Consider the following 144179-nt stretch of genomic DNA (forward strand, 5'->3'; position numbering starts at 1 on the left):
ATGCAGCAGAAATGTTGCATCGTCTCAGCCATAAAAGGAAAGGTATGCACTGCTTGGGATATACCGAATGTATGTTCGCCCTATTTTAGAGTTTGGATGCGTGTTATTCTTTGGGCCTGCGACATACAAGCTCTATCGACTGGTCTTCCTAGAACGACTGGCGCTACGCATCTGTTTCAGACTGCCTAAATGCACGGCTATTGCGGTACTCTATATAAAAGACCGCAACCCTCCGCTGTTAGCCAGATATCATATGCTCTCTGTGACTACCTCAATACGAGCCTATGAATCTGTGATTAACGAACCGATGTACTATGGGCGTCAAATGAAACGCGAAAATAAGAATATGAATGCAATATGATTTTGCAATAATGAGTCACAAAAATATACTTAGTGAATTCTTTTTATTAAATGCACGCAGCGTTACTGAGCAGCTTGGTTTGTACTGTTTCTTTCCTTTCTTTATCGTTTCTATTACGGAGCACTCGTCCCGTCATTTTCTGCGCCTTTGTATATTTTTGCGCTGTAGCTATTTAAAATGAACTACCACCGCGACCTGCAGCACAACTTGTTTTAGGACAGTCCGTTACTTTTTTGTGTTCCCTCTATAATCTGGCTTGGAGAAATATGAAAGTACGCTTGCAGTTTGTAGGGTTCCCGTTTTCAGGTTGTGCTTATTATCGGTATTTCACATGAGCTATGAAAATTCATTGTGATAGTTTGCAGTACTGAGAACCTTCTGTGTGTAGTCCTAGTTCAAATAAAATTTAGCACTACATTATGCACCAGCGGTAATGCTGGAACCTAACAGCGCCGTTTTCATAGGTAATTCTGAATAACCTTCCACGGAATGCACGGAATACCAAAGCCACCACTGTACTTAACAACTAGGGCACTTAAACTGTCTGCCATTTGAGTTATTACGCGTTTTAGATATTCAGCTTCACTGCAGTCAATATTCAGCATCTGAATGGTATTGAAAGCTCGTCACACGTTTCCTTGGTCTGTGACATTTATAGTCTGCCACGCTTTCATACGCAGACATTAAATGGCTTCAAATCTTTTCTTCGAACTGAAATTTTTAACTCTCAAATTGCGATTCACCATTTGGTAAAATGGTTCGTCGTTTGTCATGCAAACATGTCGACGAACGATATAGTGCTACAATTAAAACCGGAATTGATCGCCAGACTCAGCATAATGCAGAAGAGCGCAATCCTCGCTATGAATGTGCGGCATTCGACAACGTGTTTCCTGAAAAGGTGTTGAAGAATTTCCAAGACAAAACGGCCGGAAGAAAAGCGGCAACTACGTCCAGTAGTATCTACAAAACATAACGGGGACTGTGGGTGTGGCCTACCTGCAGGCCCAGAACAGTTGCATGTCCCACATAGGGAAACGCACAGGGCTTTGTGATCTCCCCTAAACTCTTTAACATTGTGATAATTAAGGTACCAAAAAAGCACAAGTTATCACGCGACGCTCAATAACGCAAGACTCAGGCACGCAATAACGCAGATGACCTGATCCTCTGGATCACAAATAGGTCCTAGGGGAACCGCAGGGGGCCCTGTAGGCGACGCTAGAGCGAACGCAAGAATATCAGGGGAGTGCGGTCCCAAATGGGCGCCCAAGGTGTTGTAAATGTTGATATCCGTACTTCAAAATCATGGGGCTAAGTTGGCGTTGGTCCAGAACACGCAAGAACCAATCAAGTGGTTTGAAACCTAATGAACAGTGTTGCCCGCAGCACGGGCGGACTTGCAGACCAGGACAGGCTTGTGCTGATACAGGCCCTGTTAACGGGAAGGATGGTGTAAAGCCCGTAATTCCGGCTTTCTTGCTTTTCGTTTTCTTGTATTCTGCTGGGGCTGCCGGCCATTCTTTGGGCCATCTTTCAGTCGTTCCACATCAAGACGCGTAATTTTCTCGCAGTGTGGCATTCATTTCGTTATTTCGTCCATCTAATTAGGGCGCAAAGAATGGACTCGAGAAGCGCAGGTCGGGAGCGGTTGGGGGTCAATGGGGGAGGCCTTCGCTTTCCTGTTTATTTAACTAGGCTGATGATGATTATGATTATGATCCGTTATTATTTTGGTGTTAATTTTAGTTGCGCTTCAGGTCAAATCGCTCTTATTTTGAGCCAAGATGTAGTGGTCTTGAAGTTAACTTCATCGCGACGCGGTTGCTAGTTTTGCTCACCCAAAGATGCCATGAAGACAAGATACAAGCTTTGGTTCGTTAAAAGTACCTATGTGTCCCGATTACTGTGACACCGATTTTATGGAAAACTAATAATCGGCATATTAAAGAAAACATATGGAGCAATGGTGACTCCCCAGCCACTATTCCTCAAATTCTCTGTGACGTCAAAGAATCGTGCTTGTGGTTCTGACGCGCACCTACCTAAGCCACCCCAATACACACAACTGGGTGGTTTGGGTGGTCTAGCTCCATTTTGTTGTTTTGTTGAGAGCAGAGAAGACGCGACACAGCGAAGTACCGTTCCGAGCTCATTGTTGGTGCTTCTTTTCTTCTTCGTTACTGAAGAAGAAAACCCCGCGTTAGTATACGCGCTACAAACATCGTATTTTTCGAGCGGCGCATGCCCTTTCGGAGATTTAACATAACCGCGCGCACAGACTACGCGTGGTGCTCTAATAAACAAATCACTGCACAATGCGCACAATTGCTGTCTTTTTAAGCTTCTTCGTTTGGTACGGCGTATAAATCAAAGTTGGCATTGTAGGCTCTTGTAGAGGTCATCCAGCACGTTCACCAGCGGTCGATGGTCGTGCTTTGCGCTCCACAGTCGCTCCGGTAGCTGGCATTGGAACGTTCGGGCTCCTTTTAGCCGTACCTGATGATACGACGCTGCTGACGTGTCCCGGATGCTCCTGCGCTGCGTCCCAACCTGAGAATGCGATTCTTGTAAACGTGTTTCTGAAGCACGAAAGCTGCTGTTCTTGGGCGCATCACGGCGATGCCACCTTTGCACAACGGCGCGACCCTTTCATTACCACGTATTGCGAACTGAGCCAGACGGAAGCAAGGTGCCATCTGTTGCCTTTTTGTTAGACCTGCCACAAACTGGTATGGCGTCAGATTTACACATCTCTGGTGGGTTGACCAGTTGGCCCAAGGTGCCAGCTCTTTGGATTGAGGCTAAAACCAAGGCACTCGCACTGCTGTTCATGACGTGCAGAATAATTTCTTTTGCGTATGGGCCCTGAAGCAACCAGGCAAACACTGTTTCAACGGCGCAAAGGTTCTCGTTAAAGCGCTCTACACGTCCGCTTACAATCCTCCAATACTGGCCCGAACAAACTAACACGCTTATAGTGGGCGTTTGGAGTTCCCATTCTTCGGGTTCGTCGGCGGCGGGTAGGTTGCTGTCGTGAAGTATCGCTATGGTGCGGGCTTCCAAACGAGGGCCATTGACGGTGCAGACGTCTGGCACTTCGAGCGCTTCCAGCGTCATTCCACTCGACTGAAAACGGCTACGGAGTGTGATAGCAACCTTCCGGCACTGGTACTGTCGTGGTCGGTTCGGCCTTCCAAACGTGAAAACTGCCAAGTTCTCTCTTCCGGCACACAACAAGGTTAGCTGTCGAGACAGGTCGCTGTGCAAAAACGTACGTTTGATGCCGGTGTCGTGGAGTATCCGGACCAAGACACGACCACACTTTCCTTACACCCACACTGTCACCGTTGGGAGCAACACCGACGAGGTGAAAGTGCTGCCGGCTGGAGCAGTCGTTATGCCGCGGTCTTGTTGCGGAAGTTCATCACGATCGGCACCTCTGTCAAAGTAAGTCGCAGTCGGGCAGTTGCTCGTGAATCTCTCCTACATGACGCAAAGTACCGTAATGTGTCGCCTCGAACAGGAATCACAACTAAGGAACGTGCTAGTGCGGCCGTGGCGAGCCATGTGCCCCCTTTTAGCGCATCCAAAACAGCAATGGTTTCTTAGAAGGCGCCGTCGCTTTTCCTTTGCTGATAAGACTGCACTGCAATCTTTCGCTTTGTGGCCCTGATCATTGCACAGGTAGCACGTCAGTTTTCCTCCCGGCGACAAATTCGTTAATCTTGATGCAGAGCCGGCTGACAAGTCCAAGGCGGACTTCAAGTGAGGAGAGGAAGTTCTCGGCTGCTGGTGGACTGAAGACGCCTTCGAATCGGAGTTCGATCGAAAAGCTCGACTCTCCTCCTTGCTCTCTACCTGAACCTTCAAGAATGCTATGATGCCCTTGACCTGCTCTTCTCGAGTCTCTGGTTCAGCGTTGTCGTTAGCTGTCTCCTTCATGCGCTGACGGTATAGAACTGTCAGGTCTTCCGGTAACGTGCGTATGAAGACGTGATGTACAATCAGCGCGTACTCTGAAGCTGGCACACCTAGACTCTCGAGGCACCAACTTCGGAATTGAACCTGCTCATACAGGGCTCGTAGGTGCGACACTTGCAACGAAGACTCAATAGGAGCGATGGCGAGTAGACTGTCCATGTGGTCATCTACGAGCAGGTCCGTACGCCCAAATCGGTCGGTGAGGTTATTTACGACTTGACTGTAGTTGCTCTCTTTGATGCGAATCAACTCAACGGCACGTTTTGCATCCCCGGCAAGATAGGATTTCGGATACTTAAATTTCTCGATGTCGTAAAAGTCCGAATAATTGTTACTTGTCGCCTCAAAATGCTCCCGAAAGCCATGACATTCATGTAGCTCGCCAGAAAAAGCGGGACCCTGCAGCGCCGGCAGGACGACTCGCGATGTGAATGCGCGTTATCAGGCCTGCGAGGACTGATTCCACTGGGCTGCAGGGCGATTGCCTTCGGACACGATGTTCCGCTGCTGAGCGGGCAGCAGTTACCCTGGAGTGCCGCTGTCGGGAACTCTCATGCTGGACGCCCGCTAGTCATTCACCGCCGAGCGCAGCCGACTGAGGACACGGCGTATGCTTTCTTGGTACTCCAAGGCGTCGGTAACATCAAGCTCGAATTCATCGTCTTCCGGTGTCTCTCCAATCTTGGCATCCCGCTCATTGAGAGAGATTTGCTTACTGGCGAGTAGGTCGATGACCTCTTGCAGGTCATGCGGAGACGGAGAATGGGTTTTGTATAGCTCAGTTGCTGCTTCAGCAGCCCCGTAACAGATCCGCGAAGAGCGCGCCGCTGAGGGCGCCACCTGTCCATCGTAGAGCGCTAGATGCCAGTCTTCTGCCGGATTTTACGGCACCATAATGTTGAGAGCAGGGAAGATGCGACACGGCGAACCACCGTTCCGAGCTCATTGTTGCTGCTTCGTTTCTTCGTTACTGACTAGTGAACACCGCTTTAGCTACGCGCTGCCAACATCGCCTTTTTCAGATGACGCATGCCCTTTCGGGGATTTAACAGTATTGTTTCAGCACTAATCCGCAGTAAAACCCGTCATAAAAAGTTTTAGTGCTGGCTGATATTACGCCCCTTTGCCCATGCTTGATCACTCTCGAAATTGAAGATTTTTTCACCGATTTTTACGTTACTGATAAAACGGATTTCGTGGCTAGAATGGATCTGAGTGAGTTACTAAAGGCTAGTCTTTCAAAACTGAAAGGCTAGTCTTTCCAAAGTAGTCTTTCAAAATGTTGCGTTTTGTAATCATGGCCCCTTACGTTGACCTCCGCACAACGTTTTGTAGGTACTATGCATTGAGAAGAGAAGGCGCAGCGTTTAAATGCTTTACAATTTAAACAAAATTTACTTCACGAAAGTTTTTGTTACATTTATTAGGTCTCTTTTTACTTCTTGAATTCTAGACTGCTTGTTTTTATTCTTTCTGAAACCCTGCAACAAACCCGAAGACGGTCTGGAAATAATCAGGAAAGATGATTTTAAATACAGGGAAGTAGCGCAGAAACCTGACGAGTTGTTAGAATTATAAATATTACCAAAACAAAAAACTACCATTGTAAGCATGAACCAAGTGCATGCTGTCAAAAAATATGCAAACGAATACGTCGTTCGCTCTCGTACAAACCCTCCCCAAGGACTCCCAATTATGGTCGGTAGAATAGGTTACCTGAAACACAGAAAATAAAGCCTCCGCAATAAACAGACAAGCTTGTATTGTTGTGTGTAAATGTGTGCAGTTCAATGTAATTTAAATGATCGACATTAATATGAAAGCCTCGTTTAAGGCCAGAAGATACAATTCAAGAACAAGATACGCAAGCAATGAACGGCTCGTAAAGGTTTAACCACATTGGCTTCTTTGAAGTGAAGAACCCCCCCCCCCCCCCCCCTCCATACAAATGATGCAACTGAAACCGTAGTTCGAACTCACAAGATAACACCAAGCCGATTCATTAGCCCACCTGTCACCTAAATCAGCCTTATTTTTGCGTACGTATTAGTTACATATGGGAAGTCAGCGCTTTCTGCACACCTAAGAGAGGGAAACATCGATGACAACTTTTTGGAAGCTTACGAAAAACCATGGCTTAACTGGTTTGCTCTCAAACGCGGATGCAGAAAATACGTGAAGAAAAATGTAGTTGGCCTCAACAAATTAACCGCGTATTAATACGTAATTTTTATGGTCGCGTTAATGGAACATTGCGTCAATTTCCCGTACTTGGTTATTCATCACGTATCACAGATTGCCGCATCATCACTCAAGGAAGTTAAAGGTGCCCGGTCGTTTTTATCTCGGCTCGTCTGTACTGGTACGCGGTCATTTCTATTACCTCAATATTTCTGAACATGCGCCCAAATGTGGTCACCGCGGCTTCTTTACTTACAGCCTCGTTTTGAAAAAAGGTCAGTCTTCGCCGGGATCTGGGCGGTGCACTAGGTCCGAGCGGCGCAACGCCCCATCCACTAAGCCACCGCGGCGGTTATAGAATAATTTTACTCAATACGAGCGGCATACCTTATCGATTTTTATCCGTGAGAAGTCAACATTTGTTTTCGATTGCACAAGATTCTGAGGGAATACACGACCTTCTTTAAACAGTTTCAACTTAGAACCTGCAGGATCCTTAGGACTAATGTTTCTTACGAAGGATTGAATTGATGATGTCCATTGTTGTAAAATAACAGTCGCGGAAGCACTGCCCTGCTTTGTAGCAAGCAACTCAAAACCAGTTATTTCCCATTCATTTCCGCCGCGATATCTTTTTCCCCTATACGGATACATTTGGAACACTCAGAAAGCCTATAACAACATCACGCTTTCCTCTTTACATGCAGAAAAAACATGATAATCGTATAGTGCAAAAACGCTAGCGCAATTTGGTTGCCTCTATTACTCCAGAAAAACGTAGACGACTCTGAGATTTTTCTATGTAGTTGGTGCTATTAGGCCACAAACGTTTTCCCAAATAAAACCTTCAGAGGCACTCCTTCATTAAAACACTCAGAACTTGCCCCAATTTAAATTGCATTTACAGAACGACTGCAATATAAAGTGAGTGGTCCTCGATGCATATATCACTTGCAACTGGATGCAAGCCCATTTCTAATTTTGTTTTTACTCATGAAAAACTTGTCCTAACGAGTCTACAAAAAATGTGAATATAAGTCGTGCCAGAGTGAAAAAGCCTTCATTTTGTCTGGCCACAGTTCTAAAATACTACAAGACAGAAAAGCCAGAATGTTTTTTTTTGGTGTCTTCATGTACTGAACATGACGCAATAACAGCGAGTATGCTACGAACAGGAGCCCTAGAACTGCGCTTTGCAGGTCGTATATATAAAGGAGCTGAACACCTGCGTGACTACTGCAGCTTTTCTTGCCAATGACAACGCAGCTTTTGCGGCGGTTTTATCCGGGCTATGCTCCGATCCCATGTAACGTAGAACAAAACAATGACACAACAAAAAAAAACCAACGCGGAAAGTGATGAACAAATAGTGATGCCTAGGACTCGTTGCTGCAGCATGCAAGCCGAGGTGAAAAAATCGTACATGCAACCTTGCCAGAATACGTAACCAAATTAGAAGAGAACCTATGAGGAATGTTGTGCAGCGTCTCAGCCTTTTCGAACAGCAGGTAGGGCGAATTGAGGAATATACTATCCAAACCAAACAAGCTATTAAGTGCAGCCTTCGCAGGCGCGATGCATCGTCATGTCAATGATGCCTAATTATACTCACGCTCTTTCGAAGGAACTTTCAGTGTGTGAAGCGCTGTTTCTAGCTAAGATCAGTGAGATATCAATATGTTAAAGCGTAAAAAAGGTTATGAAGCTGGACAAAAGGTTATGAAGCTGGACGTTTCCAACGACATTGCAAACATTTGAGTTATATTTTAAGTAAGAATATTTACTAGACAATATCTGCAGAAAAATTATTGGAAGATAATGGTATGTTTGTGGATTAATGCCATAGCGCCGCATTTCTTTCCGTTGCGAACTTGAAGGACTTCAGGTGCTTTGCAAGCTGGGCTAGTTCCAAAGACATTCTTGAACGAACTCAGCGCGAACTTGAAGACGGAGGACGTGCAACACAAGTACAGCTGCTGGTCTAACAACTAAAGTTTAATATCAAGAAGAGAAAATATAAACACTCAACACAAACATTAAAAAGCAATAAAAAGACACTGCGCGTGACCGAAACAGGTTTACGAAGTTCACGGTGATAACGCAACTAGATATGCACCTGCTACAGTCAAGGCCCACGCAGACCCACGCAAGGCCACGCAGTCACGCTCAGGCAGATTCGCATGGGTGTCAAATCCCGTTGCCTCGGTGTTTTCGCACCTTGTTTACAATCTGCCGTTGGGCACCGTGACGAGCGCTTTTGGAATAATCCTGCCTCAGTGGTCGTATCTGTGTTTTGACAGAGGTGTGAATGTCTTCCCGAACCTTCTTTACTCAGAAGTCTCAGTATTGCTGTGCAGTAGTTCGTATTAAACCGTCTTTTACGCAGAGTCAGTGACGCATTCGCCTAAACGGCCACTATACGAACTATATGCAGTGAACCGACAAATTCTTACGTGTCCAAGAATTGTGATCACGGAGAAAATAAGCCCCCGCTGCCATGTCGCATTGAAGAAACCATTAATAACTTGGTAGCATATAGACGTATGCCAACTCGGGCAGCATCCATTCGAAGGCAAAACTTGGAGTTCCACCACCACCACCAGCTCGTTTGGACATAGGTAGGCTCATCGCGCTACTTATTGTCTTTCGCTGTATTACCTCTGTCGCCTCTCCACCAATCGTCCTCCGCTTTCTTCATGGTGTCCTCCCTCCCCCACTAATCACCCATTATCTGTTGCTTAATCACAAATTACGAACAGACGTGTATTGTTTCGTTAACTCTTTGAATTGAACGCAGTTTCGCCGGTCATCCTTCTTCAGAAAATGCAAAGGCAGTGCATTTTGTGATTGTGATGGTCGTAATGGTCCTTTGCCGCTTTATTAGGGCGAGCGCCTACACCGCAGCGGAGGAACCATTTTCTCCTGGTTTTGACTATAGTAAACTAGAATAGCATGATAAAATGGAGCGAACGGGAGCTCTGTACAGCGTATTGGCTGAAGCAAAACGCGCCTACCGCCGCCACGGGCGCAAGTACGCCTTTTTCCAATGGCGCCGCCGTTGAACTCCCGGTTACTCGACGAGCTCGGTAGTTATTACCACTCTCATTTTTTTGCGGTGGTACAGTAATTAACCTCTATGGAAGGAGGATGTTCGCCTTTGTTTTTGCTGTAACTTTCTGGGGACGTTTTCTCGCTGATCCGGCTCGTTTGAGCCACCGGGCAATGGCGACAAACGGAGATGCACTGTGCCGCTTCTAGCGGCGAAGACGATAGAGCGATGCGTTGCCGGTGCCCGGATGTCCCCATACAGTAGCCAGCGTGCGCGTTGTCACAGCGGTTACCCGGGTGCCCCCAGGTCATTTTTGTTCGCCGCTCCCCTGGACGATGGACTTCGCAAAAGGTGGTAACAAAATTTGGGAACAGTGGAAAAACTTTTGACCTTATCCTCAGCCGTCGGTGAGCGCCACTTTGAACCCGAATATATATTGTAGGATTACATCCGCGTAATAAATGGCACTGGAGTGCGACTGCCACGCGGGAAGCTGTCACTGGCTCGCGATGCAGCACCTACCGTCCTGCCTGAATTTGCGGCGAATTCTATATGTAACAACACGAATTTTTGTTTAGGCAGCAAGCAAGAAGCCAGGCAAAGCGCAAGAGCAGACAATGATGAGGTGCGCCAGCCACACCACGTTTTCCTCTCTGTTTCTCTGCACGACTCAACAAATCAACTTGAAAGCTCTATGGAACGTGAGCCTTTCTAATTACCCTCATTGAAGGGGTGAAGCTTCCTTCAAAGCTCTGGTGCCGGTTAAATTGTGCAATCACCCCAAACATTCTTTTTGCTACCACATCAATACGGAAAAAGGAAAAGCTCGAAATCCTTCATGAGAAATCCTTGTTTTTCTGCCCACATGAAGGCAAAGTGTCGCCGCAAACATTTTTTTGTGGTTTGTGGAAGCTCTCATATACGGAAGCTCTCAAATAGATTCACTACCTGTTGGGAACAGTGGGCTACGAGAAGCTAACGGCAGTTTGGCCTGCAAATGGGCCATGACGGCTCCGGAGTTGAGTGATGGATTGCACGTGCTAACACCGAAGCTGGGATATAAAACCTGATTACGCCTATAAACACTGTTTCGCTCTACAGATTAGCAAGACATTTCAATGTGTACCACAAAATAATGCTTTGGGTGTCTCGCAAACCCACATCATTAAAAAAATGGATGCTAGAAAAGCGATGCAGTGTAGGGGCCAATCACGCTGTATTAAAGCAAACCTTGCCCATCAGTCCACTGGCGCGATTCCCTCCAGGCAGTGCGAATCATGGCACACGCGATCACGCAAACACATGTGGAAGCCGAAGCCTGTCAGCGGAACCTCGTTGGCAATTCACTACTGAGTCGGAGTAATGAACACCTGCACACTGCCCCTGTCAATCCTGCGCAATAAAACAAGAAGAGATGCCATGGACGAGCGGGGGAAAGCGATTATGCAGACGAACGCGCGGCTGCTGGAGGGAAGAGAAACGAAGCGTGAGACGGAGAATGAAGCTATGCCACCGAAAACCCATTCAGCGGGCTTAAGGTCCGCGGAAGAGGCCCGCGGCACTTTCCTTTTATCCGCCCATCGGTCGCGCGCTTCGCCTGGGTTGTCGGTTAACAATCGCGCCGAATAACCGTGGTTTTATTGCATTGTTTATACGGGGACTTCGCCGGGGCTGGACTTGTTTGTCGTAAAATCCTGGGCATATAACCGGTGTTCACTGTACTTGATCTCCCGTTATTATGTTTCGCCTCGAATAATAAAGGAAGCTCACAAACGCCTAAGAATTGAAGGCAACGAAGCTGCACCCAACCTTCACGTCCATCATGACAGTTTAAATCAACGATTGCTGCCGATTTGCTTCTTCTTCGCTGCCGCAACGGCCTTTACCCCATCATTGTTGCTATAAGCACTGAAGCACTCTGCTATAAGTATGAGCTTTCTTCATTTTCTTAAGTGATAATCATTGGATATCATCAGCGGCGCACGGTGTGAGGTGCCTTTCTTGTTCCGAGCAAGTGTTGCCACGAATACGGCAAACGCTGTAGTCTTTTTTTCAATCTTGTCCAATCCTCCTAAGTGGGCATTTTGGCTTCACCAAAGTGCGCCCGCCGGGGACGCTGGGCGGTCGTCGCGAGGCACGCACACACGAATACTCGGCATTTTCTTGTTTTTTTTTAAGTGCCAGGCGGTAGCCGCAAGGCACGCGCTCTCGTGCACGCGCTCACGTGCATTCGGAATTTTCATGGCATTTTTAAGTGCGCATACGCACACTAAAAATTTGATGAACATCTTCGCTGTTAGCAAACAGACCGGTTTATGAATCAGGGAAATCCCAGTAAATTTTCGCATGGCCATAACTAACTGTCGGCGTAGTTACCCAAAGCAGCAAAAAGTAAGCAAATTTTAATGCACTATTGCGTAGTTTGGGTTTGCATTACCAGAATATAGTGATGAGCGCTCAGCGAAGCTTATCGTTCAAGAATTTTCCAAATGATTAAAATTGCCTTCAATTTTTCCCAACTGGAACAAATTCTCAAAATTATGGGGTTCTTATCTTTGAACTGTGCCTCTACACAGTAGCACCAATTTATGCCGGTCATACACGTCGAGATCCGACATTAGAACATTGTTACGGTCAAAGGTTTTTACTCCTGTATGGTTACTATCTGCCCCGTACACCTACCTCCCCTGCTTGGTCTTCTTCTCCGACCAGTGTGCCGGCATGCTCGAAGCACGGACTTATTCAACTGCTGATTCGCCCAGTTTAGAGGGCCTGTGCGGGCACTGCAGCCCAGGGACTTTTTGACAAAAAAGCTCTCCCAAAACGGGGGCAAAGAAATATGATTGCTCAGTCTAGTACCGACTTCAATCAAATTTATTCTATTTCCTTACATCTCAACGTTTATCGATGTATGAGTTTCACATAGGTCGAACCATTCATTGCATGTGTCGTTTTTTTTTTTACATTTCTGAAAATGATTTTTTTCAGTGCTTTTGTGTAGATCATTATTAGTCCTAATGAGATGAAATAATATTGCAAACGCATTTTCTCGAAGGAGAACTGCGGGAAAATTAACAAATTATTTTTTTTACTTTAGCCACTCGTTTCCACAGCATTCCCAGAAACCTCTTACAATAAAGCGCTTGAGTCAGATGTTTCGATGACGATGATTCTGTCAGGGTTGTTGTAAGATAGAGTCAACAAGCGGGTTTCCGACTTTCGGATATCAAAAGGGCAGGAGATGTTCAATTTTAAGGTTAAAATGCGACGGAGCTCTGACATATGAACACGTTAGTACGTGTCAAATACACTTGCACCTATTATTTTTGTTACAGATTTTTGTTGACTGGCACAGTACGAAGATCACTTTTTTAGACCTTCTTACAAAGGCTGTCAGCATTTAAGTGAAGTCACAGCCCATCCTTCGTGAAACTGTCAACAAACCACACGGCTCATTTGAAAGGCACTATATGTTTCTGAACAAAACTAAATGGATAAACGTGAAGAGTGAGCAGCCTTTGTCCTCACTCCACCGCCCGTTTCGCGCTTGTCGTATATTTGCTTTACGGGTGCATATATTAAACCCGGAAAAAAATGCAAGTCACTACTCAAGTATTTGTCATCATCGCCGTAACAGTTCATGTAAGTCGTATTATTTCGCTTTTGGTTAATTTTCCCATTTATAAATTCGTGATCAAGACACAGGGATTTTTTTGTAGAAGCCTATGCTGCTCACAATAACTGGACATAACCTACCGAAAAATAATGTCTTGGAATTACTCTTTCCCTCATATCTTTGTTCGATCGTGTTCCAATGCTGAGGTATTTGCCAAATCATATTTGAACGAATAGATTCAAGGGATGTTACGCTCTTGGCACTAATTAATGGCTCTACGAATAATGCCAAAACAGTCTATCAATTCTGTCTGAGCTCTTGTTTGTGAATAAATACACACGAAGCCGCAAGCAACAACCCCGCATAGGCAAGCCTTGTTACATTACCATCGGCGTTGGTGCAGTTATGAATGTAGCGGGAGCACAAGAGCGAATAATTAGTAGTTACAGTACACTCATGCACAAACTAAATGCGAACACAAGCAATGAAACTTAAAACCCAAATCCAGTAATGTTTCATTTTGTGCAATGAACCGTTTATAGTATAAAAATGTAGCCCTTCCTGAAAATAAAGCTGCCACAGCAAGATATGAGCTCCACGAACGAAGATGCTGTTCTGTAAATCCCTATTCGTGCTTTCGCGTGCCCGAATTATTTGAGCGCTCCTATGGAGTGCTGAAAAGAAACCCGAGTTAACCACCATGTGTTGTTCTACCTGACTGCATGTGGTGTGAGGCGCAGTACTAATATTATTACTAATACTACTACATGATGCTGTATATACAATACAACGCTAATACTAATAAATGAAATGTACCCGTCATATGTCAGCTTACGTGTATCTGGACACCAGCATTGCGGAATGGACATCCTCATTCCATTCCTGTTTCATTCCTGGCATTAAACCGTGCCGCAATTCCATTTTTTTTTTTCAATTTCTCTGAATAAAAAAACTTAGGTCATTCCAACTTTAGCAATGAGAGCGCAGTTCAGTTTCAGTCCTATAATTGCGCCTCTGAACGCGGTAACACGTTTTTGAAGAACGTTGTATGAAGCTTACGTTTTCTTTCGCGTTAAGACGTGCAAAAATATGCAATATGGGTCTCGTGTTACCGAAGTTGAGTGGTGGTGTCGGTTGGGTGACGTGTCGTGCGGACTAACCGTCCTCCAACTCACCAAGTGTTGCCGCTACTTTGAGAGCATTCACATGTTCCTTAATGGCTTGCTGTTGCTGTGCGAGACGAAGCCGCAATTACGTTGCTGTCTGGTTTCTCCGTTTCCTTGCACAGCCTGTCACGTGTTATCTTTCTGTCTTCTTCCGGTGCCATCACGCTAGCGCCATCCGTCTTCTGTAGCTAACTTACACCCGTGTCGAGACTACCTTGCTCTAATCTGCATGTATTGAAATCCTTAGCGCGAGTAATTTGTAGTACATTTAGGGCACTGAGCAGTAAGTTATTGTACCAAGGCGAACGATGGTAAGGCACGGTGACCGAGCAGGGCTAAAATGTTCGCATACACCACACGAAAGCAGCGACCATCTGCCGTAGGCGCCACGTTCCGTTGTACGTGAAAAAGTTAGCCATCTCCCTCCAGGCTGAGACAGCAATGCCCCTAAACGCTGGAAGCAAAAAAAAAATCCCACGTAGCGTCGCCACTGGTCATACATGACGACTACCTCCGAAACTGAACAAAAACATCGGTGTTTCTTCAAAGCATTTCGTCTTTGGCAGCCCGTGATCCGCGCCGTGGACGGGCTTCGCCGCAACGACTAAGAAGTTATGTGTTGCCCCAGCAGTCACTATTTCAACCAGCAAAGACGCAGTAAATCATATTGTAACCGTGCATAAAGTTAAACTTGCGCCTAAGGTACTAACTATTTGCGCAGAGACCAATTAGATTATGTCCAGTGACTTCAAGTTTTGTTTTAATTACGAAACGCAATTAAACAAAGTCTCAGACAATGCAGGACTATTGCAAGAAGGCAAAAATTGGAATTTAAATTAATGTGACACAACGAACAAGCTTCACGCATTACATAGTTCAGGTTAGTGATCAAGGCTCCGATAGAGTTGTACTATAATGCTAAAGGTTGAAGAATAAAGGAGGATACAAAAACCTGGCGTCACAAAAACATTGCACCCCGCTCCTCGTCGAACTACGACGATGGTTACACCTGAAGATTTTTCATGAGAACTTCATCCCATGTCGTCTGAGTGTAGGCTCGCAGATGGTTTGAGTTTTGAATCTTTAAGCTTTTTACTGAGTCGAGCGCAGTGCGGGCTTTTTATGGCAGAGGCTTTTACTTTGACGTTTACCAGCTGTTTTTGCACAAAGAAGGCTTCGTATTTCAGCCATCGTTGTCGTAAGACGGAGTGATGCGTGTTTTTTTCTGTCTAAATTTGCACGACAATGTACCCCTCTCCAAATCCAGACTACTTCGACCATGTCGAAATGGCGCAATCGGGTAAACATCGGTTTCATAAAACGAGGAACCTACGTGCGATTCCCACTGTGGGTAGCGTTGAATTTTTAGATGCGACTGCATCTCATTCACTCGCCTTGTCCCTCCATACGGCGTTGTCCGTCCCCACCCCTCCCCCTACACTATAAAAAAAATAATAGTTAGCGGCGCCCCGTTTCGATCCCACGACCCTGTGGGCGGAACGCGAGGTACATGGTGCTCTTCCCACTGCGCCACAAAACTGAGACAGAATCAAATGCTACCAACGCGCCTTATATCCTTGACTCATTCAAACTACGTCAAGATGCTACTTATACAACGCATGATGGGGCAATGATTAACACTTGCAATAAAAGAAAAGAAGCTCCCACTTACAGCCACAATGATGGAGTAAAGGTCGTTGCGACAGCGAAGCCCCAAGCATACCACTTAGAGAGATTTGCCAAGATTGGCCAATAAAACATACTAAAAATCATAAAACATAATAATCATACGCGTTCCCGAGACGTTTCACGCGATTTCAGAATCAATCCAACGGAAACACCAAGTGAACCCCACGATGCGTCGCATCTACACAGGGTTCCCCTCGCGGGGAGGTGGACGCAATTTCTTCAGTTCACACACTATCATCACTGCCATCAAAGAAAGTTGGGTTTCCTGTAGTGCGTTTAGTGCGGATTACAGAAGACATCAGAGAAAGACTGAAAACTTTGTTTTAAAACACAAACTTTAAACACTTTTTTTAGGATACAAATCGTTTTCCGAGGTCCCTCTTGTTCCTCGCGCCCACATTATTCCGTGCACGGGGGACACTGTGAACCATAAAACACTTTTTCTGTGCCGTCATCATCATTGCAATAACCGCCACCACCACCAGCCTATCTACGCTGACTGCAGGGCAAAGGCCTCTCCGATTAATTTACAATTATCCCGGCCCTGTGCTAACTGCGACCAATTTATCCCCGCAAAATTCCTTGATCCAATTTGCCCATCTAGCTTTCTGCTGCCCCTCGCCACGCAGTAGATCTGTGCATTAGAACTACTTGTAGTATTCTTTCTTAATACTACTCAGTAGAAGTACTAGTAGTAGAAGTATTAATACTACCAGTATTATTAGTATTATTAGTTAGTAGTAGTAGTATTTCTGTGCAATACAACTTACGAACGAGATTAACAAATTTTATTCCAGTGGGTTAAGCACATCCCTAGGGAACTCTGCGCGGCATTCCCACTATGGACGATCGTCTAAAGAGCAGCCGCAGGCTAGAACGTTCTCAGCACGCACCGCGATGTCGCCGCCTACAAGGACAACGACGTGACCTGGGCCACCGGTGTTTGACGAACTCGCTACCGTGCCTGCAGCTGCTACTCTCTTTTTCTCAATCCAAGAGTACGAGTTCACTGGGCTTGCTCGCACGTCTTTTGAAGCACATAATGTTAATATGCAGATGTTTCCACGGCCGTCACCGTCTTTGCATTTACATATAATACGTGAAGGGCTAGAAAAGATCGCAGAGTTGTGTTGGGATGTTTCGTCGTTCAGCACGGCTACAACTGATTTAACTAACAAATGAGAATTATATTTGATGAGCGCAGAAAAGACAAAAACTTACCCGGGCCACCCCTCCTACGCATGCCCACCGGTTCACCACGGTAGTACTCGTTAGTCCGAGGGGCCTTTGCGACAAGTTGAATGTATATGCTGGAAATTCAAACCGAGCTGAAAACAGCAAATATTAAAGGATAGGGAGAATGAAATGCAAACATGCTAAAGTATACGAACGCCGTAATGTAACTTCGCCTTAAGGCATTTTTACAGTGTAGACATACCGTAATCACTCGCAACAACCTTTAAATGTTATATCTTATTTGTGTGCATTGCGTTTCGTTTCATCTTAGACTGACAGTTGGCTTTAAAAGTTACTCGTCTATGCTATCGCCTAAATGCGATCAACGGCAGAATAGGTGGGCAATATCCGCGATGAATAATAGTGGCCGCGCTTTGTGCTGTGGGTTCAGGCGAATGCCGGGCCTCGCATACGACGGTAGGCGGGCGAAATAAGCGCTTTGGCGCACCGTAGGTTTACGAACACTATTCCTTTCGAGATTTTCCAGTTTACAGATAGTTTATGGGCATATCTGTAATCCACAGCCTATATCGATGCAAAGCACTCGACACAACACGACACACTTTCTATAAGTGCACAGACAGCACATTCTACTGCACCCATAAAACATAAAAATTCTGTTTTTTTCATTAACGCATTCCAAGTGCATATAAGAGAATGAATTTCTACGTTGATTTATATTCTCCATGTTCGCGATATGGCCCTGCACAATAGCCATTTGTGTCAGTTGATGTTATTTTTAATTCAACTTCCTTATTCTACCTGCACTTTTTTACCTGACCACTCTTATTATAAGGTAAATTCCTGGCCCTCTATCTGTTTGTTGGCTTTGCACCATGGAAAGACAATTATCATTGTCGAGGCCGCCTTAGTGAGGTTACGAGTACGCCACACAATAGAACACACTCCCACCTGTTCATTGGATCTTCCACACGTCTTCGTAGCAGGTGTCGAAAGAACGTATTCGTAATTCACATAGCTTCAACGCTCAACTAAACCTATGATGCATTCAGCTGATTAATCCATGCTTTTTTGTAAGCCTGTCTTTAACCATTTTTATGGGTTAAATCTTTAAAGCTCATTCCTTATCAGGCACATTCGCAAACTAGTCTAATGCAGCAGCATCTCGCTTCTCTCTTGAACCCTTTACTTTTGCTCTACTGTGCTTGGTTATACACCACCATTAGCATTACATTTCCAGAACTGTTGCTTTTTTTAACCAGCTATTCTATTTCAATTCGGCATAATCTTACATGATGGTAGCTTCTTTGTGTTTTTTACCTTCGGTTATATTGCGCAATAAAACCAACCATCGTCATTGCACGAATTTGTTCGCAATCTGTAGCACAGGGTACATTGGTAGTCCACCACCCATTGTGTAAAATGTACGACCGAAAAAAAATATAAATACTGATAGAGTTGGCTGCAGGCGCTGCGGTTACGATGATGCGGCAGTACGTCTTCGGTGAAAACGTCCTGGCCTTTGTTGTCAACCGACAAAAAAAAATTCCCCCGCATTTCACCGAAGGGGAGTATGAGGAAGTGCGAAGCACGGGGTGATGCTATGAGGGGGAGTTTGTTGAAGTTTGGTGGCATTTTGCCCGTTAGTTACATTAACACCCCCTCGTGATCACGTTCGGCTTAAGACGCCTCGTTTGTCCCTCTGCGGAAATCTTGGTGAATTAACGTGTATGTTCGAGAGGAGGAGCGCACCGCACCGCAGCGCACCGCAGCTGCGAAGCGCCGACCGGAGTGAAGGGAGAGGAGGCGCAGTCACGTGAGAGAATGCAGAACTAGCGGGTTTGTAGTATCACGTGTACACCACGCAGTTATCAAGCCGCTATAACGCCGCTGAGTCGCCAACGCACGCCGCTGACGACGTAGTTTGAATGCGTTAAAGATATAAGGCGCGTTACTAACACTGATATCAACAAGGTCCCTCTTGTGCAACATGGTAGCCTACCCCGCAATTCTGTACGCAGCGCGCATTACCACCATCGATGCCAGCTCGATACAGAGGCTACACCGGTCGTGGGCAGTGTTCGTTTGGCGGTCGCAATACGAGCCCATGCGCCGCACCAATCTCTTCTGGAGCGTGGAGGGGGGTGGAATTGGACTGATAAACGCAGAACTCAAGCTCGTAGTCCAGCGCTTCCTTTTCTTCCGCGACCAGGTCGACCCGTTTCTTCATGCGGCCATCCAATGCCTAGGCTCCTTTCACTTGCGGCCGTGGCTTGCCACATCAGCGCCTGTCGATCACGGCTCTCGCATCACCGGGTTCTACAGGGAGATAGCCAGCGCGGTGGCTATCTTCAGACGTGTTTTTCTTGGGAATACCTGCTCGCTGTGAAGCCGCGAAAGTTATACTGGGACCTAGTTGCTCAGACACTGCCACCACCCCTGTACCGTCAGCCACCGGTCCCTCAGGGTGGAGGCGATGTGCTCAAGCGGGTCAGGCAATCCCCCATCCCAGTCGGCACAAAAGATTTTTTCTTCCGTTTCCACGCGGCAGTGTTGCCAGTCATGGCGCGTCAGCAGGAGCGGGGCTTCTTCCTCCCCTGGGGCGCCGGATGCCTCCTGTGTGGCAAACCGGAAACCGCAGAACATGCATTCCTTGACTGCAACACGGCGATGTATTTCTGGCACGAAATACAATCGTACTTCAGAACGTCGTGGAACGTCACTTGGCCGGGCCTCAAGTTCCTGTGCGTGGACACAGAGCACCCCGCTTTCCGTGATTGTGTCCTAGCCATCGCACTTCACGCCCTCTGGAAAGCGAGGGTAGAAGCAGTGGAGTGCGCCCTCCACCCACAACCCGCATGGCGACACTTTCTGCGGGAGGTCCAATGGACGGTCAGCGCATTGGGCACATCTGACTGCGACCTGGAACTGCGAAGGAAGCTCGCCCGAGGCAGCCATGCGCTAAAGCGCTACAAAACAAATGAGGAAAGGCGCAGGCAGGGAAACGCCTAAGCCATTAAAAAAAAAAAAGGGGGGGGGGGGGGCGCTGGAGTGTTTAACGGGCCAGCGTATCTACGTTGACCAAGTCCTCTTTTGAGAAACAGGAGAGATAGCGCCAGCCAATAGGACGCACACAATTCCTTCAACCTTTGTTTTTGTAGAGCCTGTGTTGCTGTTCTCATTGTCCTTGTATTTTTGTTTTCGTGTCTCTTTGCCCTTTTTTTTCTTCTCCTGGTTTCACGTTCGCTGTCATCTTACCCCCCAAACATGTAACCGACACATCCACTGTCAGAGCTGCTCCGGAACCATGTCTAACACTCGGCATGACGTGTATATTTATGTGTAAATAAAGTTATTGTTTAAGTAAAAAAAAAAAGAGTCGCGTCCGTGGCTTAGTCGGTAGAGCGTCGCGCTGCGGCCGCAAAGTCTGCAGATCGAAACCTGGCGCCGGATGCTGTTTTTTTTTTTTATATAGTGTAGTGGCCTGGCTGGCGCGCCGAGAGAGGGTGTTGCGAGCTGGAGAGTAGTAAAGGGGCTTTAGGAGAGTAGGCGAGGGGGGAGAGGAGGCGCTATGCGAGCGCGACGATTCAGGCTCGCTTAAGAAGTGCATTCGCACTTATTCCTGGCTAATCTCCCACGTGGGTATGTGCCACGTCAGCGGCCAGGCAGCGCGCGCCCATCTCCCCCCGTTGCTAAGGAAGACGAAAAGCGCGCGCACCCGCAGCTGTTGCTATGCGGACGGCGGAAGGTTCGGGGTCGCTTATAAAGTGCATTCGCACTTAATAGTTAATAATGCGTTATCTCCATCGTGGAATTCAAGGAATACAGTCAAACTGAACTAGGGGCCCCACTGCAATGGCGGAGTAATGTGTCCCGGTGGCAGCTTACGTCGGCGTGCGCCAATCGCCCAAACAAGATTCTGTGACGTCACAAAAATTCAGAAAAATCGCTCGGGATTCGCCACTGCTTCGCCTGTTTTCTCTAACCTCTTAATTTTTATGATCCGAACTTGTATTTTGTGTTTATGACCAAATTAATGGTAGCACCATTCTGTGCAACCAACTTTATATGGTTCTATGCTGGCCCATATTTTTCACACAACCTCATATTACGTCATTGTTGCACTTAACAGTTTTGCCATACTTCTTTCATTTTTTCAGTAAAAAACGTTTATCGTGGCTGGACTGGAGCGGAGGGAGTACCAGAGGCTCCTTTTCCAAACTGAAGAAAGTTGCGTTTTGTCTTTATTGCCGCTACAAAGGCGTGGGTGTGACGAAGCTCACTTAAGTGCGAACTACGAAACCAAATTTATCAGTTGCATTGCTGATAGCAGAAACTGAACAGTGCGGATAAAGAGTGCGTTCTTACGATAGCGATCCTATTAATTTTACCAGTACAGTAAAATACCTTTTCCATCCTTTCCTAAAGGCACTCGAGAGAAACGTGAAAGCTGTCTCACATCAAAACTGCGCCAACAGTGAGTCAAAAACCTTCGCTGAAAGTGCGTGCAATCGATCGTCACACCTTCAAAGCCCGGTATCGCAGACTAAGAACAAACCCATGCGACGATTTTCCGCGAACTAAGTAAACGCATCTACAAATGGACTCAGAGTGCACTGATACGTGGTCTTCGTGATCGATGCCTGTACTGTCTTATCAAGAACCGTTTCTCCTCCGCGATTTTCAAGTAACCGTTTTTGACACAATGGAAGCCCAATTCTACGCACGCCCCGGGTGTCTAGGGATATTATCATTGCTTTTCTATCAGCAAATTCGTCTATGGGTAAATGCATTAGTTTTTTGACAGAACGCAATCGGCCCATTAATAAAGTTTTCACTTTTAAAAAACGTAAAAACCGGGGCGATGCACTAACCACTTTCCGTCGATTTCTCTATGACGTGTGGGAATGATGTTTCCGCGATTGGCGGCCACCACCCAAGCCAACGTCAAGAAACATCAGTGGGCTGTTGTAGTGGGGCGTCAAGTTCTGTTTCATTGTATCATTGGAACGCCAACGTGCCGACAACAACCTGATAACTTTGTTTTAGTACCGACCCATATTACCTTTCTTCTGGTAGTATTACGTCCACGTTGCGCATAATTTCAGTTTTAAATGCAAAGCATTTCTTTAACTCACGATGTCACCCGGCGTTGTCGGCGTGCCTCGGCGTCCGCAACAGCCGTTCCAGGTGCGCCCTCTCCCCCCACTCCTCCTCTCCGGCATCACGCTACCCTCCTCGCTCTCAGCAACAGGTCCGCACTATACTACAGGTCCCCCTACAGGTCCCCCTACACAATATAAAAAAACAATAATTACCGCCGCCTGGTTTCGATCCCACGACCCTGCGGGCTGAACGCAAGGTACATGGTGCTCTACCCACTGCGCCACAAAGCCGACACAGAATGGAAGGCTACGAACACGCCTTATATCCTTGACTCATTCAAACTACGTCAAGAAGCTGCTGATACAACGCATTCACTACCTTTGGGCGGAACGCGAGGTACATGGTTCTCTTCCCACTGCGCCACAAAACCGACACAGAATAAAAGGCTACTAACGCGCCTTATATCCTTGACTCATTCAAACTACGTCAAGAAGCTGCTGATACTACGCATTCACTACCACCAACTCCCCAAACACTAAACGTTAACGCAATACACCCACCCCCTATGCGACGCATTCAATCGAGTCCCCCTCGCGGGGAGATGGGCCCTTTTTATTATTCCTCGCAATTTTCTGTTAAATGTGTCTCTCCGGGCTCGTATAAAACAGGGTGATTTGCGAAACCTAAACTCAAAGAAGCGGTGTTTTCTCTTGACGACCCACTTTTAATAAAAAAATTCCGGAAAAAGTTTCAGGTGATAAACACGTTTGCGTTTTGAGAGGCACGATGCGATAGCGTTGGTTCGGCGCCGGCGGACAGCTTTGGAATACGGGGTTGCTGCATGTACCATTTGTACTTTGCAAGCGACGAAGGTCAGCGAAGAAAAAAAGACTAGCCGCAAGTGTTTCTAAACGCCGCGGCAAATGAGAGACATACGCCGTCTACGCTTCTGCGGCTTAAAATATGTCCGTGAAAGGTTGCGCCTGTGGGGTGTTAAGCTCGAGCGAGAAAGGCGACAGTGTCAGTGCTTCAAAGTGTTTTTCTTTAATGTCTTGGTCGGAGTGAGCGTTTTTATTTTTTCTGAGAGAGCGCGGGGCGATGAAAATAAAACAGGTTTGTCAAATAAGAAATACTGGTAGTTTCGAAAGAGGGGTAAACAGATGGTAGAGAACTGGAGGGTGCGGCACAAAGTGCAGGAACTTCCCCAGGCAGCACGAGCATGTGCGGCCAATCTTTGCCCAAAGAACATTGGCCAGCCCTTTTCCTTCCGGCCAATCTTCGGCCAAAGTGTTCGGCCCTTAGTCCAAAATGGTCCTTGGGCGTGTAAGGCCGGACCTTGGCTGTCATTCATTGGCCAATCTACTATGGCCGCTTATACCATTGGCTGACCGACCATTGGACGAAGAAGTATGACCTACTATTGGCCAAGCATATATGGCCTACCATTGGCCGAGCATGTATGGCCTACCATTGGCCGAGCATGTACGGCCTACCATTGGCCAATGATGTATGGCCTACCATTGGCCTGATTCAGATTATTCTCTGCAGGCCAGAGGAAGCCCGCCCAAGGCTGCTGCCATGCATTCCCTACAGCAGGCCGTTAACCTTGGATTAACAACGAAAATATATATTTAAGGAAGTTTAATTGCATCAAAAGTCCTCAGAAAATGTAATTTTAAATACGTCTAAAATGCATTAGTAATGCATTTTAAATGCACAGAAAATACTGCTTCAAATATACTCAAAATGTGTTACTAGTGTATAGAAAATAAAATCATGAATAGATTGAGAGATGCCTTGCAGTATGTCTTTGGGGTAATTGTTAACCTTCAACTAGAAAATTTCATGTTGTGGTTTCGAAAAGTTTAATAGGCTCTAGCCTCAAGATATGCACCATTGTGAAAATGTAAACCGGCCATGCTCTGATTGCGGGCCAGCAAATGACTGAAAAGAACAGCATGTATGAGCAAGATTGGCAGTTTCAAAGTTGTTTATTGTGCACCTCAGCAAAGTGGCCAATTTCGCCATTACTAAGCAGCAGGAATGAATGCCTTTCAGCCACCTCTGCAGCCAGCGCAGATGCAGCGTTGTGCATCAGAGTCCTCGTACTTCGGATTCTCCACGCGGGAAATTTCACCAGCACCTGCAGTGAAAAGAAAAGAAAACAGGGGAAAATATTTGGGAAACACTTCTTTTTTAGAGGGAAATAAATGTCAAATCAATCAGGCCTTTTACCTAGCCGTACCAACGCTCCTCGTGAGCAAGGATTTTTTAGTTTCCCCTTCAAAGAAAAAAAAACCGTCATGAAAACAATGCCCATTTGAAGGACGTAAGGCAATTTATGTAATGTTAAGCATAGTTTATATCGTCATGCGGCAGCGACATTGGATCTTCAACAGCATTATAAAAAGAAGGATGGTGGTTGGGGGGAGGCTTATGTATGGAGATTGTCTAGGGATGAAAATTAGCAAAAATTAGTACAAAAAAAGACACAGCTAACAACGTTACCAAACATGCAACAGAGTTCTTAGCGTTACGCTGCTTCTCTTTCTTAGGCGCTTGAGTTAACTTGAAATGGTGGCCATTCTAGTTTTTTAATTAACTTGGACAAAACTTGTCTGTGACCTCACAGACGCTAATAAAATAAGATAAATAGTATTCTTATTAACTATAATTATTGTTATGTGTTCCGTATTACGGCGTCAACTTCTTCGGAGATTACGTGCTAAAAAATAGTGCGCAGCGAAACAGTTTAAAAATGCATGGGCAGGATTGTAGTAGAAAGCTTACATAAAAGTCATTAGATTGGCGTAAGCACTCAACAATGCCTTCAAATGAACGGCAAAGTAAGTTTATTTCGAAAAAGAAAGAAAACTTTCAAGCCGTCCTTAAAATTACAAGCTCTGATATGGTAGGCACCTAACCAAAGCGATTAAAGCAAGCAAAGCAAGAAAAAGTGTATTTTTACCTACACACATATGTAATTTTCTTCCTCTCCGTCGCACATAACCGGTAATTTTATACTTTTTGCTGTACACAGACAACGTAATCAATTATTAGGGAGCGACGCGGAAAATAATTGTAAATTATCGCGTCGTTTACATACAAAAAACAGATAAACACCTGTTAGCGTCAGGGACCATCAAGTAAAAAGTAGTGGCTTCATAAATACTCGAGACACCTAAAATGAACTCGTTTAAGTACACCCTACCGTTGTCAGATGGTTGGGGGATTGGCACCAATCTTTAGACGCAAATGAGCAATTGCGGCTGCTAAACACAGACAACTGCCAAGCAGCCCACGCGCATCCGCTCTAGACTTGCTGTTTTGCGGTGCCTTTGGCACATTTTTGAAATTCTCCCTCGACCACGAGCGGCCGAAGGGCCCCTCGAAACGCGCACAGGTGTTCGTGAATGCGCGACAAAATGAATAAAGCAAGGTGGGGAAACGTTGCTAGGAAACACAAAAGAGGAAGGGTGGAACATCCTGAAGTTTCACGAAGTTTTGGGGGAGCGATCAAAGGAACAAAAAGAGACGAACCCGGCCGGGGGACCCGTTCTGGGAACCGAGGGGTCTCGTGCGGGGAACTGGTTGCCCCCCTCGCATCCCCCCTTCCTTCTCCGTCCTTCCTTGGCTGGTTCTTGGTTCTGGGAACGGAAACTGATTGTAACTTAGCGGCGACTCTCATACAGTTTGCCTTAGATGGACAAATCATTTTAAGTCCCTGGGCATGAAGCATTTAGTGTCGCTACAGCCACTTGCACCGACGATTACGTGTGTGGCTTTTAACACTTATGGTCACTTCCAAACAGACGGCACAAACTCTTTCATGGCTTTAGTTGACAGAATGGCGACATGCGACGGACAAAATCGCGAAGGCTACCCGGCTTCTCGGCGTATGGCCAGGGCATGCGCATTAATCGGATGCATGTATGCCACAAACTGGGTTCCTTCCCTGTACGGTGGCTGCTGTCAACATGCACAGCTGTGAGCGGCTGCTGCGAACAGAAAAAAAAGCTGCGTCCCTGAATACACTGATTTGATTGTTTGTAGGGTGCGACACTTTTGTAGTGCAGGCGGGGAACCTCTTCCCCTTTCACACTCTGTTTGTAGGGTTTGAAGGCTCTGGATAAATTTCGACCACCTGGTGGTCTTCAACGTGCGTCGAAATCTCATACACACGGGCGTTTTTGCTTTGCGCCTCCATCATAAAAGCGGCCGCCGCGGCCAGGAATCGAACCCGTGACCTCGTGCTCAGCATGAATACACTTCGCAAATTTCTCAAACGCGTAAACATGGGCGTGGACTTTCGGTGAACAGGCTGTGTTTAAAACGTTCCTGGCTGTTATGTGTTTACAGCAAGTGTTAGTCCTAAATAAGCTCACAATGAAATAACTATATCTACAAAAAAACTCGTAGCAACAGTCCCCCGGCCACTCAGCAAGACCCGAGCTAAAAATTAGGCGCAAAAAGGGTAGCACTAAAATCCTTTTTTTACGTCTTCTTGCTGTCGTTGATTTGTGAGTACATTCCCTTGCGCGGAGTAGTTACGGTAGGAAATCTTGCTCGCAGGTAAAGGTAAGCTTAACAACCACGTGCGGATTTCAAAAAAGGCGTTAAAACACTTTGATTGCAAGACAAACATACATCGATTAATTGTTGTGCGACACCGTACGCGCAAATAGCTGGTAAATCGTCCTTACCTTGGCTAGACGGCAATCCTGATAAAAACGCCGCTGCAACGCGCCGTCCAAGCAGAGGCTTCGTCCGCACGACGACCGCGCGTTGAGGAGTCCGAAAACTTGTAACACCACAAGACAGGCAAAAGAAACGCAGCGAGGGCAGACAAAACGTGAAGGAGGGGTGAGCCGCTCCCCGCAGGTACCGGGCACAAAGGAGGAGGTAGTGAGCGGCAGTGAGAGGCGCCGAGCTGCTCGCCCTCGCAAGCATAGCCAGCGTTGTCCATCTAAGGCCGATATTTTTCTGAAAAAGAAAAATTTCAAAGCCTCCACAGCGATACCGTCGTAACAACGCTGGGAAAGTGCAAGTGTTTTCATACATATATATATACTCGTTGAATTAGATGTTTTTGCTTTGCCGATTACGTTGGAACACCGCCGCTTACATATTTGTTCGCCGAGTTTCTCTCTAATACAGAGAGCTTATATGTATGCCTGCCTTAGACAGCGCAGCAAGTGAAAGTATATCCCTCAGTTTCTTTTATTATAAGTAAACATCGAGGAGAAATTCTCAGTACGTTTATTCATTTGAGATGTATTTTATGCTTTACGTGAATCTTACGATTCAGCAACTGAAGCAGTGCCTCTAGTGTACTCGAAATCTATTTCGGCAAAGCTTTTTTAATACATTTAAAATGTATTTTCAATAAATATTTTTCCTGCATTGAGAGTGTATTTCTACCATGTTCGTTCCACAAACCTACAATGCATTTGAAATATATTTCGAATATACTCGGAGTATATTTCTATGCTCCAGCACGCTTTTAAAGTATACTCAGAGTGCTGCTCTAAATGTAGTTAGATAAGCGTATTTTTTAAATATTTACAGTGCATTTGGACCTAGATCGTTTGGCGGGAAGGAATACATTTTCGATATATTCTGAATGCCTTAAGCGCGCATTCACGAGGTTCAGTACATTCCTAATCTATTTGTAGCGTACTTAAAAGCACTGTATTTTTTCTGCTTTTTTAATAAGGTCTTTCTAATATTTACTAAAAGTTAAGAAAATGCAATTGTTAATGCACTTGAAATACATGTACGAATACAAAGCATATTTGAAATGCACTTCAAGCATACTCGTAGGTATTTCAAACGTACTATTTTTCGCTAAGGGCCCTTATCCTCCCTTTCCTGCCCCTCCTCTTTCCTCAGTTACACTCAGCCTGACGTTTGAGCCAACAGTAGACTTTCGATTGATTGATTGTAGGGTTTAACGCGCCGACGCAACGCAGGCGGTGAGGCGCGCCGTAGTGGAGGGCTCCGGATTAAATTTGACCACCTGGGGATCTTCAACGTGCGCCGAAATCTCGTACACACGAGCATTTTTGCTTTTCGCCCCATCAGAAAAGAGGCCGCCGTGGCCTTGAATCGAACCCATGACCTCGTGCTCAGCAGCGCAACGCCTTAGCCACTGAGCTATCGCGGCGGGTGACAGTAGACTTTCACTTCCTGCCTAAGTTTTTAAACAAGCATATAGTCCCGCACAGAACCTGCGCTTATTTTTTATATCTTTCGAGTAAGGGAAAATTTATAGAAGTAGCTCAAAAGCGTTTTTGTAATCACAAAGGTCCGCTAGGCCGGAAATGTTCGTGAAAAAATAGGAAGCGACCGGTGCAAAAGTACAGCGCATGTGGGAGAAACCTGATGGGGGTGACGGAGGCGTAGGGGCAAACATTTTTGTGTTTAGGCAAGACGCAACCTCATGCCGGATCTTCCTTCAGCAGTGTCACCGGTAACCTCCACTGGTGTGTTGTTCACTTTATAGATGGCTTGTCACTGACGATATTGAATATACTATTGAAGTACTTGGCCAACTGCCAGCCTCACAAGGAAATTGTACTGAAGTAATACTTCGTAATGCTGTCGTAATAATTCATTTTGGAGACAGATTGATCACCTCGGCTACGTAAAAGTGGCGGCACTCAAACTCGTGAAGACAGCGTTCAAATGCGGTAGATTCGCTACTTTGAAAAAAAAGCGGTGATACATACGTTGCGAGTGCGAGAATATGTTTGTGGTAACGACATGGACAAGATTGTTAAAGCGATAACTGAAAGCATGCTATGACGTTGTAGGGAAACAGCGCGTAACGTTCCTTCAAATTTCCATGTTATAACACGCATACGCGTTTCATCACACCCACGGAATACATTATTTCCAAATTCAGGACGCGCCCAGCACGTGATTTCGTACTATTAAGGTATTCACAATCGTCGTATGCATAGCTTGGATTAACAACCTGCGTGCAACCTCGTAACGCTTGTATTATCCTCTGTGCATGTCAGGAGAGTTCTTATGCCCTGGGTGCCAGAAATATAGGGCTTCGCAACTTCCGTGGTTCGCACAACTTTTGATGAATAACTCACGTCGTTTCAGAGCATTCGCATTTCATATAAATATACATTAGAGCGTAAAACCTCAACATAGCCTGTAGCTATCCTAAAATACATATTTCGAATCCTCGAAGGGTTCTTTTTTTTGTCCAGGTACTGAACTCTATAGGAAATAAAACTGAAATGAAGCGTCAAGGACGTTCCACTCACCAATGACGAAACATCGTGTTTTCGGCGAAGTAGCTGGGTCACAAGACATTGTGGCACAGGGAAGTATGTAGTCATGAATAGCACGGCTAAGGGGTATGTTGTTATTACGACGCAAATTTAATAATACTTATTAACACAGCATATGTCTCAAATGAAAGGCTGATGTAAATCAGTAGCGCCACGTGTATCACGGGCACTTAGCTGTATGCTAGGAGCATATGCATGTGCTTGGTAGGCTGGGAAAAAGAAAATAATGACTTGTCTACATGCTCATTGCCTGTTTTTGCTTTTATTCATGGGTACCACGCCTAAAGTAACCAGAGTGGCACGGTGCTTCCAAACACCACACGAATGCTAGTTAGATCAATTGCAACAGCTGCGGTTTTTTTTTCGTTTATTTTAACAGAATGCCCTGACGTCGCCTTTGCGGCGCTAACTTATTACCCTCGTGTGATGTAAATGTAGCATTTAGGTATACCTTTTTGTTTAAGCCAGCTTCGGCGCGAAAAAATGTTTGAAGTTGAATTTAGCATCCCACACACTAACATGTCAGTAAAGCAAGTCTCATGTCAGCAGCCCTACCTGCTTTATCAGAGCTTATAAACTAAAGGAGAGATTTTTCTGCCTATAATGGCCTTCATTAGCTGACTCACAGAAAGGGAGATTCGCCGTAGAGGTTACTGCCACCGCCAGGCCCTCGCGAAGCTACGTACCATGCTACTGCATGCCATAGAGTCACCGCGGACAAGCAGCTCATTCTCCCGCGCCATTGTATTTCCCGTCCACCGCGACCCCTCCTTCCAGAGGTCGTCACGTACATACACGCAATTCTCTGTCCGGAGATCTTTTCTACATGGGTGGCCGCAGAGAAAACGAGTATTCCGCGTCCAGATGCTTGTCGTTCGTCTTCGGACCTTTGTTGGCCAAACAGGAAAGAAGTAATTCGTGGCCAGACTGTTGCCGTTCGCGTTCCGACTTCCGCTGGCCAAATGGGAAACGATTAATGCGTGGCCAGACGCTCTTTGTTCGTCATCAGACGTATGGTGGCCATGGAGAAAGCGTGTACTCCGTGGGCAGATGCCTGCCGTTCATCTGGGGACCTAAACTGGCCAAACAGACAACGCGGCCCCCGTGGCCAGCCTTTTGCAGTTCGTCTTCCGACCTCAGCTGGCCAAAAAGGAAACAAGTAATCTGTGGCCGGACGTGGGCTGTTCGTCTTCGGACGTGTGGTGACCAATGAAAAAACATGTTCTCTGTGGCCAGATGTTTGCGTTTGGTGTAAAGACCTCGGCTGGCCGAACAGACAAGTATTCCGTGACCAAATGCATGCCAAAGAACATAAGTTCTCTGGCAGTCCAAACTTTGCCAATGGCCAAACAGGCCAAGCATCGGCCAAAAATAAGCCAAAGGCTGGCCACGTTTTCTGTGCTGCCTGGGTCTCTTGCCCTCTCAATGAGGTCACGCTGATCTTGAGGTAACGAGCTACTCATAGCTGCCTTCCATTTCTCGACAGAATTGGTATATGTAATGTTTGAATTATTCTCCACTAAGCACAGCGAATTGGACATTGCCAGGTTGCATAGAAGAAGGTAGCCCAATTTTAAGTAATGATTCTTGTTTCCCCGCAAACACCTCCGCCTATCCATATTTGTGAACATATATGATTGTGTACCCTGCCCCGGTTTGCATCTTCGCCGTTGTCACCTACGTGTTGCACGGGAATGGGTGGTATTCCTAGGCATAAAAAATCACACCATGTCCATCATTTTCGGGTTTCGGAGCGGTGAGTGTGGTAGTCGTGGTCTCAAGGAACATGATACGGGGGTTAGCATGCTGCGTATTCGCTTGCCTTCCCTTCCAGACCCTCTCCCAGTTATGACGAAGCACAGTGATGAAGAAAAAGCGAGAGTTGCGGTGCACTCAATGCAATGAACTGCCTTCGTACTGCCGCAAAAAAATACCATGCAAGAAGTAAGCGAATGCATTCCGCATAGTGAAAATGACGCGCATGCAACAAAATGGCTTAAAAATTTGTCGTATTGTCTTGCAAGTTCGTCGAAACATTCGCACCTCGCGTTGCCCGGGAGTGTTTTAGATTATATGTTTCTGTAGGTACGTGCCACTGATGTGTTGCTCCCCAACTCTTGGATATCGCAAGTGCCCTTACCGCCTTGGGCATAAAGAAACATTAGCTTGTTTCGTGTATTTTATTCCCAAAACAACTTTGAGTGGCTTTTTCCAGCCGCCTCCACTTTTTTCCACCATTACCGCTTCGGCACAATTTCAGCCTTCAGAAATTTTCGCTCAGGAACTCCATTACGGCAGTGACTTTTAATGCAAAGGCACAAAATTGCGCATTGAGCAAAAAGCTGGCGTTCGCGTAAGAACCCGTCAAACAGCAGTCTAGGATGCGTTTTATAGCGCGAGCCAAAGCTCGGAAGTACCAACCTGTGGCGGGACACGCCCATTAACGGAACAACAAGAAAGAAGAACCAAGCCAAACGAGTGAACGAACAAGCAGCAAAACCCCATTGTTAACTCACATATTACACGAAGGAAGGATGGGCAGAACCACGACGTGTGGGAAAAAGATCGAAGCCATTCGCGCGAGGCCACGCACACACAAGCTAAGCTAAGCTAAGCTAATAACAAAGAAAACCACCGCGCGATCGCCGTTATCGTGTCGTCCCATCTGGCTTGCGCGAAAACTTAATGAAAGACCTGCAGAAAGAACTATGCGCAAGAAAGTGGGAACATAAAAAAGAAGTGGAAGGCTATCAATCGCATGCAGTGGGAAACTATGTACCTTTATGGGTATTCGTAGTCACAAAAGTTCGGTACACAGTCCATGTAAAATAGTAATAAGCGAAAGAATCAGGTCGCCGTTGAAAGAGCGTACGGAGCGCATATTCACAGTATGTGTCCCGTAGAGACCCTCGCCTGCTTGGGGCGCCTTTGACATCGCAAGCCCACCAAAGTAGAAAAAAAGCATTTTAAGGTAAATATAACACTCAAACCCAAACTGCAATGTTGGCTCATGGCCAGATCGCTAACAACTCTGTCGGCTGCATCCCACCAAAGCGCCCTCACCACACCTCCAGCAATGGCCATCCCGGCTCGTTTTTGTGAGTTTTGAACAACTTTTTCAGTCAGGCAGGCCTCGGTTTGGTGAGGTGCATGGAACAAAGTTACCAAAACTTTCAACCGAAACGGCTCAAATTGTGACGTATTCCTCAGGCACTTCAAGGGTCGGTGTAGAAGAAAATAGGCTCTTGCAACAAGAAGTTATTCTGAGGGTGTCCTCCACAAAATACGACTCCCCCAAAGTGGTTGTAGAAAAATTGGACTGCACCATTCGTATATGCGCCGACCTCAGATAACCTAACAGGTTCATTATGACGATGGTTTCCCACTGCCTCTTACTGCTGACATTCACAAAAATATAATGTGCTCGCTACTTTTCAAAACTACTTTTCAATTCAGCATATTATCAAGTGCTACTTCATTCCGACAGTCGAGATTTGACCACGTTCATCACTCATTAAAGTTTTCTGTGTTTTAAGCTGGTCTGTTTTGTTTTACCGTCCGTACCAGCTAATATACAACAAAAGATACATGCATTGCATAAGAGTGCACTGGAGTGCAATGTAATATTGCCGACGTCATATGGTACAGTCGCAGTTAACACGTGCCTGATATGAACTTAAGGAAAGGGTTCTCAGATGCTAAAGTTATAGGCGGCGTTTGTTTATAACAATTATACCATGATTACACCTCTCTGTGATGGCTAACACCATTCCCAATAACTATAATTGTTACGCATACAGAATATTCACTCTTCCTCTTTCAGGTTTACAGCAGTAAAGAACATGAAGGTAAGTACTGCGCTTTGAAAGAAGTGAGTATTTTGACAAAGGCAATAACGAATGTTCCATTGGTACATCTTCAAAACGCCACTGGCATCTGATCCCTGTCCTGATTGATCACGAGGCTGTTGCGCATGTTTTACTCGGGCTCTGGAAGCGCGCATCCCGGCCATTCCGGCGTGCCGCTCGCACATCACTCCAACCGTTTTTTGCGATCTGGCTGTCTTAGTTTTTATGCTCGCTCGCTTTGAGGAGCAGATAATGCCTGTTGCTTCTTTTTATGTCTACGCGTATCGTCATTCCGACGCCAGCAATACCATTCGATCCTCCTTTGCTGCGTACTGGGTGATTAACCCTCTGCACACTTCATTTTCCAAAGCGGCAATGCGACGCTTCGAGAAGGTGATTGACAGGCGCTTGGGGTGACTCCCTGGCAAGTATGGTGGACGACTGGGCGAATCCCTAGCCAAGTGGTCAGCAGCAATCGAAATGCATTGCACTGCAGCCAACGGCCCAAGAGAAAAGGCTGACGCCATCATTCCCATTTGTAACTCGTGCCGCAGATGACGACAAAAGTATTTTGCCAATATGCCCCGCCTATTTCTCACGCGATAATAAATATAAGGTGGGCCATTCTCACTCGCTTATGTATTCTGGTTCAAAAACTGTTTTCTAGGAGTTAAGCTCTAGGATTACACGTAAATGTGAAACAATATGCGTAATGTAAACAATAATAATGGGGGTGCAGCCGTTTCATAATGAGACGCTACAAGAACTAAATGGATAAAACTATACTCTGGACATATCAGCCCTGGTGTTAGCTACAAAACGAAGACACGCGGAGGAAGAATGCAATATAGAGTCTACACGCTGAGCCTTTTTTCATGCACAAACAGTACGTCATGTCGGGTGCTAAGAAATCTCGGACCATCTCCAGTAACGTGAAACTTGGAGAGCGGCGAAGCATGCAGTATATAAATGTATTCGAAGATTGTAAGTCTCCCTTTTGCACACGGCGCGTGCTGATTGGGCTCTGGAGAAGCACGGTGGGAGGAGCAATCGCACGCTTGCTGAGGCGGTGGCGCCATCTCTTGCGTTGAACTAGATTTAATGAATTAAATTAGACAGGCTGGTCGTAAGTTATCTTTGTGTCACACGCCGCAGGATGACAAACAGTATGCTAAGATAGCGCGAGGAGTTGGAAAACAAGTGTCACGGTATGCACTTTTAGTATGCGTTTTTGCCCGTGGAGATGTCATGTAGCGCGAGGCGTTGGAAACGGGAGTCCCGGTGTGTTCTTTTAGTACGCGTTACGTTCTAGCACGAGGCTTCGTAAGACGAGTGTCCAGGTGTTTCAGTATCCCGACTACATGAAAAGCCGAAAGCCCAAGCTGCTAAAGGGCTTCGCTACAAAAAGATTGTTAAGTATTGCGCTTCATTGTGTTAAAAAAGACGATCTCAACTTTGGGGCGCTACTAAGATCCTCAAGCCGTAACGTTGACAAACTCCCAAAATTATTGGTAAGTTTGAACTCAGACTTAGCGAAATGGCGTCATTGATTGGGTGACAAAGATGTTTGCAACACGTACCAGATAAAATCGGGTGACGAAATCGTCGGCATATTAGCTGGGCTTACGTAAAAATGACATTAAAAGAGGATAATGTTTCCACCGTCAAAAAGTTTTTTTTTGTTTGTGTCGCAAGTTTCGCCTTCATACGTTGTATGTGTACCAAATGATACTTCTAACTCTGAAAATGTGAATTCTGCACCTCTGTTTGCCAATAATGTGTGCTTTCTTATAACCATGTTTCGTTTACTTCCTTGATGAATTTGCCCTCCTACACCCCGACAGGGGCCCTAACGGGAACATTAAATTATAATGATTACGGCCACAGCTGGCGCGCATCACACAAGCGTAGCACATACAGAAAAAAGTTATGCTCTGTGTAAGCGTGACCTCGGTTATTCTGCATGAAGTGATTATTTTTCCATCTGAGCCGCTTCACAAATTCAACAAGCATTTTCAACGCATTGTGGGTTTTGTGCGCTAGCTTTGTGTACGTTCTGGGTATGCGGGAGTTCGCGTGGTTGCTGGTCTTAGTATTCATGTGTTTGTGTTTCCGTCAACATGAGTTTCGAGTCCCTCGCCGCTCAATTTACTTCCTTTCTCGTGTTTTCTGTCTTCTGCGCTGCCTCTCAGAATGTTCGACCCGTTCCAATCCGCTTAAATGTTGATTCTTTTATGGACCATAGTCCTCCAGCATCTTGGCAGCATACGATGGTATAATTGACTTCTATTAGACACAGCGCACGCGACTGTGTAAAGGAAGAGAAGCACACAACAGAGTTCATACTCTACACGGTTGTCGTAACCACATAATCCCATTAGAGGGATAAAACTCGCACCTTACTTATAAATACTATTAAAATTTTTTATCCCCCTACCATCCCCTACATATTACCCCCACGACGTAACTAGTAAAATCAAATAAATCAAATAAAACACGCAGCTCAATATTAGCTGCGTGTCTGACCACAGTAGAGTGCTGAAAAAATTGCGCGCTCTTTATGTTTGCCCCTGGTGAAACTGTATTGTTTTTAGATGCGACTGCATCTCATTCACTCGCCTTGTTCCTCCATACAGCGTTGTTGTTGTCCGTTCACACCCCTCCCCCATTCTCCTCGCCGCGCGAGCTGCGCTCTCCGCCGCTCACCCCCTCTCGTCTCCGATAGCGAACACTCTCTCGCGAGGGGCTTTGGATTGGATTCGATTGGCTTGGCTTGGCTTGGCTTCACTTGGCTTGGATTGAATTGGATTGGATTGGATTTGGATTGGATTGAATTAAAGCGGATTGTGTTGGATTGTGTTGCGTCATAGCCGCGCCACGTTGCGTCTTAGCCGCGGTCGTTCCAGCACCGGCGTTCCGATTTCCATATATGCGTTGAATGGAGCCTAACAATTCTGCTTTCGCCCGCACAACCGTAACAAGACACGTTTCACGCAATTAGAGAATCAACCCAACGGAAACACCAAGTGAACCCCCAAGATGCGTCGCATATCCACAGGGTTCCCCTCGCGGGAAGGTGGGGTAATTTTTTTCTGCCTTCTAAATTCGGCATTGCCACGCTCTTTTCTGTATTTTTAATTGATTGACATTTTAACCATATTGCAAATGATGAGTGAAGACTTTTAAGTTTGAGGTTCACTCCGCGTCTATTTGCTCCCTTCACGTAGTGTTGTAGCCACAGAGCAGTGCAATTTCTCTGCTACATTATCCCAAAACCAGCAGTGATAACATGCCTGCCGCAGATGGAGCAGCATCTAGGCTTAATGGAAGGCACCCAACGCATGTGGAGCTGCAGTCGAGAAATCTCGTTTCTCTTAATGTTACAAAACCACGTATAATTGAGTGCAAGATTGTTTTATATCCAAGCTAACATGGGTTACATGCGTTACATGCGTATGTTCAAAAACTCAGGCACGCCTACCTCCGTCTCAGGACAACGACGGTTGAACGCGAACATTTCGGGTGAGAAATTCTTATTTTCTTTCTGAGTTTGGACTTTGGCTCACAGGTGGTTCGAACTTTGATTCGTTGCGCTTTGACTTTCACACGCTACCAGTTTGGACTTCGGATCGCAGCGGCTTTTACTTACATCCTTTGGCTACTTGATTTCGCACAACCAAAGTTTCGCATTCAACCATCGTCGTCGTTCGAGGTGCGGTGTATGGGTTACTGTCTAACTCTGCACGCCAATGTAGCCCTCTCTGAATCCAAACTCCTTCCACCGTGTTCGGATACAAGTCGCCTTTGTAACACGAAGGTCCCAGTTTCAATTCCGGCGACGGGTAGGCGTTTTTTCTTTCATTTCTGCGGCAATCGGCACTCTCGTCAGAGAAAGTTGGCATTCCTGTGGTGCGTTTTCCACACGACTTACGCCACCAGTCAGTGAGTGAGACATACAAAGCTTCGGGTAAAAATAAAGCTGCACACATACTGGGATTCAAACACATAAAAGTCAGGTAGTAGTCAGACACTGCACTATTACTATTTCCTCTATACTATTTACCCTCCATTATTTGACAGCAGCGCCCCTAGCGGACTATATAACGCAGACATTTGGGCTAATTGGTGATACGACTCATACATGGTAAATAGCGCAACAAAACGGGGACACAAGAAAAGACAGTTACACAAGACGAGCGCTTTTCCTTTGTCACTATCTCTTCTTGTGTTTCCGCCGTATCGTGCTTTTTACCATGGCGATGCGCCAAGCAGATTTCCGGATTTCTGGCTTCAATTTGTCGTTGCCGCTTTCTCACTATTACAAGAGCCTTGTACACTGTATCCAAACAAACACCCTCGTCCAATTGTTGGTTTTGTTCAAGTGCAAAAACACGCGCCAACATGTGAAGGCTAACGTATGCCCGTGGCTTGCTCAAGCGCAACAACCAGAGCAACAGTTGGAGGACGAGCAAGTATATTCGATAACATTCAACAGATGTGTATTATGACGGGTGCGAATTTAAAAACGCAAGCAAGACATTATCGTCAGCAACAACACAACAAGAATTATGAACACAAGGAGCATAAATGGATGGTAAGTGGCCATTCCGATAAAACTACACGAAGCATCTAATTCAGTACCTTGTGAACATCTTTTAGAACGGCCAGTTTTCATCGGCGTATTTCATCCTGTGTGCATACGTCACGGTATTAAGACATGGTCTGCAGTTTGTCCGTCACTCACAAGACTTCCGCACTGGGGGATACTTGCGCTAGGACACCAATACCGCGTAATTCCAAATTACTGCCGTGGTTTGAATGCACTCGGCCCCTGGTGAAATCTCCTGGCTTCAGAAAGAGGATAACTGCCTGCGCCGATGCTCTCAAAGGAAATAGGAGTGAGACCTATCTATAAGGAGAAAGCCGTGATAGAACTGCGTTTTGAAGTCGCGGCTGCTTTATCTCGTGTTGAGCGTAGGAACACTCAAGACGCATGGCAGCTTGTGGCTCCAGCAAGTTTGAATTTTGGTGCCACTAGCCTTTGCGTTACACGACCATGAGGAATGACCAAGTGCACAAAATATAATTAGCCGCATCAAGAGGAGTTTTCGTGACCTAAGTTTTACACTCATGTTAATCGCTGAGTGCAGTAGTGTAGCGTGGTGATTGGAAACGTATCATGCACCACAAAAGTGCAGTCTGTGGTGCAGTGGGCACAAGATGGTGCGGGTGAAAAGCGCTCCAACAGGGATCACATCGACAAACGGTTACATCTACAAAAATCGTACACAATTAATAAATTGCTACAAGCCTCATCAAGACGATAAAAAGTGACGGAACTAAGTGATTACCAAAACAGTTGGGATCACAAAGAAGCGCTTCATCTCAGCAGAGAGAAGAGGAGTCGAGGACAGCGCTCTGGCGAGAAAGTAGAGTAATGGGCTGGAGCTAAATCTTTGCAGTTCACTTTCTACATACGCCTTATCAAATGTGGTATAACGGTGCTGCCAATTTTTAATCTATTCAGCCTTACTTGAAGCTAAGGATGAATTACAGTTGAATTTAGTTGACGCTTATTTGAATGTAAACGTTGGCTGTCATTGAGAGAGGTGCTGATGAATATCGATAGCTGCTTTCGCGAACTATGACCTGCACTGCCTATATTGAGGGCAGGCCAGTTGCACTTATTTGTTGTTGCGTATGTGGACGTTGATTCAAACTAATGGTCAGTTTGTTAGCGTGCAGACACTATTCGTTCGGCGAACGTTTTTGCATTGCAAGAGCTTGGCGAAACGGGGGGTAGCAAGATGAGCATTGAGGTGGCAAGATGGGCCGATGCGTCATCTGCCTGGAATAAGCCAGCACACGAGAAAGATTGCTGGAGGGAGCAGACGGTCAGAGGCGCAGCACGCGAGCAAGGGAGGCGGAAGAAATCGAAGCGGTGAGGTGGCGAAAACGTCTGGGATACAAAAAAATTACACCATCTTCCCGTGGGGAACCCTGATGCGGATGCGAAGCATCGTGGCGGTTCCGTGTGGTTCCATTGTGTTTCCGTTATGTTGAGTGATCTGGTTTTTACTAGCGCCAGAGGGAATTCCTCGTCCGGGTCCACACCGGTGGCAAAGGCACGCAAGTACTGTTGTGTTACGACGAGTAGGCGGTGGTTCTCAAGGCGCCGAAACTCGTCCATCATGTTCTTGTCGTTCTTGTCTCTGTGGTAGAATCGGTAGTCTCCGTCAGCGTTGGTGAGGTAAAGGTTGTTGACATGGGTGCACCGGCTGAGAGCAATGTACACGCCCTCCTCTTCGCAGCTTTGTCTTCTCGTTGTTCTTCTTCTTCGGCGGTTCCCCTACGGGAAGATGACGGTGGTTGAACGCGAACCTATCTCGTGATGGATTGTTTGGTTGGCCAATCCCTAGGGGCATCCTGCCACAATCAGCATCAGAGGCGCTGCGGCCGGGGCTGGTTGAGCTGCAAGGCGCGTGGCGCTTCCCGCCACAGCTTTCCCACGGGAAATTCAACATCCTCCTCTAAGGTTTTAGATGCGACTGCATTTTATTCACTCGCCTTGTCCCTCCATACGGCGTTGTTGTCCGTCCACACCCCTCCCACTACACTATAAAAAAATAGCAGTTAGCGGCGCCCAGTTCCCATCCCACGACCCTGTGGGCGGAACGCGAGGTACATGGTGCTCTTCCCACTGCGCCACAAAACCGAGACAGAATCAAATGCTACGAACGCGCCTTATATCCTTGACTCATTCAAACTACGTCAAGAAGCTACTGATACAACGCATGATGGGGCAATGATTAACACTTGCAATAAAAGAGAAGAAGTTCCCACTTGAAGCAACAATGATGGAGTAAAGGTCGTTGCGACAGCGAAGCCCCAAGCATACCACTTAGAGAGACTGACCAAGATTGCCCAATAAAACATAATAATCATACGCGTTCCCGACACGTTTCACGCGATTTCAGAATCAATCCAACGGAAACACCAAGTGAACCTCACGATGCGTCGCATCTATACAGGGTTCCCCTCGCGGGGAGGTGGGCGCAATTTTCAGTTCGTCGTTTCCGTTGACGTTCAGCTTCGCGTGCCTTCATTGTATCAGTACCTTTTTGACGTAGTTTGAATGAGTCAAGGACATAAGGCGCGTTCGTAGCACTTGCTCCTGTCCCGGATTTGTGACGACACCGTTGAAGTACCTTGGTGTTCCCGTAGAGTATTATTCCGACAGTAACCCTTACTGGAGGAGACAAGCCGTAGAGCTTAAGGAAAAGGCAGAGAAGTGGAAGGGTGCGAATTTATCCATTTTCGCTCGCACAACAATTTGCAACTTTTTTATGGCGAGCAAACTTTGGTATGTGTTACAGGTAATCCACTGTTCACGGGCAAACGTCCAGAAGTTACATCGTGTTTTCGCAGTTTTTGTTTGGGGATCAACCTGGGAGAGGATGAGTCGTACAAATCTCTTTCGAAGTGTACGGGAAGGGGGGTTAGGTTTAACGCACCTCTTTTTACGTCAGTTGGCAAACCGCTTTCTCTTTTGGAGGGATGTAAAGGGTCTCTTTTTGCGAACCGTTTGCCAAGTGAGATTAGGCAGGGTTTTGCCTGAGTTGTCCGTTACGACATTGTGTACGCCAGGTGGTATCTGTGCCTATCTAAAAGAAGTTGTGGACTGGTTACGTTTTCTATGCGCACGGCTTCCGTTAGAGTATTTGAGCGCAGTCACTAGGAAGAGACTGTATAACGATCTCTGCGACACTGTTTTTCCCGTTCTTATGTACAGAATTGCTCACTCGGCTGGCACGGGTCGAGATGTGTTAAAACGGGTTAAAAGAATGCCAGTTGCACCGGGATATAAAACATTTTTCTTTCAACTAGACACTGGGACACTGCTTGTGAAAACATGGATGCAAGAAAAGGGCCTTTTTATGCCATGGAGTCAACAGTGTTGGTTAGGCAACAAACCGGACACCATTGAACATGTTTTCATTGACTGTTGGGACGGGGTCTTATTCTGGGATGTGCTGCAACGTACGCTGAAAAAAAGATCTGCCAATCGATACCCATGGTATTCGGTATTTGTCATTTGAACATGATGATGATGGCGTCCCTCTAGATCTAATAATGCTACTAGGTCTGCACAGTATATGGAGATGCTGAATGGCAGTCCGCCACTCGGACACTGATGCGCGGCCAGTAAATAAGTATTTCCGAGAGGCCATATTCTCTTTTGTTGAAGTTCAAAAGGCACGCCAATGGGTTCCAGACTGGTTGTTACAAGTGGAGGAGTTAACAAAACTGAAAATATTTTAGTAGTCAGCACTGTATCCTAGAGTGGAACAGCAATTTTATGCCTTAATGTAATGGGTTTGTTTTGTTGTTGTGTATTATGTTTGTAACAGCGGTGTTTGTCCGAAAATAAAGAAACAATGATTTGTAGCGTAGTGGGAAGAGCACCGCGTACCTCCCGTTGCGGCAGAGAGTCGTGGGATTGAAACCGGGCGCCGCTAGGTATTTCTTTTTTAATAGTGTAGTATCGCGCAGCTGTGGGTGTAAGGAGGAGAGTTGCGCATGCGCAGTGTGAGTGCGGACGCTGACGCGGGACATGCCGAGACCATAAGATGCTTTCGCATCTAAAATTGCTAGAGTGTCGGGGACAGCAAGAAATAAGTTCTGCTGCTCGCCCTCAAGGCTCAGGATCAAAGAACAACAACATTTGCCCGCTACCGCATTCGGACGATAAGAGCAGTCATTAAAGCGAAAGCTTTCTTAGTGAGACTGATGGCGTCCTCTTACAAAACCCAATGCATTTTCCCCATAGACCGGTTGGCCGACCGAAAAGCTATGATACGCTCTCTGCACAAACGGCGCGTGCGTGAAACTGGGCTTCTAAAGTGTCAAAACGGCTTCTTGGAAATCGCGATGCAAAAATTCTAGATAAGGCAATACACGCTTAGTTCATGAAGGAGTAGAATAGTACAACAGACCTTTTCAACTTCCTCGTCCTGGGAGCAGGTCTTTTCTCAGTGAGCTGTTCTAGCAGCCCTATAATTGGCACAGTCGACAGGAATATGTAACTTCGCATGTGCAACACAGCCCGGGACATGTCCCGATGTTATAAAAGATTAACACATGAAAAGCTTTATACCTTTGTCTCAAAAACCACGTATCGGTATACCTTTACATCGTTCGTAGATGCGTTTACTTAGTGCGCAAAAAATCATCGCATGGACTTGTTCTTCGCTTTTAATCTGGGTTTTCGAAGGTGTGAAGATCAATTGGACGCACGTTCAGCGAAAGTTGGACGCACTTCCAGCTTTCGCGCTTTTCTAAACTTTCTTCAGTAAATGATGGCAAATTTTTTAATGCTACAGCAAGACGCCGGGGCGCTTGTGGCCTGGATGTCCAACGAGACGAAAGATCCAACGAGTCGAAAGGTCCAATCGAGCCTGAATGTCCAACGAGACAAAAGATCCACCGCGACGAAACGTCCAACAATGAGATAAGTTTACTGCGCTCATTCGGATAAAGTGGACAGCGATGGATTTGAATCAGTTGTGCAAAATTTTACCCCATCAAATTTAACTGATCGTTTTGACAATTTCGTTATTGTTGTTCATGAAGAACTCAGTCTTGCGTCCATGTAACCTGTTGCGCGTGAGCGTATTGATTGGTTGATTGATTCATTGACTCTGGGGTTAACGCGCCGACGCTACACAGGCGATGAGGCGCGCCGTAGTGGAGGGCTCCGGATTAATTTTGATCACCTGGGGACCTTTAAAGGAGCCATGAAGAGAAAACACAAGTTTGGTTCATTCAAAAGATTGTCTCGTTAGAATCATACTGACACCACTTTTAACGTAAACTTCGCTCAAATAAGCTACATAATTAGGAAAAACGGGAATGGTCACGCAACAGAACCTATGATGTCAGATGAGCTAAGCTCTGCGATTGGCGGAGGTTGGCAGAAGCAGACGCAAATTAGGTAGAGCTTACAAACTAGACGAACGAGCGATTTGCGCTTAAATTTGGGGCACATTCTTTACAAAGCAATAAGAATTATGGGACAAACAGTGGAAGTTACGAAAGCACATGTAAACATAGAAGTACCGATGAGTTCTGCTGTTCGTACTGCGCGCAGCATGCTTGGTTTAGCTGCACAGCACTACGGGGCTTGGGGTTGTTTTAGACGACACTGGCCGATTGACGCAAGCAACGATGTCTTACGTGACCCCATTTGTCGAGCGAGCACTGTTTCAGGGAACGAATATTTTCTCCCAGAACAAAAACAAGCCAGGTTTCAATGCGGGCAAAAACAAACCAAACGCTTGCCACGGTATGGTGGCGCCATCTAGGTTACGGAACGTAAAGAAACGCGGGATTAAACCAACACCGCTGTACAGGGTGGAGACAACCTTTGAACGGTCCCGTGCCGCCGCAATTGGGCCAACGGGCTCAACACGTTATTCTTTTCGTTTCCCACGAGACCTAGCAACGCGAAACAGACAATATGATTCAAACTTCTTCAGTAAACCGCGTTGCGGCGATAATTTTAGCGCGCTTTTGACACAATGACTTGCTTCGGCGGCGAGCGAGCAACCGAAAATGGCGGCGCCAGCGTATATGTATCTCTACCGTGTACGGCGGATGCGTGAATGAAGGTATTCTAGGCTGCAGAGCGGTCGGTTCCTGTGATGTCATTTGGGACCACGAAAAAGCACGATTGAGCGGGAAAATCAAAATTTTAACCTAAATTGTTTAATTTCTAAGTGAATAAAGCGCCATTTGTATCCGGACAAGCGCTGGGGGCACTATAAAACACGATATCTTTCGAATAAAACCAACTTGCATTTTCTCTTCATGGCTCCTTTAACCTGCGCCAAAATCTCGAAGGCACGGGCGTTTTGTTTTCGCCTTTCGCCTGCATCTGAAAAACGGCTGCTGCGGCTATAAATCGAACCCGCGACCTAGGGCTCACCAGCACAAACGTGCCCGTATTGTCCCGCGATGTTCAGTGGTCATTTTCAGCAATATCGTCTGTCAATAAAACAAACAATAAAGTTTCGTTTTGACTACTGAAATTCATCAGGGTCTAATACGTTGGGTTCCTCACACACAGAGTGGTAGCATCACTAAATACACGTGAAGGTTGTCGTCAGATAGTCATATTTGGATAATTACCCGTGGGCTGAAAACAAACTTCTTTCGCTTGCCGTTATCCTTGAAATCAACGCATGATCCATCCTATTGAGTTGGCCGGTGCACTAAAAAACTTGATTCAAGTTAAGCTTGACGGGATTTAACGTGCAGACAAAAGCAGCTCGACAAACAGCGGAATGCATAATTTAATGGGTTCAGCACCGGCAACCAGCCCTGTAACTTTTTCGCTTCATAGCTTCAAACAGAACTGTCCATTATTTTACAGTTGTAGTGTATTACATGGGCGGAAGGCGGAAAGTGATCCGAGGATGACAAACATGCTCAAATTGTTATCATTCAGTTGAAACTGGATATTTCCGAATAGAAGATACTGTGAGGATTTGCGGACAGCCGTGGGAGGAAGGGGGGGGGGGGGTAGGGGCTACGGACCAATTTATGACGCCTTATTGATTTGAACGTCCTCAATACTTGAGGTAAATATACGTTTTTGCTTATGGTACTTTATCATTCTGTTGCCTCGTTTTTACTTGATGGGAAAAGCGGCTGTCATTGCCAGGAACCAAGCCGAAACACTTCGTGTTCGCTAGTGCAGTACTTTATTCATGCACTGGGGATGCCATATTCTAGACATAAAATGGTTTAAAATGAGATTGTTATATAAATTCATTTCTAATATCAATGTTTTCAAAGCCAGCAATACCATTACACTATTCTGAGCTCCGCGCCGAATCGTCACACCAATGTGTGACTTTCTCCTTTTTTCGCCAATCATTGATCTGCTTGGTGATAGCTGAGCCCACGAAGAGTACTGCGAACATTGCACACGACAAGAAAAAAATCGAGTTCGAATTTTAAAAATATTACACACCCGAAATAATTGGTAAATAAGTAGCAAGCAACAGCTTTTTTTTTATTTGTTCAACTTGTGACTGTGTTTGCATTGCATAGACGGGCGCAGATAAACATGGTTTTCTTCGTTTGTGCAGTCGCTAATACCGTATTTAATTTTTAAAGTCCGAAAGAAGAAAAAAATACCCTGAGAAGTCTGCGGCAGCCACAACAACTGAAGCAGTAACGCGAAATGAAGCAAACCCATCTTGCGATGTAATGGAGGACGGCCAAGATTTTAGAGTTCATGCATGCGCACCAGCGTTTGTGTAAAGAATGTTTTTTAGGAAATACTTTTGTGCAATTCGCAAGAAGTATGCGTCGGAATAAAGTTGTTGTGGTTTATTTTCGGAGAGTTCGAACTAGTTTCCGTTTTGGTTTCACCGTGAAACACGCAATATTCCCAACCATGTAGGAAGAAAAATGTTAGGAGGGAGCATGACGTCAGGCGGCACAGCTTTGGCAAGCCAACCTCCTCTAACGCCGTATTCTCCTCTCCTCGGGCTCCTCCCGCGCAATGCATTATGGAAGATGCACCACTCTGAGGCCCGCGGTAGCATTTAGTGGCTCCGGCTGGCTGCCGGTGGAGGAGGAGGCGAGTGGCGTTGCCGAAGGCGCCGTATAAGATTTTTCGCCAGCGTTCCTCGTATCGTGGAAGTACTGTCGCTGTTCAAAGCGATACTATACGTAGATCGCATGCTCAGGGAGCACCTTCACGAGCTGCGAGCCGAATTTGACGCTTACCGCTGGAACCACGACCGGCTTCGCTCGAACGCGCCGCTGTAAACATTCACAAGCACGGAGCGGCCTCTACGGGTGCGTGGTGTTTGCCAGGTGGGCTTTGACGATTGCGTTTCCAATTTTGCTGGGAGTTATCGCGCCACCTTCCCTTTACATCACAGCTCTGTAACGAGTGTCCCATCAGCTGAGAGGTTGTGCGAGAAGCTTTGGTTTCGCTCGCGTGCGCATTTGCACACATTCGCCTTATCAGTGCTCCGGCATGGTGGCACGTTGTACGTGCCACAATTGTCGTGTCGACGTCTGTTTTGCGTTGCTGTCTCCTTCAGTGCATTAGAAAAGAAAAGGTGCAGAACCACTGATGTTGGATGAGGGCGCGGGAAGAACAAATCATTTTCCGCCTCGCGTCGCAGGCAGAACGCGGGCTAGTTGTCCGAGTACTGCTCAATCCGTGCGATAGGTATATGGGTAACGAACGCTAAATTACGCCTTGGATGCGAAAAGATAAAATTACCAGAACCAAGGAAGTGAGGTGTGTTTGTGAAATAAAATGTGAGGCACGGATGTCGTACTCTGACATCCCCGCTTTTGCACTGCGGCGGAACACGACACTTCGACTCCGGCGCACTTCGACGGATCCCAGAGCTCAATAAATAAAGATGTTTTCTGTCTCTCCCGTCCGAACACTTTGCCTGCACGATCAGCCCGCTGCGCGTTTAGGGTTGCAGGCAGCACTGCGCGCAACGCCCGGACGGGGACTCGTCGCCGAAACCCGAATACCCGGACGGCCCGGCAACCAAACGGAACGACGCAGCATAGCGCGGGCAGGCGGGCGGCCGTGTGAGGCGCAAAGAACTACCGCTTGCCTATCACGTGAGGCAGGGCATCTCCCATCAGTTTTTCCTTTTTTATTTTTTATGACTAGGCTTCACGATCGTCACGTGACGCTCCCTCCTAAACTTTTCTTTCCTCCATGTTTCCAACGATAACTGTGATCGTGCATTAGCCACACTTCAGGAGTCACCATAACCCCCTAGTCGCATGGTTTTGATTTTAGAGACGGACCGGATAAACCGGATGAAATAAAGAAATTCGGTGGTAAACTATGGCAAACTATGGTAAACTATGACTCGAGCAGCGCAGGACACGAGCGGTTGGAGGTCAATGAGCTCAATGGGAGAGGCCTTTGTCCTGCAGTGGACTGAGTAGGTTTATGATGATGATGATGATGATGACCGTTTCTAGCGAGCAAGTATTGTTTCAGCTTTCGGTGTGGTGTCCCAAATTTAAATTATTACTTGCATCGCTGCAATCTCCCCCTTCACCGCTCTGTACATTTTGTAACGAATTAGAAACAGCTGAACATTTTTTCCTCTCCTGCCGACGGTACTCCTCCATACGAAAAAGATACTTAGAAAACAGTTTTAACAAATTGGCCTTCCCACTGTCTGTTCCTCTGATCCTATCGTTCGGGGCGAAGGCACTGGGTTTTAGCCGCGCAGATCTTTGCTCCGCCGTGCACTTGTTCATTTCGGAATCTGGCCGTCTCCCGCGCTAGCCCCAGGCCATGCCGGGCTTCCCTCAAAAAGATCCCTGCGTGTATGATCGCTCCTATCAGTGCCTTCCCGCCCACTGCCTCTCCTTCGCCAGCTTACCTTCTTGTTTTATTTGTCTACATACTTTTCATGTTTTCTTTCCTTTCTTTTTTATTTTATTTTATGTTGGTTTCAACACTTCCTCAGGCTACACCTCATGCTTGAGCATTTTTTTCTGTATATATTTCCCTAATATTTTATTTAATTTATGAAATGTGTTTCTTTAATTACTTTGTATTTTCTCTCTGTGAGTGCCCCTTTCCTGGCCAATCCCCCTGAGTGGGTAAGAGCCATCTCTTTTGGCACCACCACCACCACCACGTACAATGCTTCACGGTAAGCTGCATATGCCTCTGCGGCGGGTACACCTGTAGAAAATCTAAAGCAAATAAAAAGCGAATTGATTTACGTAATAAGGAAATCAAACCAACTGAATTTTTTTATCTTAAACCGCAAAACCATTTCGCAGGGTGAAACACCAGACCGGTCTTCAGCCCGACCACAAATTCCCGTTCGATAATCGTGCCAGAAAAAGCGTGGTAGCTACTCGTCACATATTTGCGGGGGCTGGGTAAATAAACCAACAGCTCAAAGTACTGCAATTCAACAAGTAAACAACAATGTCCGATGCAATGTTGGAAACGCCTGTCCTGTCCTCTTTGTTGTGTTCGCCTATTTTTACCGCTAAAAACATGTCGCAAATGTCCGATATGACGGAGGTGGGCCTCAACTTATGTACTTGTTATTTTTAAGTCTCGTTGCACGTTACCGAAGCCTAATTCGATGAAGCACGAAGCATTGTCATCCACTGTGTGGGTTCAAATCTAGGCGTAGAGGCCTTTTTTTATTCGCCGAATGTGTTTAATTGACCGATTCGCCGACGACGTGGCGGATATTACGGAGAAAAGGCGTGTAGGTGAGATCCGTAGCTGCGGGAGATACGCGTCGCGGTTCACCATCTCCGATGAAGTGGAGCACCGGCGTTCAGCCACTGCGTCCACCTCGGCTCAGCCTTACTGCATGAAACGATACTTGCTAGCTTGAAGAGGCGCAGGGAGGTTTATGCGGCCCATTTATGAAGGCAATAACATGTGAACAGCGGATCATGTAGATTTGTGAAGTATGACCACTGCGCGATTTCAGATAACCTCAGAAACCATATACGTATTGCACTTCGGGACCGAAACCGAAACTGCCTCGAACTCCCACGAAATGCGCCACAAAACTACATTCTTACAATTTCACTTCATGCCTATAGCACTAATGTTTTTCCTAATGAAAAATAGCACTGACAAAAGCGCAATTGCGTATGCATGACATTTAGTACGATGAACAGCGTACAATCGTATTTCCAGACAGGTTTGCCGCACAGGAAACGTCACGCGACGTGCATGGACGATACCCAGGATTTTAAACTTTATATATACGCAGATAATTGTTTGTCAATGTTATTATTTTAGAAGTAGCTCTACTACAACTGGCAACAAGCACATGTATCGGAATGTAGTTGTCGTTTTTTTTAGAGTTGTTCAAACCAGTTTCGGTTTTGGTTCCCCGCAGCAACATGCTTGGCGCCCAACGTTACCGCTGGTTGGATGTAGCAAGGTAAATGTAACTGGTAGCGAAGCTTCCATAGAAGCCCATACGTTCAGAAAATGTCGGCTCTTAAGCTGCTCATGGGGCTTAGCGCCATCTGTGTGAGGAGGGAACACTTCCGGCGGAACAAAAAATAAACAGGATGTGACGCAAGATCCGGTCAGAAAGCGACGTCATTTTGGTGGCTGCAGCGGGAAAATTTCACTTCAAAATAGCCTTACCAGGCCTCTGATCGCTGAGGGCTCATGCCATCGCGATCTGTCGCAAGTTGGCGAGCCCTTGGCGTCTGTGCTTCAAGTCAATGCCAGCTTATCTAGTACAGACTCGGGACTAGAGAAACGTACTTAAAGGGGCACTGACACAAAAAGTTTGCATCTTGTTTTTTTTTTTTTTTTTGTTGTTGCGATAAGTAGCTAGTGACCTACTTATAACCTGTAGAAACCTCATTTGCTTCAGCGTGCGACGGTTGTTTAATTAGAGGCATTTTCAATGCGGCCAGTCGCAGTTTCGGTTTCAGCGAGTGCCGCGAAACGATGAATTTTTGGATTTTGTGTGAACAAAGCTGACCACGTGACCGTCGGAGGGATACCACAGAGCAGAGCCGCCGTAGCACTGTCGAATCCGCATCGACGGCAGTTTCTGCGAATGCCCCCACGTACTGATCTCGTGAGGCGCTTAATTAAAAAGCGACCGTGGATGTGACGCAGGCGCTGCGAGTGCAAATGCTACCGGGGCTAAAGAACGACGCGCGACGCTCGAGACGGTGGGTGGCAAGACGCGCGCTGGGAGCAGCCGGCCGGTCTGCCTACAGGTCCGCCTACAGATGTGTTCGGCTTAGCACTGCGGCAGATATTCGAGTGCCGCTCTCGTAAGCGGTGCAGATGACAATTTTTAATGCAACCTGCCATCGCATCATTAACTCCTTTCTAATGTAAGCCACCATGGTCGGGACTTGGGGGCAATTTCGTGCAGCGGTAACAAGCTATCACTGGAGCTACCTGCGCCGGCCTGGGCTATTTCGTGGCCGTGGCCGCCGCCTGCACAGCGACCGTGCGGCTAGCTCTGTGGGCTTTTCGTGCGTCAGGCGCGTTTTCGCATCCAATGGTAATGAACAGTAATAGAAACAGAGAGCCTGGAATAGCTGTAGAACTTTCGTCGCGGCCAGCTGCCCGATGAGCTGACGAAATCACGGCGCCTCCGCCGCCAACGAACGGGTCGTTCGTTCTCGAGAGCAGAAGCTCCGCCCTCCGGCCCTCCGATTGGAGAGGCGAGCCGGGCGAGCCCGCGAAAAACGCCGGCAGAGCGGAAGCGGCAAACACAAACTCGTGACGTGTTTGGATGTTGTTTATTTACACAATATCCTCCGGATGTTGATTGCGCGTGGTCCTCTGCTGGCTGCTCGGTTGCGTTTCGCACACTTTAAAATTGATTTTAAATATGTTCTAGGCTGTATTCGCCGCTAATATTTTGCAGATGATGTATATGTGTTCCCACCAATCTTACTCCGAAGTTATCTCGCCTTCTAAATTTTGTGTCCGTGCCCCTTTAAGCATACTGCCTTATGATTCTCCTCGGTGTTCATAAAAACATCTCGCATTTTCTCTGAATCTTTATTCTGTATTCATGCCTTCAACTGCTGTATAAAAGTACTGTTTATTTTGATTGCAGTGGGTGGCGAACCGGGAACCGGGAACGTACCCCCCCCCCCCCCCTTACCGGACCGGAATTTTTTTCTCCCATGGGTTACAGAGCAGAAAACGCCCCCCCCCCTTTTTATATAAAAAACGCGCCCACTCCTCACCCCGTTAGAAATTTCTACCAACGGCACTGCTGGGTTTAATTTCGTCGCACATACGCAGGTTGCGTGCGTGCCTTAAGTATACATCAAGGCTATATAATGCTTGCTCGGTTTGTCTACTTCTGTTCTAAGATAAGCAATAACGCATACTCATGCTATAATGAAGACATTTGAATTTTATTCCAGGATAAACATAAAACAACTTTACCACACTGTACAAAATCAGCACGTATACATATAAGTACAGAATGTTCGTGGGCACTACTACATGATTTTGATTGATTGTAGGGTTTAACGCGCCGACGCAACGCAGGCGATGAGGCGCGCCGTAGTGGAGGGCTCCGGATTAATTTTGACCACCTGGGGATCTTTAACGTGCGCCGAAATCTCGTACACACGGGCGTTTTTGCTTTTCGCCTCCATCAGAAAAGCGGCCGCCGCGGCCGGGAATCGAACCCGCGACCTCGTGCTCAGCAGCGCAACGCCTTAGCCACTGAGCCACCGCGGCGGGTTACTACATGATTTTCCGTACACGCCGAAAACTTTACTTTACCTGTAACACATAGCATTATCAGCAATGAAAGTCTCAACAGCAGAACTACTTCGGAAAAAGAGAAAAGAACTAGGCACTGCATCTTGACGCAGAAAACCGGGCCGCAGTAATGCCGATTCACGAAAGTGCAGCGAGAACACCGCAGCTGTCCCGGCGTCTTTTCAAGTAGACGGGTTTCTACAGCACTTCACTCAGCATTCACGCCTGCAATTTCCTCGTTCCATTGTTTAGGCACTTCTCGCAACAGATAAGTAAAAAGAGGAAAAATGGACCAATGCAAAAGAAAGCGACGGCAGTATGTAAAAACACGTAGCAGGAAAGATCAGCCAGCAGCGCAGCACGGCGCAGCACAACACAGTACTGCGATGGAAATAATGCTTGCGCATACATGTGCGGGAAGCAACTATCACTACAAGCGTTGTAATGCAATAGAAAAGGAACTGAGATAGACAATTAAAGCGAATAGTTTAAATTCGAGTGGTAATACGCTGAGAAGTCCTAGAGTAATTGACAGCACTTGCTCCGAGCCAGCCTGAGGTGAAATCAAGAGGTAACTGTGACATAACAAAGCTTTAGACCCATATTTTTTTTTTTTTTTTGCAAGCACCACCACGTCCCTTACAAAACCCCCGTGCACGTATTAACAGTTCTATAGTTTCGCGTTACCTGTGGAAATGAGAGGAAAATGGTGCAGTGAAACGCCAGGCGTACGGGAGTTGCTGTTGCAACTTTGTACAGCACGTTTCCGTAGGTACGTGCTCAGCGATTGAAACGCGATACTCGGAGCGCGTGGCTGCCCGTGCTTGTTGCGCCACGGGTGAGCGCTTGTGAAAGCGAGCTGATGCATTGTGGTATACGATGAGGGTGAGAGCGTTCGTGACGCATGCTTAGTGCCTCCGGGAGACAGCCCTTCAGTGTGTGGTTCTTGGCCGCGCCATAGGGGTGCTACATGCCATGGCTTCAAAACGCTGCGCCTGCGTGCTGCGCCGCGCCGTGCGAAGCTGGGCGAGCTGGCACCGGGTGCATTATGAAGAATTTGAATGCACATTTATCGCGATGTGTTATCGTGGCGCGGCGCAGCACGCAGGCGCAGCGTTTTGAAGCCATGGCATGTAGCACCCCTATGGCGCCGTCAAGAAACACACACTGAAGGGCTGTCTCCCGGATGCACTAAGCATGCGTCACAAACGCTCTTACCCTCATCGTATACCACAATGCCACAATGCATCAGCTCGCTTTCACAAGCGCTCACCTGTGGCGCAACAAGCACCGGCAGCCACGCGCTCCGAGTATCGCGTTTCAATCGCTGAGCACTGTACATACCGAGGAAAGCGCTCCGCTCCAACCGTTGGCAGCATCGTCCCGTACCTCACCGTGCCCGACAGGCACGGTACTAAACGTGTTCACCGACGATACAACGCACCTCGCAACTCCACGCACAGCAAAAATTAAGTGCACACCAAATTAGCAAGGAAAAACGAATGCAATTGCGCAACACCAAAACACGCGAGGGGCGTTTCCTAGCAGACCAACTTTAGGAACGCCTTTCCGAGCACTACAAGGACTGCATCACAGAGCAATGACATGTGCCATTCTTCAGAGGGCGCTACAAAAAAGGTTTTTGAGAATGAACAGCATTTTCATAAATGACTTGCACACTGTGCCTAAATAAATGTGATTCACAAATAAACATCGTTAGAAAAATACATGCATAACGGTTCTTTTTTTGTTGAATAAAACTTGGTTTTTTGTTACTAGTGTTTGTTCCCTCCTTACCTAGTCGCGCTTCAATCACCACTCCCACAAGCCCACATGCTGATGTCACTGGCAATAGGTTCTGAACCGCTTTTCGCCCGAAGGTTCGCTACCGTTTATATTTACCTTGGTAGTAGTATGAAACTTTAATGAGCCTTATTAAGTAGGAATGGTTGCCTAGTCCGGGAATCCAAGTAATGACCGGGCGACCGACGCCCTAGATGCCAGTAGTTGCTGGACGTCCACCTGATGGCTGGTAATCTGGTTCTCCAACGGCTCATGGAGGGGGAGGGGGGAAGGAAAGGGATGTCGGCGGCATTAAAGGTCAGATGAGGATGCCAGACGCGCTTAAAGTCGTAATGTGTACTAGATTACGCGTTCGCAGTGGCTGCACGCCCTCCGCAGCATCGGAGACGCTCAGCGTCTCCCTCAACTTCAGAACTTGCCTTGCTGGTCTCTGTGTCTCAAGAGGCGCGTTCGCGCGAAGCCGACAGTCGGCGGATTCGGCACTGTGCCTCCCAGCTGCCGGTGAAATATAAATACCACGCCAACGAAAACTCGCCAGTGCGTCAGTGTCTGTCTGCAAGTAGTCTTTAAACTCGCTCATAATGCAATGATAACTTAACCGTAAAATCGTGAATGCAGTAGATAAAACGTTACCTATACAAAAAGAAATAAACTGCCCCCCCCCCCCCTAAAAAAAACAAATTCAACCGGAGATTCGAACCTCCTGGTACGAGGCACTGCATCTACTGCTTCAGAACACTCGTCCATTCCGCATTTCTTTCTTTTATGCATGAAAAACGTGCGGTTATTATGCAATACAAAAGTTAGGAGTTAACCAAGAAAGGATAACACCACAGCAGCTACAATAAGGCAGCCGCCAAAACTTCAAAAGGGTGCCATGTTGGGCTAGTTGGTGGTTTTCAGATACAAAGGAAGGAAGAGCGCATATTCTAACACAGGACGGACATAGTTGCACACCACAAGCGCTGACTATCAACTGATGGCTTTATTGCAAGCTGCGAAAAATAAAAAGCACACTTACAGGGGAAAAAATGCAATAAGTGCGCACAAAGAGAGAAGAAGAGACGGATGCCGAGCCTGTCAAACTATTATTGCGTCACTGAATTTATCGCCACATCCACTTTTGGCCTCCAGGAATGCGCTTTCCTTTGGCGTGATAGCTAACGAGGGCACACTAACACATTTATGAAGGCAATAACATGTGAAGGCAATGACTTCAGCAAGCAGTCACGCGCGTCCAACAGGTGCAGCCACTCTGGTAGGTAACTTTCCTTCGCATAGATGCTCTCCACCAACGCAGCCAGCTCCCAAAAAAACGGACTTCGTTGAACGGGGGAGTTCCGCATGCCGGTCAGTCATACGGCACTTCTCCAAGCAACACAATCCCATCACAAAAAATATATCATAGGGCACTTCAGTAGTATCTAGAGAAGGAAAGAACCGCATTGTGTGAAGGGACATGGACACGTAAACGTGTCCATGTCCCTTTTAACAGTTTGTTGCAAAACATCCCAAAAACCACCACATCCCGGCACAAAACAAAGAAACGATTAATGGCTTCTGGTTGACATAAGCGGCAATTGTCGGAGCAAGAGATAGACATTCCTTTGTAGTGCAAGTAGGTTTTCACTAAGAATTTTTTCGTAAGCAGCCTAAAGGAATTTTTTTTTTGCGTCCGTCAAATCCACACAAATATGTTTCACTAGAGACTGCATTCTTCAGACGGGTTAAAAGAGATTGCACATGTGCGATCGTGCTGCTGACCTCTGTGCTAGCTCACCCTGCGCTAACAGCTCCTGTACCTTGTATTTACGCTTTACAAAAAGAGTAATGGTCAATTTTTTTACTTATTACTTCCATTAAATTCGCTGAATCTTGTCCCACTTATTATTGGCCTTTTATTTTCCACTAGCGAACCAGGTGCGCGGGCAAATGGAGCTTACAGCTCCCGTGAAGCGAACTCAAGCCCCGTTTACATTGACCCTACAAGGGCGCGTTGAGTCGAAATAAACAGGTTTTTTTGGACTCGACACCCCCACGTATAAGCGGACGGGTTGGGTCAGAGGGCCGTCGCGGCGAGTCCAGTCAACTCGGAGGCAGGGGGTTGGTTAGCTCGCTCGTCGGGCTGAGTCGGCGGGCCGCGGGGAGCAGAATACCGTATTTGCGCGGTTCTAACGTGCCCCCAACCGTAACGCGCGGGTAACTTCCTACAGGAAAATTCGAAAAAAAAATGTGACACTGACGGTACTGCGCAGATGGAAAATACATGACACCATGTACCTGGAAGAGGGATATTTTATTTGGCGTATGCAGCTCTGGAAGCCAAAATGAATTGTGCTTCACAAGGGTACTTATCCAGCTGCTGCTGGAAATAAAGTTACCGCGGGGAACACTGAAGCTGCTTGCGATTTCAAGTGCCTTGATCTTCATAATTCTAAGCGTTAGGGGCTAAGCACAAGCACAAAAAAAAATGTGCAACAGCTGACCAGGGTATGCGGCATGCCATTGAGGAATCAGTGCGCCGAAATTCACTCACGTGATGTTGACGGATTGTTTTTATTGGATTGAGCTGGATTTTGCGGGTACTTCGTGTCCGTTGCGCATGGCAATGCTGCTGGCCGCTTTAAAGCCTATTTCGGTTTTGAGCCCGATTGTAACGCGCACACAAATATTAAGCTACCCTTTAGCAAAAGAGGGTGCGCGTTACAATAGTGAAAATACGGTAGCCCCTTTTCCGGGAACCCCGCCGCTCCCCTCACCTCGATTCTTTGGACGGGGTTCATATAAACTCGGACGCGTCGAGGTAAGCTGAACCCACCACTCAACTCAACCCGCCCCCGTCGCGTCCATGTACACAGGGCTTCAGTGAAGCGTCATAAGCCACGTATTGCATGTGCGCTAGCGTAGAGAAACATTGTCTGGGACTTTTTGCAAACTAGCACAATAAAGCCACATTATTCCGGACTTAATTATTGTCATGGCTTAGTTTTAACTTAGGGAATGAATTACGACGACCCGCGGGCCGGCCGGCCTAGGGTCGGCGAGCCGCAGTGGGCGCAGTCCAGCTGAGTATACAAGAGTAAATGTCATACGAAACGTCATAGAAAATCGGCAAGGAGGATGCAGAGATTAGGTGAATACTTAAAAATTAATTTTTCTACTAAGAAGGTCGCATCAACGCAAACACAGTGGTCAAAACCTAGTCTAGGGAGAGAGAGAGAGAGGAATTTTATTGAAATGAAAAAAAAAAACACAGAAAGGTCGGCCTGATGGTAGTATATCTGGCCAGCTATTCTGTGTGTGGGAAGGGAAAGGGGAGGAAAAAGTGCGGATAGAGGACGAGAGAGATGAAGATGCCTATACTTATACTGGGCATGTGTTAACGTTTAGCCGGGCGGGCCTCAACTACAATATCGCTGACAGGCCGCTGCGGCGCAGAAAGGTCAGCACAGCTTTAAATGCCTTGTGGGAACGCTGCGCGTCTGACCAAGGTAGGGACTCCAGACTGTAATCTCCAGAAGTAGTCCCGCCATGTTTACAAATCACTTCACAATCACCTTTGGATAATTCTACTTCCATACACAAGGTAATGTGTATAGAACAATGTCACAGGTGGTCCGCATGTGTTAGTGGTCATGCCTGCTGTAAAGGGTGCATATTCCTGCTTTCCGAAAAAAAAAATATCCGTTCTCCCTCATATTTGAACTTTCTTAGAACGGTGGCTTGGGCTATTTGGTGTATACTAACTGAATTCGCAATACCGCAAAAAGACGTGCAAAAAACACCGCCGTGTGTAGTCGTTTCTTGTCCTGTCTTTTTGCGCTTTATGAATCCAGTTAGTCACATTTAAATACTTGAAGAATTTGGCGGGTATTCTCAACCCTCTGCCGACACTATGGCCAACACAAATTGCGCAGGTATTGCCGTCCGCTAAACCGTCGAATACGTGCTGAGACGTCCCACAGACCGCTTAAAACGGGCCGCCGCATTTCTAAAAACAAATATGTACCTTCCGCTCGTACAAGAAGTGGACAAAAATGAATCGGCAAGCTTCGTCTTGGAGCTGCAAAAAATAACTCAATAGGCTTTCACCGAACCGCGTCCCAAGTAATGTCGGTGGCTGGGAAATTGAGGCCCGAGAGCAACACTTTTGTAGAAGGGCGCACACCCTAACACAGGCACACACGGGCATAAAGGGGAATCCAGCGCATTCGCAAAACGTTTCGTTTTGGGCGCTCTTCAGTCGATATGGCAGTGATCGTAAACTATTCATTTCCTCTTCGTGAAGCTGTTCTTCGGAAACAGCGTTCCTGACCACGTGGAAAGGCCAACGCCGGGAGTATATTAAAATTTAAATTATCGTGTACTTAAGCGAAGTTATATACTCGGTCCTGAAACGCAGACGTTTTCGCTATTAATTTGGGGAATTGGGTAGTGAAGGTGATTGTAGATTGCTTCAGACGTTCATATAATGCAGAAGAGCCTGAACGTCCAACGAGACGAAAGGTCCACCGATGCGGAAGGTCCAATCGAGCCTGAATGTCCAACCAGACGAAAGATCTAACAAGACGAAAGGTCCAATCGAGCCTGAATGTCCAACGAGACGAAACATCCAACAGGACGGAATATCCACTGTTGGACCTTTCGCCTCGTTGGATCTTGCGTATTTTTAGACGCTGAATCCACCGGGGCGCCAAGGCGCATGCTTCAGCCCCGGGTTTTAGAAGCCATTCGTGCTTCTGACCGAGAAGATACGATTCGTGCGTGTGAGAAGGGGAAGCGCCTGTCACGGAGGCTAGTATGCGCTACAGATTATCGAGGCGACGGAGTAATATATCGCAGGTTGATCAAAATCCCGTTTTAAACAGCGGGGATGTTGTAGGACGAACCTTTTCGTCAGTCTGCTACTGGCAGTGATTTGTTTTAGTGGCATCCCTGGCTCTGACGTCAGCTTGGGAACTTGCGCCGCTGTCGTCTGCTACACTCGCGCCATGCCAGTTTTAGAAATCGCTCGCTTTTGGCGGGTATTTTTGATATCAATAAGAAAGGCTATTTCTAGTAATTCAGCTATCTTGCCAGCTTCTAAAACGTGTAATAATTTCAAGCTGTATCACGCACAAGTTTGCAACAAACGAGGAAAGAGAGAGCAACTTTCTTCACAGCATTGGTCAGATGATCATGTGTAACTCCACCTTTCTAGCTCATTTGCAAGATTCAGTGCTCAGAGCTCCTCGATAAGTATTCAAAATGCGTAGGGTTCCCTAACATATTTTTGAGATGCTCTTATGGAGACTCAACAGTCTAATTCTACGCACCAAGCAGCGGGTCCCTACACGCGCAGCGCATAGCAGGAAATAAAACGGCTGTCTTCTATTTCTTTCGTTGTCGTTGACTTGCATCAGATGAATGCTTTTTTGTGTCCAAAGCATTATTTTTCTGCACGGTCCCAAGCGTTTTATTAGATGGTTTGGGGATACTTGGGGGGATCACAAAATTTGTGCGGAAAGTTTCTTCCGGCGGCACAGGATACACTACCTTCAGAAATTGGCTTCCGTTATGGCTGCGGACAAGACGGTGCTTATCCGTCCGCTGCGTGCTTTGTTTATTCACATGCAAATGCAATGAGGTTGCTGCTACACCACCACGAAACGGCGCAGACAACGTTGTCTAGAGTACTCGAAGGCGGATTTTGTGCCACTAATTTCTATCGTAATCATCGTTATTGTAACGAACTGAATATCAACGTGAACAGTTATGGCATGATTACGGTGTTGAAGGGTTGACATACTGGCTCACAAACGCAATAAATAGTACACGTGCCGGTTTTTAGTATAACAAGAATCGAAACCGATGAATATGTCCAAGCCCCTCGTTTTTCTTTTCCAACCCCTTCAGGCCTAAAGAACAAATCCTGGCCTACTTGGAATGACGTTCCATGAATTGAAAAAAATTTCCCTTACTCTCTTGTCCTGGACCGAAAAGCCTGCCCACTAACCAGCTCTATTTTACTGCTAAAGTCTTCTCCTCCTGCTCCTCCTCTTGAGTGTAGTGTTACTATAACGCATATCTGAATATTGGGAAGACATAGCGGTGGCAAATGTACGAAATGTTCCTCCAGCTCTGAACAAACACAGCGTTACCGTAGTTTTACTATACACGTGATTCGTTTTGCTCAATAAGCCTCCATACTGTTCAGAAGCCTGGTATTAAACCAGAACCCGCCTACACAGGTAATAGGACATTTGGAAGTCAAGCTACATTTTTTGTGCGCCATAATGCTTTACCGCACATTTCCATGCCATGACAACGTAAAGTGATGTGATACAATACTTCCGAGCATTCGGCAAGGTTGTAAAAACAGTTTTGCCTCACATACTATCGTAATGTCTTCTGCCAAATCGTAATGTCTTCTGCCAAAGCCGACAGCCCCGAAGGCCTGCAATTTGTTTTGGTCTTGCATTTGCGCTGTTGTCGGTTAGTAAACTATAGCTGCTCCCTTTCTTCCAAAGATGGCCGAATAAAGAAACTGACACCTAGCTTCGACTCTGCGCTCTCCGCAGAGGACCGGCTTCTCAGGAATGGCGCGATGCCGGCAATGTTTCTTCCGGGGCGATATCAAAAACTATACTTTCAATCAGGCCTTGAGCTACTCTTTTATTATGATACAAAGTTCCACATCCGCAATATATGCTGCGGATAAGCATATATTACGGCAGGGAGAGCGAGCCCCAGTGAAGCATACTACAAATGCGAGAATCCCTACGCTGACGTCACAGAGACGCGCTCCGCAGCGCCGCCCGTGGCCGTGCTCACCGCCAATAGGTCGTTTAGTACGCACGATTGGGAGCGCCCTCAAATAATGCGGTTCCCAGATCACCGGATAGAGGGCGCAGTGGTCTCGCCACCGACGGCCTCGCACAAAAATGTATGCCAGACCTGCAGTGCCCTCTCAGAAGGGAGTTCCCTCTCATGCTAGGATATGGAGAGGAAAGGGTGCCTCTCGCCGCCAACGTTTAGACGCCGATTCAGTTGCTCGAACTGTGAAATTTGCGCGGCCACCGCACTGCCGTTCTTGAGCGAGTTCAAGTACGACACAAGGTAACCAACAAAGCTCCACTGTTTTAAGAGATTTCACACTGAGTGTAGGTGGGTTGATTTTTTCCCTGGCCACTTTTTTAAGTGCGAATGCACTTCTTAAGCGAGCCTGAAGCGTCCGCCGCCGTCCGCATAGCAACAGCTGCGGGTGCGCGCGCTCCTCGTCTTCCTTGGCAACGGGGGGAGATGGGCGCGCGCTGCCTGGCCGCTGACATGGCACATACCCACGTGGGGGATTGGCCAGAAATCTCCTCGTCTTCCTTGGCAACGGGGGGAGATGGGCGCGCGCTGCCTGGCCGCTGACATGGCACATACCCACGTGGGGGATTGGCCAGGAATCGGGCGTGAGAAGGGCTAATGCACCCGCTTAAAGGAGTACTGACACGAAATTTCAAAGCTGAGATCCGCTCTAGCAATCAAGTACAACGACAACACAAATAGGTGTCTGTGAATAAATGCATCTTTCTTTCTTTGCAGTTGTGTGTGTGTGTGTGATCTCTCTTTCGCGAACATTACCGAACCGCGCAAATTCAACTCGTGCATTCGCACTTTCACATTCTTCCCCTCGGGGAAATGCGGGGAATTTTTTTTGTGTTTTCTTTCACCGTTTTTGAAGGTCTCAGTAAGCACCGTCAGTTATTTATTGGTCAAGGCCTTTAACTACCTGAAGTTACACGTGGCCTTTCATGCGCGCCTAGTGGATGGCTGCGGATTACCTTTCACCACCGGGGTCTTTAGGTGCGCCGAAATTTCGACACACGCGCGCTCTCGCTTTTCGCCTTCATCTAAAAAGCAACAGCTGCTTCCGGCATCTAATCCGAGTCCCTGGGCTCAGTAGCACAACGCGTTAGCTACTGAGTCACCCCGGTGGTTGTCTTCTTGTTTAGTTGCGCTTCTGCGTGCGAGCTTCGTGTGTTTCCTCCTTATTCCCGCATTGGTAAACCTAAGCAGCGCCCCATGTCACGGTTAAGATGTGCCAACTAACCCACAAACAAGCACTCCATGAAGTTGGACTTAATCAAGCTTCTGAATTATCGTATTCATCCCTGATGCACCGGGCAGTAAGCCAGTCCATAAATCTTCACAACGACAGCAGTAAACTTGAACTGCCACCTACCAGCAAAATGAGAACAAAAAACCTTTCACTCTCCTCACTATAAATTCACAGTGCACTGCTTCTTGCAGAGTTATGAACAAAAACAGATATTCTGAGCAAGTGCAATTATACTGGTTTCTAGAATTTTGCGGAACATTCGCTTTCGAAACTAATTTTTTTTTCTGTCCCTCATAGGATCGGAGGTGATGGAGTATATTGACAATATTGTGAAAAAGTTCGGCGAGAAAAAAGCACTGGATACTCGCAAAAAACTAACTTGTTGGAGTTTTGACGGCAATCCTCCAGAGAAGACATTAGCAACACGCAAGTAGGAATTTTAGAATTCTAGATTTTAGAATTTTGAGATACATCTTTTTGTGATACCTTAGAGGACGGCGCCAGCTGCACCGCTGTCGATAAGCTCTTTCCGACACAGATAACGCATTAAATTCATCATTCCTCGTTTTCAATGACGATCAGAAACGCAATTTTCTTAGCAGAGCAGGAATGCAGATGCTTGGAGTAACGAATTCTTTACTTTTGGAGAAGATGGTTTGATACACGCTGTTTGCTTACTGCCTCGCGTCTCCCCACAAAATACTTGACACTAGAGTCCACGGCTGATATTTTGCTTGGAATACGCCTCGATTGTGGCGCTCGAAGCGAAGTCGCTGTCAATGATGCTACGTTTTCTGCCACATCCACGATTACACCACAAGACCACCACACATCACTGCAGCAAGGCATAGTAAAATGTACTACGCAGTCAGGTTGCAAAACAAATGAGCGTGTAGTCACAAACCACATATGGTGCAGCATTTCAGTCTTGTAAGATCATTGCATTCGTGCATTCGATCGTGCATTCACCTAAAAGCTTTTTTTCATAGACAAAACGTCTCCGGAAATCGGCAATTATCATGCATGGTCTCATTTCGCGAAACATTAGGAGCACTCAGCTATCGGATTATAGCCGTCCTCTTTGCCTAAGGTTGCGAAATTCATTTATAGGTGCATCAAATTGAGGAAGCAATCATGATTCCTTTAGTATCCGGGTATCATGCAATCATCCGTGACAAGTGGCGGAACGCAAACACGACCAGTCCCTCAAGGGGTGGCACAGGAAAGCCAGGCAGTCCATCATTATGGTTAGGTGACATGTAAACGCCGGCAGTAACCATGCTCGCTTGATTAGTGTGTCGTAAACATAGATGATGCAAATGTTCCCAACGTTGTTGTATCGAGCGCGATGCGTAAGGGAGTCCATCAATATACACCAATTGCCAACCCCTGCTTCAGAAACCGGCAGCGCGAGCCCCGCTGCTTCGTGTAAGCTAAAGGGCAAATGTACTGGCACGGCAGCTAGGCGAATAAAACCGGACTTTGCTTAACAATTCCTTATTAACGAAACATAATAAAACAGCTGGCTCTTTAATTTAAAAACAATTAAATATAATTTAGTTATGTTTTCTCGGGTTTTCTTGTTATGAATTACGGCACCAGCCCCAAGCCTTTCAGTACTACTTCAAATTTCTGCCTACAGACGGCAGGCTCAGGAACTTGCCCCGGGCTCGCCCCTGTTTTTTCCAGCTTTTAATACATAAGGCCTATGGGGAGTTTCTTAATCGGTATATACCGAGTAACTCAGGGTGTTGTCCAGAGACACGGATCTGGGTGGATTGCATAGTATTTTGTAAAATTTAAATTCATGATTGATTGTATAGGGTTTAACGCGCCGACGCAACGCAGGCGATGAGGCGCGCCGTAGTGGAGGGCTCGGGATTAATTTTGACCACCTGGGGATCTTTAACGTGCGCCGAAATCTCGAACACACGGGCATTTTTGTTTTTCGCCTCCGTCAGAAAAGTGACCGCCGCGGCCGGAAATCGAACCCGCGACCTCGTGCTCAGCAGCGCAACGCCTTAGCCACTGAGCCACCGCGACGGGTTAAAATTTAAATTCGCAAGGGTATCTGCCACCAATACGTTTCGGTAAAACAGTATAGGGATAAATGAAAACTACACATATATCATATATATAGACATCGAACGCTCCATGTAAACTGGAAGATGGTCATTAGCAGAAATTAAAATCTAAATGCTGCAGCGTGAAGAGCGCCAGTACACTCAAAACATTTTTCTTGCGCTATAAATAGGCCGTGATGGTCCAGACGCGCAAATTGGGCCCATCAGCGCCCTCCTGCCGTAAGGGTGTCTGAGATTAAGCCGTTAAGAGAGATACTGCGAAAGGCGATTCGTTGAAGATTGCTTCATTCGCTTAAAATTGTAAGTTATGCAGACTGAGGGCCCAGCTAGGGTAAGAGCTGCCACCTTGCGTAGTCACAGGCTGAACACTTTACCAAGTAACTTAAGATTGAAAGCAATCTTTCACATTTTAGGAGATTTCTCAACGTGTGCCACTTATTGATAAGTATGTGTCGTATGCGTGACTATCCTTTAGGCCTGCAAATGTTTAGGCTTATCTGCTTGTCATAGCGTGTAAGATATATCTTAGGCTTTATCCCATGCTTAAACCCCGGTTTACGTCATCTGCAAAATCATGCAGAAGAAACCTCTTCCTGTATTGTTTATACAGCCATACATCTCCAATGCGTAAGTATACAGAATAAGCGGTGCTGTAGGTATTATGTTGCGCCTATACAGCGCATACTGGTGCGGTATTTAACGTTTGCATGAACGATTAGAATGCAAGAAGAAGTAATTGTGAAATGCTTAAAAGTTAATGAAGATTGCTGGTGCAAGGGGCCTGGTGGCGATTGGTATGAAATTAGGTGTAAAGACTGCGTTTCTGTTAGGTACTTGAAAACGCGTTTAAACAGAAACATTGGATCGTCGGCTATGAAATTAGATGAGTGTAGCGGAATGTATTGTCTGTAAAGTTCGGCAAAGTGTCTGCGTGTTGTTGTGTCCAGTGTTCTGCATTGAATAGGGATGTGGATCACAGATACGCCCTCTCCCCACCTGTTGCACGCGGGTCTTGGAGCTCCAGCGATGCTAAAAGAAGTTATAATGGACCATGACGACAAATGTATAAGCGCTAACAAAGTTGCTGATGATCGTACCTGGTCGTACCTGACGACGCGCACGAGCTTTCGCGATCCTATATATGTCATGTAAAACGTACAGGAGCTATATACGTTGTACTTGACCTATAAAGAAATATACAGCAGCTCACAGTTTCGTGTTGTACTACTTAGTGGCATACGGAGGCTCAACTAAATTCGAGCCCTATACTGCAGTGTACAGGATACCTTTGGGCCAACAGTCTGAAATAGCGTCATACAGTAACTCTTTCCAGTCATGCACAGTCATGTAGAAATGAAACGCGAACACGAAAATATGGACCAACACAAAGATGACGCGATTTCTTCACATGCAAGTCAAACTGACGTGGGCCTTATTTACAAAAACAAAGTTGGGAAATGTGGCTTTCCAAATATCCCAATAGCGCGCCATTATTAGATATCAACGAACGGTATTTTGTACTTTTGCGTGTTTTGGTTCGTACTTTCGTGTTCGCATTTCGTTTCTCCGCGATTGTGTGTCCTTTAAAGCTATATAGAAGTCGTTAAGCCCATACTGAGAGTATACAGCGTAGCAGGAACTGCCGGCGCGCTAGCTCCAAAGCGCGTCGCTAGATGCGCTGCATTGCTCATGTTATGGCCCTCCGGTCTTATTACCGCTTGAAACACATCGCCTGCAAGAGACTCGACTGTATGCATTTGTTCGTTTCAAGAGAGATCAGACCTTCAGCTGCATTTCAAGCGCAAAGTGGCTATTTATATTTCCAGGATGACAGTGTGTTCATCTACAACCGTTGTGAAGCCCCATGGAAATATGAAGACGATCACAAGCTTAGCAAGCAACAACAGCAAAAGGAAAACATGGCATCTCCTTCCTACACAAGGAAAGAAAAAGTTGCTTTTTCTCACAAGAGTTCAAGCTCACGTTTCCATCTTCACCTTTTAGGTTTCAGGCGTTAGAAGCTGCGCGTTAGTGTGTTACAGGCTGATGCACAGACCTGCAATATATTGAACATACAAATATTATTTACTTCATCACAATGGTTCCTACCCTTTCGCTGATGGTGTAGAATTCTTCCACGCTCCCGAAATCTCTCGCTGATCTGGCTCTGTGACTAAGCCATTGGGCTGCTGAACCCAACGACGTGGGTTCTATCCCGGCTGCGGTTCCGCTTTTCAGATCGAGGCGAAAAGGAAAAACTCCCCAGGTTCAAAATTTCGACGCGAGTTGAAGATTCCAAAATGGTCAAACTTACTGTGGAGCACTCCCCTATGGCGCACCTTAGAGTAGAAGACTAACTTCGGCGCGTCAAACCAAATATTTTACTTTTTGTTCCTGCCATCTGTTTGTGTACCAGCAAACCTACACCGAACTCCGGCCTTTCGTCATACTCTCGGTAGCATCAAAAAAGCCTGCTATTCAACCTACTTAAATTTCTTATTCCACAACATCCTATTTGATGACTGAGAGCTTCACTAGTAGCACAGCTAAGCTTCCCCCCCCCCTCCTAGGTATTGTACTAGCTCTCAACGTTAACAGGTCCCGGCGGTTCTTTCTAAACTGAGTGTGTACTTATACATTTTTCAGCGTTAAATTCTGGTCACCTAGTGGATGTGCGTGGTATAGAAACTGAAAAAAGTTGGTAATGAGCACAGTACATCAAAGAGACAGGGAATGACGAGTGTGTCGCTTCTTCCATAGTTGGTTATTTAGGATATCTCTGTCCCGTTTTCACGCAAACTGGTAGTGGTACTCGGGAATGGGTCCTATTTAGTCAAGTCCACTTTCGAACTTCACTAATTGCCCTTATCTTGAATTCACATTTTCACCAATATCGATTAGCATGTGATTACAGGCGTTCTATTTAGTCGATAAGTTATGTGGTGACGCAAGGTCTCTGTATTTTGGCCTAATGCTAGTATAATAACTACCTTCCACCAACTCCAGCAACGTGCTGCTTTAAAAAAACTTGGCTATCTCGGGAGTGCGCCTTCCCGCGGTTTCGGTTACACTAGTGTTTCTTTTTTTTTTCTAATCCTGCAAGGGCTATGTTTTCTTGCAACGGCAACCAGTTTTTTTTATAGACTTTTCTAAATTTTTATTACGTTGTAGAAAAAAATCATCACCCGTTTATTCTCATTTCTTTCTGAAGACATGACGTCCTTTTCAAACTTCCAACAAGTTTAAGAATGCCCCTAGTGCTTACTTTCTATTTCCTGTCCCGTTTTTTCTATAAAGAGAGGATGTCTTACGTGAGACGGTAGATGATTTATTTGCTTTACATTCAAGATGCGCTGGTTTGTGTAGCCTAGTTTTTCAATTTATAAAACGCTTAATGCAGCCATGCTATCTCGGAACTTCATCCAGCAATGTTTTTTAACCGCTAGAGGAACAGTTTAGATGCAGTTATTTGTTGCTGGTTTCTATTTACTGTAAATGTTTTAATCGATTCTAGGGCAAAAATACACTGGTTTCAAGAGTCGGTCCGATTCGAGCAGCGGAGGATGGAAGTAAGAACAAGAGTGACTCACGTGCACAGACTCACGTACGACCACACTAAGAAAAGAACTGAAGAAAAGATGACGTTCACGGACAAAGTGGAAGTGACAAACGTGTATAAAGTGTGGACTAGGCACACAAATGAGCTAAACGCTGTGACTAACGTAGTGGCAGGCATCACAGGCATTTTCACAGTGGCCGGAACACAGGACTCCACCCGGTACTGGAGAGAATACAACACCGAGACCGTCACCGAGACGCGTACAGTACAAGTAAAGGCAACAGTGCCACTGCCTAGTCGGTCTTTGGTCATCGTTGATGTCATAAAGGAAGAAGACAAAGTGGTAAGCAACAGCCAAAAACGAAGTGCAATCACGTGGTACGCGTAACGATATCACTTTTAAAACAATTAGAATAGCTGCGGCCAAGCCGTGAAAAAGGTAGATTTGTTACAACGCCTCAGTACTACGCTCGTGGGAATCACAAAAATGCTACAGAATAGTTGTCAGCTTGACGAAATGTTCAAATTACGCGGAAGATCTTGATAAGCATACGATTTGAGCAAGAAAGTAGAATCTACGCACGGGAAACAGCGCAGATGCAAGCCTTACGCTGTTTTCCTTGAGCAGATTCTATTTTTACTCTAATCGCGCGCTGGATACCTTCATTCGCTTAATTCAATCATTTCGTCCCGCTGGTTGTTCGTGCTGGAGCATTCTGGTAAAGCTCACATGCGGCTAATTTGTAGAGTGTAAAAGCGCGTTTCGAACTTCTAAATAATGTTTATTTGTCGTGTTGGGTGAAAAAGTAATGTCGCTCTTCAGTAGCGCAAAAACGTTTGAAGCAAAAGTTTATTATGTCAAAATATTGCTCAGAAGCATCCGCAGTGGTTATGATTCTACATCATTGCGGTTTTCAAAAAAATCCGTCAGTTTGATCTTTTCCCCAGTGCCAGTTTTTATGGTGCAGTCAAAAAACGAAAACATTCGCGTTTAGATGCGTCGGTGCACGTTCAAGACCACTCAAGTAACACAAAATCATCACGGCCCATTCTATAGCGCATGTGCAGAGTTCGCGCGTAAAGTCAGAAGTATATCTTTCTCAAGACCATTTTCCCATAAAGTGAGGAAACTTTCAGAAAAACGGCGGGATGAGGAGAGAGGGGGACGGAAGTATAAAACAGAAAACTCACTGACTGACTGACTGACTGACTGACTGACTGACTGACTGACTGACTGCAACTGCTTACTTGCACGAATGTTTTGCTCTGTGGACAGCCAATGCACTCGCCATTTGTACAAGTGCGGCACGCACACACACAGCTGGCTGGCGCCGCATCTTTTCAAAGTGCTACGAGTTTTGCCGCGCCTCCGCCAGATGGCGCCACGGGTCCCGCGACCGAGAGAAGACGCAGTGAAACATCCCCCTCGCGAGGGGCACGATCAAATGCAGAGCATTTCCGGGGGCGCACGACGTTAAGTAGTTTGCGTTACGTTAATGTTGTTGCACTTGTGGCAACTGCTGACGAGAGAGCGCTCGTCAGCAGTAATTTGAATGAGTCAACGATATAAGGCGCGTTCGTAGCGTCCCATTCTGTGTCGGCTTTGTGGCGCAGTGGGTAGAGCACCATGTACATTGCGTTCCGCCCGCAGGTTCGAGGGATCGAAACAGGGCGCCGGATAGTATTTTTTTTTATATAGTAGGGAGGGGTGCGGACTACGGACGTCAACGCGGGTGACATCGTGAGTTACTGAAATGCTCTGCATTTAAAAGCCCCAATGCAAAGCTCCGTAGAGCATACTGTGACTGGACTGTTTTACAACTTTAATAAGAAAAAATGCAGGTAAAGAACACGACAAAGACGACACTGCGCCTGTTTTTACGCACCGTTTTTCTTCTCCAATGTAAATAGCCTCCAAAATCCAAGCATTTTTGCAACATACATTTGCCGAAATAACATTAATTTTCAAAAAGTCTCTCAATAAAAATCAACGGCTTTTGGTAAAGCTCACCAAGTGGGTAAAGCCAACTAAGCTCATTAGTGGAAGAAATATGTATTATCAACAACAGAGCTGTATAGGCCTACACAAATCCGTCCGGCGTAGGCAGAAAATCCCCAAGCCTGCACAAACAAACGTGGTTAGGGATATTCCGGAAATCCCACCAGAGCCATTTACGCTGTGAAACCAACAACCTAACCCCTGGGCCAACCCAAAGGCGAGAAGCGAAAACGCCCGTGTGTTGAGATTTCGGCGCACGTTACAGATCCCCAGGTGATCAAAATTAATCCGGAGCCCCCCACTCGGGCGCGCCCCATCGCCGCTGTAGCGACTGAGCTTTAAACATCATAATCAACCAACCAACCACAAATGACCGACGGGTCGGGTTCGCAACGGTGGGGAACAATAACATGTGCATCCAATTGCAAAGAAAAATTGGCGTAGCTTGCACGATTGCTACAAGGATGGGGAAACAGCCGAGCCGGCAGCCCCTCTCGTCTTGTCTGAGACGCGGCTGTCGCATAATCATCATCATCATCAGCCCACTATTTCCACTCCAGGGCAAAAGGCTCTTCAATCGGCCACCAACCGCTCCTCTCCCGGAAATGGCCGAGTACATTTTTTGCCTCCAAATGTTCTTATTTCTTCCCTCCATCGAGTAATTGGTCTTCCTCTTTTATCTAAACCCTTCTCTCGGTGTCCAATCTGTCTCAATTTGTGACGGCTTGTATGACGGCTTTATTTGTATGACGGCTTTAAATCATGGTTTCATTCCCTGAAGGGTATCGTTTTCACCTCTTAAACACTAACAACCACTGTCATTATTGGCCTGCATGCGTATTATAGTGTGCTCGATAAGTATTTGGGGTTTTTCCCACTGCTTGAAAGTTATAAATACTCCGATGTTACGCTGTGTATTTCAAACAAACCACAGTGAATAACATCCTTGGAAATATATAATGCAGGACGTACCACTAGCATCATCACAATCATCATCGCCGTCTTATTTAGGTCCACTGCAGGAAAAAAGTATCGCCACTTTACCTCCAATCCCTCCTTTTCTGAGGTGCCAGAGTTCAATCTTTGCCTCCGAATTTTCTTATTTCTTCCTTCCATACAATTAATAACCTTTCCCTTTTTCATTCTCGTCCCTCCATCATTTGTGTTACCCTGGCGGTCCGCCGGTGGTCATTTCGTCTCACTACACGCCCTGCCCAAGTCCAATTGTTTTTCGGAATTTGGCCCATGATATCTTCTACTGCAGTGTGTTCTCTGAACAAGGAAGTTCGTTTCCTGTCTCGAAGTAGTATTCGTTCAATGGCCCGTTCAACCCACCTCCGTGCTGTTTCAACTGTTCTAGTGAGGCGCCAATTTTCCACTCCATATGTCATTACCTCCGTCATCATAACTCATCTACAGGGCAGAAACTTGTAGGCTCACTGAGAGGGTTCAAATTAAGTTGGGGACGACGCAGCCCAACGGAAGATAATAGGTGTAACATTGAGGGACAAGAAGAGAGCGGAGTGGGTCAGGGAGCAAACGCGTGTTCAGGACATATGAGTAGAAATAAAGAAGAAGAAATGAACGTGGGCAGGGCATGTTACGCAAAGGCAAGATAATCGTTGGTCATTAAGGGTAACAGAGTGTATCCCTAAAGAAGGCAGGCGTGGCAGGGGGCGGCAGAAAGTTAGATGGGCAGATGAGATCAAGACGTTTGCGGGGATACATTGGTCGCAGTTATCACAGGACCGGGATAATTGGAGAATTATGGGAGAGCTTTGCCCTTCAGTAGGCGTAGATAGGCTGGTGATGATGTCATCACCTTACATATGTCCCTGAACTTGCAGCTGAAAGCTTTCCATGGCTGACAGGCATGGATCGTTTCGTCCGCAGGCTTTCACAACTGTCCCAAAATGTACCGCGTTAGGACGCGCTAGACCCCTCGGCGAAGTCCAAAGGCAACGCCCGCGCAATGAACCCGAAGGAAATGCTGCGCGCCCGGAATTTGATGATAGCTCAATCGGATAAACGCCGGTTTCATAACGCGAGGGGCCCAGGGACCGAGAGACAGACGGACGTGAGGGATCCGGAATACTTTTTTGAGCTATGCGTAACAAACAATCAAAAATGTTCCACGAAAATAAATTTCACTGCGGTATCTTCTTTACTTTTGCATAGACTATATTCTAATGGTTGCCAAGAACATAGCAAGACGTTTCCCCTAAACGTGACCTTCCGAGACAGTAATCGCACATTATCTGATCTTCCTATTCTGATGAAAACGTTGTTGGGCACCACGAGGCAATTCCGTCTAGCAAAACACTGTTAATGCCAAAACGCGGCGTGAATGCAGGATGAGTCACTAATGAGTAACCTGGTTCTATCACTCCGCATAACGTTCTCTGTGATCGGGCGTAAGTACAAACTTGCGTCCGTTGTTTGACAACTATGTTTTCGGTCCCGTGATTCGATGTTCGTTTTTCTTTCCATTTTCGAGGGAGTTTCACAGCCCCTCCGAAGTAGACGGCCTAGAACCTCCTTCAGTTGTGTCCATTGTCTCTTCAGATAAGCTGGAGGTTCGTGCCGAAAGCAAGGGTGTTCAAGTGTTCGACGTCACCGTGTAGGGTGAGGCCTTGGGGACTGCCGAACAAGGGTTCGACCGCTTTGGGGATGGTGGCGCAGCGCTAGCTGCTTCCACCCATGGCGCGGGGGGTTTTGCTTCAGCGTCACTCTGTGTGGCTTCAGCAGGCGCCGAAGACCGCTGTGATGCCGCGCCCTGTTGCACCACAGCCGAGTACGGTCGGGTATGCGCCGGTGAGGGTCGCCTTGAGTCTGGTTAGCTCTTTTTCTTTTTTCAATGCTGGGCAAACACTTGAGCACGTTGCGTGGTTGCCCTCACTGTTCACACAAAAGTATGTTTGGGCTTCACGTTTTTCATGGGGATGTTCATGGGAGGCATAATTCGCGCATGTGTGTTTGGCCCGGCAGCTGAGCGAGCCGTGGCGGTATCGTTGGTATTTCTAGCATTGACTAGTGTTTGGTATGTACGGTTTCAGTTTCATCTTTGTGTAGCCTACCTCCACAAATTCCAGAACTACGCTTGACGCAGAAGTAAGAACGATGTGCTTTGTCTGGATTTCTTTGTTTTCCCGCTTGATTTTGATTAGATAGACATCTGTGACGTTCTGATTTTTTAGACCTTCCAGGAGCTCACCTTCAGTCGTGTATTTTAGGTCCTCGTTTGAGATTACTCCGCAGACTGTGTTCAGTGACCGGTGTTCGCTGACCGTTATGGGGATCTCTAGAAGACGTCATTTCTGAGAGCTTTTCCTGCTGTTGTTTGTACAATACTTCGAGAAGGAGGTCTCCCTTCGCTAGTTTATTGACCTTGTAGCCTTCACCTGTGGTGGCTGTTAGAGTCTTTGTAAAGAGGAATGGCGAGACAATCATTGCAGTTTTCTCTGGGATATTGCTGTGTACCACGTGGAAGCGTAGGAAGTTGCTGGCATTTTTCATGAGAAATATTGCGGTTACATCGGTGCCTCCTCGTTTCCGATAGAGAACATTTTGTCCAGAAATTGAAGCCTTAAAACAAAAAATCTCTCCGGTCATGCTGCCAGCCACCTACCGTGGAGCCCAACAAGGGGATGGGACAGGAACTCGCGGGCAAGTCCTGCCCACGCCACTTATGCCCTACGACTATAACCAAATATGGCTTACCTCAGGGTCGTTCACAACGCGGGGTTAACTCTAGCCCCCAGGAAAAAGGGAAACTGAAGAAGGAACAAGACGACAGGAAAGTTGTTAGAAAGGAGATAGGAAAGTGAAACATGAAGGAGAGGACAGAAAAAGGCGACTGCCGATTCCCCTCGGGCGGGTCAGGCCGGAGGTGCCGCTTACGAGAAGCGGAGGCCAAAGTGGTGCGTTGTCTTCCTCAAAGGGCCTTAAAGGTCCAAGCACTCGGCGTAGGCTCAACCATCAGGATCCTATTCTCCCCGAATACGGCGCTGCCATGAACGGCTCGACGTGGGTGCTCGGAGGTCTATGGTGTCGCACAGTCCACGCAAACATATGCTTTAACAGATGCCCCCTGCGGGGCCTACGAGTTTCGCTTTAACCTGTCGCCGAATCCCGACACGAGGTCAATCGTGCCGTGCAGGGTTCGGAGTTCATCCGGTGCGATCCCATCCCGAAGGAATGTTGTTTCGGCGCCTGTGTTGGAAATCGCGTAAAACATCCTGCCCTTAAACCAGAGGTACTGACTACAGTGACAGCGCCCCGTCACTTTAAAATCTGCACTACAGTGACGGGGCACCGTTACTTTAAAATCTACACTACAGTGACGGGGCCCCGTCACTTTAAAATCTACACTACAGTGACGGGACCTCCTCAATATAACAAAATCAAAACCAGCCGATTAGCCGCCGTTTCTGTTGTGGGATTTGGTGCAGTGGTTCAGTCGCTGACTACGGACGTTGTAGTCCGTGGTTCGATTCTCGCGTTGTTTTTTTATTTTGTGTGTGTGTGTGTGTGTGTGTGTGTGTGTGTGTGTGTGTGTGTGTGTGTGTGGCCGCGTGGTTAGCGTTTTGTAACAGCAAATAAATTTTCACGCGGTGAGAGCAGTCGGTCTTGGTTTTTTACTCAAGCGGCCGAACCGCTCCCGCTCACTGGAGCCAAGGCCGACGTAGCCATCGCCAGTTACGCCCGATCTCCTGTAATTATTACCAGTGATTAATATTTAACTGTGACTCTGGCTAGTCAGTGAGCGGAAGCGGTTTGGCCGGTTAGGTAAAAATCAAGACCGACTGCTCTCGCTGAAATATTGTGAAGCGGGCGTCGGGTGGCGGCGTGGAGATCCGTTCGGATAGAGCTAGAGTTAGTCCGACCATCTGTAATTATTAATAATGATTAATAATTATCAGTGATTCTGGCTAGTCAGTGAGCGGTAGCGGTTTGGCCGGTTAGGTAAAAATCAAGACCGACTGCTCTCGCTGAAATATTGTGAAGCGGGCGTCGGGTGGCGGCGTGGAGATCCGTTCGGATAGAGCTAGAGTTAGTTCGACCATCTGTAATTAATAATTATGATTAATAATTATCAGTGATTCTGGCTAGTCAGTGAGCGGTAGCGGTTTAGCCGGTTAGGTAAAAATCAAGACCGACTGCTCTCGCTGAAATATTGTGAAGCGGGCGTCGGGTGACGGCGTGGAGATCCGTTCGGATAGAGCTAGAGTTAGTCCGACCATCTGTAATTATTAATAATGATTAATAATTATCAGTGATTCTGGCTAGTCAGTGAGCGGTAGCGGTTTGGCCGGTTAGGTAAAAATCAAGACCGACTGCTCTCGCTGAAATATTGTGAAGCGGGCGTCGGGTGGCGGCGTGGAGATCCGTTGGGATAGAGCTAGAGTTAGTTCGACCATCTGTAATTAATAATAATGATTAATAATTATCAGTGATTCTGGTAGTCAGTGAGCGGTAGCGGTTTGGCCGGTTAGGTCAAAATCAAGACCGACTGCTCTCGCTGAAATATTGTGAAGCGGGCGTCGGGTGGCGGCGTGGAGATCCGTTCGGATAGAGCTAGAGTTAGTCCGACCATCTGTAATTATTAATAATGATTAATAATTATCAGTGATTCTGGCTAGTCAGTGAGCGGTAGCGGTTTGGCCGGTTAGGTAAAAATCAAGACCGACTGCTCTCGCTGAAATATTGTGAAGCGGGCGTCGGGTGGCGGCGTGGAGATCCGTTCGGATAGAGCTAGAGTTAGTCCAACCATCTGTAATTATTAATAATGATTAATAATTATCAGTGATTCTGGCTAGTCAGTGAGCGGTAGCGGTTTGGCCGGTTAGGTAAAAATCAAGACCGACTGCTCTCGCTGAAATATTGTGAAGCGGGCGTCGGGTGGCGGCGTGGAGATCCGTTCGGATAGAGCTAGAGTTAGTTCGACCATCTGTAATTAATAATAATGATTAATAATTATCGGTTATTCTGGCTAGTCAGTGAGCGGTAGCGGTTTGGCCGGTTAGGTAAAAATCAAGACCGACTGCTCTCGCTGAAATATTGTGAAGCGGGCGTCGGGTGGCGGCGTGGAGATCCGTTCGGATAGAGCTAGAGTTAGTTCGACCATCTGTAATTAATAATATTGATTAATAATTATCAGTGATTCTGGCTAGTCAGTGAGCGGTAGCGGTTTGGCCGGTTAGGTAAAAATCAAGACCGACTGCTCTCGCTGAAATATTGTGAAGCGGGCGTCGGGTGGCGGCGTGGAGATCCGTTCGGATAGAGCTAGAGGTAGTTCGACCATCTGTAATTAATAATAATGATTAATAATTATCAGTGATTCTGGCTAGTCAGTGAGCGGTAGCGGTTTGGCCGGTTAGGTAAAAATCAAGACCGACTGCTCTCGTTGAAATATTGTGAAGCGGGCGTCGGGTGGCGGCGTGGAGATCCGTTCGGATAGAGCTAGAGTTAGTCCGACCATCTGTAATTAATAATAATGATTAATAATTATCAGTGATTCTGGCTAGTCAGTGAGCGGTAGCGGTTTGGCCGGTTAGGTAAAAATCAAGACCGACTGCTCTCGCTGAAATATTGTGAAGCGGGCGTCGGGTGGCGGCGTGGAGATCCGTTCGGATAGAGGTAGAGTTAGTTCGACCATCTGTAATTAATAATAATGATTAATAATTATCAGTGATTCTGGCTATTCAGTGAGCGGTAGCGGTTTGGCCGGTTAGGTAAAAATCAAGACCGACTGCTCTCGCTGAAATATTGTGAAGCGGGCGTCGGGTGGCGGCGTGGAGATCCGTTCGGATAGAGCTAGAGTTAGTCCAACCATCTGTAATTAATAATAATGATTAATAATTATCAGTGATTCTGGCTAGTCAGTGAGCGGTAGCGGTTTGGCCGGTTGAGTAAAAATCAAGAGAGACTGCTCTCAACGCGAGTTGCGTTTCCTCTGGACGGAACTTTTGGGGGCCCCGTCACTGTAGTGCAGATTTTAAAGTGACGGGGCCCCGTCACTGTAGTGCATATTTTAAAGCGACGGGCCCCGTCACTGTAGTCAGTACCTAAACCAGACCTTGGCCGCGTGTAGCCGTCAGCTCGCCGGGGCGGAACCATCGGCAGACCTTCGGGCTGCGATCTTTTCGCCAGCCCATGGGTATTTCGTATTTTCTCTCACCTCTCTCTCCGTATAAGGGCAGAGGCCGATGGAGTGACGCCAATTTGAGCAGCGAACGCAACCAACTTATCGCTAGGGGGTGTTTTACTGTTTGTTGGCCGCTTGCCTTTTCCCAGCTTCCCTGGATAAGGGGTGGTTGTGTCGTTTTATGTGTTCTGACTGCCACCTTAAAGGTCGGTTTTGACGGAAGTGCTGTAGCTTCTACAAGTCCTTCTTTTTCTGGACGTTTCCTCTAACGTTTAAACAGCAAGTTCGCTGGCCTTGAACCAATTTTCGCTTTCGCGCAGTTAAACGTAGTTGGCTGTCTCGTCAGTCATGGAAGCTTTCGTCTGTTCCCTCACGAGTAGGTCAAGAAGCTGCTCAAACGATGAGACTTTCCGCGCAACCACGTAAAAGTTTAGATAGCTTTGAAGGGGCATTGCGAATGACCTCCATGTCTCGGTCGTTTGCCTAGTGGCCGCAAGGAGGCGCCTTTGTTACCCGGCCGCCGACAACTTCAACAAGTCAAGTACGACCCCCTTTAGCACATCATGACCCCGCTGTTGAGCCGGAGTGAGACTCTGACAAATACGTTACCCGCTCAGCGATCATAGGGAAGACAATTTGCCCCCACAGCTCCTTCGGGACCTCAAAACCTCGAGTGCGCTCTCCGCTCACTCTAACCAAATCGGGCCTTCGCCGGCGATTTGAAGCTTGGAGTTAGCAGTTTAGTGCAAAGCGCCAAACTCATCTGACTGCTCGGATATTACGCCTCGCATTCAGGACGCGGCATTTCTCGGTGTTCGGGTGAGCAATATATGTGCCTGTATGATTTTCGGTTTCTTTTTGGCCATTTAATTTAGAGTTGGAAATCGTATCCGTAAAAGTGGTGCCCGATTCGTTGTTCTGGTTTTCACCGTTTTCTCCACTCGCGTTCGCCATCTTTCTAAGACGTTTGCAGAAATATAGGTGCGCGCAGCGTGTCTGTGTACAGAAAGGGCTGTTCATGTACAAAGAGCGCAGAAGAAATCCCGATGAGGGGACTCACCCGGAACTGGTGGTGCCCAGATGCCTCGGCGTTGGATGATCGCACCGTCAGGTTCTCGTCCTGCGGTAGTGACGGCCATGCTGCAGCCGTCCGTCGTTTTTCTGTCGGCGCTGGGTGGGCGACGACCCGCCGACGACCTTGAAATTGCGCCAACCTTGTGCCCCTCCTGCCGCCTTCCTTCACTGTTTCCTCGGGGGTGGTCGGGCATTTTTTTGATCAGATAGAACTGCAAGCCCAAACTGTAGGTGTGCTCTCCTCGTCGTTGGGCTCGGGCGTGCGCTGGTTCCTGTGCTGTCGACTCCAAGATTAAATTTCATTTCTTCTCCGCCCTCAAGAACGCGCCGCCGTGTCTTCTGTCGCCGTGAAGCAGGAGACAAAATGCGAGTCTAAAATATGTACACTGCATGTATAAAATTATATACAGGACAATTGGGACATCCCAGTGAAGGGCTTTGAAAATGCTTGAAGGGGTCCAACCGCCGTCGCGGGCCTCTTTCGCAACCTATAGCAAGATGGACAGCAACAGAACTATTCGTCCCTCCTGCCCGAATTTATGTACCTTCGGCGAACTAAAGGGGAAAATAAAAAAGAAACAAGAAACAGCAAGGAGGCAAGCATTTTGCGCCAGATGAACAAGGGGCGTTCGGAGAACGTACCGGGCGAGTGCTAGTTTCCATGCGCTAGTTTCAATGAGCGCGATGCGTCTCTATAGACTGAGCCCGTAGACCGCAATACCTCCTAGTGCCGATACAGATAAAGATAGCTACCCTGTCCACTGACTTTCTGTGCGCCGTCGGCGCTCGTGTCACCGCTACTGCGCACTGTCGCAACACAACCTGTGCGTCGTAGCGGTGCGTTTCCCAACTGAGGTGCCCTTTGTTCGTTTTTGACCTGTGTGTCGTCCTTATATCCCGCTTTACCCAAGTCTCCTCAGATATGAAATAATAAACTGCATAAATACTGGACACAGCAAATGTGTATGTCTTTGGCTGGTGACGTCGGGCACTCCGGAGGGCACGTAAATGTTTGCTGAGCGACAAAAGGAATTAACAGAAGCTAAAATACCGAGAATTGATGACGCTCCGCAATCTCTGCAGAATGTTTAATATCGCTTTCATGCTTTCATGTTTACAACTACCAGTCGAAAATTACAAGATTCACGTAGAAGTGCATAGCAATCTACTCGGGTAATTGTTATGGTGCCCCAAAATATACTAACCAAAAACGGAGATTGCACGGCATCTGTTAAGGAATGCTCAGGTTTCAACTTCTCTCGCAGTTTATTTGTATGACCTCCGCGTCGTGAAACTAGTGCGCGACCTATCTAGTTACGTTGATTTACACAGTCGCATTTGAAAAGTAGCATGTGCCAGGATAAGATATCTTGACTTTTCTAGGATATCTTGACTACGATATTTAAACTTTTAATGTTCATTTGCTTCTGTAGGCACATACCTTGCACATTATTACACTTAGGGTCCTTAGTTCCCATAGGGCGAGTAATTGCTGATTTGATTGTAGGGTTTAATTCGCCGACGCAACGCAGGCGATGAGGCGCGCCGCAGTGGAGGGCTCCGGAATAATTTTCACCACCCGGGGATCTCTAATGTGCGCCGAAATATCGTACCCCCGGGCTTTTTCGCTTTTCTCCTCCATCAGAAAAGTGGCCACTGCGGCCGGGAATCGAGCCCGCGACCTCGTGCTCAGCGGCGCCACGCCTTATCCACTGAGCCACCGCGGCGGGTCCACAGGGCGGAATAACATACCTGTTTACTTGCGAGGGCCTCAATAATCTACGCGCACATAAACATGCTTCTTAACGTAGTGGAGTGAAAGATACGCTGTGGCCGCGAATGGCCTAACGTGTGTTACAACGTGCATCACACGTGTTCCTTGCGCACTTATCAGCACCTCCTTTACAGCGCACGAGCATTTACACACAGCCGCTGAGGGAGCACGGTGCGTAAACACGCAGCAATTCCACAACTGCAGGACATGTTTTTTCATCCTTTTAATAGCAGCGAAGTCTAAAAAATAAACATGGCAGAAAATACAAAAAGCTATGAGAAGTTTGCTGATGCGCAAAAGCAAAAAAGCCCATCACAAGTATTCATAGCTACAGCCTCATCTTCTTTGGCCTACAAACAAAAGGTCAGCCATTATCCAACGCCTTCCAAAAAACAAATAAAGAATCAAGACCCTAATATTATTTCTTGGTGTATTCATTTCGACCGCTTTTCTTTTCAGGTTGCAAACTGGACTGTAAAGACCCATTTCGAGGGAAAATTTGTCATCTGTCTAGAAACACCCTTAAGGCAGACATACCAATATGTGCACAGCGTTACCGATTTGACACAAGTGTGTCCTGGTCTTCACAAACTGTCGGAAAACCACGTTGTGCTTACGTCTCACGGAGGATCTGACTCTAGTATGGCTACAAGAGTTCGTATCAAAGTTACTGACAGGCACAAACCACGCAAAGCAACAAAAAAACCAAAGCCCTTGGCCAGCTAGCACTAGGAAAAAACACGTTGATAGAAACAAAAACAGTGTATGCCTGTCGAGAACAAAATTTTTCAGATGGCGATATACCATTAATAATCACGCTCTTTCATTCCAACCATCTTTTATCACCACAAAAATAAACTCCCATTTGTTGTGGCCGCATACCTCCTTTTAATAATTATAAATAAATAAATAAATATGTCATCATGCAAAACAACTTTCTTTCACAACCGGAAGGGAGCCACACCAATCAACTTCTGACACCTTCGGAAATGAGATGCGAAGAGTGACAAAACAGCGGATCTGGTAGTTTTCACCAGCTTTAACTTGGCTTTTACCTCTGGCAGTCCCCTCCCGGAATTCCGGATCTTTCCGACGCTGTTTCACACGCTCACGACCGCCTTCCTTCTTCTTTCTCCTGCGCTCTGCTTCTTCCTCAGCAGAGAGCACACCTTGGGTGTGCCCATCTTATCAGTAGATCGGACAAGGATGCCGACGCTGCCCAGGCGAGTGCACGCTGCCTCACTCAACTAGAATAACCCCTGAACGTTAGAGCTTATGCAATCACTAGGCGCAGCCTATCACCACCGCGCGCCTCCCCTCCCGAATGCCTGCACCGCGATGCACACTCCCCACACCTGCTCGTCATCTCGTTGCCTACTCACCACTTCCCCTCTACACTTCTTGGCTTATCAGTTTCCCCTTGCACGATTTGTTGCACCGAGTTTTGAGAAACGCCCGGTGTAGCGACCACCTGCGCCGCAACGCACACTCCCCACACCTGATTACCGGCTCCTTGGTTCCTCGTTATTTCCGGTCACACTTCTGGCCTACAATTTTCCTCCTTACTTTGCTGCAGCGATTTTCGTTTAACCACCGGCACGGCTATAACTCAAGCTTAAACATCCTAGTTTTCAAAAGTTTATATTTGTAACCTTAATGGGACCTAGAAAAGCCTTTTGTAAAAGTTACAAAAGGCCTGTATTGTCGCGTAGTACCAATATAGCGATGCAATGCCGTTGGAATTATTGATCTACATTCAGTATTAGCTGCGCGAGAAGCAATTAAGTGCACCTCTCCCCCCTTGCCGATCGATTCCTTCTCCCTCTCTGCTTCTTTCAAAGCAGCTGGACACACTGGGAATAGTCATGTGGCATCGCGACGCTCGACTTTCGTTCTCCGCTAGCTACATTCCTGCGCCTAGGCACGCGTCAATCGCTGCGGACCCGTCTTTACCTCGGGATCGCGCAGGAAGGAGGAAGAGCAGCCGGAAGCCGATGGCAGTGACGTTGCCGGCGGCCGATGATCGGCCGAATCAGGGGGGCGCCTCGCCGTTGCGTCAGCCGCGGTCGGCGTTGCGTCAGCCGCGATCGGGTTGCTGCGGCGTCGTGCTCATCGGCTGAGAAAGGCGATCTTCAAAAATTGTTTACAAATTATCCGTACAACGTATGGGTCTCACATTTGGCTCACAAATCTCCCGTTGTGTGTTCTATCACCTGAATGCGTTTGATTGCCACCTTCACAAAGCTTTTCTGGGTCCCTTTCCGTCCGAAGACATGGAACACCACAACGAAGAAGCAGCAAGACTACCCACAGAGACAAGGTCCAGCACGTGCCACGTTCCCCTAGGAGCGTGAGACGACCGGTGCTCGCCTTCGGGCTCGCAGCACAGCCGCCGCCTCCGTGGGGCAAGCGGGCACGCAAGAGTCTCCCCTCTCACACCCCCTCCCCTGAACTGCCGGATCGATTCAATAAAGTTGTTTCTCTCTCTCTCTCTGGGTCCCTTTAAAACGCCTTAGGCATTGTTCGAATAACTCAATGAAGTGCAATTTATGCATTTACTATTTCTGCACGGTTCGCACCGAAACAATTATTATGCTTAATTTTATGCAAAATAAAAAAAGCTGGAGCAGCTTGCACTGTAGTGGTGCAAGGCTAGAGAAACAGCCGAGCTGGCGGCCCCTCTTCGTACGTGGGAAACACGGCTGTTGCCCCTCACATTTAGTTCCCAACTTGCCGCTGAAAGTTCTCTATGCATAACTGGCAAGACAGGATCGTTCCGCCCGCAGGCTTTTACATCTCTCCCAAAGTGGACCGCGTTAGCACGCGCTATAACCCACGGCAAAGACCAAAGCCAATGCCCGCTACGAACCCAAAGGAAATGCTGTGCGTCCAGAAGGCCTGCTCCTGCTGACAGCAAAGACAAATCATCCAGTGGCGGCAAAAAGCAGGCGTCCACCATTTAGGACCACGTTGACGCAGCTACCAAAGCTAATGGATGCGCGCCACTGGCCTGCTCCAAAAAAAGCTTCAAACGTCCAAGGCCATCCGCAAGGGTGGTTTCACTGGAGAAGAAATCACGTAAGCTGCTCCGACGGAATGGCGTGTCACAGCATTGCATGCTGCCACACTTAGCGTGAGAGGCCTCAGGAACAAGAAAAAACAGTACCAGCTCTTGCGTCTCCTTAAATTGATGTACGTAAGCATTGCTGCCATTCAAGAGGCAAAACTTTGCGGCGATGAGGGTGCAGCAGACGCATTAGAGCTCTTTTTAGAACATTGCAGTGCAAGGGTCACTCACTATGAGGGCTTGTTTGGGGTATGTTTTCTATTCATCAGCAAAAAAGTACGCTTTTTTTTATTCCCCTGTAGGGTAGATGATTCCGGGAGTTTTATTTGCTGTGACCATGCCATTAGGGCTCTTGACTGGCGTATTATTTGCCTCCATGCACCAGTTCATTGTCGACAGCGTGACTCCTCTTTATGGCTGGGTAAGTTCCTTCGTACGCAACGAAACGTCCTAGACATTTTGCTGAAAGTTCTCCACGAGTGGCAGGCCAGGATCGTTCCGTCCTGTTATGGGTGATAATTGTGTCTGAAACGAAAACAATCATTCTAGACAAGCTGCGCACTTTGATTGCACCGTAGCCATCCTGTCCGAATCGTTACACGAGCATGGCATTGTTGATGTTGGTCAGATGAAAAGAAGTACGCCTCACTTCACTTATTTCCAGTAGAGTTCGAATTCCCCCCTCGGCTTAATGTATACAGTGATCAAAGTTAAGTCGAGAGGTTTTTTTTATTATGCGCTTAGACTTACATGACGACTACCTCTACAGTGAGGTTATGCACCAAGTGGGACACAAAATAACGTGTTAATTTTTGATGTATGTGGCGAAATTAATTAAAATTTACAACTAATTGTTTACTGGCTGCTGTAAGCGGGATTGTTTGTATTGAGAAGTTATACGAAATTGTGCATCTACACTGTTTCATTTCGAAGAAATCTTCGAGCCCATCCATAGTGCGAGATATCTAACTGCAACATTTAATTGCCTTTTGAAACATTGAGCATGCAAGGCCACGAAAACCGGCGCAAGACTTCCCCCTTTTGTGATGTGCCTGCTGCGCAAGGTGTTTAGTTTGACAACGGGGCGGATGCATACGCAAAAGCCATAATTGCCCCTTTTTCACTCTCAGCTGACGAAATTACGGAACAGCAGCGGTTCCGAGCACTGCAGTTCGCGATTACACAAGCCAAAACTGAAACGGTGACTGTTATCACTTTTACCTATGCCTCCACCTCGTGGTCAAACTAACCACCGTTCACAGAAGGCTCGTCACAAAAGGCAGGAGCTTTGTGCCGGTTCTCGTGGCCTGGCATGCGCAATCTTTCGAACGACAATTAAACTTTGCAGTTAGATATCTCGCAGTACGAATTGGCTAGAAGAATTCTTCCAAATGAAACAGTGCAGATGCACGATTCTGTATAACTTCTCAATACAAACAAGCCCGCTTACAGCAGCCAGTAAACTGTTAATGAGTAAATTTTAAATAATTTGGCCACATACATAAATAATTACACATCATTTTGTGTCCCACTTGGTGCATAACCTCACTGTAGAGATGGTCGTCACGTAGATATAAGCGCCTAATTTTTTAAAACCTGCAGACTTAACTTTGATAACCCTTTATACATCAGCAGCGGAACCTTCTGGCGTTTCTCACTGCAACGTACGTCATATACGTTTTTCGTGACCACTGTATGGTATCCGTTTATTTCGGTAGCTCAAGGCCACGTAGGGTGCTGACTCATAGGGACCTGTGGAAACTTAATACTTGGCTACTGGGTGGCGCAATTTTCGGAAACGTGAATCAAATTGCCCACAGATTATTCTCCCAACACTCGATATTTCTCTATAGGCTGTGTCTAGCGTTCCGTCCAGACGGAACGATAACAAGTGGTAAAGTTCCGTCCAGACGGAACGGAGCTCTGCGGGTTATCCTTCCGTCCAGACGGAATACAACTGAGCGTCTAGCGTTCCGTCCAGACGGAGCCGGCGTGAAATTTGTACAGTTCCGTCCAGACGAAAGCAAAACCGGCTGACTAAACGCCATGCTCACTCTCCAGATTTGGTCTTGAGGAGGCGCCTCCGACAATGGCACTCTTGTAGCGGGATCGATTCCCCCGTATATGCTTTTTTTTTTGCGCGGTTGTGCCAGCGTTTAGTAACAGCTAACTTCGAGAGCAGTCGGTCTTGATTTTGCACTCAACCGGCCGCTCCGCTACCGCTCACTAGAGCCACGCCGATGAATCCATCGCCAGAGTTCCGATCATCTGTAGTTCGATGATGATGATGATGATGGTTGGTGTTTAATGGCGCAAGGCCTACGAGGGCAAACAGCGCCAGAGAAGAAGTTATTTAATGAAGCGAAGTGATTACCCCGATAAGGTAGGTGTAAAAACGAGTAAACCGAACATAGTAAAATCAATTAAAGATAATGGTGATGGCTGGTATATAGGGCCAGATTTGAATATGCGTGATAAGAAATGAGGTTTAAAAATTTGATGTCTGACAAATACTCAAACACACGTTTCACGGAAACCATGGCGTCGTCACCAAGAAACAGTGATGAATGTAGGGGGATATGTTGTCTGTAGAGTTCTCTGAAGTGTTTGTGTCGTGTTGTGTGAAGTGCCTTGCATGTTATTAGTATGTGCACTACAGATAGGGCCTCTCCGCAGCTGCTGCACAAAGGTCTAGGAGATCCCGTCAGCAGATACGAGTGAGTTGCATGCATGTGCCCTATCCGTAGCCTAGCCAAGGCGACTTCTGTGTTTCTGTTGTGTGAGACAGCTGCGTACCGTCCCAAGTGTGCCTTTATTACATGTAGCTGGTTATCTGTCTGCTCATTCCAGTGTGTTTGCCATGCTCTACGCAAGTGTTGCCTTATGTGTGGCTTGAGGTCTGTATATGGTACGGTTGTTATGTCTACAGTGTTCTTGAGTGCAGCAGCACCGGCCCTCTCGTCTGCCAACTCGTTCCCAGCGATCCCAGCGTGTCCTGGGACCCAGCAGAGGACCAGCTCATGCTTTTGTGCATACACGGACATGATAGTGTTGAATACAAGATTAACTATGTGGTTTTTTGGGGGTGTATGCGATGATAGTGCGTGAACAACACTCAAAGAATCTGTGTAGATGATGGAATTGGGAATTCGATTTTCAAGAATGTGTCGTACAATCAGTAAAATTCCATACGCTTCTTCTGAAAAAATTGTTGTGTGCACGCTCATGGTTCTGGCTGCATTAAAATTTGGACCATGAGCAGCGCACGACACCATAGTGGAGGTTTTAGAAGTGTCAATGTACAATTCCGCACGTGGGTATTTAAACTGCAAAGGAAGAAAGTGCGGCAGTATTTCAGCTCGCGGTACCTGATTTTTGTCAGGTTTTTTAAAAGAAAGGTCACAGGACACAGGGAGAACTTGCCAAGGCGGTAAAATGTTTAAAAAGGATGACCTGTACACATCTAAAAACGAAGCGCTGAGATCCGAGGCTCGCTCTCTAACTCGAAGTGAAAAGGGCAGAGCAACGGACGGGCGATTTACAAACAGCACAGATGTGGATGTATCGTTAAAGACAGGATAAAAAGGATGGTTATTAAGCGATGAAATTTTAAAATCATAAAGTAAGTCCATGTACGTTCGCTGGTTCTCAAGGCTCCACTTATTACATTCGACATACAGACTCTCGACAGGGCTACTGCGAAAAGCACCCTACGCAAGCCGTAGCCCCAAGTGTAGCACTGGGTCAAGCATTCGCAACGGTGTTTTAGTCGCCGACCCATATACCACACTGCAATAGTCTAAACGAGAACCAACCAAAGCAGTATAGAGCCGTAGTAGGAGTTCTTTGTCGGAACCATAGGATTGGTGGGAGAGAACCTTAAGTATATTCATTGTTTTCATACATTTATGCTTAATTTTCTTGATATGTGGGATGAATGTGAGTTTGTGGTCAAACACAACACCTACAAACTTGTGCTCCTTGTTCACAGGAAGCAACAAGCCATTAAGAGTAATGTCTGGGTCAATATGGACACCACGATTCCTAGAGAAGACAACGCAGGAGCTTTTTACAGGATTCAATTTAAAACAATTCTTGTCTGCCCAGCTGGCAAGTTTCTTGACGCCGAGATGGACTTGGCGTTCGCATATTGACATATTACATGATTTAAAAGATATCTGCACATCATCTACATACATGGAGTAAGAAATTGCAGGCGACAGTGCCTTCCCAAGGGAGTTCATCGTTACTATGAAGAGAGTGCAGCTTAGAACTCCGCCTTAGAACTCAGGAAGTGTTGAGCGGTCAAATGTCAAGATTATGTGTTTAGTAGCTATTGTTTGGTCGTTTCGGCGTATCGTGATTCGCCGCACTGCTGTCACGCCCTGATCGCTAAGGCCGTCTAGTAGATCTGCTTCAGTCTCATTTATTAGATCTCTATCAGAGACCACGCCCTGGCAGCTATTCAGACTGCGATGGGGCGTGATCTTGATGTCAACATCAACCATACGCGTTTGCTTCAAGAGGTTACAGGATTGTTGTTTGTTTTGAACTTCAATTAGGACTTCTCCAATTGTGAGCTTTTTTTAGAAAGCCTTGTACGATTTGCCTACAAGGCTTTCAAGAAACTTGGAAATGAGAAAGACAAACTGAGAAGTGATGGGTTTTGATTTATCCAGGGATTCCATTACCAGGAAGCGCGAGAAATTATCGGACTTTGGAATGGAGATCGAAGACAAAGGAGGAAAGGATACTTCGGTGCGGCCCCTTTTCAAGGACCGATAACGTTTGGGGGAGGGGGGGGGGGTTTGAAAATGCCATATGATGCATTGGAAAGCAGGCAGACGGGGGTACTTTTTTCCTTTGACCTTACCCTGGTAGTCAAAGAGGTCCCGGAGCTCCCTGCCTGGTATACAGGCAGGGAGCCCATCGGCCGGAGCTTGACCAAGGCTCCGACGGCCACCGTTTACGGCTTTAACCCTTCACCTTTAAACACCTCGCCACGGTTGGACACAGCTTATGTATGGGAGCTCGGGGTCCGCGATGTCGCTGCTCACCGTCACCATGAATACTCAAGGTGCCCCGTGCGGGGATCTGTAGTTCATAATGGTGATGACTAATTACGGTTATTCTTGCTAGTCAATCAGCGGAAGGGGGTCGTTCGGCTGGGTACATATCAAGAAAGACTGGTCGCGCTGCTTGTTGTGAAACGGCCGTGGTGGAGCTTGGCGGTTCATTTGACGGCCGATCATCTCATTGAGAGTGATTATAAATCAAATGTGACTCTGGCTAGTCAATGAGCGGAAGCGGTTTGACCGGTTGGGTAAAAATTAACAAAGGCAATCGGACTAATACCCTAGTTACACGGGCACGGTTCACCACGGTTTAGCGAACCGCAGTTTGCTGCGTTACACTACAAACGAAACTGCGGTTACCCGGCTAACCGTGGTTAATGCACACTGAGCTCGGCCACCTCAGTTCGGTCACGCTAACCCCAGTTCCCGCAACCGCAGTGCTCAAAATCGCACAAGTCCGTTGGGACGCAAGTTGCGGCGCATCAGCGGTGGTAACAAAATAAAAAAAATTGGGCCCATCTCCCCGCGAGGGGGACTGGAGTAAATGCGTCGCATAGGGGGTGGGTGTATTGCGTTGACGTTTAGTGTTTGGGGAGTTGGTGGTAGTGAATGCGTTGTATCAGCAGCTTCTTGACGTAGTCAAGGATATAAGGCGCATTCGTAGCCTCCCATTCTGTGTCGGCTTTGTGGCACAGTGGGTAGAGCACCATGTACATTGCGTTCCGCCCGCAGGGTCAAGGGATCGAAACCAGGCGCCGGATAGTATTTTTTTTTTATATAGTGTAGGGGGAGGGGTGCGGACTACGACTGCGGACGTCAACGCGGGAGACATCGTGAGTTACTGAAATGCTCCGCGTTTAAAAGCACCTCGCGTTCGTAGGAGACGAAGGTTCTCAAATAGCGGGCGCCACAAAGCTGCCCCCAAGAGACGCTTGCGTTCTTTGCGTCGCTCTCGCAGTCAGCGCGACTGCCAGTCAGCAGCGGCTCGGTTCCCGATCCACCCGATCAACTACGACAAAAGCCGTGCTAAATTTGTCAATTCTGCGCGTCGTTCGTCAAAGCAGGCAATCATGGTGCGTTTTCAGCGCTCGGAAACGATCGGCACGCACGTCGCTCGTGCCTGCAAACATGCCGGCGTGCCTGCCCGCACGGCACTGAAACCGGCTCGAACCGGCACAGACCGCGACAGCAACAGCTTGTCGCCGCTCTTCGAAATCAATCTGACTGCGGAAAAGAACTGCCACATGCGAGAAAGTAGATGTTAGTGTGGTGAAAAATTGTGCTATGGATTGTAATCCGCAGTTGCAGAGATAGCGGCGGACCGGCGGTCAAATATCCACCGCGATGCTGAGCCTAAAGTTCCCAACACCGAGCAAACGCGAGAAAACCAAGCCGGTTGCGAGCTGTTGTGGAAGCCCCTCTCCTAAATCTCAATGCGCGCGAGTGCGTTGCATTTGGGTCTGAAGCGACTGTTTTAACGATATTTCCTTTTGTCTACACTGCTTCCATTTTGTTTTTTATTGTGAAGTTAAAAGTGTGTTAATTTGTTTTTGTTACGCTCACAACCAAGTGACCGCGGTCATCACACTTAAAATTTCGCGTGTAACAGCCAAAACCGCAGTTTACGATAACCGCGGTTAAGGTTTAGTAACCACGGTTAGACTTAACTGGGGTTACTTCTGCCGAGTCTCCATACAAACTCTAACTGTGTAAAACGGAACTCCAAGCCGCTACCTCGACCTCGCCCACTTCACAACAAGCAGCGAGAGCAGTCTTTCTTGATATTTACCCAGCCGAATGAACCGCTCCCGCTCATTGACTAGCCAGAATAACCGTTAATTAGTGATCACCATTACGAACTACAGATGATCGGAACTCTGGCGATGGATACGTCGGCCTTGGCTCTATATGTAGCGGAGCGGCCGGTTGAGTGCAAAATCAAGACCGACTGCTCTCGAAGTTAGCTATTACCAAACGCTGGCACAACCGCGCAAAAAAAAATAATAAACAAAGCATGTCCGGGCCGAATCGAACCCGGTACAAGAGTGCCATTGTCGGAAGCGCAGCCTCCACACCAAATCTGAATTTTTTTTGTAACACAACGTTTATTTACACAGATGTACATACATAGATGATGCACTGACAAGCACGAGGCACTGCCGACGACAGACGTAAGAGTGAGCATGGCGTCTAATCAGCCGGTTTTGCTTTCGTCTGGACGGAACTGTACAAATTTCACGCCGGCTCCGTCTGGACGGAACGCTAAGCTCTCAGTTGTATTCTGTCTGGACGGAAGGATAACCCGCAGAGCTCTGTTCCGTCTGGACGGAATGCTAGCCACAGCCTTCTCTATATCAGAAGTGGAATCTCCTTAAACCGGAAGTTAGGCATAATGCGATAGGAGAGACAGCTCGCCTTTCGCTTTCAGAACTTTTTCATGTACGCGAACTTTCCCGTAGATTGCTCGTTCTTCAAGTACTGGCAGCCGTCAACGCGAGATGAACTTTGGAATAAATTGATATTGTTAAAGGGGCAGTGACAAAAATTTTTATCTTGTTTTTTTTCTTCTTTTTTTGCAGTAAGTAGCTAATGACCTATTTATCACGAGTAGAAACTAAATTTACTTGAGCTGGTGACGGTTGTTTAAAGACGTTTTTAATGCGGCAAGTCCCAGTTTTGCTTTCAGCAGGTGCCACCAGAGGTTGGATTTGGTATAAACAAAGCTGCCCACGTGACTGTCGGACGGTTATCACAAAGCAGAGATGCCGTAGCACTGCATATTCCGCATCGGCGCCAGTTTCTGCTAATGACTCTATGTACTGATCTCATCAGCCGCTTAATTAAACAGCGACCGTGGTCGTGATGCCGACGCCGCGAGTGCAAATTCCTGCCCCGGCCAAGGAACGAAGCGCGACGCTCGAGACAGTGGGTGGCGAGATGCGCGCTGGGAGCAGCCAGCCGGTCTGCCTACATGTCTGCCTACAGATGTGTCAGGCCTGACACTGCTGTGGATATTTGATTGCCGCTCCCGTAAGCGCTGCAGATGACGATTTTTAATGCAATTCGCTATCGCATCATAAATTCCTTTTTCGTATCTGCTTCCTTGTTTGGGCATTGAGTCCCATTTCGTGCAAAGGTAACAAGCTGTCGCTCGGGTTACCTGCGCCGGCATGCGCAGTGACCGTGAGGCTCGCTCGGGTGCCTGGAATAGCCGTAGAACTTATGTCGCGGCCAGCTACCCAATGAGCCAATGAAATCCCGGTGCCTCCGCCGACCACAGAAAAAGCACCGACCTCCGATCGGAGCGGCCAGCCGTTGGAGCCGGCGAGAAATGACGGCAGTGCGGAAGCGGCCAACACAAACTCGTGACGTGTTTAGATGTTGCCGATTCACTCCACATCCAGGGAATGTCGATCGCGTGAGGTCCTCCCCTGGCTGCTAAGATGCGTTTCGCACACTTTAAAACTGATTTTAAATATGTTCTAGGCTGTTTTTCGGCTAAAATTTTGTAGATAATGTAGGTGTGTTCACACCAGTGTATCTCCTCTCGCCTTCAAAAATTTCTGTCAGTAATCTTTCAAAAAACAATTGCAGCAATATGTTACTCAAAACTATCATGCCGTTTAATTTGGTCCAGAATTGAAAGGCTCATTAAAAGCTATCCTTCTCGCCGCCCGAAAGAAACTTCTAAGAATAGCAACTTTATTCTCGTGTACAAACATAGGCAGGACCAGTGTGACTAAATAGAGCAGTGCTTGCCCAAGACGCTGAGAGCGCGCGTCAGGCTAGGCAGCACCCGGCATTTGCCGCCAGAGAAGCCCAGCATAATGTCAGTACATAAGGTATTAGAGTACCGCCGCCTGGGCCCGCAAGTCAGCAACGGCGACCATTCTGTCGTTCATCAGTGTTGCGAGACAGCCGCATCTGCGGCCTCGCTGTTAACTTCGGCCGGATCGCTTGTTAACAACACTACCGGTGATGCAGCAAAACGGCATCTTTGGACAGAGTTCTGCTGCTTAAATGCTATTGCAGGCGCCATCTTTCATTTTCATTCGGAACGACGTGAGTCGCGCACAAGCGCAGAGCAGGGAGGACACGCTAAACCTGGCATAGTTGACCGACTAAAACGCATAAACAACAATATGGCGGCGCGAATCAATCGTCGCAGTGTAGAAAAATGTCACGTAATGCGAAGTGACCAATGGTCATGGCGGCGTCACGGAATATGAGACAAGAGTGCGGATACTCTGTACCCTTATCTATTGGCCCCGAGGACCTACCGTGGCGCCACCTACGAATGACGTCACTTGTTGGACGCCGGGTCGGGTTGTCGTCTGCTACAGTGCGTAAGCGGCCGCGTGTTTTAAGTGCGAATGCACTTTATAAGCGACCCCAAACCATCCACCGCCGGCGGCGGCGGCGGCGGCGTTGGCGTCCGCAGTGCTCCTCTGTATTTAAAAAAGAAACAGCATCCGGCGCCAGGTTTCGATCCGAGGACTTTGCGGCCGCAGCGCGACGCTCTACCGACCAAGCCACGGAGGCGACGCTGATATCAGTGTTAGTGACGCGCCTTATATCTTTAACGCATTCAAACTACGTCGTCAGCGGCGTGCGTTGGCGACTCAGCGGCGTTATAGCGGCTTGATAACTGCGTGGTGTACACGTGATACTACAAACCCGATGGAAGAGATGGAAGAGAAGGCGGCGAGGCGGTGGGCTGCGGGGGCCGAGCGCAAGCGCTGCAAGCGGGCCGACAACCGTACATTCGCACTTTCACATTCTCCCCCTCGGGGGGGGGGGGAAATGCGGGAGAATTTTTTTTTTGTGTGTGTGTGTCTGTAGCCACCGTACCCCTCCCCCCCCCCCTCCCCCCCCGCCGCTCTTTGTGGATTTGATGCACATTACCCAACCCGAATAATCCGGGTGAGCAATCAGCGACTCGCTTTTTCCCGGCGACACCGCCGCGCCCCACAGCTCGTACGCAGCCAGCTAACTCCGAGGACCATGCAACTGATGCCGAGAAAAGTACACTGTAAATTCATTATGAAATACTTGCGACGTGACATGCGCGAGACTGTGTGTACAAGGAAACACCTTGTAACAGCGACGGAAGCGCGTCGCTCACTTGTGATCTCACTGCGCCTACTGCTCGCCTTGCCTGATAAATGAATGACTGCGTGAGAACGGTGATCGGATTGCTTCGCCGCGCATGCTTAAAAGTGCTGCTATGATGCGCACTTTGGCTTAAGCAGTGCCTATTACCCCTACAATGTTTTTCATAGTTATTCACGGATTTGATTAACGATCACTGCCGTAGCCTGTACTCTGCACGTCTGATATGTTTACTTTTCGCGACAACGTGTCCGCAATGTATAAATGGTATACGAACGCGAGTTTTCAACGCCTGCGAGCGGGTTTGGACATGGCTATATTTAGTTTTCATTAGGACTTCGGCGTAGGAATGTATAATTGTAACGTGGGCTCTTATGTCACAGTGAGCCTGCCTTCCTCTAACATCAATAAACCTAACGATTGCTCACAGAAGGCGAGGCTGTGTACGAGGCGAGGCACGTCGTTAATGCATTCGGGTAATCGGGAGTTTTAAAATAGGAGAACCGAGCGTTGGGGGCCCTCCAAAGTGATGGGGGAACCCAAACGCAACACCCGCGCGCGCGACGAAAGGGTCTTCTCGAACCGCTCGCCGCCGGCTTCGGATGCACGTATCGAATGTTGGGAACTTTACACTTAACGTCGCGGCAGATATTTCCTCGCCGCTATTGTTACAGTTGCGAATGAGAGTCCCTAATACAACTTTTCACTTCACTGTCACCCTTTTTCTTGTATGTGTAACTTTGTATCCGCGTCCGTTTAAGCGATCGATGATCAAGAACCTGCCACGGCCTCGGCCGATGCTTGCGCGCAGGCACATATCCTTCGGCCGCTCGCCGCACCGCGCGTGAATGGGCCGGCGGTGCCGAAACAGACTTCTGGGACGGTCGGCGTAGATAGCGGCAGATATTTGAGCATCGCTTTGAAAACCACAGCTGATGACACCACCTAGCACAATGTTTCACCACTGTAACATCCACATTTACCGCTTTCGAATTACTTTTCCACAACTAGCGTGATTTTAAATAGCGGCGACAAGTTGTTGCTGCCGCGACCTGCGTAGGTTTCAGCTGCTCCGTCGGCCGTGCGGGCAGGCATGGTGTGTGCGCGGAGCGTTTCTGCGAGCAGTAAACGCTTCATGATTTTTGCTTTACACATTTGTTGCAAACAAGGGAAATGTAGAAACTTAGCTTGGCAATCATCGTAGTCTACATTGTTGATCGGGGAAACGAGCCGCAGTTTATGCTTCGGTCGCACACGTACGCCACCACGCTCAAGTTGTTTGCGGAGAATGTACCACAGTTGATACGGTTATAAAATCCCCATGACGTCAAACTGCACTTGACGCACTGAGAATTAACTTCAAACGACGGAAATTAACACGAAAATACTTTTAGAACGCGCGTCCTAAGCTAAGTGTCACGCGCTGCAAGCCAGCTGTGCAGCAAGGTAGGAACGGTGATCCTACAAGTGACGTCAAAACGATCGCAGCGCCAGCCTCTCCAGTGGTGGGCCTCGCGGTCAATACTCGGGGACAACTTTCTGTGCAATGGAGACAACGCTACGCGCTAAAGGGGGGGGGGGAGGAGGGGTGAACTGCTTTGTGTTACGGCGCCAAAATAGTTCCCAGTAAACTAGTGTCGGTTTCGGTTTCGGCGTTACCCATACGCATTTGCTACAGTTCGTTTCTTCGCATGAGCTCTGTGGTTGAGTGCGCTGAACCGCAATCCCTAGTCATGAAGGCATATTGACGTCTCCTTCTCTACGTTTCATTTGATTCTAAACAAAAGCCAACGCTTTCACTGGAGCACTCGGACCGACTTAATATATTATAGCGTGGACAATGAAAATAAAGGGACACTGATGCAAATTTGTCCAACATGTTTTTGTTTGCAATCCTTAGACTCACTGAAATAAACACAACGTGCATCGCTTATCTGGTCAATAAAGCCAAATTTGATTTATAAAGACTGCAAAAGACACCATGCGAAATTTAGTATCTTTTGCGATGTCTTAGGCCAATATCTAAGATTAGAGTTGAAACCACTTTCGGTTTCGGTTCCATGAAGCTGACATTATTTGTTTTGTAGTCACGAATATTGAGAAGCCACATCATCAACTTAACCCTGTAACCTACTCATATTCTGTCTCCGAAATGGTCGAATGGAGGTCAGCAGCACACGCTGTACTGCCCACCCTGCAGTGATGGGAAAAGAACTACATGCACCGACATCCCCCTTCTTCTATGAATCTGGCAATTAAACGGCAGCCCACATAGCATCTCAACAGAAAAGTTGCAAACATTCGATAGCCAAGACTCGTTCGAGCAGAGCAAGGCCTCCAGTGCCTTGGTGGCCTTGTCGCTGCTTTCGTGGGACCACTGCTTATCGCTTTCCGGAAATATCATCCTTTTTGATTTAGCGCGTAGGAACACGCCAGCACTACGTCAACCAGAACACTCGACCACTACCCCTGGCTTAATTCCACTAAGAAATTCTACGTAACACCCAAACAGCAAAACCTACCCATAAAGCTTTGTTAAGAATATAAAGATTCAGGCACGCATCGTGTGGGCCTCTAAAATTCTCCGTGTCATTTCCTGTGATGTGAACAACCAATAAAAATGACTTCAGTTGTTTCTCTAAAAACCTCTAAGATTCCCAGCTTTTATTCTTTGAAAGTATGTTTGGTGGCGCAATCTTCCAAACTTAGGTTTGCCTCCTACAGCTGTTTATAGAAAATTGCAACAAGAAACCCCGTCTTTTCAAAGTTCGTTTAATAAAGAGCCCAGAATGCTGCGTGCCGCGTTTCTTGGAGAAGAAAAACAGGCGACGACAATTCGAAATGTCTTCCTGCAGGCACTTCGCAGCAGGACATCTCCGCAGGGTAACCATCAAGGTTAAGGCGCTGTAGTGCAGCGACTTGTTGAACCTTGTTTTGTGACATTCGCTAACAGGTGACCGAATTCAGAGGCATAAGTTTCGACGTTCCCTACTAAAAGGTCACTAGATGCCGCGATGTCACGAGGGTCAAGAACCCACGAAAACGTCAGCTTGTTGTAACTTCTAATTTCGAGGAATTTATTTTATCTTCATTTACTTGACATGAATCAGCTCGATTTCTAGATGAGTTATCTCTGCTGTCCACCTTCCGGTGAAATCGCTCTACCTATTGTCGACATTTTACACCCAAACATCTCTGCTTATTGTTAAAAATAACGACAATTCAACTGTCACGTGCTTACAGTATTCTAAGTTACCTTCAATGTATAGCTTCCGCATAAGCGAACTCTCCACTACGTTCCGTATTTTAAAGCACTGAAATGCCGTTCTCTTCCGCACACCTTGGTGCTTGCGTACATGGCTGCTTGTGTGAACTGTTGCATTATAAGATGCAAGGCCCTATAAGATTATAAGGCCCTAGTAGACTACTTCAGCAAGTGGCCAGAAGTAGGGTTCACCTCTAACATCACTTCAGCGACGACCATGTCCTTTTTTACGGAGCATATTTAGCCGTGAAGGCTATCCGAAGGAGATAGTGAGTGACGGTGGGCCTATATTTACATCCGTCGAGTTTGAAGAATTCTTGAGCAATAGAGGTATCCACCACAATTCTCTGCAGTCTATCATCCACAATCAAATGGACAAGTGTAACGGTTTAAACGTGTGTTAAAGGACTACGTTCAGGTGTGTCGGGAACACCGCCCACTAAAGGCGGCTGTCACAGAGTACCTTGGGATCTACCACTGCACCCCGTACGCAACTACGGGTTAGAAACCTGCTGTCCTCCTACACGGCCGTCACCCAAGGACCAGACTCGATCTCGCTGCAGGACCGACTGAAAGTGTTCCTGAGATCGAAGACGTGGAGCTTCAAGCTGACAAGCAAAGGGTAACTCGGAAACAGCTTGCAAGCAAGCACTATACGGATCGACGTCGTGCAGCCAAACATTCGTCATTGAGCACAGGACGAGCAGTTCGGATTAAGCTACCGGGACATGTGCCAAAGGGTTATCCCATCGTATTCACTTCCTTTCACCTTGGTTCGGCGCCAACATGAGGACACGTACGAGCAGAGCGACGGTCGCGTTTGGAATCGTCAGCGGCTGATTCCATACACTGCAGCCTGGAATCCTGCGACAGCGGCAACCTGCGTTTCCCCTGGGACTCCCGGCTCCACCGCAGCACAGTCCCCGAGTGCCGCGATGTTCCAGCCACTTACTACCCCGGCCAGCACCGACAGAATGGCAGTTCCAACTTCAACTCCAAGTGCTGGTGTGCCGAGTGTTCATGTCACAGACATGAGTGTACCAAGGAACGTGTTGGGTGGTGGGACTGATGCAAGTGCTGGAAGTGAGGCTCCACCACCAGAGACCGACGCAAGCCTGCGTGGCTTGCCCAATATGACTTATGAGACATTGCAGTGACTGTGCGTGCCCCTTTTTGGGAGGAGGGGATGTAGTGTTATGTAGTTCTGTTCATGCCACCAGGTGACGCACAGTACTAAGGTGGCCAATTTCCAGTATCATCATCAGTAACCGCAGCCCGTTATAAATAGCATGTAACAAGAATAAAGGCTCTCTTTTCCGTGGGTACGAGGTAGCGTCAGCATCTCTCTGCCACGTATGGTGACTCGGTGAGCAGCGGATACAACACTATGCTCGCCGGTCGGTTTGTTTAATGTTTCATCTAAAATAACTTAGAAAATGAATATTTTCATGATGACACCACTTGTGTCATCCAAAGATAAAAACCTCGATGCAACGAACTTCGCGATAAAACGGTTTTTTTCTGGAAAATACTACTTCGTAAGATCGAGGTTCAACTGCAACACGCATTACAATCACCTCCATCTCCGCCACATCTCTTCTACTAGCTACCCACCCAACTGCCTCAAATGCGATGAGCCTAACACTACCGCTCATCTCACCTGGACGACGTGTCCTGCCAATCCTCCACCACCCAGATCCCCTACTCTCGAGCAGAGGGGGTGCGTGTTGCAGAGGTGCCTGAGGAGGCCCTGATCTCTCAGGCGAGGACAGCAGCCGTAGCACACAGCCTATCAGAAGAGGAGGGCCTCCCATTGCTCCTAACTCACCACTCTACCCAAATAGGATGGCCACCCACCGCTCCTAACCCCTACCCCTGCCCTATCGTTGCAATAAATGTTTTCTCTCTCTCCACTAGCATCCCCGTTTACGTCAAATTGTGCCACGCGAAAGAGTTGCATAGAATACATCATTTAAAGTCAGCAGTGTAGTGGAAAGTGCTCCATCAACAAAAAAAAACGTGCAAGGTACAAAGAAGGCCTCTCGGCTACTTCCCGGACAAGCATTGGTGAGGAGTCACGGGGAACTGGAAGGCACGCCCACCCAGCAAACATGGGCCGCATCACCACAGGAACTGACGATGATGATGCTGGGCTTCCCACAGGCTGCGAGAGCACCCACGGCAGCGAACTGTGGAGATCACAAAACCACCGTCAGAACACTGCTAAGATAACCACAGCCTGCAGGAGCTTGGCCGCTCCACAAACATGGTAAACAGTAATGTTCCGTACCTGGGAGAAAAATTCCCATTTCTAAGTTCACAAATTCCCTATTTTGGGCCTTTTTTCCCCACAGGTTTCTCCAGAATTCCCTGTAAATTTCCCTGCATTCTGTTCGGTTTTGGATGTTAACCAGAGCCACCTATGTCTACTTTGCGTAGCTTTCTACTTTCCGTAGCTTTCCAGACGCAGAGGCGATTCAGAGAATCAGAGTTTAAGCGTGAACTAGATTTCACGACGTCTGCCGCTCAGTAGCATTTGACTATGCATTTCCCGTTTTGTACCACACAGCATTCTTACTTTGCATGTTAAAGCTTTACGTTAAAACCGCCCATATGAATAAGGACGAGAAATCGTTGGGTAATTGAGGCAACCACTGGAGCCATATCTTGTCGACAGAACGCCGACTAAGGCGCACCCGAAATTATTTGTTGTACGATCAGCAGCAACACATGCGAACCTACTTCAGCCCTTCAGCTGCCGCTGCTTCACGCTTTACTAGCTCTTTCTTAAGCGATATTCTTTCCTCTACGCTCCCTCCTGTTTTATGAACTGGATTGGAAACACTCTTAGATGGTTGTGGGTTGCGGGAAAACCCCCTGCAGATATTTAAGAATAATCCGATTAACTGTTTAGGGAACTGTTTAAAAGAAAACAGACTAATAAATGATGTGTGGTGAGGATTACTGCCATTATTTTCCTTTTTCCTCAATGACTCCTAAAATTCCCAGAATTTATTGAAGATTCCCTTTTTCCCTTTCGTCCAACATTACAGCCGAAAATTTACCTACAAAGGAAAAATTCCCCGCACGGAACATTGCTGACGGTAAAGTCATACACGGGATCTACTTTCAGTGCACTCAGATTTTTCTAGTACACATCAAAGCAGAACACTCTGTAAGAATGCAGACATCTTGTTCTAGTTTCCTTGAAGATGGCAAAGCCCAAAGCTCGCAAAGACAATGCGTGACGACGGCCATCTTGGTGCGTGATTTAAGTCTCCCTTCAGGAAACCAATGAGAGATAATGTAAGCCCAGAATTAGTATGGACGTTGAAAACTTCACAAAACGCAACACTGAAAATGCAAGACAGACAGAGCAACAGAGCGACTTCGTCTGCCCAGCTCGCCATTCTGCTGCAGAATTAGTATGGGCTGTGCTGAATTCGGTAAGTATTGTCACGAAGCCAAAGACGACGCAGTACAACCCAATACATGGTTCGCGGCATTATTATGAAAATCTGTGCAGTAGGCTGCCTCTGTTGTTAAAAGAAAACTGGTATACAACTAATGTAACTTTCGGGTAATGACACGCGGGGCAAAAACTTGGGGTCACACTAAGAACCTTAAAGAAAAAACTCAGCTCAGCTGAAGGAGCAATAGAAATAAAAATGCTAGGTATAACACCGAGGCTTAAAAAAACAGCATCATGTATCAAGGAACAAACTCAGGTGGAAGATGCCATTCACAGCTAGAATTAGTGAAGGAAGTGAGGTTGGAATAGGCAGAATCCGAGCTAGTTGCATCATAATTGATTAAATACTGGTAAGCCTAAATTGAACTTAGGACGCAGACAAAGACGCAGCACTTGTGCTTCGTCTTTGTCTGCGTCCTCAGTTAAATTTAGGCTTACCAGTATTTAATCAAATCAGGTTGGGCAGGCCATCAATACAGACGACAGACAAAATGTGGACCTTCCTCTAACACAATATAGGGACAACAAAAAAGGGGACACAAAAGGCTTGGAACAGGGGTGCTTTGAGAAAATTCAAGAGCAACAATTTACGCGGGGAAACTCGCAATAGAAGTGGCTGGAAGCTTAAGGGTAGGGCTTTCCTCCTGCAATGGACCGATACAGACTGCTGATAATGTTTGCAATGATGGCTCTGCCATCCTCGGTTATCTCACATGTTAAGTTCACCTTCCGCTTCAGACCAGACACCAAAAGCCCACTTGCAGGCACTGTTTTGGCACCGGCCACCCTAAACAGCTGTTAGTAAAAATTTCGCTGCGTCAAGTAACGAAGACAAGGACACCGTAGGTCCACTCCGTTTCATTGTGCAGTCCTCAGCTTTCTCAAATCCTACACAGCTGTTCCAGTCGGAACACAAAAGGACCTAGATGATCGACAAAAAAAAGCACATTAGTGACACCAGCACAACATATATCAGAAGACACGCAAACTCAAGCCTAAAGCCTACGACCTAATGCTTGAAAATAAACACAATCTATAACTAGTGAGCAAGTTGTTAAGAACTGCCCAAAAGGTGTGCCAGATTTTGTGCCGCGTCTCTTCTCATTCATCTGATGTCTGTCTCCGTTTTCTACAAGCTGCATCATTAAAACAAACCCAAATCCCTGCACATTAACCACTAGTTCCTCGTAGCTCCCTCGAACTAAAAGCTCCACAACTTGCAAAGCTTACTGCCCCTGTCACACGGCAAATATGTCGTTCAAAGTGAATGTCATCAGCTGTTAATGCCATTTGATTAGACGGTGCAGGTCTACACGGCGAAAGGAATGTCATTTGATAGTGATAGCTGTGACAATTAGCTAGCTCGCAAAACTGTAAAATTACAGTTCAAGTGCATCTAGAATGTTTTCATACATAATATTTTTTAAACCTAACAAAGGATTATTTTTTAAAAATAAAAATAAGAAAATCGCCGGTTTAGAGGACAGATTAATGTGTTGAAGGCCAGGATTCTGTTGCCCTTCAACCGTATGGAGGTGATCCGGAGTTTGTGGAAGGCGGCAATGGTTCTGGGCCTGACATACGCCGGTGCGGTTCAATGCCCCTCGGCTGCCACAAAAGAGTACCCGGAACGCCGCCAAAAGGAGGAGGGAAGGCTGGCCCTGGGGTCGTACCGCACCACACCGAACGAAGCGGTGCAGGGCGACATGGTGTGGCCGTCTTTCGCGGCGCGGGAGGCGACAGCAAAGCTCTCATTTGAAATGCGAGCTTGGACCTTGAGGGAGACGAACTGGGTCTACCGAGTGCGTCGGTGTCTTCTTTTCACGGCACGGTCCACGTGCTGGACGAAACGAGTGCGCGCGTTGTCGGAAAATTATGGAGTGCCACTACCAGCCCTGTGTAACCTAAAGGACACAACCATGACAAGGACCAAGGTGCGTGAGCGCGTGTCGCAGGTGAAAACCCAGCAGTGGGCTGGCAGGGCCGCAGCCAAGCCAGCACTAGATTTCTACGTCGCCCACAAGAGAGAGATACGTTGTGAAGGCTTCTATGACAATGCAAGCGGGAGTGGCCTTCTGTTCGAAACGCGATCAGGGACGCTGCGAACAAGCTGGTGGCAGGTGTCATGTGGGACGGCGGAGAGCGCCATCTGTGAACTCTGCGGCGAAGAAGAGGAATCGATAGAACACGTCGTGCTGTCCTGCCCGCGGCTGGTGCCCCAACAGCCCAGTGGGGTGTCGCTGGAGCAGGCATTGGGGTTCGGACAGACTGGGCCGTCAGGGGACGCGGCGGCCACTAGTGATGGACGTGACCGAGAAGCAGTGACGGCCATCATCGACCGGACGAAGCGTAGACTGGAGGTGTGGAGGAGCCGGACAATGGCGTGGGTGGGAAACAATAGGAGTAGGGGGCCAGGTGCAGAAGTGTAATCAACCTGCTATGAGACTCACAGGTGTTCTCGGGAAGTGTCAACCCGTTTCAAAGGGGTATAGCTACAGATCCAATCCAATCCAAGGTGACATCTGTAGACATTACAAGTCAAGACAAGTAAGCGAAAAACTCGTATTAGGGTAGCGCGTGCGCTGGAGAAGAGATTTTCCTTTTTGTTAGTACTTGTTTGTCTTTCTTTATTTGAGAAACCACATGAAGGGGAAAATATATAAGCTTACTAGCAGTTTTTAAAAACAGTATTTTTTTATTTATGGCAACTTTCTTCTCTAGTGACATGCCACTGCTTTCGAGGCAACTCATTTGGCTGCTGAATGAGCTCCCGAACCTCAGTTGGCGCTAAATGTCATTAGGCCTGCCAAGTGACAGGGGTATCACTGCCCTTCCTACAGCTCCCAATCCCTCTACCCAGCCAAAGAAAACCAACTCAAACATGCCGCACTTACGCAACTTTGAACGAAGATGTAAACAGAAAGAATTTCACTGCCCGGCCTACACACACGGACTGCCACTGATGCGGGCAAGCCCCACCCTGTCCAGTTGCTTTGCAAGGCCTCGACATTTTCTTCTTTCCCCTAGCCCTAATACCTTGAGTGAATCACTGCCATCGGCCAAGCTGCCCAATGCAAACAGGACTGGCAGCGACCCCTAGTGCAGGAAGATGTTACCAGAGTGGCCCACGTTACTCCGCATAAATACCACCTCTCTTTACAAGTGCCCCACCAAGGGGAAAGCTGCACAAACCCTTCCATTAAAGCAAGGCAGACACCAATCGACCCCTTACATCTTTGCCAGCCATCCAAACGTATAACTCCTAGCATTTGCTTTCCGCTTACTATCTACATTGACTGATTGTAGGGTTTAACGCCCCAACGCAACACAGGCGATGAGGCGCATTGTAGTGGAAGGTGTCGCATTAATTTTGACCACCTGGGGACCTTTACCATGCACCGAATTACAATCCATATTTCTACTGGGCTAAAATTTGCTTACAACACCGTGTTGTTTGGTACCGCGTGTGCAAGCATTCCTCAAAAAGCACACACTTGCTACACATGCTGAGAAAAAGAAGTAAGGCACCTCTCCTCAATGCAACCTGGTGGAAAGAATACTCGGGAGATACTGCAGAGAGGCCCTGATGTCACCTTTTGTGAAGCCGCTCCCACTACGTAAGGATGTCCACTACCTTTTCCTATTCCCTGCTGCGCCTCCGCTGCACCACCGCTACTACCTATCACAGAGCAAGATAAGGCCCACCAGGGCACGTGGAAGCTGAAGAAACATGCTGACCGCACGAAAACAGTTAGAAACCAGCAGTACTCTCCTTTTCCAGCTAGCTGATTTTGTTCACACCTAAAGTCTCGTTGGAGCACCGTAAAAATTGTCTCTGGCATTTCGCCACATTTATCCGACGCAGCTGTAAAAAATTAAACAACACTGTCGGTGGATGTCTGTAAAACGATGCAACTTCCTCCATGCTTTCTGCAATGCATTGGAGATGCTCGGGGCCTCTCCTAAGTTTTGTTTCCTCCATGCAATGCAAGGTTTTCACCCAGTAGCCATTCTTCCCATGGCAATAATTTTTAGACATAATACTAACACAGCTAGCCTGAAAATATGGCGCCATCCTGCACCAACTTGTCCGCTTCAACCCATGCCACGCGTACACAAAAAGTGATATTAAGTGCTTAATGCCTCAAGTTTTCATTCCATCAATTCATTGCTACACGCAATAATCTAATGGCATTCATTCTAATGTCATTTTTGGCTTAAGGCACAACTCATTCGCCTTTACGAAGTCATCGAATCTGCCTACTCTCGAGCGCGATGAGCACCAAATGAAACCAACGAAACTCTCAGCCCCAGGGTGTTGCCGGGGAAACGTAGCTGAACTTCGAAATAAGGCGATTTTTTGTGCACTTGCAGAGGCAAAGTTCTAAGGAAGACAAACTTCACTAAAACAGCGGCAAAAGGCAAAACATCCTGTTACACATCATTTTGAATTTGGCTACCGCTGGCTGGTGACGGCAGCTGCTGAAGCCACTTTTAGAAACGGCTCGCACCATTTTTCAGAAAGCACTACTTCCCATAAGGTCTTCTTTCACAAAAAACATTTTTAACCATTCTAAGACGTTTTTGTACATGTTAAAAACTTCTAAAATATGACTGCATTCCTCTTCTTGGTCATTATCACCATCATACCTGACAGATTTATTGCCTTTAGGTTTTCGCATGCTGCAAAGCCCACCTGAATGTCATTCGGTATCTGAAGGCCTTAAACACTTGATGTCATTTTTCGTGTACATCTGGCACGGGCATTACAGTGGTGGCAGAGCAACGAAACAAAGAACTCTAGAGAGAGGGGGTATATAAAAGACTGGTACAACAGAGCTTCCTTTTATGCACAAATGCATTATAGTCGGGGGTTGTCGTGCGTTCCTTGGCCGGCGTCCGCAGCGCGTCTGATGATGATTGTGGCATGATGCCCCTAGGAATTGGCCAACCAAACAATCCATCACGAGATAGCTTCGCGTTCAACCACCATCGTCATCTTCCCGTAGGGGAACCGCTGAAGAATAAGAAGGAGAAGAAGACAAAGCTGCGAAGAGGCGGGCTGCGTGAGTTTTGGCTACCGTTATCCTCCTCGGCCGGCGCATTTGCCCGATCTGAACCCGGTCGAAGAGCGGCTCATCGCGCCTCGACTCCACTTCATGAGCATCAGGCGGCTGACTCGAAGCAACGGGCACTTTGGAATCAAGAGACAGGCGGTGAACGTGCCCATCGACGTATCGAAGGTTGTGCGGTGCCTTCCTCGCATGGTAGCCGAGTACGTTCCGTTCGACGTTCGCATTTCTGCATCCTCACAATCCCCCTCCGGGAGGGAGAAACGACGTAGCCTTCTGGTGTTCCTCGGGGGAGCGCTGGGAAGGAGGGTGTGCGTAAGTGGGCGATCCCCACTGTAGCAGTGCGGTTGGTAAGGAAAGCTCTCACATGGTTGTGTAGTTGTGTCCCAACGTGGAGAGTGGCCAGGCTGTTAGGCGTCGTGAGAAACATTATCGAACGCGCTCTTGATGTCGAGAGCGAGGATACAGTGCTTGTGATGCCTCGGAAGGTTAGTGAGGTCTTCCTTGAGCTGCAGGAGGACGTGTTGGGTAGACAGTTGAGGTCGAAAGCCGTACATCGTCGTGGGGAAGAGGTTGTTATCTTCTATGTACGCCGTAAGGAAATTGTAAACCATGTGTTCAAGTAGTTTCCCGAGGCATGAAGTAAGGGAGATAGGACGCAGGTTGGGTATCTCGATTGGTTTGCCAATTTGGGGATCAATGATATGTCCTCGTGTTTCCAGGCAGGCGGAAGCGTCCCTTGTGTCCAATGATCATTGATAAAATTCAGGAGCTGGTCGAGGCTGGCAGGAGGAAGGTTGCGTAGTAGACGATTTGTGATTTTGTCATTACCTGGTGCTGTGTTGCACGTGAGGTTGCGGATTGCTGCCTCGAGTTCTTCGTAGGTAAAACCTAGGCGTGTTCAGCGTTACGTTAGGGTTACCAGTATAGTGTGAATAAGAAGGCAGAGGAGTCTGTGGAAAAAGTTTGTACTTTTGTCGTAAGGAGGCCTTGTTCATCTCCTGGCAAGGCGTGCATGAGTCGGCGGATGTTATGTTGATTGGTGGTCTTCTTCCCTCGGATACCCATTAGGGATCGAAGTAGGTGCCAGGTTTTGCCCGTACTAAGCGTTCCTTGTAACCAGGCGCAAAAGTGGAGCCACTTGTGCTGACTGAGTTGTTGGGCGTAGTCTTCCGCTTGCTTTGTGAGGTGAGCTATGCGTAACTTGAGGCGCCGGTTTGTTTTGTTGCGATTAGAGCGTGTTACCAGGCTGTGCCTGGCTGTCTAAAGATGATCGAGGTGCGGATCTACAGCGGGGTACTCGGTCGGGAGCGGGATTTGTTTGGTGTGTTTTTGAAGAGCACGTTCAATGATGGTCGTCCATTCATCGAGGTCCGAATTGGCGGGTGAAGTAGCTTCTAGAGTATCCCGGAAGGCTTTCCAATCTGTGAGGCGGGCGGCGCCTAGTTGGGTCTGGGTAATGCCTTAAATGGTGAGGTGAACGATGCTGTGATCACTTCCGAGAGTATGGGGGAGGCATTGTCATGTGTATTGAGAGACGTTGCGAACAAATGTTAGGTCTGGGGTGGTATCACGGATGACACTGGAGCCGAGGCGGGTCGGGATAAGAGGAATGTTCCAAAGATGATGATGGTTAGAGTTTTTTTTGACGCAAGGCCAGCTGGGGCAAAGAGCGCCAAACAAAAGTATCTAAAATAAAATAGTGGCTACTAAAGGCAAAATAACAATAAAATCAATTAACGGCAATGGTGATGGCTGGTGTATAGGGCCAGATTTGATTATGCGTGATATGAGATGAGGTTTAAAAACTTCACGTCTGACAAGTACTCAAACACACGTTTCACGGAAAACATGGCATCGTCACCTAGAAACAGCGATGGATGTAGTGGGATATGTTGTCTGTAGAGTTCTCTGAAGTGTTTGTGACGTGTTGTGTGAAGTGCCTTGCATGTGATTAGTATGTGCACTACGGATAGGGCCTCTCCGCACCTGCTGCACTGGGGTCTAGAAGATCCCGTGAGCAGATACGAGTGCGTTGCATGGGTGTGCCCTATCCGCAGCCTACCCAAGGCGACTTCCGTGTGTCTGTTGTGTGAGTCAGATGTGTACCGTCCCAAGTGTGGCTTTATTACATGTAGTTTGTTGTCTGTCTGTTCATTCCAGTGTGTTTACCATGTTCTGCGCAAGTGTTGTCTTATGTGTGGCTTGACGTCTGTGTAGGGAATCGTTGTAATGTCTACAGTGTTCCTGAGTGCAGCATTGGCGGCGATTTCATCCGCCAGTTCATTTCCGCCGATGCCAAAGTGGCCTGGCACCCAACACACAGTCACCTCAAGGTTTGAAGAATATGCCAGCACAATCGATTTCAAGACAAGTTTAACTACATGGTTTTTCGAGGACTCTCCGGATGACAATGTACGGACGACACTCAGCGAATCTGTATAGATGATGGATTTAGGAATATGATGTTCAACTATGTGACTTACAACAAGAAAAATGCCATATGCTTCTGCCGTAAAGATACTTGTCTTTACATTCATTGTTCTATATGCTTCAAAATTCGGCCCATGCGCCGCACAAGACACTGCAGTGAACGTTTTCGATGCATCGCTGAAAAACTCTGCAGCCTTGTATTTATCCTGCACATACATGAAATGCTGCAAAATTCCACTTTTTGGTGTCCTATTCTTATTGTATTTTAAGACAGACAGATATGCAACAGGGCGAAGATGCCATGGTGCTACAAGATCAGGGATAGATGACTTGAATGTGTCTACAAAGGAGACCAAATGTATAGTGACCTCGTCCCTTAGTCTGAGCGAGAAGGGAACAGGAATAGATGGGCGATTTAAAAAGAGCTTTGATGTGGATGTATCATTAAAAACCGGTTTAAAAGGATGGTTGTCCATTGATAAAATTTTTGAGGCATATAACAAGTGAACATAGGTTCGCTGGTGTGATAAGCACCATTTGTCACACTCTGCGTAAAGACTCTGTACAGGGCTCGTACGGAATGCGCCACAAGAGAGGCGGAGCCCCAAGTGAAGCACTGGGTCAAGCATTTTAAGTGCTGTTTTAGTGGCTGACCCATACACAACACTCCCATATTCCAATCTAGACCCCACTAGGCTAGTGAAAATACGTAACAGGAGTTGCTTATTCGTTCCATACGACTGGTGGGACAAGATTTTAAGAATTTTGAGAGCCTTTAGACATTTATGTTTCAATTAATTAATATGAGGGATGAACGTAAGCCTTTCATCCAACACCACACCTAAAAACTTGTGTTCCTTCCTCACAGGAATCGATACGCCATTCAGGATAATGTCTGGGTCCGGATGGATCCCACGCCTCCTGGAGAAGACAACACAGGTGCTTTTTTCTTGGTTAAGTTTAAAACCGTTCTTGTCTGCCCAGCTGGCAAGTTTTTTGACACCGAGCTGGACTTGACGCTCACAGATGGACATATTACATGATTTAAAAGATACCTGGATGTCGTCTACATACATCGAATAAGAGATTGTAGGTGGCAATGCCTTCCCAACGGAGTTCATCTAAACTATGAACAGAGTGCAGCTTAGCACTCCACCTTGTGGAACGCCGTTTTCTTGCACATGAACTCTTGAGAGTGCGCCACCGACTTTCACGCGAAACCTTCTTTCGGACAAATAACTACCAATTGTTTTGAGGATATGGCCAGTAACACCGAAAGACTTTAGGTCACTGAGGATCCCGTAACGCCAAGCGGTGTCATAGGCCTTCTCAAGGTCAAAAAACACCGTTGTGCAAAACTGTTTGTGAATGAAAGCGTCCTTTATGTATGATTCAAGGGCGACAAGTTGGTCACTTGTAGATCGCCCCGCCCTGAAGCCTGCCTGGCAGCCCTCGAGAAGACCGTTGTACTCAAAGAAAGTACACAAGTCTCCTGTTTATCATCTTCTCGAGGAGCTTGCAAAGGCAGCTTTTAAGGGCGATAGGCCGATAGCTAGCGCGAGAGGAAGGGTCCTTTCCTTCCTTCAGGAAAGCCACTACTATGGCCTCCCTCCAAGAGCGAGGAATGTGCCCCGAAAGCCAGATGTTGTTGTATAGATGTAACAGTGTTTCAAGAGTGTCTGAGTGTAGGTGTTGTATCATGGTGTATGTGATTTTGTCTGCACCTGGAGCTGAAGGCTTACATGTGCTCAGAGCAACCTTCAGCTCATGAATTGAAAAAGGACAATTGTAAGAAGTGTGCGACTTGTTGCTATCACGCAGGGACTTCGTTTCCGCTGACGTTTTGTGCTTCATGAAAGTGTTTGTGTAGTGTGATGAGCTGGACACGTGTTCGAAGTGTTGTGCAAGTGTGTTGGCCTGGTCTTGGAGTGTGTCCCCTGTTGTGCTAACCAGGGGCAGGCTGTGTGTCTGTTGTCCTTTCAGCTTGCGTATATGTGTCCAGACTTTGTGTGTATGAGTGTATGAGTTGATGGAAGTGAGGAAGGTGTGCCAACTCTCCCTTTTCGCCTCACGACCAACTCGCTTCCCAAAAGCCTTTGCCCGTTTAAAAGAAATGAGGTTATCTGACGTGGGGTACCGGCGAAGAACACCCCACGCCTTGTTCTGGGCCTCTCGCGCCCGCCTGCAGTTCTCGTTCCACCAGGGCCTCCTTCGGATGCGGGACCCACTGGAGGCCTGGGGAATAGACTTCGGCGGCGTCGAGGATGGGCGCCGTGACGAGTTGGGCGGCTTCCTCCATGTGTAGGTGTTTTATGGATGTGTGGTGTAGTTGAGATGTTTGTGTGAATGTGCTCCAGTTTGCTTTTGATTCATTAAACTTTTTATGGGAAGATGGACTGCTCGGCCCTATACCTATATACGTTAGTGAAGTGGGGAAATGGTCACTATTATATGTGTCTGTGCCCACACCCCCCTCAAGACATGGAAAGAGAACTGCGGACCCAATAGCCAAGTCAAGATGCGAGTATGTATTGTGTCCTAATTTATGGTATGTAGGCTGTTTTTTGTTGAACAGGCATGCTCCGGAGGATGTAAGAAACTTCTCTATCAGGCGACCTCGGCATCCGTTCTGGAGGAGCCCCAAAGAGAGCTGTGTGCATTAAGGTCACCTGTTAGAATGCGCGGTTTGGGCAGCTGGTCGACCAGCGCCTCGAAATCAGAGCTCGAAAGTGCATGATCTGGAGGAATGTAATGGGAGCATACCGTTATCAACCTATTAAATATTATCGTACGGATTGCTACAGCGTCAAGGACAGTGTTTAGAGTGACATGGTGGCAGGCTAAGGATTTCCGGGCGACAATTGCCACACCTTCTGAAGAGTGCGTGCAGCCAACCCTGTCCTTTCTGAATACCATGTACCTATTTAAGAAATTTGTTTGTTTAGAATTGAGGTGGGTTTCCTGGAGACACGTGATACTTTGCTGATTGGCATGCAGAATCTCATAAACATCGTCAAGATTTTGAAGGAGGCCTCTGCAGTTCCATTGGATGATGTTTTCTGTTCCCATTATTTAAATTTAAGAATAACTGGAGTATGTGTGTGTGTTTGTTCATGTGTCGTCTTTTGGGGCGATTATTCTAGGATTTTTAGGCTTCTCTGTCGGCTTGGACATCGGAGACCGCTCCTTGCGCTGCGTTGCAGGCAGGAACGGCGCGACATCCATCTCCTCGTCGGATGCCAGAAGGGTCCCCGTCGGACCAGGCCCGCCCGACTTGGCCCCCTTTCGGGAGCCCTTGTTTTGAGCCGCCACCGCCGAGGGCGTCCGGGGCACCAGAGGTGGCACGGGCGGTGCGGTGACGGTGGGAGCCGATGCGGGGCCCCCGATGTCCATTCCCTCGACACGCTCCAACGCACTGGAGTACCGGGAGGGAGACAGCGACGGGAGCTGCACCGGTCCCAACGGAAGAGGTTGTCACCACAACCGCTGCTGCCTCAGCAAGCGGCGTGGCGACGGATTGGGCTGCCTGAGGCACTCCAGAGGGGGGGCGAGGGAGGGACCAGGTCAGACTCGCTGAACTGGGTGCCTGTAGACACCAGACGCCACTCCGCCCCCCGGCAGAGCCGCGTCGGCGAACCTCCCCGGGGGAAAGAGGCGAACCTCTTCCGCGCCTCTGGGAAGGTGATGTTCTCAGTTATCTTGATGTTGATGATCTTTTTCTCTGTTTGAAATTTTTCACATTTGCGGGAGTACGCTGCATGCGGCCCCCCGCAGTTCACACACGTGAGGGTGTCGGATGGGCAGTTGTCGCAGGGGTGATCGTACGCGGCGCATTTTGCACAAGTCGTTCGGCCACGGCATGAGTTTGTACCGTGCCCGAACCGCTGGCACTTGAAGCAGCGGCGCGGGTTCGGAATGTAAGGACGAGTGGAGCATCGAATGAAGCCTGCATTTATATATTGTGGAAGTGCCGGACGGTCAAAGGTCAGGATAATGCGTTTGGTGGGGATTATCTTCTCGTCCCTGCGCATAGTGATGCGCCGCACAGCTGTGACGCCCTGATCCTTTAAACCTTCGAGAAGGTAGGCATCAGTTTCCGTCAGGAGATCTGTCTCAGAAATCACACCCTGGGAGCTGTTTAGGCTCCTGTGGGGCGTGACCCTGATGTCCAGATCATGGATGCGGGTTTGTGCAAGAAGAGTGCGGGCTTGTTGTTCGGCATTGAGTTCTACCAGGATTTCTCCGGTCCTGAGCTTTTTAGCTTGATATTTGCCACCTATGGTGCTTTGCAGAAATTTAGAGATCAAGAATACGGACATGGAAGCGACAGGTCTTTCTGAGTCAGCTGACTCAATCACAAGAAAACGAGCATAGTTATTCACGGTTGTTGACAAGACAGTTGTTGAAAGAGGTGGGAACGAAACTTCGGTGCGTCGGTGCGGCACCTTTTCGGGGGCCGATCACGTTTGGGGGGGGGTTTGGAAAATGCCATATGATACATTGGAAAGCAGGGAGACGGGGGTACTTTCTTCTTTGACCTTACCCTGGTATTCAAAGAGGTCCCGGAGCTCCCTGCCTGGTAAACAGACAGGGAGTCCATCCGCCGGAGCTTGCCCTGGGCTCCGACGGCCACCGTTCGTGGTTTCTAACCCTCCACCTATAAACACATCGCCACGGTTGGATCCAGCTTATGTTTGGGGGCTCGGGGTCCGCGGTATCGCCAGTACCGTCACCAAGATTTCTCAAGGTGCCCCGTGCGGGGAATGTTCCAAAGAGTAAAGCCGTGACGGTGTGCTGCATCCCAGAGGGTAGCTCCTGACTTCGCATTGCACGCATAACCCCAGGCAGTGTGCGGTGCATTAAAGTTGTCGAGGACTACCAATCAGTGGTGCTTAGCTATTTCAATGACATTCCGGAGGAGTAGAGGAAGTTCCAGGAGGCTGCCAGAGGGAGGGGAATAGACGTTGAGGATAAAAACACTTGGTTCCTTCTTGCTGGTCGGTAAGAGTTCTGCTAATATGCAGTCAATTGCAGTGCTCAGCGGATGATGTTGCGCTGGGTAGGTATTGTGGACAAACGTGGCGGTCTGCCGCGAGTTGAGATTTTGTAATGTGGTGTAGTCTCGGAGAGAGGGATTGGTGAATTCTACTTCTTGTAATGCGAGTACTGCTGGGTGGGTTAGGGTTCTGGAGAATGGTGCAGTAAGGTTTTTGGATTTGACTCTGGCAGTAGACGCGAAACATGTGTGTTGGCGGTAAAGTCCTCGCGCCAACAAGTCGCTTCTCCCGTATCATTCTGCACATTCCAAACAGGTAAAAAGGGGAATAGTTAGGCTGTGCGTCTCGAACGCCTTAAGTAAGTCGTGCCCCCATGCCGTGCAAACTGCCTTGGACGAGCAGGTCAGTCGGCTTCAAGCGGCTGGCTACCCACTCCACTTGGTCGTATCGGTGACATAAAGTTAAAGGGCTATAATATAAAATAAAAGCCCAACCCGTACCACATGCGTATCACGGGTGACGCCAATTAAAAATAAACAAACTGGACCGAAGTCAACTAGAGTTTTGAAGAGAAGGAAAAACCCACCGAAGTGGAAAATAAAAGGGAAAAATGCTACACCGCGACACCACAGCCAGGAGCGCGGGCCCGGGGAGACTCCCCTCAGGAACCTGAAATCTTGTCATCGTAAGGATGCGCATGACGGGCCTGCTCACGAGAGTGAGAGGAATAAGGTTGCCGTTGTCCCGTACATTCACGGCTTGTCTCACGATTTAAAGAAGATCGCCAACCGTGTAGACGTGAAGGTAGCGCTTAGCACTCCGCAAAAGCTGGTGAAATTCGCCAAAGAAACTACAAAAACAGGTGCGAACAACCGTGGGTGCCATGTAAAGCATCGTACACAGTACGCCCCATGCGTGGATCGTGTGGTGTATCGCATTCCCCTGAGGAAATGCGGGTCTGTGTACGTCGGTCAAACTGGCAGATGCCTTAATGACCGTTTGAGGGAGCACGACAACAATGTCAAAAAAGGAAACGATGGGTTCTTCGCCATGCATTGCACATCTTGTGGATGCAAACCTCAGTTTGAAATGTGCGAGGTGATAGCTTGAAGCGGTAGCCAAACTACTCGGGAAATTATTGAAGCGCACGAAATTTTAAGGCATGGCAGTAAACGTGTAAGCCGGGCGTCTATTATTGCGTTGTCAAAAAAAGAGATAGACTTCCTTTCGAACACGTGCTGCACTTTGCGCATAACGTCTCTCTTGAAATGTCGTAAGTGCACCTCATCGGATAGAAACCTCGCCCCAATTTTAACATTCACGGTATATTCGCGCAGCTGCAGCTTCCTTGGTCATACTTACGTGGAAATCAACACAAATACTAACGGCGCAAAGCATTCACTCTCGGGGACCCAGGGAAACACTCCACCAATTTCGTCGTTGTCCCAAGGCACTCCAAAAGACGTCACGTTTTGCTCACGTGACCTAAGGATTTTTTTCCTCCTTCTAGCAGCTCCGGCCGCTAGCCACCATACCGCAAAACTGCCGCTGCCGCCAACGTTTATAGATTACAAACGTTGACCGCCGCCGGCCCAGTCGACCATGGAGGTCACGTCTGGGCCGACTCCGGCGGCTTGGGAAAGGAAAACGGCGAAACAGCGAAGGGTTGATTGATTAATTGTAGGGTTTAACGCGCCGACGCAACGCAGGCGATGAGGCGCGCCGTAGTGTAGGGTTGCGGATTAATTTTGACCACCTGGGGATCTTTAACGTGCGCCGAAATCTCGTACACACGGGTGTTTTTGCTTTTCGCATCCATCAGAAAAGCGGCCGCCGCGAACGGGAATCGAACCCGCGACCTCGTGCTCAAGAAATGGCGAAGGGAGCGGCGTCAATGCAGGTGCGTGACATCATGCCCTCTCCGAACTTTTTTCTTCCTCCATGCTAGGGTAAACCTTAAAAACGCCAACGATGATGATGATAATAATTGCTAGTGGTATTCTTTTTATAGGGGGGTGATGACGTGTAGTCTTACCGAAAAAAAACATCATATACCTATGTTTTATACTCTTCGTCTAATACCACCGCAGCTCTTCGGGCAGGCAAAACATACTTATTAGGCACAAAATACTCATTTTTTCGGTTACACGTGGTAGCTATGCCAGGCAATATTCCCCTTTCTGCTTTTTGTCCACCAGCATCCTAATGTTCTTTTCGTCGCCTCGAAAGCCCTGAAGTTAACTCCCTTTGTGCTACCATTAAACCATAGGGCCTCGACGCCGAATAATCCCCTCATGTAGGTTTGGATGGATACACTCGCATTCCCACACTATGCCCCGCATAGTTCCTGTTTATACCCCCTCATTTTGTGTAGTTCCCCACAAAGCCCAAATAGTTCGCAAGCAACCTGCTCTAGCCTCAAAAAGCAAAGCACTGCCCTTGGAATTATTGTAGAATTTTTCCTCTCTGATGTCCAATTTCTCAACCCTTTACATCTCTAACGACGTTTTAGCTTCCATTTTTTATCTCCATTCATTCGTCTCTATCTGCCTTGCCTCTTTTTTGGTTACCTTGGCTGTTTTGGCTTCTCCACTCTTCTTTCCGTATTTCATCGATAGCCTTCTAGTCTTCCTTAACCACTGCAGTTCCACGCTTTTCATGTATACGCGTACCTAAACACCTTAGCTGTCCACCTACTTTGATCCATTGCTCTCAACCTCCTCTCAAAACATATGTTACTCGGCGCTTCCCGAACTTCAAACGACGCCAAGCCCATATCTCCCTGCGCTGCATCGTTAGTTGTTTTACCATGCCCTCCTAAGGTCAAACGGCCTACCGTTCTCTGGTTCACTTCGACATACTAGAGCGTGTGATTTTAAGCACAGTGCTGTATTCGCAAATGTGGGACTCGGAACCACTACTCCTTTCCACATTCCTCTTACTACTTCCCTTTTTTTATACTCCCACAGATCTCTATGCTTCATTGCGGCTACGTTACGCCTTCGTTTACCCATAAGTTGCTCCTCGTGAGTTCTTAAGTAGTTGTCCCCTTCGTTTATCCACACTCCCAAATATTTATATTCCTTCACTCTGGGCAATTCGCCATGCTGGATAGACACTGCATCAGTGGTAGTGTCATTGAAAACCATTATTCCCGATTTTTGTGCACTAAAATTTAAACCGAGGTCGGTGGCTTCCTAACCGCTAATATTTAAGAGCCATTGCATATTGTTCTGGTTATCAGCTAAGAGAACAATGCCGTCTGCGTATAGCGTTTCCGGAATACGCTGTTGTACCACTTCGCTTTGCAACATATGTGTTAGGTTGAACCATAATTTTCTTTGCTTATTTTAATCCCGCCATAAACAGTACTGCGTTCCAATGGCTTCCCTGTTTCAGTCAACGATGCATGTTGAACTGCCGCGGGCGTTTCTGCCCTTCCCATGTTAGGTAACTCTATTATCTTTATAAAAGAACTGCATTAAATCGTCATCTAATCTCCGAAGTTTCAGCAATCTCCACAGCAGTTCTCTGTTTACGGTGTCATATGCCCCTTTAATGTCCAAAAATGTAATCCCTAGTTATCTATCCTGAGCTTTCGAAATTTCAGTGCACTGTGCTGTCATGAACAAATTATGATCCAAGCACCTGTCATGTCAAAATCCTTTCTGCAGTTCCTCAAGGATTTCATTTTCTTCCATACATGCTTGTATTTCTGATTTTATCGCCTGCAATGGGTATCTATATACCACTGACGTGACTGTAAGTGGTCTGTATGAATCAACACCGGCTTTGTTGCCGCTGCCTTTATATATTAAATTACCTTTTGTGACGAGATTATTTGGGCCAACAAAGGAAGCAACCGTTCGGATGAGCGCGTACAATGTGCGTACGCTCGTGCTTTATATGCTCAGGGTTGCGGATTCATGCGCGAGCCCTTCTTGCAGCTAAAAGCATCGGCGAATGCCGCCGCCCCTTGCAGTTCTTGGTTGCAGTCGAAGTCTGTCGACAGCCTGGTTTGCGTGTGGCAGAAGCTGATGAAGAATAGGCGGTGATTGCTGAAGCCTCTCACGTTCAACGAGGTGATGTTTTGGGCTTGGAAAGCACGAAGGGCCGCCAACCAGTGGGTTATGTTGACACCCGGTTTTCTGGCAGTTTCCGGACTTGATGCATTTTCGTAACTTCTGTCTGCATCATAAGAATTGAGGTGCTTGTCATTGAGAACAGTCTCCGTGTCCACACCCAGGAGCAGTTGCTTCGCGAACTGCGCTCCGATGCCACCATAGCTTGCGGCGAGGAGAATGTGGTTAGGGTAAAATAAGGGTTCGTGCGCGGCTAGCATGGACATCGTGACGCTGTTGAGGACATCGTCATACGAGAACGCGGCGTCGGCAAACGAACGCGGCAGCCTCTTTTCCTCAAAGTACGCGTCGGTACCAATGAGTAAGGCGCTGGCGAGGCGAGTTGTGTACCAGTACCCCAGAGTCGAATCCTGATTAGGTTTGACGTGTGCGTAAATTTGTCGGATTCGTTTTTCCGACTGGTACTCCTCATCTGGCCATAGGTTGACTCTCACTGCACGAATCTTTTGTGTAATGTGCGCTTTGTTACTAGGCGGAAGGTTTGACTCCTCGTACAGCGCAATCGCCGCTTCCCGAACAGCGTCAAGAAGCCGGTCGACATCAGCCTTTATCTCCGGCGGAAAGTTCAGGCGCACGTGATTCGCGAGCAGCATGATCTTGAACCCGCTCTCCACTTGTGTCGTGCAGAAGAGAGATCCCACTTTGTGCCCGTAGTTTCTGTCGCCGTACTTCAGCTCAAAGAGGTCCCGGTATACTATTGGCGAGTACACCTCAATCATCCACCAGCCCAGATGGCTCAGGACGTCGGTAGGGTCGTGGTCTTTCAGCAAGTCCCGCACTGCATTGATTATCCCTTTGCCTTTCATAACTGCGAAGTCATCGACACCAAAGCGGTCTACCGGATGGAAGTACTTATTCAGGGGGGCTATTATGCGATCTGTAGCAACATGCATATCGCGACCGATTTCGCCTAGCCGCACCAGGACGGAGGCTTTTTCTTCGGTCACGGAGTCCAACCTCAAGGCAAAGTCCTTAGTGATGTTGAAAACTTTGTAGAAGTCCACTATGTCTTTTGATTTGTTTGCGTCACCCTGGTACGGAAAGTACTTTAGGAGGTTGTCGATGTATTTTGTTACTGTAAAATCATCTTTTCTCATCATTTTTTTGTATTTAACGTTCAAATATTTGTGTTGTGCACTGGGTGTGATGTAAACAGCCTTGCGACCTTTGACACTCTTTCCGGGGGCCATTTTGATGTCAAACCAGAGAGCAACTTGAAACCTTATGCACAAGTTCAAGAAAGCTTCGAGAGGGTCGACTCCACTCGGGGGCCGTTCAGGCCAGGGAATATTGATGTTGCGCAGGAGCTCCTTGAAGAACTTGTGCGTCTCCACAGGGTTCCTGGTTGTGTCTCCCTTGCAGCTTGTGAAAAAAGCTTCGGCCACGCGCATCAAAGGATACGCAGAGGACGAGCCCGCTGATCTGAGCTCATTCATCAGAGTGTTGATGAAGGCGTACTTGAGGTTCCACTGAAGTTTCCACCCCTCCTCGAGCCTTTGTTCTTTGGGAGACGCCCATCTGGAAGTGACGAACGCCGTGAAGTCGTCGCACGGATCAACCTTCCGGTCGAGGGTGGCCGTGAGTAGCTTGCCGTATTTGAGGCACGCGTCGGAAAGGCCGCACGATTCGTCAGTCAAGTGGAGCAACTGTGGGGCGTCGCCGCTTGATCTTGCCGAAAAATAAAACACGACCACCACCACAGCGACGAGAACGATTCCGCTTACGAGGGCGACCCGGGAGGCGTTGCTCAGTGGACATGGAGCCGCCAGTGGTTCCTCGAGTGATGCCGGAAGAGACCTCTGAAAAGGGGCAGACGGAAATGACAGCAATCAAAATCGCTCAGCGATAGAGCTTGTAAAGAGTTCTTTATCAGACTCCACTATACCATTCTTGCGCTATCAGTGAGCTGTTCATCACAGCGCGGAAGCGACATGGGGTGGAGTAAATGCACACACGACCGGTAATCGGAGCATGGCCAAGCATGCGGGGATTGCGCGGGTCGACAAACGCAACCTGTCGTGGCTATACACGGCTGCGCATCGCTCTCCCACAGCTAGTATCTGTGTTAGGTCTTTTGTTTGTCAACTGCACCACTGGGAATAATTCAGCTTGACTTTTTCAAAGTGGTTAGCGCGTGCACGCTTTTTCGGGTCCCTGTGCATGCGTAAGGATGCTGCACTGCTCAGGCTGACTGGAATTGAAATCACGGATCGTCGTTATAAAAGTCCCGTCGAGCCTGCTTCTTTGCACGGTTTCTATGGAGGAAATGAGGCCGTCTCAAGTCGGGTGTAACGACAATCGTGGTGAACTTGGGCAGTTCCACCAGGGCCATGCGAAGTTCGCGGATACCTCAAGGGAGCGTGGGCGTCCGTCTCCCCTATACCACGGTAGTGGCTGCAGCAAGGGGGGGGGGTAATGGCGATTGACGTGCTGTCAATAGGGCAGCGACAGAGGAAGAACCACGGCACGCGGCCATGCCATGATGGCCTCTTCCTTGATGCATGCAATTCAATTGGCCCTCCGGAGCGAGTCAGCGTGGACTACCTCAGTCAATGTACCAAACGGGGATATTTATTCTTAGAAGCAACGGACGTGTGTTTCGCGCGTTCGCGACGTGATCCCTTTCCCGATTGGGCGCCATTGTACAAGTAAGCATTCTGAAGTTTGTATTTGGGCTGGTAGGCTACAATGCGCTTGAAAAACAGCGCGAAATACTTGGACGAAGTAAGAGACAGACAGCACTCTTAATGAAAAGGTCGTAAAAAGGTAGTAACCGCCGTATTTACTAACTCCTTATGAACCTTACTACCCCGCGGTTTTGTACGCAGGCTCGGCCACTAACAATTGCATGGTTAAGAAATTAACTGAGTGTAGAAAGTAGTATGCACTAGATAAAGGTAGTGCTTATGACTAGGTTATGCATGGCCCATTAGTAAACGCATGTAGCTCAGAAGAGTGCTATCGGTAGTACTAGTGGAGGTAGCGGTGCTTACTGCCTGCTTTAGTTAGTAACCCTGATTAGTGCTACATTTACTACCTCTACTTACTAAGTACATAGTGTATACTGGGACAAGTAACTTGTTAGTGTTCCATTAGTGAATGCCACTACCTTTTTTAAGAGTGGGCAACAAGCGCTGACTAACAACTAGGGAAATATACTGCAGTTGAGAATATATGGAAGGACGACGCAACGTAATCTTCCGATGGTGCGAATACAAGAGAAGCTACGGAAACGTGCAAGCCAAAAGAAAAAAAAACGGCAACTACCTAAGGCGAACGACGTTATTATCTACAAAACACCAAAATTCTTTCTTTTCCTTTTAGGCTGCCAAGATCTCCTTTACGGTATTTTATCTCCTTTATCTACTCTACTTTGTCTCCTATGCTCTATTTCCTTTACAATGAGACACGCTACTCTTTTAACACGAGATAGCGTATCCTGAGAGTTACAAAGAAAAAGAATGTCGGTGTTTTCCCGATTTCAACTGCGCGCTTTTTGGACGTTGCAGTTTATTAGCTATTTCCACTATCGCGGGCTCTTGTCCCCGCACCGTCAGAAGATCACGTTGGCGTCTTCTATATGTTGTCAACCCCAATAATATTTACCGAGCTGTTCGTCAGAGCTTGTGATTGTCTCTCACTTTGACCAAATTTCCCGCGCTGTTTATCAAGCGATATACAGTGCACGCGTTACTTTTAGAAATTAGCATGTGGATTATCATGCTAGTCTAACACTTTTCCGGGGACAGTCTACAGACGGGGGGAACGGCAGTAGCGCTCTGGCTACCCTGTCCTTTATTTTAGGGATTTATGGGCACATGCAAAACATATTCTGAATTAAATAATGTTTGTGTGATGTGTAAGAGCTGAATAGAGTTATGGGTAATGGTGTACAGACTTGGACATTGATTTTTCTGCAGAGTAAAATCTCTTCGAAGCGGTCTCAGTTCGAATCACTGAAAGTTCAGGCTAACATTGTGATTGGGAAGCAGGAGGAGGAAATATAAATAATCTAATGGTTGGAAAATGCGTAATTTAATCCTGCTTTGTGTCGTCGAAGCCAACACCATCCCTTTTTTCTATAACCTGAAAAGCCTTCAGAAGGCTTTTTCTGCGCCTTCTCCGAAACTTGACCAGAGACAGTGGCATTTAACCCGGTCACGACTTCCAACGGTGAGGGCGCACTGCCTTTGCCATTAGGAGATATTTCTCCATGTTTTGTAAGTGAATTTTCTTTGAATGTTAACAATTAGGTTAATCTAATCACGATTATGCTGTTTTAGGCTGTATGCTATACATGTTTGTTCGCGCGATAACAGAAGAGACCTTGCCTGCGAAGGTTGTAAAAACCAATATGACCGCACAGCGACACTGCGTTACAACCCCGAACGTTCGCACGCGCTCGTTTGGCCCTCGCCACGCCCAGCCGTGTCACGATTCGCGCTTGGCCAGAAGAGAAGCAAAGCATAAGCATCTGCCATTGGGAGATGCACCGAGAACAATCATCATATATTGAAGCAAAGCTGATAATTCAAGTTTTGGCGCGATTCTCCGCGTCACCTGGTATGACGTAATCACCAGTTACGTCAGTGTCTCGCACAGCGGTGAAGCAGCAATGTATGGAAACTAAAGCGTGGTGCAGCAGCCAGTTCAAAGACGACAGCGCGTGGATGAACCACCAGAAGCTTTAAAGACAAGGGCGTCCGAGCGATTCGGCTACAGAAGCGGTGCGGCAAATTTATATCTAGCAGGTTGGGACTTCGGCCATCCAAACCGCCTCGGGCGTGTGCAGACCCGTACTTTCCACCAGTGTTTTTCACCCTTTCGATGACAATGCGCAATAACGAAACACCCCTAAAGGTACAGTAGACAAAGAGGTAGCACCGGTTGCGGGTTGTAGTTAGAGCTATGCTGCTAGAGGAAGGCTGAATATCGGGGTAGATATGTCTCCACCCCATGAAACGGGAACGCAAATGGGTCGGTTAACTGGTTCTTTAGCTTGGAGTAAGAACTGGCCATGGATTAGAAAGGAAGGTAATGGAGGCGGGAAAGCGGAATATGTAAATCATAATACGCTTGACTCTTTCCAGAGTACGCCTAATTCTCTGCATTTGAACTTGACAAGGCGTCAAAACATGCTTTGTCAATCGCGTTCTAAGCAATGTAAAATCATACCAAGGAGCCCCTGTGATTTTTAAGTTCTATAATAGTGCCTGGGGGGGAGGGATATTCACGCCCCGAATTGTGAGCGAATATATCAACTCGTTGTCTCTTGCGCAGCGCCATGCCACCATGACACCGCAGAGCCAGCGGAGCATCAGTGCAAGCGAACGCGGTCCGATCAATTCTTGCCTGACGTCGTCGGCTAGCCCCGCTAGGGAAACTCGCCGAACGGGCAGGGTGGAACTCGTGTCGGTGCGTTGGAAGAGTCGGAGACTTCATCTCTGACGAGATACCGTCGTAGCAGCGGGAGGCGTATAGAGCGTGCCGGTTGGGTCGGAACGTGAGAGCTTCTTCGTCGTCCTTTTCTGCGTGGCAAAAGGTGCTCATTATTTGTTTGGTAATAACCAAGATAAATGGCGCATATATTGGCGTGAGACAGAACAAGATGGCATTATAATAAGACTGACTTTATACGCACCACGTCGTGTGGTCTGGCGGAAGCCACTATACGCACGACGTGAGTGACGCGCCAACGCGGCAGCCAAAGCAACCGGCGTCGCGCTGTTTCCAAGCGGCTCTATCGCCCTTTTCCGTCGCACCACGGGTACCATACCACGGGTCGCGAAGCCGATGGTTCAAATGACAGCCGTACAACGCTCCTCGAAATGGGTTTTCGTTTAGCTTTCGCACTCCGTATCGCAATAAAAAAAAAAAGCACAGCTGATGTTATGCATGCAAAGCAAGACATAGAACCGGATAATGCAATTATTTCACCTACGATTGCAGCTATGCGACTTATTTAACATGCTTTGTGCCACATTACATCCTTGACAGACCGAGCATATTCCCAATTATCGATGGTAAATTTGGGGCTCTTAAATAACGTTCAGCTCCCTAAAAATAGCCTAGGTTATAATTTTCACGTATTTTTTATCTCGGCTTACAATCTGCATAGTCAATGCAGTTCAGAAGCGCTCGGGTTGCGATCGCATCGAACCTTAACGGATGGCGGTGCTCTTATCCAGCCTCCGAATTAATACTGCGGGGTGGAAGTACCTGTCCTATTTTTAGAATTAACTCGTATATGGAGGATTACGTTGACCGGTAGCCTAAACGATGCGGCAAATTGTTCTACTCATGCGCGTTAAGAAAGTTACAGGTTCAAGTTCAGTTGCAACAAATTATTAAAAAACGAAGTCAGATGCACCCCCATTTCATTTTATTCTTAAACGGATTTCAGTGGCAACATGCAAGCTAATTTTCACCATTTCGAAATGAATACCCACGACATTTAATTTCAAGCCCATCCACATGTGTGGAGCAATGATAACAGCTTTCATGTTTGCTTTGGGCATTAGCCATTTGCCTACACTAAAAGTTAGAAACCAAAATTAATGTGCACTGAACGTTCCAAGAACTGCTTGGTTTATGTATACGTTGCGAAGGAACTTCCTTTATGTGCGAAGGGTTCGCGATCCTGTCCCCCCTCGACGAAATGACGCCGACACGCAAGAAACAGAACCAGTTTATTCCGGACAATACAACAAAACGGCATGCGTAGAAGTATCAGCGTGTAACATAACAGTCATGCGAGCAACCGCGACACTCAACAACAAACTGCACCGATCGTTCCGAACACAATAGGGTGTTTTAATTAACACTCACGGCGATTTCCGAGTCTATTGTGCGATTCTGTTATCGTGATGTCCGAGTCTGTTGTCGCGTTTGTGCACTTCAGTTTCTTTTGCAGTCGTTCAAGTCGTACACTTAGCCGCGAAAGGACGACGTCCACTGTTTTTGTAGCTTTCACTGCGAAAAAGGCGTTGATCCGGAGCTGAAATTCTCAAAGGCGGGATCGAAATCGCTAAAGCAACTAAATCGTGCCCCAACTTCGAATGCCATGCCGCCTCCGTCGAAGCCGCCAAGGGGCTTGGGGAACCCGCCAACCCGTATGATGAGGCCGCTTTCAGTTTTCAGCAACTGCCGCGTTGGCGCCACAGTCGCGTCGTGCGTATAATGGCTTCCGCCAGACCACACGACGTCGTGCGTATAAAGTCAGTCTTCTAATAAGGCTAAATTATTCATTTGGCAGAAAAGGGAACAAAAATAAGACTTATCCCTGTCGGAGAGCCGCCTCAACCTGAGTTTCGTTGCGTTCCGGAGTCCACAGCATAGTATCCTTGTATAGGGCTCCTGCGCTGCCGAGGGGGCGCTGCGAAACTGACGTAAGACCGGACTTCCGGGTAGTACAAAGCTGCGGGGGTCCCATAGATCCTGTGTTGACAGAAGCAAAATGAGCTCGATGCTCCCGATTGTTTTGCGGCGTGGTCACCAGCCCATCCCCGACACGTCCGATCTCTTCTGGCGGTCAACTTGGCTTTAGAAAAAAAAAAAGCTTTGCAGGGCTAAGTTCGTCTCAAGTTGTTCGTGGTACGTCTACAGCATCGAAAAAAGTGCTGGGACGGTGATGGCGCTCTGCCACTTGCAGGCTGACCGATCGATGGTCGCATGAAGTGAAATTTGAAATGAAAGTTTCTTGGTTAAACTAATACACTTCGTGACAAGGACGTTTCAGCAGCAGGCGATCAGATCAGATCAGATTAACCTTTATTGTTGCACGGGTGGGACCGTTTTCAGGCTGACTTCAGTGTCCTTACGGCGATGGCAGGATTCATGTAGAACTCTGCGGCGTCCTCGGCCACCCGGGCTAGTGAGTCCTGGGTCATTGGGTCTGTGCTGAGCAACGCGGCCTCCCACTGCTCCTCGTTCGTAATTGTAATAAAATGGAGTGCTTTTTAAGAGTTTGAAGGGGTTTTTCTTCGCAGGACGAAATCACATGTGGTAGGTCTGCGTATTGATGGCAAAAATAAAAAAAAGAAGTAACGCAATCGGCGATTAATGTGCGGACGTGCATGCGAACTATGCGTGCACTTTCATCAAACACTGGCGGTTTGCGTCGCCGTTACGACTATATGGTCCAGCGCTAGTTTGCCGTTTCATTGTCTGGCTAAGGAACAAAATGCAGCCAGCGTCAGAAGCGCGAAATCTGTTTTGTGATTGCGAAAGTAGTGGCCGTAAAACAAAGTGGTCGGGCGAACTTAGTGGCCGTCCTGTTTCCTTTTTGCTCTCACTTTATTTAATTACGCTCTTGCATCATATATCCCCAGTTCGCACTTAACTGATTAGAATAAGGGTCGGCAACATATTCAGGTGTAGTGCCGAGTTGCATGAAGTCGACACGGCGGAGGGCTGGATGGCAAATCACGTAGGAGTGGGACTGGGGCTTTGAAGGCAAAGAGCAAAGATTCAGCGGATTGCCAATAATATTTGACAACAATCTGGCAAAGTGTGAATATGGGGAACAATGCAGCTGGAAGCGATTAATTTTCATTCCTTGTGTCCCCGTCAAACACTATTTGAGGTCGAAACTGGCGTGTTGGCGTTCATTGATTGATTGTGGGGTTTAACGCGCCGACGCAACGCAGACGATGAGGCGCGCCGTAGTGGAGGGCTCCGGATTAATTTTGACCACCTGGGGATCTTTATCGTGCGCCGAAATCTCGTACACACGGGCGTTTTTGCTTTTCGCCTCCATCAGAAAAGCGGCCGCCGCGGCCGGGAATCGAACCCGCGACGTCGTGCTCAGCAGCGCAACGCCTTAGCCACTGAGCCACCGCGGCGGGTGTGTTGGCGTTCAGATTGTTAGTGACAGGGGGAGAGGTGGGGTTCTGACGACGTGCTGGGGGACGCATAATACAGCCCCGCGGGCCACATTCGGCCCGCAAGTTGTAGGTTGCCGACACCTGCAGTACATATAACCAACACAGTCAGTCACGATCACATGTAAATATTTGGGCCTCGCACCGTGTATGTGGCTCTGTTATGTTATGTAAGTATAGAATTGGACATCTCTGCAATGGCGTACCTGTGATTTGGTGCTTGTTTTGCGTCCGTTAATTGCGCTTAATTTGTTTATTTGACGCTATTGCATCACCTACTCGTTACTATACATGTACCCAGCCGTTGGTAAATCGTATGGCGTACAAGAATAATTTAGTTTGCGAAAATACAAAATAAAATTTTCACTCGTTTTCAAGGTGGGGCCAGGCCAGCAGTGTCAGTTGAGTCGGCCGCGCTTTTGGTATCGTATTGCATTATAATCCTCCCGCTGAAGCAACCATTTAGAGTTACCTTAGGCTATAGGATGAGCAGCATTCTTTGTTTATGATATACTTGCTAACTGTTTCTTTGTCAACGGTACGCAAGAAGAAGGAACGATAATGATCGTCAGGAATTAAGTTAGATCATTGGACTTGGGGATACTGTTCCACCTCGCTAAGATCGCGACAGCTCGCTCAGAAGAAAGCCGACAAATCGGCTTGTTGTAACAAATATTATTTTGTTTGGCCTCTGCAACTACTTTAAGGGAACTTTATCAGTATGCAGTCATTTAAACGCACCACCATATGATTAAATTAAGTGCAGCCAACTTTCGTTCTGGCTTTTAATTGAAAACACGGAGAGCGATGAGGGTCTTCTGTTATTGTTCTACCCAGAGGCGTCGGCCACTAGGGGCGCTGCAAGTCGCTAAAACTCCAGCGCAGGAGCCCTATATGCTGCGGCGTAAGAGACGAATAGTAGCGAGCTTAGTGAAATGTGTAGTAGGGCAATGTTAAAGAGGAACGGGGATAATTCCGCGCCTTACGGGCAACCCGCGGATGGGGGATGAATGGCGTCGAATTGCAGGTCGCCGATATGAATGATAGCTGCTACAGAACGAAGGCGTACATTCCGGCCCCTTTTTTGCTGGGGTAGCGTGGATGTTGAGCCGCTTGCAGGAGAGCTCATTCCACTCCGACAACGAAAAGTTAAACTTAACTGTTTAGGCACGTTCTCCGCCGTGCCCGAATACACACTGACTATAGGGTCACGTGCAGGCGAGCATAAATACTCTGAATTCATAGCCGTCAACAGGCGTTCAGCGTACTGCGGGCGGCACCAAAAACTACATATACAGGGTGTTGCGGCGATAATTGGAACTCTTTAAAAAATTTTCCTGAGCGAACCGCCGCTTTGTTCGCGCCCAAACTTGACACGAAGATCGCATTTTGTGGTCTATTTTTTTTGACACCGGGAGCAACGACGGTACTTACCTGGTCTTTCTGAAAATAAATAGAAACGATTTTCACCTATGGGAAAATGGCGGCTGATTTGGACGTGCGAGGCAGCGCAAGTTGATCTTGGAACGACAGCGCCACCTGGGATATGCAGAGCGAAACCCATGTTTCAGATTCACGGTAGAAAGGCGCCAAATGGTGTAGCAGACGATCAGATAATCTTTTTTGGCCCCCAGTTTACGATGATCACAAATACTTGCATAACAGCTGCTTCAGTACATATTTTCCCTTAAAACTTCCTTCCGGCGGCGTGGCGGCGTGTTCGATTCCGTGGGGATTGTTGCAGGAGTCGGTGATCCAATCGCTGCTGGTGCATTTTTTTTCTGCGACTCCCTTTCAGCAGTACGTCCTTGGGGAGTATCGGAACGGACCAACCGGTTGGCCGTTTAACCGTTCGTCCGCTCACATTGAGTCCCTAAAGGGGGCAATGATTGTGACAAAGGCTTTAGTCCCGCAGAAGACGAACTTGTAGTCCTTTTTGCTCTGGAGTGTAGACTCAACTTTCGCGTCTGTGTGCACTTTGACATCGTTATGTTACCGAGCAGCACTGACTGCTCAAAATTTTATGTGGTTCTACGTAGTACTGTAGTTAAACTCCCGGAAAACAACCGCTAGAAGCAGTGGAATGGGACGCTTATTCACAGTGACAAGGTGCACAATTTCTAATTCAAAGAAGTAAAGGTGACATCTACGTTCGGGTCTTAAGATGTAAGACGCGGTAGCGTTAAACAATGGGGTGGTTTTGTGAAATGCGACCTCACTCTTGCACTTCGCATGGTGTGCCGCAAGATTTCCCGCTGTGCTGACTTGTTGGCAGGCATATCTATGTTTACGCAGACTTTCGTTGATACATCGGCCTGATTGTCCGATGTAGAAAGGACCGCAAGACAAAGGTATCTTCTATATAACACCCTGCGCGTAATTTAAAAATTTTCGCACGTGCCGAAATTTGCATGTTGCCTTTGATGCTCCCTTTTCTTTTCGTAACTGCGTAGCCTTACAAAGGCCACCGAGCTTTAAACGTGCAGTGAAAACAACTGGTACTTTAGGCTTTCCCCCGACTTTCTAAATGCAGACCATTTCTTTAACTCACGATGTTATGCGTCCGTAACTCGACGTCCGCACCACGGCAGCTGCGCCCTCTCCCCCACTCCTCCTCGTCCTCAACACGCTTGCAACAACCGGTGCAGCGCGCGCTCCGGCGTTGCAAGCACCGTAGCAACAGCAGGTGCGGGGGCGTCGTGGCGTGACGGTGGCGTGATAGCCCGCTCTCTCTCCGCGTCCTCTCCCTCTACTGCGTTCGTTGGGAATATAAACCCGGGTGTCGGCGCGTCAGCCGCACTCCAGTTCTGCTTCGTTCTCTTCTCATCGCGGTTGTCGCAGTTGCTAAGCGATGGAAGCAAGACCTTCAACTAGTACCGCGACGCAATCCAACTTCAGCTTCGCGGCACCAGTTCAAGACATCGTGCCATCGTCATCTTCATCTTCGGGATCAACGGCATCAACGGCATCGTCGGCGGAAGACAAGGCGGCGAGGCGGCGGGCTGCCGACGCCCAGCGCAAGCGGCGTAAGCGCCATAACACTTGACGTTACCTAATACTAGTCTCGTTCTCTCTCTCCCCAATCATACCAACAACAACAGCAACCCTACCACCACCATTACAACACCCATCGCCACCGCCACGCGCGTAACGCCGCTAATGCTCTGCATTTACTCGTGCCCCTCCCGCGGGGGCATGTCGGGGTCCCTTTTTTAACCAGTTGGAAACGCCGTGAACGTATTGCAAGACGGCAGGTCGAATGCGTTTTTTCACACCTGCTACTTCTACACCTTTTCCTTTGACAACAGTTCTCAGGACTTTTTCTCCAACAGAAACTAGCAAAGCGTTTCGACAACCACTTTTCTTTAGCCGGTTGACTTGGAAGCTAAGGCTTTCCGTGATAGGCTAAGGCTTTCCGTGGCAGGATTTTTTGACCCCTTTTGAAAGACACGAAAACGCGGTTCCACGTTGCCCTTCACGTCGTTTGTAACTTACTCCACCTTGGGGATTTCCCCTAAATCTGTTCGATTAACACCTCTCCATTACTTCGAGTTGTTGATGAATTCGCTCTCGCGCTACAAACGACTGGCCTCCTGGTTAGCTCTATTGGTAGAGCGACTGCTCTGGTTAAGCGGTCATCCCGGGTTTGAATCCTGGACCAGGACTAATTTTTCTTCAACTGCGAAGCGTCTGGAGTAGCTGTATAGCTTTCCTTTGTAGCCGATTGGCTGCATGCAGGTGGATGTCAAACTTACCTTCGCAGAAACTTACTCCACCTTGGGGATTCCCCATAAATATGTTCGATTAACACCTGTTCCTTACTTCGAGTTATTCATCAATTCGCTCTCGCGCTACAAACGACTAGCCTCCTGGATAGCTCAGTTGGTAGTCGACTGCTCCGGTTAAGCGGTGGTCCCGTGTTCGAATCGTGGACCAGGACGAATTTTTCTTCAACTGCGAAGTGTCTGAGGAAACTGTATAGCTTTCTTTGTAGCCGATTGGCTGCATTCAGGTGGATGTCAAGCTTTCCTTCGCAGAAACGTACTCCTCCTTGTGGAGTTCCCCAAAATCTGTTCGAGTAACACATATATGTTAGATGCTTGTGTTGGTTTATCCTCCACAGTGTTTGCGAGTCTTTTGAAGAAAGAAACCCTTTTGAAGCAACGGGGCAAATCGGGTTCCTAGGCGTAGGATGAGCAGACGCTCTTAGTGAATTTCTTTGAGGAGAGTGGATATTCGTGGTCGCATGGAGCATATGTCACCTCGCGGGTCTCTTGGTCGGTGCCTTGTTCTCATCCAGGCCCTTGTGTCCGGGTGTCCAGGAGACGTTAATTTGCTGATTTGGGGAGGGGAGTATCTTACCGAAGACAGCAGAAAACAGTCGAATGCACGTTGAGAGACTGTAATGATGTTTGCGATTCTATTCGATTCTTCCAATTGTCGGATTACCAAGGGGATGTCTTCAACTTTCATTTATTTGATCCTGTACGTAGAAGGGCCATTTACAGAGGAGGGCTACAATTTGAACTATAACAATGGCTGCGTCGTAGTACTTTCATCGATGCCATAGTCGGTGTATACTGTGGTCTCATAATTTTCGAACTTTCCTCAAATGAACTTGATCCTGCCATATCGCCTAATCTTTTGTAGGTTTTGAAGCATGTTTTTCATAGAAGAGAGTTATTATGCGGAGTTCCTGGATTGGTGACATGTATATCATGGCGCGCAGTCGTTTTTTTTCACAGTGGTAGCCTGTCTTCCATAAGAAGCCGTCGCTATTTTGTTTTCCCAGCTCTTCTCTTGGGGCTGGGAGAGTAGTTTCTCTGATTTCTTCAAAAGCGTTATGAAGACAAAATTTGTGGGCCTATTTATCGACATAAACGTCACCATCCTATTCAGGCCGACTGCAGGAAGAAGGCCTCTCCCAATGACCTTCACTGCTGTTGTCCTGCGCTGCCAGTCTCCACTCTTTGCCTCAGGATGTTGTTTTTTCATCCCTCGATCGACTAAATAGCCTTTCCCTTCTAAATCTGGCTCCTGATCTCCATTCTGTTCCCGTCATGCTCCGTCTATGATCCGTTCGTCTCATGGTGAAAATTGCGAGGTTTAGGACTGCCTTATATGCTGTCCTGATGATGGTGTTTCTTTGATTTTCTTTGGTGCGGGTAATAACTGGCTTATGATCAGTGGCTCAGTGAGCCTCACTGTTCCTTCTTCTTTCGTTCTCTTCTCTTGATTAGGTATAGTGTGGAAATTGCTTAAATTTTTTGTCTTTTTTTTTAATGTGAGTTCAGCTGTGCCGCTTGACTGTAGAACCACGTCAACATTCATACATGAGTGTTCTCTAGGAGGACATCGTTACCTGTTGTACGATGATGTTTAATTTTGCCGCATGGCATTCTACGTCGTTTGCCAAACGGAGCTTGCCGAGGAGACTAAAGCAGCAGAATATTTAAAAGTAGCTTGAAAATTTATGTGATTAGACTAGACTCCAGCAGGCAGTACCGCTTCCTGCGATCACCAAACTAGTCGAAGAGATCAAGCTGAGTTTGCTGAAGCACCTCGAACACATCCGCATGGACGCGCTTTTGAAGCGAAGCTGATGCCGTTGCATGATAAGACGCCCTGCAGAAAAGCCAACTTTCTCTGACGATGGCGATGAATGATCGTGTGACAAGTGAAAGAAAACGCGCTTCCTGTAATCGGTATCGAACCTGAGTCCCTCGCGTTTGGAAGTCGACGTCTATCCGCTTGCTCCACTTCTACATGGTCGAAGCGAACGCCAAGCAGAAGGTACGCCTTCGCGCCCTACACCCGCAACCCAAATTTTAGGCCTACGGAGCGCACGTCTCTCGTCTCTCCCAGTGCGAAGCGGTGTACCACAGGGTAGTGTGCTGGGTCCATTATTGTTTAACATTTATATTAATGATGTAGTGAATATTGACCTCACTCCACATTACTATATATATGCAGATGACAGCACCCTGCTTTTTACTGGCAGTGACCCTGACTCCCTAGTGCTACAATGTAATAACACTTTGCATAAATTACACAAATGGTATAACTCAAGCTCTAATAATATAAATGCACTAAAAACGAAGGCTATACTTTTCAGGCCTAAAAATAAGGGGTTCACCTTACATCAGAAAATATCACTCTGTGACAGGGACATTGAACTTGTTGACGAACATAAACTTCTTAGAGTTACACTTAATGGCATTCTGAGTTGGAATTGTCATTTACAATGTCTGTGTCGACGCCTGTCTGTCGCGGTGGCCGCATTATCTTGCAGTAGAGCATTGCTGCCAGTCAATGTCAAAATTCAACTAATTTATGCTCTATTTGCATCTGAGGCTAACTACTGCGGTCTCCTTTAGAGTTGGACTACAAAAAATAATATAGATAAAATCACTGTGCTTTAGAAAGCAGCTTTACGCCATATAGCAGGTGTTGACCGAATGGCTAGCACTGGAGAACTATTTCAAAAATATAATACCATTCGATTTGAAAACCACTATGACTACAGACTTATGCACTCTTACTTCGTTTCCCAATGTAATTTAAAAGATTTTTAATACTGTTATTATCATCCCTACGGCCACACGATACAGCTGTCCACACAAGAGATCCTGAACCATGGTTCGCTCCCCGTTTCCGTACACAATACAAAATTCAATCTTTAAAACAGAACCTCCCTGTGCTACTCAATAAATATAAAAATGTAAGTATCGTTAGTCGCAAGTGTTTCCGCGAGTATTTTATTAACTTACCATGTGTATCTTAGTGTGTTTGTGTTATAAAATTTGATTGCTTTTGATGTTGCGTACCTATGACGCATGTATCTTTTATGTCACACTATAGAATTCCCAATGTATGAGTGTACATTGATTGTATGAGCATTACTTAGGCCAGTGAGAATGTATCTGTATTTTTTGGGTTTCTTTCATTACTTCCAGTGAGATGAAAGCGTACAGTAATTTTTCTTCTTCCGGTAAATTGTGAATGTTGCATTGTTGCCATTATGTACAAAGGCTCCCGGGCCCCTGTCAAGCTGCTCATTGCAGCTTTAGCCCAGGAGACCATCCAGAGCTACAGTTCTGTGTATGTGGTAAATAAAATTTGACTTGACTTGACTTGACACCCGAGAGTTGCTGAGGGGATTCCCATAAATGGATGCGTACCTCCAGAGTAACACATCCTCGCAGTGAAGGATTGGCCGTGTTCAGCTCCGTGTTCACCCATCCTCATCGTCAGATGGAGAGAAGCAACATTTTTTTTTCTTAAAGGCGACACGTTTAACAGGAATGTCGACCCTGCTATCTTCCCCGAGACTATCCCACCGTGAGAGAGACCTGCGATCGCCACTATTTGACGACTACCCATTCCCCCACGTCAACGAGCAGCAAGGGAGAAGTGCGTCCGCACCCTGGCCAACGATAAAGCCGACGTTGGAGTTGATGTCTTCCCCGATGCCGCTAACCACTGCACAACAGCCGCTGTTGCTTGGACATGCCCGGATATTCCTCGCACTCCGTACCACATGGTATGGGATAGTCAGAAAACACCATCCCTTGTCCTTGAATAAATTGAATAAATTTTTTCTTCCTGCTCCAAGGGCTTTCAACATACGGAACCTCTCTCATAAACAGACACGCTACGCGCGCGGTCTGCACTGCTGGGCAAATCTGGAGCGTACTGCAACCAAATGGCGCACACCGGGAGTGCCTACAAAGTCCTCCCACTGTTCTCGACACTGCTTCGGCGCAATCTGACCCACCGAACACATATGAACCACATTGGCAACAAAACCGTCAATCTAGAGCCCTAAGCCGGCACCGGCTGGCCGAGGTTCCACCCCCTGGTTTCCTTGCCTCACTAAGGACCCTTCTTAGAACAAGGGACGTCTTTGCACACAAAAATTCATCCCCAGATTTCCGGCTCACGGTTAGTTCAGCCATCCGCCGCCAAGCTCTCAGTAACGAGCGTAACTCTATGGGCGGCGATCTTTCCAGCACGATTACTCATAATTTTCGAAATGGTCTGAATTGTTTTTCTTATCATGTTATCCTGGGAGTGAAAACTACTAGTCTAAAAATATTGCTTCAATAAATTGGTTCCACTAGGTTCCTGAAGGGTTTAAATTGGGAGTATTGCGGAGAAGCTTCAAGCACTGCGGAAAAGCCCCATTGTCCCCGGAGCAGACCACGTGTTGAAAACAGCGTGGGTGCTTTACCTCGTTGTTGTATGAGGCCGAGTTCCAAATAAGTCGCATTTTTTATGCCTACGCGCGTTACTGGTCCCATGGATAAGAAAATGATAGTGTGGGGCTAAAGCGATGCGGTAGTGCGAGTTCTGAGTGCTGTTACAAATCGTCGGTGTGTGAGTGCGCGCCCGCTTGTGTACATGCGTGAGTGTGCGTGTGTGGCGTGCGTGTGTGTATGTGTGCATGTGCGTGTGCGTGTGTGTGTGTGTGCGTGAGTGGGTGTGTGTGTGTGTGTGTGTGTAGGTGCGTGCGTGCACCTCCTTAATTTCATTCCGCGCTACATTAGGTAGACTACGGAAAGTAAAGACGGCAGTAGAACAGCCAGAAGAAGAAGAATATAAAGCAGTCGTGAATTTAACCGTGCTGTAACAGAAGGTTTGGTTAATTAGATTATACTTGTCTCTGGTTTCCCTCTTTGTACAGCCCCGAGTGAGAGTTCAAGTGACGTCACATTGGTAATCGTTGCGGGTCTAGTTTACAGCTTCGTAGTCCAACCACATTCGCAGCGTAGATTGAAGCAATAATTTTTTGTATTTTGCCTATTTAGATGATTAGTGAAGGTTATTTAGTCAACTTTAAAAGCAGGAAAGCTAGGCAAAAAATTCCAACGTTGCATAGCGGTTTGCAAAACTTCCGAATAAATAGTTTCCGAAGTATTTTTCACCTTTCTCATGCCTTATATAGAAAAACACTACGTGACATGCGCGCTTGCGCGTTGTGATTGCGGTGCTCCCAAACGATCGGTGCACGGAGGTTCGGTGCTCAAAAAGACACAGGCGTGCTGCCGCCCTAAAAGCGACAGGTCAGCGACGCGAACTATAACCGTTGCCTGTGCTTATCTCTATAACAAACTGTCGCGAGGGGAGCACATCGCTGGCGTAAATGGCAAAGCCAACGCCTGCATCGCTAAACTGTAGCCTTTCAAGCTGGCAGCACACCGATTGCTGCCGATAGCCGACATAATTTCGAATTCCCTTGTATACCGTGCGCCGTACGGATAGTGACAGTCGAAGAGCTATTGCCATAAAAATTATCTTCCATTTTTCGCCCATCAAGGCATCCCTAACCACAAAAGTACTTGGTGCACTATTAAGGTTAACAATACTTCAATTATTACAGGTGGAATCTATAGAAAATCAAACGGCGATTGAAGATTACCTCAATCGAATGCACGATTTACTTTACCAGAATAACTGAGCGCGCTAAAACTTTTCATAACTAGTGATTTCAACCTCGGTGACATTGACTGGGATCAGTTAACAACTGGTAGTCACGAAGTGAAAAGCTGTGAGTGGCTTTTAAATGTAATGTATAGATTCTTGTTACCTCGCTTGGTAAACGAACCCACGTGCATTAAAGTTAGCGCTCATTCAGTACTTCATCTGGCGTCTGTATCCCGACGGTTAACCCCTGAAGTAAGCATAGATGGCATTTCTTATCGACAAATCTTTCTTATTACACTTGGTGACCAAAATCAGAATTCCAGCCTGCGTACTCGCATTTCCGCGGCGGCGCAAGTCATGGGATACCTTGCCGGAAGTCAATGGGGCTGTGACTGTCGATCCATGGTGCTTCTCTCCAAGGCTTATGTTGATGGCTTGCTGCGTTATAGCCTGCCTGTTTTGCAGCGGCTGTCGACCACAAGCAAAAAGCAGCTTGATGGGGCAAGACATAATTGTATGCGCACCTGCCTTGGCCTTCCTAGGGGCTCTTCCTGCGCTGGTACCGTTGCGGAGGCTGGCTGCCTGCCCTTAGATGTTCTTCGGCTACAAGAGACATTCGGAATATACTTGCGGCATCGATTGCACACATCAACCAATCTTTTGACCCGTGTTGTACAACGCAACGAAAGCTCCAGCTTTGCACAGATGATAAACTCTATTAACATATCTGTGCCATCCCAAGCGCGACCAACCATGCCATCCAATTTCCCCCCCTGGACTCTGTCACCGGTGTGCATAAAACTAAACATACCTGGTGTCACCTCAAAGCAAACACTCCCTCAATTTTGCCTCCTTCAACTCGTGCTCGCCCACATCAGTGGCTGTTATCCGCATACGGCCCACATTTTTACGGACGGTTCATCTACACCTCACAGTAGTGCATCGGGCGTCTACGTTTCGTCTACCCGCCAAGCGCTGTCCTACCGCCTTGAACGTGCAACGTCATCCACGTCGGCCGAGCTTCATGCAATTAAGCAAGCCCTCCGCTACATTCTTCGTCAGCCATCAGCAGAATGGGCTATATTCACGGATTCTAAGACAGCGCTGCAAACCCTGCGGCATGCCAGTTGCTTCAGCCTCCACGACCACGTATCCCGCGACATCATCTACCTGCACCATCTAGCCTACGTCGCTGGGCATCGTGTGACCTTGCAATGGATACCCGCACATTGTGACGTTCTCGGCAACGAGAAAGCAGATGAGGCGGCTCGCAGATGAGGCTACAACTGCGCAATGTAAGGAAAATTTTCTTTACAAAGCACGAGGCTGCAGCGCTAGCGAAGCAGCTTGCCTTAGAGGAACGAAACCGTCTCTGGTCTTTTCCCGAAGCTCACCACCCTTTTCTGTATGACATAGACTCTGACCTGAGAATGAGGCTCCCAGAGCGAATCCCACGTCGACTTGAGACGCTCTACCATCGGCTGCGCCTCAACGCAGCACTTACGAACTCCTACCGACATCGCCTCGGTCAAACCACAAACCCTTACTGTGATAACTGTGGCTAGCCAGAAACTACTGAACACGTTTTATTAGAGTGTTCGGCGTACAAACAGGAAAGGAACGACCTCGCCAAGAAGATCGAGTGCCTCAACAATGGACTTTTATCATTGAAAGCTCTTCTTGGACCATGGTCATCTCCACCATCCCAGCGAAAAGTGTTACTTGCACTGTTTGATTATATACACGACATCGGCGTCGCAGAGACACTGTAGAACTCCACATCGTCATCCTGTGAGAACACCTGGACTTTTACGTGACCCACGGAACACTCCATGTAGCCTTCTTTTTTACCTCTTCTTTTTTCCCCTCTCTTTCGCCCTACTTTCTTTAGGGCCTTTACCTCCTCCACCCCATCCCCGCAGAGTAGCATGTAGGCGAATACATGTCTGCAGACCTCTCTGCTTTCTTCTAATAAAGAGCTTTCTCTCTCTCTCTCTCTCTCTCTCTCTCTCTCTCTCTCTCTCTCTCTCTCTCTCTCTCTCTCTCCAGCCGGAACAATAATATCTTACGGGTTGCAATCAAGCAATATAACCGCGCAAACGACGAAAGCGTTATCGATCATCTAGAAATAATGTCTGAGGAATTTTTATGTGATTCTGATACAAGCATTTATTAGTCATAAGGATCGGAGTTCTCCGAAACCAACTTCATTCCTACTAACTGGAATCCTACATAGCGGAAAACGCCTTAGATTACATGTGCTATCATGGATATTAAAAGAAATTTAGAAAGAATACAAGAAAAGAGAAATTATTCAGCATACAAAAGTCACGTCGCATGAACATTGAAGCTCCGAAAAAAAAAGCCAAAGAATTTTTTTTTTTTCAGCAACGCTTGCAAGTTTTATGATAAATCAGCGACAGACGTTTTGACGAAATTTGTCTAAGCCAGTTGACCACATCAGCACATTAAAAGTAGCAGGTGTCGTTTTCAGCGACGCAAAATGATTCTCAAACGTCTGCAATAAGTATTTCCAATTGTTTTAACACGTGTTACTGTCGTAGTAGCACCGCCGACAACGTCTCCCTCAGGAATGCCGGGGATAGACATAAAAAAGTCGGGAATTTGAAACTTGATTTTGCAAATTGACATCAAAAAAGTGCCGGTCCTGATAATATATCAAGTGTTTTCTTTAGACAATACTCTGAACACGTAGTTCCATTCTTGTTTGCAATCTTTACAACGTCCCTCAGGACGGCCACCCTGTCCGAAGATTGGCTTTGTGCAAACATCGCTCCTATATATAAATACGGCACATAAACGCTGCAACAAACTGCACGCAGGCCAATCTCACTAACAAGTTGTTGCTGGAGATTGGCGGAACAGATTCTCCACAAAGCAATAATATCTTACTAAGAATAAAACAATGTGCTATACATAAAGCAACACAGCTTTCGCAAGGGTTTGTCCCCGGTGACTCAGCCTCTTGAAATAACCCATGATTTTGCATCACCAATAGATTCCAATTTATACAAAATGTATTCAGTTCACTGAAGCCTTTGACCGAGTACGGCATAGCAAATTTAGAAAATTTGAAGTAAATTAACATACATTATCAAATATAATACCATAGGAAACAGCCAATTTCTCCAACCGCAATTGTACGTATCCATCAACAAATCGGGATCTTACCGTCCTGACGTTTTTTCAGGGGTCCCACGGGTTTCCGTCTTGGGCCCCTTACTTTTAAATGCAGAGCATTTCTTTAACTCACGATGTCACCCGCTCTAGTTGTCCATCGTAGTCCGCACCCCTCCCCCTACTATATATAAAAAAATAATACTTACGGTCGCCTGGTTTTGACCCCACGACCCTGCGGGCGGAACGCAAGGTGCATGGTGCTCTACACACTGCGCCACAAAGCCGACACAGAATGGAGGGCTACGAACGCGCCTTATATCCATGACTCATTCAAACTACGTCAAGAAGCTGCTGATACAACGCATTCACTACCTGTGGGCGGAACGCGAGGTACATGGTGCTCTTCCCACTGCGCCACAATAATCATACCCACCTGCTAATAAATGATGTCATACCCACCTGCTAATAAATGATGTCACGTGACCACGTAATTACGTCTCCTAAGTTAATTACAACACAACAACCAACAGCAACAAGTGCAACAACATTAACGTAACGCAAACTACTTAACGTCGTGCGCCCCCGGAAATGCTCTGCATTTGATCGTGCCCCTCGCGAGGTGGATGTTTAGTTTCCTGCCGCAGCAAGAACCAGGCGGCCTCCTGCGCAGTTTGTGGCGCATACCCATTTGGGGGATTGGCCATTATCGTTTCACTTACTACATGCCGGTTACGGCAGGGTTTGACTTTTTGTATTTCAGATGGATCATCTCGCAAGTAGTGCAGCAATGCGACGTATTTGAATTTCATGTTTGCAGCAGTGCTTGTGTACGCCTTCACAAACGTCTTTTTTTCTTGTACGTTTAATGACGTTGCTTACTGCGTTGTAGATGGAGTTACCTAGTATCGCTCGATAAAATACAGAGTACCGTCAATGAAGCACGCAAGTGAGCAAACGTAGCCATTTTGGTGTCCATCAGTGTTGCCAAAGTGCCGCCTCACCGCTGACCTTGACTACCTAATTTGCAAACAACACTGCCAAAGACGCAGCAACACTGCATCTTCGAACACACTTATCTAGCTGGAGTGCTGCTAAGCGCGTTATCTTTGATTCGCGTTCGGAACGAGGCCAGTCGCGCGCAGCCTCAGAGCAGGTGGACACGCTGAGACCAACCACCACAGTTGACCAACAGGAAACGCATAAGCAACAAAATTGCGGTGCCCATAAACCGTCGCACTGTAAGCAAACACCGCGTGATCCGAACTGACCAACGATCACGGCGGAGGCACGGAACAATAGGAGAAAAGAGTGCCGATCCTCTGTGACGCTATCTAGTTACACTAGGCTTACCGTTCAACTGCTTGCTGACGATTGCGTTGTTTATTCAATCGTGCGTGAGACCTCATAATATTTACCACTAAATTCTTTGCTCTGTGGTAGATCTCGTTGGTGTGACAACTGAAACTTAAAAATTAACACTAGTAAAACAAACTGTGTGAGCATAACTGAGAGAAGGTCACCACTAGAATTTACCTCCACAATGAATGGCTTTGAAGTGTCGCGCACAAATTTTATAAAACATTTAGGCTTACAACTTTCACGCACATGTTGAAATGGGATACTCATATTGAAAACACGTGCACCAAAGCATTTAGACAATAGTGCTTCCTCTGTAGAAAATTGTCGGCAGCACAGCCTCACGTCAAATGAACAGGGTATAATACGCTTCTAAAACCCATCCTCGAGTATGGAAGTATAGTTTAGAACCCACATCAACAGTATTTTGTACACAAATTAGAAAAAAATCAGAAGAAGTTACTCCGTTTTATTTTTCTGGTTTATTGAGTGTAGGGTTTAACGCGCCGAAGCAACGCAGGCGATGAGGTGCGCCGTATGCTCCGGATTAATTTTGACCACATGGGGATCTTTAACGTGCCCTCAAATCACGTACACTCCGGCGTTTTGAATGCAGAGCATTTCTTAGCCTCGCCTCTTCCTGGGTCGGACGGCGTCCACAGCTCCGCGTCCGCAGCAGGTGCGCCTCTCCTCCTTCCCTCCTCTCTCTCAACAGCAGCTGGCGCGCGCATGCGTCGTAGTCAGCCCGTTTGCTCCGTCGCGGTCTCGGCGTAACAGGTGCGTGATAGCAGCGCGGTGGGGCATGGAAGTGCGCGCGCTGCTTGCGCATGCGCGCTCTCCCCCCCGTACTGCTCTTCCTCTACTGCGCGCGCTGCAAATATAAAGCGGCTAGCGGTTGCTCGTGCTTCAGTCACTGCGTTGCTCCTTCCTTCCTTGGTTGGCGCTCGCTCCCACGTTTACTCGTGTCTGCTACTCCAGCATCACGGAAGAAGCGATGGAAGCAACACTACCTTCAACCAGTACTGAGGCCCCAATGCTCTGCATTTACTCGTGTTCCCCTCGCGGGGAGGCGCGGGAATTTTTTGCTTTTCTCCTCCATCAGAAAAGCGGACGCCAAGGCCGGGAAGCCAACCGTGTCCTCGTGCTCAGCAGCGTTTTTGTTTACACTAAATATTCTAGACACGACAGTGTAACTTCACTTAGCCTCCGAGCACGTATTGTAACCTTGTCGTCACATTGTTGTCTTGCATCCAACCTCCAAATCGGCACTCGACTAGAACCAATCATTGAAAAACATTTAAGGCCATTGAACACGCGTAAAAATACATTCAAGAATTGTTTTTCGTCATGCATTGAAGCATGGAGCGTATTCCCACCCGACGTAATTATTAATGCCGGAACGGTTGACCGCTATGTTAAGAAGGCAGAATCGGGGTTCACTTCATTCCTGGAGCAGTAAATGCGTTTGGTAAATGTGTGCAGGTGCCGCCAAAAGTAACTAGAACACGTCTCGTGAATTTAAAATCATTTTCTCTTCCGGAAACCGCCTGCATGCATTGGTTTGCGTTTAAATGAGTCCTCCCAAATAGAAAAAGCTTCCTGTAATTAGGTTATGGATGTCATAAAGCGAGTAATACACCTGAGTTGTGATATTCACAAACCCTTATTCCAATCACTTATGACGGTACCTGTACATTTTTTCATCCTGTTTTCATGTCTAATACAGCCGAGATTACAAGGCAAGCACGTCGTCAACTGTTTGTGCGTGCATGCTTTTCATTTTACACTTTATCACTTTGTTTTACCAGGTGATGTGTACCGTTCGGGGTGTCTCACTGTGTTATGCGTGTTACAATAGTCTGTACAATGTTATTATTACTCATTTTTCCCACAGCTGTCTGGTACCTCAACCACACAGCTTAAAAAGCACATTTTTTTGTGTGCTTTGGCAGTGACGCGGTCGATTTGTGATGTTTTTTTTTAATTTTACCGTTGCGTAAATAGCGACGCGCAGTGCGCCCGTTGCTTTACCCATGCGCAGTGTACCAATGTTTTGTATTCATGCATGTAGCGTGCCGCGAGCGCCCATTTCCTGTAAGTGTCTGACAAGGCTTGCAGTATTGATAAACAAATAAGCACACCCCAATAGGCAGGAGGGGGTGAGGGAGAAATCAATCGCGTCCTGCACGTGTGTCTGGATGCGGGGCTGATACCAGAGGAAGTCCGCGATGTCAAATTTGCGCACATAATGTATGTCCACCTTGGAGAGTGTCTTTTTAACAGAGACGCTGTCGGGCAACCCATGGGATGTCGCACCCCTTCCCATAGAGCCCAATCAGCCCGTGACAGCCTGTTAACTTTCCATTAAATTACCTGCCACTACCGCCTCTCTCGCTGGCGCTACCCTCCACCCCACTGATCACTTTCTATCGCAGAGGAACGATACTGGCGCCTTCTCCAAACCAATACCCTCCCTTGTCTGGCCAGACTATATGCAATTTATCCGTCAATATTTCCTTCTCCCCAATGCCCCGACTGCGGAGCCCCCGAAACAGTCTCTCATATCATTTCGCAATGCCCCACAAGTCATGCCCTCTCATCTATTCTGAGGAGCACTAGGAGGCGACGTTACGCAGCTCTAACCGTCAAGTCCAGCAAGGACTTGCTGAACAAGCAGCTCAGGTCACCGGCACCCTCCAAGCGCTGGTCACCTTTCGTCGTTAGCCCAACTAGTGCTCGAATAAATCGTTTTCTCTCTCTCTCCGGCGTCCGAAAATCTATGACAAATAAACAATACCGAGAGCACGTGAGCGCGTGCCTCGCGGCGGCCACCCGACCGTTAAAAAAACAAAATGTGCCGAGCACGTGCCTCGCGGCGACTGCCCTGCGTCCCCGGCGCACGTTTATCAAGCCAAGTAATGGCCAATATTGGTCAAGATTAGCAAAAAAACTTCAGTGTTCACCATAATCGGGGCAACACTTCCAAAAAACTGATGGAAGCTCACACTAAAAGCAACAAGAAAGGAGTAAAGGTCGTTGTGGCAGGGAAGAAGAAGCCGATCTGCTGCAATCGTGGACTTCAACCGTTTTGATGGTACTGAAAGGTTGCGCACAGCTGCGCTAGCTTGAAATCTTAAGCGTTAGTGTGCCCTTCATTAATTTCATTGCTCTGCGACATTTTAAACGAAGCCCTGACTGGAAAGTGCCGGAAAGAATAGGGTACGGTAAATCACGTCAACAAGAACCAAGTCAACCTTTGTTGCCTTCAGCGGAGCCGGAGTAAACACGCTTCGCAATATTGCCCGAAACATCCGTTTCTGAGCTGACGTATTAACCGAGAGCAATAAACAGATTTGTTAATTTCACGCTCAACTTGTTTACAGCGTCATATGTACCATTATTTCTTAACTTTTCTGTGTCCTAATAAAATCTTGAATCCAATTATCATTTCAATATAACTAATAAGGTGTGACGATACATAGAGCCTAACTTCCTACGTCACAAGCTATTCACACTCCCCTATACATTTTTATAAAGGCGATAGCAGGCGCAAACAATGTTTAAACTATCGAAAACAAGCTCTTAATGAGAGTTTTCCGTGTGATGACAATTCCCGAAACACGAGTATTCCTCGCGCAAAATACCCTGCGAAATATTCCCGACCAGTTTTCCTATGACGAGGTGGCCTATAGGACGAGTGGACTTGTGAGGAGTGTGACAAGACCCATATACATCGTATATCTCGCATCGTGTATACATAATGGTAAATTTCAGGACTTTTCCTCCTCCTGGAACGCAAAGCCGTGTCTCGTGTCGCCGTGAGGGGCGTGGCAAACTTTGGGGCCCAAATTATGCACACTGTATGTATAGGGATATATATATATGTAGAGCATATACACAAGACCACTGAGGTAGCGCGTAGTGGGCCATAAAACGCGCTTGCCGTGCTCTAACCAGCGCCCCGGGACTGTGCCCGCGACATGTAGCAAGTTGTACAGCAAAAGCCATCTTGTTCTCAGAGGGTCAAACGTCATGTCTAGCACATCGAGAGTAAGAGGGAAGAGCCCAGTTCAGCTAGGCTCAACCCAGTATCCGGCAAGCTGGGGTTCTTTAACGTTTGCCTGCATTTTCTATGCGAGGTTGGCTGTAGTGTGCGCTGTTGCTTCAACTAGAAAAAAAAAACATGGAAAAAGTTCGACCACCAAAGCAACCATCTTCGTCTGGCCAACAATTCAGCTCTACCCACGCTTCGCCATCAACACGCCGTGTAACGGCTACTATTTGGCAGTGCTGCGCTACAGCTGCCTAATCATTAGCAGTCGATTGAGCGGGGCTCGACTATCGCGTTGCCACGAGGAATTCGGCTCTTTTCTTTCTACATTTATGCTTGATAAACAGACGTAGACGCTGAAGCCGGGAACTTTAAAAACTGAAGTCAATGCGGCACGTGGTGGGCAAAGCCAGTACTACTGGCCATGAGCCGGAAAGCTGGACATGTTGCGCCAACTCGGCCTCTAACCCGGACCTAATATCGAAGTGGCCGAGCCCAAAGCGTTCCTCTCAACTCAGCTGCGCCCACTGTGGCAGAAAAGAGACACCCAAATTTTTCCACCTTATTTGGTCATGCGCAACCTTCTTAGACGGCCGTGCGCAGTTACTGGCAAGCGCCACGGTTCGAGCGTCGGCATTAGGAAACAAATTGACCATTTTCCCGTAGGGGAACCCTGAGTAGTATGCGAAGCAGCCCTGGGGTCGACTCAAGTTCCCATTAGTTTTGAGTTCGATCGCGGCGTTGCGGAGGAGAATGAGGAGAGCGGAGGGCGCGCGCGCGTCATTTATACCGCGGAGCTACAATAGTGAGTTATAGCTGATCGGAAAAACGGTTCCGGTACGGAAACGTGTACCGTCTAGACGCTGCCGCGCATGCGGGAAACCTACCGGAGCGATTTGGCCGCACGGTACCGAGGCGTACCATGTCCGTCGTTCGAAAGCGGGCGGGCGCTTTGAAAGAGTTTGGGAGACGCACGATTGGCTCACGTCTAGTCGAACGGATTGTAAATATGTGATCGTTTAAGAAAAATGAGGTTGCAACAAGTGAAATCCGCGCGATTCTGACAGCTCAAGCAGCAAGCGAAACACGGTCCCGGGCCAACTGCCGTGGCTTGTGTCGTCAAGCGACGCATGTCCGATAGCTTGTTTTAGGTAAAATAAAGAAGATACGGCTACATAACCAGTATTAACAGCAACATGGGGCCCGTCTATAAATTGTCCAGTGAGGAACAGGCGGTATCAGTGCGAAGGACTCTCAAATACAACGAAAAACTATAAACAGCCAGCCGTATGTACTCAGAGCCAAGCTTGACCTGCTGGCGCCATCTATTGAAACG

At 47.4% G+C, this 144179-nt stretch overlaps 1 long non-coding RNA gene across 1 annotated transcript; it reads left to right on the forward strand.

Moving 5' to 3' along the window:
* The first annotated feature begins 13150 nt into the window (after nucleotides 1–13150).
* Nucleotides 13151–80230, forward strand: LOC144172527 (uncharacterized). The gene is made up of 5 exons (XR_013323034.1): nucleotides 13151–13217; nucleotides 33483–33507; nucleotides 62013–62145; nucleotides 65626–67701; nucleotides 79812–80230. It is a non-coding gene; the product is annotated as an uncharacterized LOC144172527 (long non-coding RNA).
* The last annotated feature ends 63949 nt before the right edge of the window (nucleotides 80231–144179 follow it).

Source organism: Haemaphysalis longicornis, unplaced genomic scaffold (assembly GCF_048455015.1).
Source record: "Haemaphysalis longicornis isolate Haplotype H1 unplaced genomic scaffold, Haemaphysalis longicornis Haplotype H1 scaffold_23, whole genome shotgun sequence".
NCBI lineage: Eukaryota > Metazoa > Arthropoda > Arachnida > Ixodida > Ixodidae > Haemaphysalis > Haemaphysalis longicornis.